The sequence below is a fragment of the Mesoplodon bidens genome (assembly GCF_964165515.1).
Source record: "Mesoplodon bidens genome assembly, chromosome: 15".
In the NCBI taxonomy this organism is placed as follows: Eukaryota; Metazoa; Chordata; class Mammalia; order Artiodactyla; family Ziphiidae; genus Mesoplodon; species Mesoplodon bidens.
Genome location: NC_138171.1, coordinates 86,154,157 through 86,298,335, shown reverse-complemented (window position 1 = coordinate 86,298,335; position 144,179 = coordinate 86,154,157). Strand labels below are relative to the sequence as shown.

At 46.2% G+C, this 144,179-nt stretch overlaps 2 protein-coding genes across 3 annotated transcripts; one reads left to right on the top strand and one right to left on the bottom strand.

Moving 5' to 3' along the window:
• Positions 1-3,956: 3,956 nt before the first annotated feature.
• On the top strand, positions 3,957-21,147 carry AMZ1 (archaelysin family metallopeptidase 1; the record flags this gene model as incomplete). 2 transcript variants are annotated; one of them, XM_081256449.1, is made up of 6 exons in its annotated part: positions 3,957-4,260; positions 5,427-5,594; positions 14,995-15,123; positions 15,441-15,586; positions 16,091-16,198; positions 20,605-21,147. In XM_081256449.1, the coding sequence occupies 6 exons, from the start codon at positions 3,957-3,959 to the stop codon at positions 21,145-21,147; spliced, it is 1,398 nt and encodes a 465-aa protein (XP_081112575.1). The 2 variants fall into 2 exon arrangements, with proteins under 2 accessions (XP_081112575.1, XP_081112574.1); XM_081256448.1 differs by having other exon boundaries at positions 16,022-16,198.
• Positions 21,148-27,943: 6,796 nt separating this feature from the next.
• GNA12 (G protein subunit alpha 12) lies at positions 27,944-141,528 on the bottom strand. Its single transcript, XM_081258009.1, has 4 exons — positions 141,138-141,528; positions 90,108-90,323; positions 36,576-36,626; positions 27,944-35,502 (listed from the first exon to the last, which is right to left on the bottom strand). The coding sequence occupies exons 1-4, from the start codon at positions 141,447-141,449 to the stop codon at positions 34,933-34,935; spliced, it is 1,149 nt and encodes a 382-aa protein (XP_081114135.1). The 5' UTR covers positions 141,450-141,528; the 3' UTR covers positions 27,944-34,932.
• Positions 141,529-144,179: the final 2,651 nt, after the last annotated feature.

Here is a 144,179-nt window from a genome sequence, read left to right as displayed (position 1 = left end):
TCAAGGCCGCTCCCGGGGCTCAGGGCGGACCTTGGACTGCAGCTGGCACCTCCTCTCTGCTGGGTCCAGCCTTGCTCTGGGCAAGGGAGACAGGTGGAACCGGGCTGAGGCCCAGGGGGATTGAAGGTCACAGGGCCAAGTGCAGGTCAGAGCCCCTGCCGGCCTTCAGGGCGCTCCGTCCTCAGGGTTTGCTGCGTGCCGCTCTGTGCCTGGCCCCCGGGTCCCTGTGGCCCACTGACCACGCCTGGAGCTTCCTGGAGGGTCTGCCTTCACACCCAGGCCACTGCGGGGGAGGAGCTCCTAGAGCCCGGCTTGCAGCTTCACGCTGCTCATGTCGGCCCCTCCTCCTCGCCCCGGGGGTGGGGAAGGCCAGAGCTCGGGGAACACCCGGCTTGGAGGCTGCACGACGTGGCCCTGCCTTCCTCCCTCCCTCTCCCCCCTCCCCCCCCCAACCACGCCGGCCTCCCCGCTGCCCCTGCACCCGCCTGTGTGCGCTGTGTGTGTGCAGCGGGGCCTTTGCACGTGCCCCTCCACTCAGGAGCCCCCCTGCCCGGCTCCCTGCCTCCAGTCTACCCGGCTTCTCAGTGCAGCCCGCTCTGGTCACCCTCTGGAAAAAGGCAGTGCAGCCCTGGCCCTCCTGAGCCCCATGCCCTGACCTGCCTTCTCCTCTTCAGGCACCATTAATCACCTAACACACTAGACAATACTTATTTTTCTTGCCTTTTATGGTCCGCCTAAATCTCTAGCATTCAGGCTCCACGAGGCCAGGGGCCCGTTTTATCCACAGGTGTAGGCCGAGCCCCACGGATGGATAGGCACGCGGTGATTGTGGAGTCGGGGAAGGAAGGGAGCCACAGGGGCTCCTGCGCCGGGACCCTGCCCACCCGCCCCCCTTGGAAATGTTGACCGTGTCCCTCTGGTCACACAGTGTGTCCTCACTGGGTCCTCCTGGCACCTGGTCTGGGCTCCTGGAGAACTGGCCACCGTGGCCCTCCTGTGTGCGCCCTGTGACATGGTTCCCAAGTGGCTGCCGTTTTCTCCGACACCCCAGGAGCACGTTGTTCATCCCATTACAGACTGTTAGCTTTGCCCTAGTGTCTGGCGGCAGGGACGGGGGTCTGGGCAGGGGTCCTGAGAAGGTGGAGCCCTACGGCTCCTGGTGGTGGAGACGGGGCTACTTGAAAATCTGTGTGTTCCAATCCCACCTCTGATTCTTTTTTTTTTTTTTTTTTTTTTTGCGGTACGCGGGCCTCTCACTGCTGTGGCCTCTCCCGTTACGGAGCACAGGCTCCGGACGCACAGGCTCAGCGTCCATGGCTCACGGGCCCAGCCGCTCCGCGGCATGTGGGATCTTCCTGGACCGGGGAACGAACTCGTGTCCCCTGCATCAGCAGGCGGACTCTCAACCACTGCGCCACCAGGAAAGCCCCCACCTCTGATTCTTATGTGCTGTGTGGCTTTGATTAAGCTAGTTTTAACCTTACTCTCTGCCTCAGTTTCACCCTCTTGAAAATGAGGATAATAACTGTCCCCGCTTCCCTGGGTGTTAAAGCCCCACCTGGAATGCAGTGGGGTATTCAGTGCTCTTGGTGACTGTTTCTGTTTGCTGCTGACTACTTAGAAATCCAGGGGGCTATGGGGTTGCAACTTGGTGTGACCTTTCTGGAAAGCAAATACAAATCGCTTTTGTACAAAAGCGCAATTTATACAAATCACAATTTGGCTATACAAATCGAGATTCTTTTTTTTTTTTTTAATCTTTTGGCTGTGCTGTGCAGCATGTGGGATCTCAGTTCCCCACCCAGGGATTGAACCTGCGGCCCCTGCATTGGCAGTGCAGAGTCTTAGCCACTGGACACCAAGGAAGTCCCTACAAATCGAGATTCTTTAAACATCCACACACAGTATCTTCTGGGAATCTCTCCTGAGGAAAAGGAAACACAGAGCCATATACGAAGATGTTCACTGTGGCGTTTTTGTCCAGCCATTAAAAATGGCATTTTTTTATAGACTGTTTAAGGATTAGGGAAAGCACTCATAATATACTAAGAGGATGTAAGATTGCACACACAATTGGATGTAAATTGGTAAAATATATATGCAGAAAGAAATGTTTAAAGCTCTCTGCTGGCAGGGATCTCAGTAGGTGTTCAATCCTGGTTCCTTTCCCTTCACCTAAGCCAGCAATTAACTGAAAAAACACATCCATGTGTGTATGTATGTGTGTATGTATGCACATATGTATATAATATCCCTGGAAAAAATCACATGTGTATAATTTTCTGGAGGAAGATTTATAAATTATACATACACCCAATCTCCCCCTCTATATGAATATATGTGTATATGTTTACATGTATGTATATGCACACATACACACATATATGCATATATGCCTTTATTTTCTGGATGAACATTTTATTTTTTATTTATTTATTTTTTTTGCGGTACGCGGGCCTCCCACTGTTGCGGCCTTTCCCACTGCGGAGCACAGGCTCCGGATGCGCAGGCTCAGCGGCCATGACTCACGGGCCCAGCCGCTCCGCGGCATGTGGGATCTTCGCGGACCGGGGCACGAACCCGTGTCCCCTGCATTGGCAGGCGGACTCTCAACCACTGCGCCACCATGGAAGCCCTGGATGAACATTTTAAACTGAGGTTATAGCTAAAGGGAGTACAGCCTCGTTTCTTTATTCTTCCCACAAAAACAAGGCCGTTCCTGTTTCTCCAGTTCGGCCGGTCTGGGCCTCACGACTTTGTGCTCTGCAGAGATGGGTTTGCGCATCTGCCTGGCTTTCTCAATCAGGGACCCGCCGGAGCGCTGTTCTCGCCTTAGTCCTGATCTGTTACTTTGTGCATCTTCTCTCCTCTGGCTTGTTCCTTCCGTCGCCTCCCCCTCCCCCTCCCCCTCCGAGACACAGTCAAGCCCACGGCAGCCAGTCCCTTCCCGGTAGCTTTTCGGGGTGTGCGGTGGGAGGGCGCGTTGTTTCTGATTAACCCGGGATGCACCAGCCAGACTCCGCTCCTGCGTCGGGAGGAAAACCCCACTGTGTGAAGTGACTGTCACAGTTCTCCCCGCTGCGTCTCCCCTCCCCGCCTGGCCTCCCCCAGCAGTTAAAGTGCTCTTTGATGCTTCCCCACGTCTCCCTACTGACACTTCCGTGGTCGGCACGTGTGCCTGCCCCTCGCCTGTGCTAGGAAACTTCTGCAGCCGGCACTGTGGGGCTCGCTTTCCTTCCCCACAGACACTTGTCCAGCCCCTGGCTGGCCTGGCCACGCTGACTTGGGCATCGCGGCTTCATCCACAGGCCCATGGGGCCCTTGCTGGGAAAGCCGGTGGCTGCAGGTGCTGAGGTGGCCCAGGCAGTGGGGTGACCACAGAGGGCTCAGGGGTGGCTGGTTTCCTGGCGGAGGGGCCTCTGGCTTTGCGGGTGCTCAGCACAAGGGTGGGGCATCTCACTGCCAGCGCGCCCTCCCTCCTGAGGGCTGGGAAGGGGCGAGTCTGCGCCGTCCTCACCAGGGTTCCATGGAAACCGCATCCCTGCTTCCGGGGAGGGAGGACGCTTCCCCACACTTGGTGCTGGTTAAAGACCCGGCCCCCGAGAAGAAGAGAAAATGGCGTTCCTGGCCTGGCTGGGTGCAGCTGCCGTGTCCTGGGGGGTGCGTTCCTCCCCACAGAGCCCCTTCCCCGGGCCTGAGAGAACGGCTGGAGGCTCAGCCGGGCGTCTCCCTGCAGGTGCCGACAGGCCAGAGGGTGTCCGAGCCGCTTGCTGCCGCCGAGGAGGCCCGACGCCAGGCGGAGCTGGGCCTCGCAGGCCCTCAGCCTCTGGTCCACGTGCCGGGAGCCCACGTGGCCGCTGCGCTCGGCCCAAGGGAAGGCCGTGGACGAGCTGGTGGCCAGGCCCTGGGTGGTGCATGGGCGGCCGTGGGGCCTCCCCAGCGTGGCCAGGCCCGTCATGCTGCAGTGCCGGCCAGCCCAGGAGTTCAGCTTCGGCCCCCGGGCCCTGAAGGACGCGCTGCTGTCCACCGACCCAGCCCTGCGGCAGCTCTACACGTCCACCTTCTCCCCAGCCGAGCGGCTCTTCCTGGCTGAGGCCTACAACCCTCGGAGGACATTCTTCCGCACGCTGCTCATCCACACGGGCTTCGACTGGCTCCTCAGCCGCCCTGAGGCTCCCGAGGACTTCGAGACCTTCCACGCTGCCCTGGCGCCCCGGAAGCAGAGCCTGGCTCGGAAGCACATTTACCTGCAGCCCATAGGTACCTGCAGCCCGTGCATACCTGCAGCCTATGGGCACCTGCAGCCCATGGGTACCGGCGGGCATGGGCATGGACCCTGTGGGGCAGCAAGTGGCGATGAGCTGGAGGGTGGCATCCTGGGCCATCAGGACACCCCGGTGGTGGGGACGAGGGCCTAGATCTAGCCTGAGGTGGGGATGTCTGTGCCCGGACCCCAGGCAGGACCTGATACGAGGGGGATGTGCTGGTGTGCTTGGGATTCGGGGGTGAGACTCAGCCCTCCCCCTGCCCCCAGCTCCACGCTGTTCAGAAAGCCCAGGGCCCTGGGACCCCTTGGGCAGCATCACTGCCCTGTTCTACCCACAGGTGCCGCCTCATCCACCTGTGGGTAGAAGCACCCCTGGCCCTATCTGTTGAAGCCAGTGCTGTCCTAGGCACTGTACTGGCTGCTTCCTCTGTGGTGTGGGGTGCTGGGGTCAGGGTTACCCCACTTCATCGGTGAGGACACTGAGGCTGGGAGGGGTCACTTGACCTGCCCAAGTCACAGAGCTGTTGGCTGGTAGAGGCAGGATTTGACCCCAGTGCCCTGCTCTTAGCCCCGAAGCTATACTTGGAGACACTGGCAGGGCCTGGCGGGGACTCGGGGACTCCTGCGTGGTCTTCCAGCGCTCAGACTGGGGACGCCAGGTGTGAGGGGCTGTGCGTGGACCAAGGGCCGAGATGCCTCGACCAGGCTCTCTGGGGCTTGCTGGCCAGGTGCTGGGGATGAGGGGCGGGCCACTGGCTCTGCATGCCAAGGCAGGCCTTGCCCCACGCAGGCTCATTACCCACCCTCCTGCCCTGAGGACCAGAGGCCTGCAGGCACCCCTCCTGTTCCATCCTCCCCTGGCCAGTCAGCCACCTCTGTCTGTAGACTCTGCTTCCAAACTCCCAAACCATCCATGTTGTCTCCCCGCTGACAGCTCATCTTGTTAAAATGCGGGCTCTGGTTCCAGAGATCTGGGGTGGGCCTGGGGATCTGCATTTCTAATCACCTCCTGGGCAAGCCGCTGGCCTGGGGACACTGCAGCCACCTTCTCGCAGGTCTCCTGGCTTCCAGCCTTGGTCTGTGTCCAGGGTGCTGGGCGCAGGCAGATGGGGGCTCCGAGGAGCGGGCAGGGGGCCTGACGGCACTGCTCCGCCCCCAGATCTGAGCGACGGGCCGGCAGGCGGCGCGCTTCTGGACCACCTGCGGAGCTGCACAGAGGCCTTCTTCGTGGGCCTGCAGGTCAGGTGTCTGCCATCGGTGGCGGCCACGTCCATCCACTGCTCATCACGCCCCAGTCAGGACTCTGATAGGCTCCAGCTCCACACAGGTGAGTGCATGTGGTGTGGGCACAGGTCAGGCCAGCGTGAGGGCAGGCGTCCACCGCTTGTGTTTCTTTTTGTTATATTCACTAGTTTGTTGTTATTTTTTTAGATTCCACATATAAGTGATATCATATAGTATTTGTCTTTCTCTGACTTATTTCACTTAGCAAAATGCTCTCCCAGTTCATCCATGTTGCTGCAAATGGCAATATTTAATTCTTGTTTATGGCTGAGTAGTATTCCATTGTGTATATATACATATATATATATGTATATATACCACATCTTCTTTATCCCTTCATCTGTCGATGGACATTTAGGTTGCTTCCATATCTTGGAAACTGTAAATAATGCTGCTATAAACACTGGGCTTCATGTTTTGTTTTTTTTGGATATATACCCAGGAGTGGGATTGCTGGATCATATGGTAGCTCTATTTTTAGTTTTTTGAGAAACCTCCATACTGTTTTCCACAGTGGCTGCACCAGTTTACGTTCTCACCAACAGTGTATGAGGGTTCCCTTTTCTCCACGTCCTAGACAACATTTGTTATTTGTGTTCTTTTTGATGATGGCCATTCTGAGAGGTGTGAGGTGATACCTCATTGTGGTTTTGATTTGCATTTCCCTGATGATTAGTGATGTTGAGCATCTTTTCATGTGCCTGTTGGTCATCTCCATTTCCTCTTTGGAAAAATGTCTATTCAGTTCTTCTGCCTATTTTTTAATCAGATTGTTTGTTTTTTTGATGTTGAGTTGTATGACTTGTTTATATATTTTGGATATTAACCCCTATTGGTCATATGATTTGCAAATATTTTCTCCCATTCTGTAGGTTGTCTTTTCATTTTGTCAATGGTTTCCTTTGCTGAGCAAAAGCTTTTAGGTTTAATTAGTCCCCGTTTGTTTATTTTTGCTTTTTTTTTGTTTCAGGAGGCGGATCCAAAAAAATATTGCTACAATTTCTGTCAAAGAGTATTCTGCCTATGTTTTCCTCTAGGAGTTTTACAGCATCCAGTCTTACATTTAGGTCTTTAATCCATTTCGAGTTTATTTTTGTATGTGGTGTTAGAGAATGTTCTAATTTCATTCTTTACATGTAGCCATCCAGCTTTCCCAGCACCACTTATTGAAGAGACTGTCTTTTCTCCATTGTACATTCTTGCCTCCTTTGTCATAGATTAATTGACCATAAATACATGGGTTTATTTCTGGGCTTTCTATCTTGTATCATTGATCTATATTTCTGTTTTTGTGCCAGTACCGTACTGTTCTTTTTTTTCTTAGATTAATTAATTAATCAATTAATTTTTGGCTGTGTTGGGTCTTTGTTGCTGTGCAAGGGCTTTCTTTATTTGCAGCACGTGGGGGCCACCCTTCGCTGTGGTGCGTGTGCTTCTCACCGTGGTGGCTTCTCTTGTTGCTGAGCACAGGCTTTAGGCGTATGGACTTTAGCAGTTGTGGCACACAGGTTCAGTAGTTGTGGCTCGCAGGCTCTAGAGTGCAGTCTCAGTAGTTGTGGCACACGGGCTTGGTTGCTCTGCGGCATGTGGGATCTTCCCAGACCAGGGCTCGAACCTGTGTTCCCCTGCACTGGCAGGCAGATTCTTAACCACTGCACCACCAGGGAAGTCCCCCATACTGTTTTGATTACTGTAGCTTTGTAATATAGCCTGAATTCAGGGAGTGTGATACCTCCAGCTCTGTTTTTCTTTCTCAAGATGGCTTTGGCTGTTTGGGGTCTTTTTTGTTTCCATACAAATTCTAAAATTATTTGTTCCAGTACTGTGAAAAAAATGCCATTGGTAATTTGATAGGGATTGCTTTGAATCTGTAGATTGCTTTGGGTAGTATAGTCATTTTAACAATATTGATTTTTCCAATCCAAGAACATGGTTATATCTTTCCATCTGTTTGTGTCATCTTCAGTTTCTTTCATCAGTGCCTCTTCTGTTCTTCCAAAAGAGAGACAAAGTAGAAACAGTTTGCATTCTTTTCAATACGAATAGCAAGATATTGATAACAAAATTTTACAGACATTATTATTATTATTATTATTATTATTTTTGTGGTACGTGGGCCTCTTACTGTTGTGGCCTCTCCCATTGCGGAGCACAGGCTCCGGATGCGCAGGCCCAGCAGCCATGGCTCACGGGCCTAGCCGCTCTGCAGCATGTGGGATCTTCCTGGACCGGGGCACGAACCCATGTCCCCTGCATCGGCAGGTGGACTCTCAACCACTGCACCACCAGGGAAGCCCTTACAGACATTATTAGTAAGGAAAATTGGAAACCAGTTTCTCATATTATAAGAACTCTAATGTAAAATATTAGCAAATCAAATCTAGAAATATGTAAAATACATTACAACTCACTTATATTTATTCCAGGAACATGAGGGTAGTTTAACATTTATTTATTTATTTTTATTTTTGGCTTCATTATTCTCTCACTTTTTTTTTTTTTTTTTTTTTTTTTTTGCGGTATGCGGGCCTCTCACCGTTGTGGCCTCTCCCGTTGTGGAGCACAGGCTCCGGACGCGCAGGCTCAGCGGCCACGGCTCACGGGCCCAGTCGCTCCGCGGCATGTGGGACCCTCCCGGACCGGGGCACGAACCCGCGTCCCCCGCATTGGCAGGCGGACTCTCAACCACTGCGCCACCAGGGAAGCCCCTCACTTTTTTTTTTTTTAATTGAAGTATAGTTGATTTACAATGTTGTGTTAGTTTCAGGTATATAACAAAGTGATTCATTTATACATACATATGTATCTATTTTTTTCAGATTCTTTTTCCTTATATGTTATTACAAACTATCGAGTAGAGTTCCCTGGGCTATACAGCAGGTCCTGTTTGGTTACTTACTTTGTATACAGTCGTGTGTATATGTTCATCTCAAACTCCTAATTTATCCCTCCTCCCCTTCCCCTTTGGTAACCAGAAGTTTGTTTTCTGTGTTTCTGTTTTGTATATAAGTTCATTTGTATCCGTTTTTTTAAGATTCCACATATAAGCAATATCATATGATATTTGTCTTTCTCTGATTTACTTCACTTACTATGATAATCTGTAGGTCCATCCATGTTGCTGAAATGGTATTATTTCATTCTTTCTTATGGCTGAATAATATTCCATGTATGAATATACCACATCTTCTTCTTTATCCATTCATGTGTCGATGGACATTTAGGTTGCTTCCATGTCTTGGCTATTGTAAATAGTGCTGCAATGAACAGTGGAGTGCATGTATCCTTTCAAATTACAGTTTTCTCTGGATACATGCCCAGGAGTGGGAATGTAGGATCATATGATAGTTCTATTTTTAGTTTTTTAAGGAACCTCCATGTTGTTTTCCATAGGAGCTGCACCAGTTTACATTCCCACCAGCAGTGTAGGAGGGTTCCTTTTTCTTCACACCCTCTCCAGCATTTATTATTTGTAGACTTTTTGATGATGGCCATTCTGACTGGTGAGGTGATACCTCATTGTAGTTTTGATTTGCATTTCTCTAATAATTAGTGATATTGAGCATCTTTTCATGTGCCTTTTGGCCATCTGTATGTTTTCTTTGGAGAAATGTCTATTTAGATCTTCTGCCCATTTTTCGATTGGGCGGTTCTTTTTTTTTTATATTGAGCTCTATGAACTATTTGTGTGAACTATTTGGAGATTAATGTCTTGTCAGTTGCATAATTTGCAAATATTTTGTCCCATTCTGTAGGTTGTCTTTTCGTTCTGTTTATGGTTTTCTTTGCTGTGCAAACTTTTAAGTTTAATTAGGTCCTGTTTGTTTATTTTTGCTTTTCTTTTCTTTGCCTTAGGAGACAGATCCAAAAAAATACTGCTATGATTTATGCTTTCCTCTAGGAATTCTATACTATCTGTTTTTACATTTCTGTTTTTTTGTTAGAACCATGCTGTTTTGATTACTGTAGCTTTGTAGTATAGTCTGAAGGCAGGGAGCCTGATTCCTCCAGCTCTGTTTTTCTTTTGCAAGATTGCTTTGGCTGTTCGGAGTCTTTCGTGTTTCCATTAAAATTAAAAAAATTTTTTCTAGTTCTGTGAAAAATGTCTGTGGTAATTTGATAGGGATTGCATTAAATCTGTAGGCTGCTTTGGGTAGTATGGTCATTTTGACAATATCAATTTTTCTGATCCAAGAACATGGTATGTTTTTCTGTCTGTGTCATCTTTGATTTCTTTCATCAGCATCTTATAGTTTTCAGAGTATAGGTCTTTTGCCTCCTTAGGTAGGTTTATTCCTAGGTATTTTATTCTTTTTGATGCGATGGCAAATGGGATTGTTTCCTTAATTTCTCTTTCTGAACTTTCATTGTTAGTGTATAGGCATGCAACAGATTTTTGCGTATGGTTCTTTGTATTTCTGTGGTGTTGGATGTAACTTCTTTTTCATTTCTAATTTTATTGGTCTGGGCACTCTCCCTTTTTTTCTTTTCTTTTTTTTTTTTGCGGTACGCGGGCCTCTCACTGCTGTGGCCTCTCCTGTTGCGGAGCACAGGCTCCGGACGCGCAGACCCAGCGGCCATGGCTCATGGGCCCAGCCGCTCCGCAGCATGTGGGATCTTCCTGGACCGGGGCACAAACCCGCGTCCCCTGCATCGGCAGGCGGACTCTCAACCACTGCGCCACCAGGGAAGCCCCTCCCTTTTTTTCTTGATGAGTCTGGCTAAAGGTTTATCAAATTTGTGCAGGCTTCTGGTGGATGGAGCTGGGTCCTGGCCCTCTGGTGAGCAGGGCTGTGTCAAGGGGTGTGTCTAGAGGTGGCCGTAGACTCAGAAAGTCTTTGGAAGCCAGTTTGCTGATGGGTGGGTTGTGTTCTCGCCCTGTTGGTTGTTTTACCTGAGGCGTCCCAACTCTGGACCATGTTGATAGGTGGGGCCAGGTCTTGGTGCTAACATGGCGGCCTCCAGGAGGGCTCACACTGATGAATATCCCCCAGTATCTCCACCACCAGTGTCCTTGGACCCACAGTGAACCATAGCTGCCCCCGGCCTCCCCAGGAAACCCTCCAAGACCAGCAGGTTGGCCTGGCCCAGGTTCCTATGAAGTCACTGCTTTTGCCCTGGGTCCTGGTGCACACAAGACCTTGTGTGCATCCAACAAGGGAGGAAGGAGTCTCTGTTTCCCCAGTCCTGTGGAGCTCCTGCACTCAAGCCCCACTGGCCTTCAAAGCCAGATGCTCTGGGGCTCCTCCTCCCAATGCTGGACCCCTAGGCTGGGGAGCCTGGTGTGGGGCTCAGAACTCTCACTCCTGTGGGAGAACTTCTGTGATATAATTGTTCTCCAGTCTGCGGGTCACCCACCTGTGGGGTATGGGATTTGATTATATTGTGAATGTGCTCCTTCTACTGTCTCTTTGGGTTTCTTCTTTATGTCTTTGGATGTGGAGTATCTTTTTTGGTAGATTCGTCTTTTTTACTGGTGGCCGTTCAGCAGTTAGCTGTGATGTGCTCGTGAGAGGGGAGCTCAGGGTCCTTCTACTCTGTCATCTTGTCCCAGGATCTTTCATCAGTGTCTTATAGTTTTCCGAGTACAGGTTTTTTGCCTCCTTAGGTAGGTTTATTCCTAGGTATTTTATTCTTTTTGATGCAGCAGTGTCACTTTGTTTTTTAATTTTTAGAAATTTATTTATTTATTTATTTGGTTGTGCCAGGTCTTAGTTGCAGCAGGTGGGCTCCTTAATCGTGGCTCGAGGGCTCCTTAGTTGCAGCACGCGGTATCCTTAGTTGTGGCATGTGAACTCTTAGTTGTAGCATGCATGTGGGATGTAGTTCCCTAGCCAGGGATGGAACCTGGGCCCCCTGCATTGGGGGCTCAGAGTCTTAACCACTGGACTGCCAGGGATGTCCCAGTGTCACTTTTTTCATCATTCCCAATTCCCGGCTAAAATTACATTTAGCATTTATATCTATGAGCATAATCGCTTTATAATCTGTGTCTGTGAGTCCAGCATTTGGAGCGCCCATGTTGCTCTTTGTGCTATTTCTGCTAATTCTGTCTTGGTTCTTTTGCCTCATTGTGTGTCTTATTTTTGATTGTTAGCTGGACGTCTTATGTGAAAAATTAGTTTAACTTTTAGAAGAATTTGTGGCCTGGGATGATGTAGTTTTTCTGCAGAGAGGATTTTATTTCTCCTTGGCCAGGCACCAAAGGGAGCTGACGGTCTGGGCCACCCTGATGACCCCAGGAGTACAGCCTTCCTCTCCCCGGGTGCGGCCCTTTGGGGTAGCCGGCAGAGCAGGGGCTGTGTCATCAGGGTCACCTTCCCATCCCCCGCCTCAGAAACAGCTCAGCTTCATCTCTTGGGATTCTAATCTTCTCCCTGTTTCTAGTTTCTCATTAGGTCTCTGGTGTTTTAAAAGTCCTGTTTATTGAGGCATAATTTACATATAGAGAAATTATTCCTTCTGGGTGTAACCGTTCTGAGTCCTGACACACACACACACACACATCACATAGCCATCACCATAAGAGTGTGTAGAATAGCTTGCCTCGCCCCCCCAAGCCTTCCTCCGTGCCCCCTGTAGCCACCCGTCCCCCATCTTCAATGCCTTAAGAAGCTGTTCTTTGTGTTTCACTCGGCTTGTTTGGTTATCTTGTAGTGGCAGGTAGTGTGCTGTTACAGCTGCTGTTGAGTTTCTGGGGCTGACAGGGACTACTGGCCGGGTGGGTGCCATCCCAACGGTGGCGCGCCCCTTTCTCTGTCCCAGACTGCAGCCTCGGTCCCTCACTGGGCACAGCCCTCCCCCGCCCCCGAGGGTCTGAGCGGGGCCCGAGGAGCAGTGGCCGGCCTGGGCCCCGCCCCTCCTGCCCCGTGCGGCGCCACCACGCCTGCCGTTGCTTCTGCCCGACTCGGGGGAAACCCAGCATCTGTCCAGCTGCCCCAGGGGCTGTGGTGCCTGGGTCTGGGTGTCCATCTCTGCTGACTGCTGAACAGACTGCTGTTTCCCCCGCCCTAGGCTTCGTGGGCCACTAGGAAGGAATGGGGCCCGGGAGGGCTCAGCAAGCAGGTGGCGTGCAGAGGCCATGAGAGGTGGGATTCCCGTGGTCAGATTACGTGGTTTAGATGGCTGTGTTCGTTTCCTGCGGCCGCTGTAACGAAGCACCACAAACTGGGTGGCTTAAAACAGCAAAAGTGTGTTATCTCACGGTCCGGAGACCAGAATTCTGAGACCAAGGTGTTGGCCGGCCCTGTCCCCTGTGAACGCTCCGGGAGACCCCTCCTCACCTCCTCCACCCCTGGTGGCGGCCGGTGGTCCTTGGTCCAACCTCGGCCTCAATCATCACGTAGCTTGTGTCGCTTCTCCTCTTAGAAGGACCCCAGGCGAATTGGATTAGGCCCACCCTACTGACCTCACCTTAACTTGATTACATCTGCAAACCCTGTCCCCAAGTAAGGTCACATTTCACGTACCGGGCATTACGACTTCCACATTATCTTTCTGTGGAGACACAGCTCAACCTGTAACAATCATCACTGTCAGTGTCACTCACCTTAAGAACTAACATTCGTTGGTCTCCTCCAAGGTCTCAGCCACTCATCCCAAGGTCACACCTGGACCTGGGCTGTCCGGACAGCAGCCACTGGCCACATGTGGCTACTTAACACACACACGCACACCCGCATTGAAGACTCAGCATGAAAAACTACGTAAACAATCTTACTTTTTAATACTTGATGACATGTTAAAATTTTGGATATGTTAGGTTAAAATATGTATATTATTAAAATCAATTTGATGTTTTAATTTACTTTAAAATTAGTAAAACTTAAAACTCAGTCACACATTCAGGTCACACTGTGTTTCTACGGACAGTGCTGGGCTAGGCCTTGTCATGACCCGCAACTGTGCCATCTCTGCAGCGGGGCTTTCAAGCATCTCACTCTCAACGCCACCCCCCACCCCCGACATTTCCCGCCGTCTCTCCAGTTTCCTGCTAACGGTTCCTTGATCATCAGGTACAACCCGCTGGTCCTTCCCCCGTCGCGCTGTCTGGATCTGCTTCCTGCCCTGACTCCTACCCTCCCGGCTCGGCCACCCTCTTCCCCTCCTGTCCACACCTGGGTAAATCTGACTCCTGTCTCCCCGGCAGCTGAACGCGGCTGGAGAAAAACGCACCCTCCGGTGGTCCCCTCAATGCACGACTGTAGGCCCGAGGGGTCCTGGGTGGTGCCCGGCGCCCCGGGCCCTCAGGTCTTCTCCTTCCCCTTCCTTCTGACAACGACCTTGCTTTTTTTTTGCTGAGGAAATACAGACAAAGGGGGACCGCCAAGCTTCCCTGACGGCGGCTCCCCGCCTGCTGCATCCGTGCTCCCCGTCGTGGACTGTTGGCCTAGCCGCTCTTCACGGACCCGCCCGAGCCCTCCGCCCCCCGCCTGCGCCTGCTCCCACCCACCCGGCAGCTCTCCCCGCCGTCCCCCCTCGGACGGACGAGCTGCTGCGACTCCTCCCGTCCTAACACGCTCTCTGGCCCGCTGTGCCCCGCCAGCTGCCACCCTGCTTCTCAGCTCCTCTCTGTAGCCACAGCCCTTGGAGAAGGTCTTTGTCTCCCGGTTGTATCGCCTCCCCTCTCCCCCGCCCCATCACTCTGAGACCCTCCTGGTCGTGGGCCTCGCAGCCCTCTGCCTGTGCGCTCGGGGCTCCTTCACACCCCGCCTCAGCCACGCGTCTACACCCGCGCTCCCGGGAACTGCTGTAACCACTTGCTTAGCAGTGACTTAGCAGCTTAAACAACACTCGTTCTCTTACAGTTCTGAGGATGGAAGTCTCCCAGGACTAAAATCCAGGCACCGGCAGGGCTGGCTCCTTCGGGAGGCTCCGGGGAGACCCCGTTTCCTGGCCTTGCAGCCCCTCCTCCTCCAGAGCCGGCGCTGTGGCCCCTTCAGCTCTCTCTGACCCTCCTGCCTCCTCTCGTGAGGACCCTGGTGATTCCATCGGGTCCAGCTGGGTAATCCAGAATCACCTTCCCACTGGGAGACCTTTAATTTAACCACATCTGTTCCCTTCTGCCAGGTGAGGAACGCACGCACAGGTCCCGGGGATGAGATGCCACGTCTTTGGGGCCATCAATCAGCTGCCCGAGGCTGCAATGGCTCTTCCCACGAACACTGGTCTCGTTGGCCCGGCGGCTTTTTTGGTGTCCCCACTTGGACTACCCTGTCCAAACCTGAGCTCTTTCTTCCCCCCGAGGCCCAGGCCCGTAGCCCCCGCTTCACATGGTGCAGCTTGTCTGCTGAGTTTTCGGCCTCAGTCTGAGTTTTTCACGGAATGTCACTAGCTTGCGTCCGACTGTGGGACGAGCTGGTCCCAGGCAGAGAAAGGGGGATGGGCCCGGAGCGGGGGGCCCAGCCCCCTCCTCACTGCCCTCTCTGGCCCTGTCCCCGCAGACGGCATCCTGTCTTTCCTGAAGAGCAGCAAGCCGGGCGATGCGTTATGCGTGCTGGGCCTCACGCTGTCCGACCTGTACCCCCGCGAGGCCTGGACCTTCACCTTCGGCACGTTCCTCCCAGGGCATGGTGAGCCGGCACCTGGGGGCCTCCTGCCTCAGCCCTGAGGCTTGGGAACAGGGCCTGGAACACGTGGGGACATCATCCCCTCGCTGTTTCTCCCAGAACCCCTCCTGGGGGAGAGAATGGGCATATATGGAAATGCTCTCTTGAACCTGCAGTCCCAGTTCTCGCCCCTCCTGGGCCAGGCCCCGGGGCCTCCTTCACCGGCCGCGCTGGCAGGGCGGGGCCTCTAGGACATGTGCATCCCGAGGAGGGTGGCCTTGCCCGTGGGCTCCCTGAGCTGAGGCCGCTCCTGGAGCCTCCGCTTCTCTGCCTCTCCCCAGAAGTGGGCGTCTGCAGCTTTGCACGCTTCTCGGGGGAATCCCTGCAGCAGGGGCCCAGCACCCCTGACCTGGCCCCCGAGGCACCCCTGCAGGACAGAGGCCGGGCCGTGTGCTTCAGCGCCCTGGGGATGGTCCAGTGCTGCAAGGTGGGTGTTGAGGTGCTGCCCAGGTGGCGGGAGAAGGTGGGGGACAGGAAGAGGAGGGGCTGCTGGGGGTTCCGGCGAGCTCCAGGAAGATGCTAGGGCGTGGAATCAGACAGAAGGGCGTGAGTGGACGGCCATCGAGCCCTGGGTCCAGCCCTCACAGTGCTGAGGACCATCCTTCACTTGAGGGACTCTGGCCACTAAGGCTCAGAAACGCCAAGTGCTTTGTCCAAGGTCACACAGCTCTCAAGTGGCAGGGCTGGGATTTGAGCCCTCGTCTGTCTGACACCCAAACCTCCATGCTCTGAGGCCCCTAGAGCTGACCACACCAGCTTGCCTTTCTCCCTGGAGCCCAGAGTAGCCCCCGCACCCAGGGGTCCCGGGGATCGGCGGGTGGCGGGCCCCAGGGTGCAAGGCGGTGGGGACCTTCTCCCTCAGGTCACGTGCCACGAGCTCTGCCACCTCCTGGGCCTGGGGAACTGCCGCTGGCTCCGCTGCCTCATGCAGGGCGCCCTCAGCCTGGACGAGGCCCTGCGGCGGCCCCCGGACCTCTGCCCCGTCTGCCTTCGGAAGCTGCAGCACATCCTGGGCTTCAAGCTTGTGGACAGGTACAAGGTGAGTCGCGGGCAGGGGGAGGGGTGAACAGGTCTGCGGATCTCGTGGGTCTGGCTGAGTCCTCCGCCAGGCGCCTGGCCCAGTGCTGGTGGCTGTCACCACAGGGGCGCACGGCTTTTATTTCCCAGGCAACCCTAATCAGAGCCGGTCTTTACCGGGCACTGACCGTGTACTAGACCCTGTCCTAGAGCTTCCTGTACTCGGGCCGGTTCTGGCAAGGGGGCCTTCCCCAGCAACACTTTCTCCCTAATTGGCTCACAGCCCCTCCGGAGGAGGAGGCGGAACCAGACTAACCAAGAATCACTGTGGAAAGGCAGGAGCTGCTCTTAATCCGGCCCCGCCCTGCGCGGGGGCTGAGCCAGCGCGGCGATGCTGCCCTCTGCTGTCCGCACGAGGCACTGCCGGGCAGCAGGGCCCAGGAGGGACCCTAGGGAACCGGGTCCATCTGCTTCACTGCAGGGAGAAACCTTATCCTACGGGGAAGTTCGTTTGCAAACTCAGACACTTTACCCTGAGTTCACAGTTCAAAGGCAGGTGGTGGTTATTTTCTCTTTTAAAAAATCTTTTATTATTTTTTAATTGAAGTATAGTTGATTTACAATGTTGTATTGATTTCTGCTGTACAGCAAAGTGACTCAGTTATACATATATATATACATACATTCTTTTGTATATTCTTTTCCATTACGGTTTATCCTAGGATATTGGATATAGTTCTCTGTGCTATACAGTAGGACCTTGTTGTTTATCCATTCTATATGTAATAGTTCCAAACTCCCCATCCATTCCTCTTCCACCCCCCTCCCCCTTGGCAACCACAAGTCTGTTCTCTACATCTGTGAGTCTGTTTCTGTTTTGTAGATATGTTCACTTGTGTCATTTTTTAGATTCCACATATAAGTGATATCATATGGTATTTCTTTCTCTGACTTAATTCACTTAGTATGATAATCTCTAGTTGCATCCATGTTGCTACAATTGGCATTATTTCATTCTTTTTTATGGCTGAGTAGTATTCCATTGTATATATGTACCACATCTTCTTTATCCATTCATCTGTCAATGGACATTTAGGTTGTTTTTGTCTTGGCTTTTGTAAATAGTGCTGCTGTGAACGTAGGGGTGCATTTATCTTTTTGGATTAGAGTTTTGTCTGGATATATGCCCAGCAGTGGAATTGCTGGATCATATGGTAATTCTATTTTTAGTTTTCTGAGGAAGTTCCATACTGTTTTCCCTAGTAGCTGCACCAGTTTACCTTCCCACCAACAGTGTAGGAGGGTTCCCTTTTCTCCACACCCTCTCCAGCATTTGTTATTTGTAGACTTTTTAATGATGGCCACTCTGACTGGTGTATGGTGATACCTCCTTGTAGTTTTGATCTGCATTTCTCTAATAATTAGTGATGTTGAGCATCTTTTTATGTGCCTATTGGCCATCTATATGTCTTCTTAGGAGAAATGTCTATTTAGGTCTTCTGCCCAGTTTTTGACTGGGTGGTTTTTTTTTTTTTGTTATTGAGTTGTATGAGCTGTTTGTATATTTTGGAGATTAAGCCCTTGTCAGTCGCCTCATTTGCAAAAACTTTCTCCCATTTCATAGGTTGTCTTTTCATTTGATTTATGGTTTCCTTTGCTGTACAAAAGCTTGTAAGTTTGATTAGGTCCCATTTATTTATTTTTGTTTTTATTTCTATTGCCTTGGGAGACTGACCTAAGAAAACATTTGTATGATTTATATCAGAGAATGTTTTGGCTATACTCTCTTCTAGTTTTATGGTGTCATGTATTATGTTTAACTCTTTAAGCCCTTTTGAGTTTCTTTTTATGCATGGTGTGAGGGTGTGTTCTAATTTCACTGATTTACATGCAGCTGTCCAACTTTCCTGGCACCACTTGCTGAAGAGGCTATCTTCTTCCCACTTTATATTCTTGTATCGTTTGTCGAAGATTAATTCACCTTAGGTGTGTGGGTTTATGTCTGGGCTCTCTATTCTGTTCCATTGATCCATATGTCTGTTTTTGTGCCAATACCACAGTTTTGATTACTGTAGCTTTGTAGTATTGTCTGAAGTCTGGGAGGGTTATGCCTCCTGCTTTCCACTCCCCCCCTCAGGATTGCTTTGGCAATTCTGGGTCTTTTATGGTTCCATATAAATTATTGGATTATTTGTTCTAGTTCTGTGAAAAATGTCATGGGTAATTTGATAGGGATCGCATTAAACCTGTAGATTGCTTTGGGTAGTATTGCCGTTTTAACAATATTAATTCTTCCAATCCAAAATGCATGGGATATCTTTCCATTTCTTTGAATCATCTTTAGTTTCCTTTATTAATGTTTTATAGATCTCAGCATATAAGACTTTCACCGCCTTGGTATTTTAATTTTGTGGTGCAATTTTAAAAGGTATTTTCTTTTTTACATTCCCTTTTTGATATTTCATTGCTAGTGTAAAGAAATGCAACCAATTCTAGTAGTTTTTGTGTGGAGTCTTTAGGGTTTTCTATTTATAGTATCATGTCATCTACATAGAGTGACAGTTTTACCTCTTCCCTTCCAATTTGGATACCTTTTCTTTCTTTTCCTTGTCTGATTGCTGTGGCTAGGACTTCCAATACTATATTGAATAGAAGTGGTGTGAGTGGGCATCCTTGTCTTGTTCCAGATTTTAGTGGGAAGGCTTTCAGCTTTTCACAGTTGAGTATTATGTTGGCTGTGGGTTTGTCATAAATGGCTTTTATTATGTGGAGATATGTTCCCTCTCTACCCACTTCGGTAAGAGTTTTTATCATAATGTTGAATTTCGTCAAATGTTTTTCTGCATTTATTGAGATGATCATGTGGTTTTTGTCTTCTTTTGTTAAAGTGGTGTATCACATTGATTGATTTGCATATATTGAACCATCCTTGTGAACTTGGGATGGATCCCACTTGGTTGTGGTGTATGAACTTTTTAATGTGTTGTTGGATTTGGTTTGCTAATATTTTGTCAAGAATTTTTGCATCTGTAGTCATCAAAGATATTGGTGTGTAATTTTCTTTTTTGGTGGTATCGTTGTTTCTGGTATCAGGGTGATGGTAGCTTCATAGAATGGCTTTGGGAGTGTTCCCTCCTCTTCAATCTTTTGGAAGAGTGGTAATTTCTTCTTTAAATCCAACTTTGGATGAAAATACCAAGTTAAATGAAGGCATAGGCCCACCAACAAAACAGCTTGGGCTTACTTTGAAGACCCAAAGTTTTAAGCCAGACGCGTCAAGTGAATCTCGTCGTGGCTGAGGTTCTGGGAAGCCCGTCCTCCTCTGGGAGATGGTCAGCCCCTGCAGCCCACTGGCTCTGGGGGCTGGACTCGGGGGAGCGGCTCTTGGACAGGCAGGAGTTGATGATCCGCTGCTTGTGGAGGCGTTGGCTCTACGTTTCTAGCGGGCTCCCAGGCTGCTGCTGGTCGGGGACCCCAGGCTGGGGACCCCTGAACACGGGGCTGGGCACGTCCAGGTCAGAGTTGCCTCTCGGCCTGGGTCTCCTCTGAATGTCTCTGGGGTAAATAGCGCGTCGAGGGGCGCTGAGGAGGCAGCCTGCCTCGCTGGAGAGGGGGCCCAGAGGCAGCCCCCCCGTAGGGAGGTGTCTCTGCTGCCGACTGGCTGACAGCGCTCAGCAGGATGCGACGGGCGTGGGCGTCACCGTCACCAGAGCGCCTGCCCCACCAAGCGCAGGGGTGGGGACTTGGCCGGAAGCTGTTCATTATCCTCATGTGCTTGTAAGGTGGAGGGGGGGCAGCTGCGGCCTACAGAAGGTCTGGGGTTTCTCACCACTTCCTTTCTTGGGGTCTTGCTCGCCTATCGGACCCGAACTTTCAGGCCCTTCGTCCCCCTCCCCTGACGCGTGCCTTCCCGCGACTCCTAACCTCGAGGGGGGTGCCCGGGGCCTGCTCTGGATCTGTTCCCATCAGTCAGCGGTGTGCTGGTAAGCACCCTCTAAGGAAAAAGCCTCGATTGGGAGTATCTGGCAGTTTCCATGGTGTAAAGACTCCACCACGGCCAGCTCTGAGCCATCACGGGAGGAGAGTGGGGAGGAGGTGGGCAGTAGCTGATCGCATCTCTGATGCCCGGATGCATCACGCGCAGAGGCGCTAGTGGGATGTAGGAAAACCATCATTCCCTTTGCTTTGAACAGAGTGTTAACAAGTCAGCTCAATTATCCACGAATAACCGTCAGGCTTGCAAAGCTCCTGCAAGTTCACTGTCTTTAGAGGCCCCATTCCGAGGGCCCCTGTGGCACCAGACTGCCACTCGCCCTGGGTCGTGGGCACAGTGGGGTCCCCTCGGGAGAGGGGCTGGGTCTCCTGGCGGCTCCCTGGCGAGGGAAGGGGGCCGGACAGGCCGACTCAGCCCGCGTCTCTCCCTCGTAGAGACTGTACACCTGGACGCTAGCGGCGGCGGGGACGCGGCCTGGGCCGGCGGCTGGGGAGCCGTCCGTGTCGGACGACACCCTGCCCTGCAGCGCGGACTCGGGCCTGTGCGGCGAGAGCGACTCGGAGCCGGGCAGCGGCCTGTCGGAGCCCCTGTCCCCGGACGCCTGGAGCCACGCCTTCCCCGCGGGCCCGGAGCTGGAGCCCGAGGATGGGCTGGGCTCCCTGGCGGCCGCGGAGAGTCCGGGGGAGGCCCTGGCGGAGCACGGGCGCTGGCTGGCGGCCTGCATCCAGGCCCTGGAGAGGGACGTGACCGAGGAGGAGCTGGCGCGGGTGGACGGCGCCGTGGACGCCCTGGCCCGCTGGGACCTGTTCACGGGGCGGCTCCCGGCCCCCCGGCAGGACCCGCCCTGCGGCCGAGACGGCGCGGGGCTGCGCCGAGTCCTGGGCGACAAGTTCTCCTCCCTCAGGCGGAAGCTGAGCGCTCGCAAACCGTCCAGGGCTGAGGCGTCCCCGCGGCGCTGGAAGGCGGAGGACAATTAGCACGGCTGGTGCGTCTCCTCCAGGGCGCTGCGGGCCCGGCAGCGGGAGGAAGGGACGGTGTCTCGGGAAGCGGAAGGCGATCCGTCTGCACGTGGACCCCGCACCCCGAGTCCCAACCGCAGCCTCGTGACGCGGCCGAGGGCCGTCCTTGGGCCGCACCCGACTGCACAGAGCAGGTGCCTGTCTCTCCTGCGGCGAACTCAGACTGCAAGTCCCCAACGTGGGTCCTCCGCTCAAAGGGGGGCAAAGGGGGTCTTGTTGCAATCTACAAGGTCCCCCGCCTCCCCCGACCCCAAGCCCGTAGAAAGGGCCCCTTTCTGCGGCACTAACCGCACTCTAACCTTGGAACTTGGCGTGGGCGTCTCCCTGAAAGTTCCGGGTGGCCACCGCCTACCAGACCACGTGCCCAGAGATGTGCCACTTCTTCTGACAACTGCTGCGGGAAGGGAGGGTGTCCCGTGTGCAGGTCTGAAGGTGCTGCTGCCTGCTGTGACTTGCAGAGGTGGAAGCAAACCGCGGCTCCATCCTCAGGACAGTTTTCTGACAAAGGTGGCCTGGACCCCAACACCGGTGAGGGCAAGGAGATGAGAGCTTTGTTCCGAACACCTGTGTCTGTGTTTTTTGGTCTAGTTTGACCAGTTGCTGAGAGAACAAGTGGTTTAGATGTTAAAATATCCACCACCCCAGTGCAACTGTCTGTCTTCCTTTAATTCCGTCAAACTTTGCTTCCTGTTCTTTGAAACTTCTTTACGTGCAACTCACACATTTGATTGTTAGGTTTTCCTGACCTACTGACCCCGTTTTCATTATCAAATGCCCCGGGCTGCTGCTCACAAGTCCTGGGGAGAGATGCTTCTCATCCGGACAGCAGAGCTCCCGTGGAGTGATGGGTAGGCGCGGCTCCTTCCCACCTGGAGAGGCAACAGGAGCAGCTCCTACATTTTGTGCATATAGCTTAGACAGTTTGGGGGGCCTGCTAAGAAAAACAGTACAAACTACAAATATAGAATCAGGAGGGTTGCCCCCTGAGCAAGGACACCTGAAGCCTCCTTGTGATGTGTAGGTTCCAGCCCCAGAAAGATGTGAAGGGATGAGACCATCCTGAAGATAAAGCAGCAAGGATGCAGCTCTTCAGACCCGCGTTGTCTTTTTCATGGGGTTGAAGGTGCATCGCGAGGATCCAGAGGTAACTGACGGGGGAGAAGAGGACGTGCCAGGCTCTGCAGAACGTGTGCTGGGCCGACCCCGCAGATAGCACGACGGAGGAAGAGAAGGAGGCCTCAGAGTCTGTCACTGTGAACAAACCGCTCACCCCTTAGTGGCTTCAAACCCCAGCAACCTATGCCGCTCAGAAAGCTGCAGTGTGGACGGAGCTTGGTGGGGCAGGTCTGCCCCTGGGGCTGGGCTGGAGAGCCCCGGCTCTAGGACGGCTCGCTCACGGGGCTGCCATGTGATGGCCGAGGGCCAGGGCCTTGGTTCTGTCCGGGTGGCTTGGGCTTCCGTGTAGTAGGGCGGCTGGCTACCAAAGGAGGGATTTCCTGGAGTCACGTGGAAGACGTGTAGCCTCTCAGGACTCAGCTGTACTCTGTTAAGGCCGCCTGAAAGGCTCACCCAGGCTCACACACAGGGAGGGGATGTAGATCCCACCTCTTCACAGGGGTGTGGTGAGGTTCTGGAAGAGCCTGGGAGGTGAGAAAACATTTATGAAAAACCTGCCTCAGTTAGTGTTTGCTGCTCAGATTGGCCATCATACCTGCGACAAAATCGTACCTGTTTTTCTTCTGCAAAAGATTAACGACTGGAATGATGTAGGCACACACACAGGTGACTAAGAGAGAAGAGCCTGGCACAGACTGAGGGAGGGCGCTCAAGGGGGTCGTCACGAGATTCTTGGTGCCGTCTCTCTGCAACCGTGGCCTTTGGCTCCAAACTGTGACGAGTGTCCCAGAAAAGCATTCTGAAGTGGGGAGGGACAAGCCACTTCCTCCACGGCCTTCATCAGTTGCAGATGGAGGACACTCTTTAAAGACAGCTGCTGGGAGGAAAGTTTTGAAAGCAAAACGTTTAGGAGCAGAGATGATAGTGTCCTCCCTCTGCTCAAATATCAGCCAGGTTCTGCCCCTGCTGGGGGTGGAGAGCAGTTGGGGACAGTCCCCAGGGAGTGGCTTTTGGCAGAGGAGGGGCTCACGAACGCCATCTCCCATAGCAAAGTCACGGCTCACCAATTTCAGGCTCAGACTGGGTACAGCTGGGCACCTTAACGGGGCTGAGCTGAAATAGCTTCAGATAACGGTTTCCGAGAAACAAGGGCCTGGTTTTTACTTACGCAAAAGCACCGAGTCAGTGTCATCTCATCTCATGCTTTCTCATCTCCTCATCTGTCAAAGGCCCCCCTGCAAGTCAGGACGAGAGGTCTCCGAGCTTTCCCACGGACCCGCTCGGAGCCCCTCACTCTCTGGTGGGACTGGGTGGAGGGGCTTGAATGGAGCTAAAAATACTTTGGGGTCATGGCGTTGTGTCACCGTTCCTGTGTGAGATGGGGCTGGGACATCCACGCGTGCCTTCAAAAGTAGCCTCAACATGTGGAAACTGCGTCCTGGTTGGGGGGATGGGAAGCAGGGCCCCGGTCAGGAGGTGGCAGACCCTCTTCCTGCCTCTCAAAGTCCAAACTCATCCTCAGAGGAGGGAGAGGAGGATCGTTCTCAACTCCTTCCTCCCCACCTGCGGGGCAGGAAAGTGGGATTAGCCCGTGAGCCCCTCTGCTGGCCCCCCTGTTTCCAGAGCGTGGGTCAGGGGAGGGATGTGGGCCTGTTAATACTGTCCCATGGGACATCTGATTCAGACCTTTCTGGGAGGAAAGCAATCTCTGAAAGGGCTTAAAAAAATAAACACACAATAGCTTAGCCAAGCAGCTAATATTAAAGCGTAGAGTCCAAATTTAGATCCCACCAAGTTCAAAGGAGCGGCTGTAGCATTCCAGGGACACACACACACACACACACACACACACACACACACACACACACACACACACACACACACACACACACACACACACACACACACACACACACACACACACACACACACACACACACACACACACACACACACACACACACACACACACACACACACACACACACACACACACACACACACACACACACACACACACACACACACACGCTACTCTCTAGACCTGCCAGGCAGGGCCAGGCGGCTAGACCCTCATCCGTCTGGGAAAGACAGGGAGCTCGTCCTTGCAAATAAAGCCCCCCTTTGAACCTGTCCTTCTAAGTACCAGGGAATTTGTTACATCCCTGCAAGGTACATACCTTGATCCCATTTTATGGTTTAGGGAGCTGAGAGGTTTGCTCATCTGCCTGAGGCTGCAAAGCAGGGCCTGAGATTCCGAGCGGGTTTGCTCTGACTTGGCCCTGCATGTTCCGGGTCTTAGGAAAGCACACCGGGGAAGTCTGAGCAGGCAGAGAGTCAGGAGGAAAGCACAAGGCTTGGGAGGCCTGCACCCCGGGCTCCCTACTTGGGCCGCAGCCCTGCTGGCTCTGCCGGCTCTGCCCTGGCTTCTAAGGTGGCCAGGAAGCTGCCTAGTGGCTGCAGCTCTTCTGGGCCAGAGACTCCCCAGAGGGCGGAGGAACGGCCTGGGTGGGTGGGTGGCCGGCTCTTTTGGGCGAAGATGCCAAGGTAAACAAAGCCCGGAGTCGCTGGGGCTTTGATTTGTTTGTATAAAGAGGGCGAGTCCCCAGCAGGAATATTTTTACCCTGGTGAAAACCGGGAGGATCAGGGCTTTGCCGGGCGGCTCCCGACCTGAGCTGGAGCCCACGCGCCCTGGGAGTGGACAGAGGCCTCTTCCAGGCCGCCTTCGCCCGCTGAGGCCAGGCTGAAGAGGGCGGCTGGCGCCGGGGACCCGAGGCCTGGCCGGCCCTCGACCCCTGCCTGCCCCAGCGCTGGAGTCTCTAGTGGAGCCAGATCTGTCCTGGTGGCTGTAGGGACTGTCCACAGAGGAGCCCGGTTCCAAGGAAACCCCAGGAAGCAGCAGATTTACGGCCCCTAGAACGACAGGCTGTGGAAGCTAAGCGCTGAGAATAATCTGGGAAATCCCTACTGCATGGCCGACAAGAACCACGGCCTTCGGAGCTACTGAAACCTGTGCGAAGAGCCTGGCCTCTTCCAGCGCCTCCATCTGGGAGAGCCCAGAATAATCGAGGCTTATTTTTGAACTCTGCTTCTTGGGTAAAGAGAGAAAAACGAGCTATGCCCGGGGTTTATTTTAGAAAACAATTTCCAAGAGGCGTCCTGGGGCCACTATGTGTTCAGTCCAATGCTCCCACCCCAGCGGCGAGCCAGGGCGGCCGAGGACGCGCTGGTCAAAGAGTCGACTCCTGGGCTGCCGGAGGGGACCCGTGGGGCATCCCACCTAGCGCACGACCCCGGCTCTCTGCACACTAGGCGGAAGCGAAACCAGGTCCCCCGCGAGGCCACCGCACATGCCTTGCCCCGGCGCTTCCGTCAGCATCCTCCCTGCTCTGAGCCCTCCCGACCTCCCTGGCCACGGCGCAGCTGAAACGCCCTACGGCCAGGCCCGCGTGGCTTCCCTAGCGTCCCTGGATTGTCTTGAGACATTTACCATGTGGTCCTTATGGTATCCCGCGGTTACCACGGGGATGTCTGTTTGACGGCCTCTCACTGGCCCGTGATCAGCGGGGAACCAGTCAGGAAACCCGCTCCCAGGCCGGCGCGGTGCCTGCAGTCTGCACTCACCTGCCACGGGGACGAGGCAGGATGAGGCGGGAGGCTCCCGGGGCAGCGCTGACCCGCCAAGGCCAAGCGGCTCCTCCTCTTTCCCTCCTTCAGCCTTTGAGCCACAAAAGGTGATTTATTTTCACTGTTTCTCGCAGTGCCTGCCCAAAGCAAGAGGGGATTTCAAAAGGGGGGTGGGGCTGATCGTCTACACTGGATGGTGGTTGCGGCCAAAGCTGGGGGGCGGCGGGGAGCGGGGGCTGTCTGCCTGTCCTCCTGCCCAGCTCGGACTGTCAGTGGGGACGCCCCTGGGGAAGCCTTGCCGCCCTCCTGGTTCAATGGGGGGACGGAGCTGGTGGCAAAGGCGTTCCTGGAAGGAGAGGAGAGAGCCCCATGGGGGCCCAAGGGTACAGACAGCAGCTCTTCCAAGAGCAGCACCTCGTGTCAAAGGCAGGGGCGCAGGGGAGCACGTCCACCTGTGCCAGCAGCAAACAGTGCAGGGAGGGGCTCCCCATCTACCTGAACTGGCACCGAGTCATCGTCCACCCTCGCCCCTGGGGCAAGACCAGGGCCGTTCCTCTGAACGTCTGTTTGGGGAGAGTCCCCTTTGGTGGACAGCGGGGACAGCGGCGTCTGGGCTGCCGCCTCACCTCGGGCGGACGGGACCAAGGCTGCGGGAGCCTCTGGGAGTAGAGGTCGACACTTCTCCTTCTTCCTCCGTCCTCGGAACTCCCCGTCCCTCTCCTGCTTCTCCCTGAAGCAGCCGGTAGAAGTGGGGCTCCCGTTAGCTCGACCCCGGCTTGTCATACGCTCCAAGCAGGAGCAAGACCTGAAAAAGGTGAAGGAAGGTCCACAGGACCGTGGCCCCTCGGCCCCCCCAACTGTTGGCCCCCAAAGCAGGCCTTTCTCAGTGGCAACACCTTCATTGGATTATGTGAGCTTCAATCACAAGTTAATTAAACGACTCAATCGACCTCGTTCTTATGTTTAAAGGTCCAGAAGCCAAGTGGAAACACACATATACGTAGGCATCTTAATACTGGGATTATGGATGACTTCGACGTACAGAATAAATTCTGTGTAATTCAACTTTTTAATGCTTATATATTACATTTTCATTCTCCAAATTAATGCTACAAAACCTGAATCCTGAGGGAAGAGGATGAAATTCTAGAAGTCTAACTGAAAACAAGAGAATTCATCACTTGAATGTAATAAGTAGTTCCTTCTTGCTTGGAATGCACAGTGCCCCTTAGAATCTACTTGCAGTGTCGCCAGCGCTTTCACTGTGTGTGCACCTTCTAGAAATGGAATGGTCTGCTCTCCTCCTTGGAAGGGCCTCCTCTCAGAGACTCGGATCCTTGTTGACGTGGACAGACTGGGCGAGTCTTTATTTATCCACGACACGTCCACCCAACAGACATCCACTAGACACCTCTTCTGTTCTGGTCACTCTGCCCCAAGTTTAAAAAAAACCTTATCCAGTGCACTGGCTCACTTCATAAATGCTTGTTCCCTGTATCCATGTTTCTCAGGGTGAAGGTTGATGTTTTTGATGTGACATAACAAAAAGGCTACTTTTTCTTTTTTTGGGGGGAGTGTCATTATTTCTACTTATACTAATATTACCTACAACATTTTTTCTGTGGTGACCCTGGAGGTTCGACGTTGTCACTCGGCTGTGTTCTTGCATTTCATCCAGACTGCGGTCTGTACCTGTGATGTCGTTGAGACGTGCCTGACCCTATGGTTGAGTAAACACTGGAGGGTACGTGGGATCCCTGCCAGGGAGGGGTCGGGATGAGGGGGCAGGGCCCGAGGCCCAGACCCCAGGCTCTAACCACCCACCCACCCCTCTCCTGCCTGGCGCCCACTGGAGCCCTGGCCACCCGCCCCAGGGGTGGAGCTTCACCCAGGAAGCCGGCAGACACAACAATGAACACACAGTCAGGGACCCAGTAATGTGTTCCCCGTTCACGGGGCCTCACTCATGGCTGCCGCGGGGCGCCAGGGACGCAACACACCAGAAGAATGTAATTTACGGCAAATTTTAATAGATTTATAAAAGTCGTATATACAAAACATGTTAAACTAACCCCCGTAGCTATACAATACACTTTTTACACTGCATCATGTATCTCTGAACCTGGAACACAGCATCCGTAAACCGAGGCCTGTCCCCCACTGCTGGAGCTGCAACGACACCCCAGGGGCGGTGCCCGTGACCCAGCACTCAGCTGTTGCCCTTGAATTTCCTTTCTGAGTGGAGAGACCCCGGAAGAGCTCAGAGCTCCGTTTCTGCAGCCGCTGCCGCAGCTGATGGTCCCCACGGCCCTGCCCCGCCCCGGGGCCCCCCACGCACTCCAGGGGCCGCAGCACAGCGCCGAGGAGGTGCGCTGAGGACGTGGCAGAGAGGAGGGGGCCGAACACACAACCCTGAACTTCCTGGCTGCGCTCGTGTCAACAGAGAATAACATGCCTGCCAACTTTAGCTGCTTCGAACGGAGCGAAGGAAGACACTTGGAATGTTTTGCCATTTGCACAGCAGGTCAAACGGTAATGCGTTCAGATGCTGGAGATGGGCAGGCTCAATAGAGACCTCTTTTACATTTCTCGACAAACAGGCTTGTTAGAGAATCTAACAGCTACGATGATGGGGAGAAAGTTTCACAGGGTGCCCGTGAGCCCTCCTGGAACAGGCCTCGGCCCCGGCTTCCACAGACTCCGCAGTGAGAGCTCTGGCCACCCGTTCGCCGGTGAACCTGGGAAAGGTGCCCGGGCTCGTGCAGAGAGCTTGGGCGGGGAGGGAGCCACGGAGAAGCGGCTCCGCCGGCCCGGCTGTCAGATGAAGGCTGCTTCCACGTTTGTGACCTGAGTTCCAGAGTCTCCTATAGGGGACAGTGCTCTCTGCCCAGCGTGGGCACGGACCTCTTTTGAGGGCAGCCGGACAGACGGTGGTGAGGAGACCTCCTGGGTCCCCCGAGGCTGCGGGGGGCTTCCCCGGGGGCCAGGCACTGAGCGGAGGGTTCAGCTGCAAGGCACATGGTGGCCCCACGAGATGCCCCGTGAGATGCCGTAAAGCGCCCAGCCTGCTGCAGCAGCACACCCGGCCCATTGCTACTCAGGGTGGGGCCTCCCGGAACCCCGTTCTCAGTTGCTTCCCGACTGGAGAAATTCTGAAGTCGGCTGAAGAGCTGAGCCCCTGGACCAGCACCGGGAAGCACCAGAACCCACAGCGGAGGGCCCGTTTCCCCCGACTCACAAGGGTCATGCTCTCAGCTGCCCCTACACTGGACTTCCCTCGGCCGGACTCCGGGTCAGCCTCACCAGGCGGGATGCGCGGTCCACCCCTCCCCAGTGTCCACACCGCCTGGGCCACCAGCGCGGTCTGGCTCTGCAACCTGCCGGGAAATGCGGTCCCACGGGAAACCTCCACCTTGACTGTGAATAGCTGCGGTTATGTTCATTTGGGGGAATTAATCGGCTTTTGAAAGCACAAAATAAAATGCGTTAATAAAAAGGCGCCCGAGTGACAAGCCTGGAACAGACAGATCAGGACGACCGTGAGCCCGCGCGGCTCAGCCCCGTCTACACTCTGCTGGCCGCGCAGTCAGTCAGCCCCGTCTACACTCTGCTGGCTGCGCAGTCAGTCAGCCCCGTCTACACTCCACCAGCCGCGCAATCAGTCAGCCCCGTCTACACTCTGCCGGCCGTGCAATCAGAGTGCCGGCTGCCCGCCCGCCCGCCCGCCCGGGAGGAAACTCGGGCTGGTCCAGGAACCCTTAGTAGCTGCTCTAGTGTTTCACTGTGGTTTGTGTTACACACACACACACACACACACACACACACACACACACACAAGAAAGCCACCGGAATAAAAACACTACCTTCACAACCAGCTCAGAAGCGGAGAACCCAGTTTCCAGGGGGAGCCAGGTGTGCGCTTCTCTGTGAAGCGAGCCACGGGGCCATGCTTACAGCAACAGAGTCTTCGGGTCGCTGTAATAAGAACCTCACAGTGACGGGCCAAGGTCCTCGCCGGATCTGAGGAGGAGGAGGGAGGCGCCACAGGCCGGGTGGGATACAAGAGCAGTTCCCGCCTGTCCTCAGCTACCCCACACCCTAATCACAGGCCGCCGGGGAGGGCCCTGCTGCCCGACGAGTTCTGCGTTTTGGGGCAGGAATCTCATGGTCGATTTCTGAGTCCCACCCCATTTCCTACCTCTTGCTGTACTCAGATGCCAATTCCCGGGAACATCCATCCTGCCAGGATGTCTGAGAACTCACTTGGGCTGGCAACATCCCGCTCCTTCCTGCAGGGACCTGGGGCGGGAGCCTCGCGTAGCAGGCCCCACGCTGAGCAGCGCTCCACTCTCCTAGGGGCTCACGACCACCGTCAGGGTCAGCAGAACCCCTGCAGGTGTGCGGTCCACGCAGAGAAGCCATTCTGGGTGTGAAGCACCCCATGTCATCCAGCGAGAGGCGGGCACTGGGGGTGCTTCACGCAGGTAGCAACCTGCTGTGCTTTGAAGTAGGTTTTCACCTGAAGAGATGCCAACATGGTATGGAAACCAAAACCACCTATTTCAGTACCATCCTGAGCACCAGCGAACACCCAGCCTCTAAGTTCTAGCGGGTTCTGGAGGGCGGGACCTGGCAGGAGAGTGAGGGCCCACAGGAGCAGCCGGGCCTCGCGTGCCCTGAAGTCCTCCTCCAGCAGAAGGTAGGAACCAGGCACCAAGAGTGGGACCGAGGAAGCGGAGTGGCCCTTCCACGCCCCAGGGGCTCCCCTCCACCCACAGCGAGCCTTCCTCTTCCCTGAACTCAGTGCAAACCGCGTGCCGCCTGCTGATAAGGGCCGTCAACACAGCGAGTGCCAGCCTCTGAGCCGCCTTAACCAAGCAGCTCCTTCCTCTGGGGACCCGCCACCACCCTCTTCAGGGCCCAGCAGGTGCCTCACAAACGCAGTCAGTAAAAGCAGCCCTTGCTCAGGAGGGCTGAGCTCTCAGCCGCGCCCCCAGCTGCAGGCCCGGCACCAACCTTGGTACCAGGGCCTGCGCCCGCCCCGAATGCCAAGTCCGTGAAACGCAGGAATCCCACACGCAAGGCCCACCTCTCCCTAGCGCTGCCAGGCAGACTTTAAAAGGGCTTGTCTTTGTCTTCAGAGCTCTCTAAATTTCCGGGCATCACTGAAGAATGAGGTTGCTGAGCATATCTGATGTACCTTACGGAGAAGGTGGCGTCAGAAGGCCTGAAAGGACCACACGACACGCTGTTGAAGGCTTAGTGGGAACTTCTGCTCTTCACTTAAACCACAACAGAAAACCCAGCATCACTTTCTTCCTGAGGCAGGTTGTAGGTCACAGCAAGGGGAGGATTCGGGGGCCAGTACGTTGTGGACCACAATTCCAGCGGCCTGGAGGGAGTCCTCCATGGTCCTCTGCTTCATGGCTCATGACCCCGGCTGCACAGCGACCACCGGGGAAAGCAGGAGTGCGTCCACGTGATGCCTGTACGGCACGGGTTCTGGGTGGCTCAGCCCAGGGCTTTGCAAAGCCCCTCAGGTGATCTGACTGTGGCGCCAGAGCTGAGCATCGTGATCTGATCCAACTTTTACAAATGGGGAAACTGGAACTCGAAGGGCTTAGCCCTCAGCCACGTGGATAATGACGAGTACAGGTTTCTCTGGGGGCGGCGGGAGCAGGTCTGCCTTCCTCACACGTGGACGCACACAACGCCTACCCAGGCGATGGCCACTAGACAATACATACGTGCCTTTTCTACAAGACAATCCTGAGCGCCACGAGCTCTGTCGGCTGGGAATCGTTCGCACTTTGCATCAGTGGTTTCTTCGTTTTGTGATGGGGACGGTCACTCCACGGGGTTGCGGAGAAAGAGGTCCCACCCTTGCCTTCCCTTGGGCTTCCCCCAGCCTCCGGTCTCTGACCACGTCCACGTCCATCACCAGGTCCTCTCCTCGGGCCCCCAGGCCTCAGGGCAGCAGGATCCCTCCTTCACACACACACGTGTCTTTACATGTATTTGCCGCTGTTCCTTGTCCTGAAGTCGTGTTCTAGAGGCATCCACTCAGTGACAGCGCTCCTGTGTCCCCCGTGGAAATAAAAACTGCGATCGACAAGTAATGAACCTTCAAGGAACATTAGGAGAGTTATCCAACTGCTCCGAATTTTGGGGACTGTAAAATTAATGTTGACTTCGCATGCTGAGTTGATATTTTCCATTAAGCAAAGGAAAACTAAGGATATATCTTAATAAACATCCAGAGACTGAAGGTGGTCCGATCATCAAACCAGCCCCTGCTGCCAATGCTAAGATGCTGTGCCAAGCGTAAGCGGTGAGCAACTCACCCGACCGCTCTCCTCCTAACGGTGCCGTTACTCACGACGCCAAGTTAGTGTCTGTGCCCAGGATGCCCAAGTTAGTCAGTCACGACTAATAATCTTGTTTCAAGATTATTTCCTGATCTTGGAGTTGAAATAACCTGACTCATTTTTATCAAAGAAGTAAAAAAATTACAAGAATGAGGAGTCTAGAGAACTCTCTATATAAATTACAAAGCTACAATGCAATATCTTTAAAACAATTTCTCTACAAACTGAAGGGTTAAAAAAATATTTCAGTAAAAAACGTACATGTGTCCTTATGTGTAAACAGTATAACTATGAGGAAAATATCTTAGTTTGAGGAAGTTTATTGTTACATTTTTGCAATAACAGATGAGGCACAACTATCTCAATAAAAAAGACAATAATCAAGGGTAACAGTGAAATTAAAATTAAAAAAATAGAAAAGCCTAAGGTTTTGGAGAGAAAAGTGACTATAATCTATGTGTAGAAAGGCTGTAAATGGTTTCAGTTGACCTTGCAAAGAGCGATCTTCTTCTCGGATGCCGACCAATCATGGAATTGAGGGCCGGGTGCCCTGCAGGACTAAGCCGTCCACTCAGCTTGAAGAGGGGAGCTCGGCCACAGGGGGGAGAGCGGGTCAGTTCTGGGCCAGGCAGGGGCCCCCCTCGGGCTGTCCCCCCTGCTTCCCAGTCCGCTCAGCTTCCCTGTCTACACCAACTCACTTCAGCCTCCGAAAGCAAACCAACAGCCGCGTCAGACAGTTTAAAGAACAAACGGCACTTGCCGACCGTGCTGACCCCACTCGCCAGCAAGCCGTTCGGACGGGCACCTGCACTGGCTACGCCAACCGCCCCCTCCGCCAGACCACAGAGAGTGTTTCCAGGCTGGTGAGGAAGCGCGTGGGTCCCGACACACGTTGTGAGACCTGGAACCCGGCAGGCGAGGAGTGCTCGGGCCCCAGGACAGGGTCCTCTGAGCAGCGACAGCGGGGTCTTGGGCCGCCCTGACGCAGCCCGTTGAGAATGTTCTTTTTCCTTTCAGCCTCGGTCATCGGCCCCGATCCCGGGGCACGTCCTCTCCGTTTATGAAGAGCCACAGGAAGCAGTACAAAAACAGCAACTTTTCTCCAGCCAAAAAAAAGAGCCGAAACCCCAGCAAACATCGACAGGAAGCCTTGAGCGCCCAGAGAGACAGGATTTCATGTCGTCTCCTCATTAAAACCCTGTGATAACAAGGCTGACTCAGAAGCAGTTTCTTTCCTCCCTTTCCTCCTGGGTCAGCATCTGCCACAAGATCCCTGTTTATCTGCTGGGTGAAGGCAAGCAAGCCACTCACCAGGGACGCAGGACCGGGAACAGTGTGGCCTGGGGATGGGGCCCGGGGACGGTTACTCAACCACAGGAACATTCTAGTGCCACTGACAAAGGAAGCTTTTTTCTCTTTTAAATGCTAGGCAGAGTCTTCAACACGCCAGACACTCTTGAGTAGAGTAATACACAGCAGGGACCAGTTTGGAATGCAATGTATTTTTAAACACAGTGAAAGACACCTGGACAGAGTAACTGGACAAGTTAACTGAGTGTAAGATTGACCAACTCGCGTCGACATTCACAGCCTCTGCAGTTTCACTCAGAGGAGACCACGTCTGACAGTTTTCCTGCTACATGTGTACGTTAGTAGAAGCGAGAGACCGGGAATGAGAACCTCGATTCTCTGACACTAGAAGGCAGCGCGGAGCCCGGGGGCATTAACGAGGGCTCCGCTGGCAATGCCGCCAGCTCTCGGAAGCCCCTGAGAGGAAAGGAGCTCTCCACTTCCTCCAAAGAAGGAAAGGCTCCCTGCAGCCGACTGCAGCGTCGGAGACGACTCAGAAGACAGAAGAGTCATCTGCAAGGCCAGCTGGTTGAAGTCTTTACCGAGGGGCGGGGAGGGTGGGCACAGAGGCAGCGGGCACTGCCCTGTGCAGAGGAGAGGGGGCTGTTCACGGCAGCACCTGTGCGCACACTTTCCGCCCCGTGTCCCGTCGTGCTGCGGGCTGATTGGACAGGGCAGGAAGAGAGCGCAGGCTGTGGGGCCTTAAGTCCACACCGCCAGCTCTCACTGCCACCCTCTCATCTGACGGCCGGGCCAGGGCCTCTTGGGACATCGGCACAAGAGACTTAAAAGGCAGCGCGCTCCCTTGGGGAGGTGGTGGCGACAGCCCACGCTTCACCTCCTACAAGCCACCCCCCCCCGCCCCGGCAACACTCCTCACCAAGCACTCTCGAGTTAGAGAGAAAAGCCATCTGCAAAGATGTCGGTTTTCGTGTTTCTGTCATTAAAGACAGAGTGCGCGCGCACACACACGCAGTCCTCGATTACATTGTGTCAGAGAAGGAATAGTTTCTGTAAAAAGAAAGAAAGCTGTGTTATTAGGCATTACACGTTAATACCAAAGTGATCGCTTGGATTTTCAGTAGTTTCACTAGTCCCCAGGATTCAGTAGCTAACATCAAAGTGTCACGTCCTTTGGCCTAGAGCGTGGCGGGCCTCATGGCATCCCTGAGCCAGGTGTTGAGGGCACGGATTCGGGAAACCCGCTCCGGGACACCGGGGAGATCTGGCCTGTGGCCGGCGAGGCTGCTGAAGGACCGCAAGAGCGAGGGGCCTCCTCTTTCACTGCAACATAATATCCTTCAGGTTCTCTTGCAGGATGGTGTCCTTCACAGCGTGAAAGACGAAGCGGATGTTCTCGGTGTCTATGGCGGTGGTGAAGTGGTGGAAGAGGGGCTTACTGCGATTCCGTCTCTTCCGGTCGAAACACTGGACCAGGTAGCGCTGGACGTCCTCCAGCCTGTGGGGGTCACCCTTGAAGTCTGGGAAGTGCTTCTTGATGCTGACAGTCTTTACTTTCTCCACCAGGAGGTCCATCTTGTTGAGGAACAGGATGATGGAGACGTTGAAGAACAGCTTGTTGTTAACGATGGTCTCAAAGATGTTCATGGACTCCACCAGGCGGTTGGTGCGCCTGTCTTCCATGAGGACCTGGTCGTACTCGCTGGACGAGACCATGAACAGGATCGACGTGATCCCATCAAAGCACTGGAACCACTTCTGGCGCTGAGACCGCTGGCCGCCCACATCCACCATCTTGAAGGGGATTTTTTTGATGACAAAGTCATGCTCCACGATGCCCTTGGTGGCCTTCCTCGCCAGCAGGATGTCCTGCTTGCTAGGAAAGTAATTCTGTAAAATGGGAATCGGGAGAAATTTAGGAGAGGAAGAACATGAGAAAATAAGAACAAAAAGGTGGGGTGGAAGGAGAGAGTTACAGTGGCTTCTGAGAGAAGCTGGACCAAACCCCAGAAGCAGCTTTCAGTTACAAACATACAAATTCACCACGAAGCAAAACGTGAAGGAACTAAACGGCTCATTTCAAAATGAACAAAGGCTCATCAGGATGAGGAAGGATGATCAGAAGCTTCACTGTTAAGCCCCAGTCTGAAATCTCATCGACCTTCTTCTCCACAGGAGACTTCCATCTTTTTTTTCCTGCACCACAGCTACCTTTCTATTTTTCTAACTTCTAGGGCACACGCATTCCAAACCCTTACTATGAACTGATTTAACTTAGGTTTTGCAACGCTATTTAAATTCACCCTGCAATATATTTAATATGTTATTCTTGGAGAACTCTTAAAGCCTTTAGCAACACACGGGCAACTGTGGTCACTCACACCGCTTTGATCCTGCACTATTAACAATCCTCCAGTGATTACTGCACACCAGCACTCATGCATCATCCTTGCCAAAAATCCAAACAGGGCTGAAGCCTCTAGAGCCAACTACCAATTCATGAGGTCTAGAGGGGAGACAGAAACATCTTCAACAGCACTGCAGGGACGGAAGAGCGAAACTGAGACGTGAGAAACCCTACAGGAGAAATAATGCAATTACTCCAACAAATAAATTGAAAGGAAGAAAAAGACGGAAGGAGAAACCTATAGAATAAAAGAAGTCTAAGTGCCACGGACCAATTGCAATGGATGGACTGTAATAGGATGTTGATTCAAACTACTAAAATAAAGCAGCATCCGCAAGCAAACATTAATGAGACAACTGGGAAAGTCTCAAAACTGACTTGATATTAAGGAATTATCGCCAGTTTTTTAGGAGCAATAATGGCATTGTGGTCACCTGACACAACAAACATGGCTCACAAGGACGGCGAAAGCCCTCACCGCTTGGGCTGCTTTGGTCTCCACACAAATGTTTTCTAATCCTGGATCACAGACTCCTGGGGTGGGGGTCTTACTCACCAGCTGGCCAATCCGGTCCAAGTTATCCAGGAAGTACTTCACCGATTCACCCTGTCATGGAGAAAATAGAGTCACAATTCAGTCTTGGTTGAGGAACCCTGATTTGGTAAAATGACTGCTATTTTGCCTCTGTGTAAATAGGATGGCAAAGTAAAAAGGCTAATAGCATACATGTATTTTTAAAAATTAAAAACACAATTTAAAAAATTTAAAAATGCAATTCCTGTAGCTCTGATCCCAAGGTTCAAATTCAGACTGTGTTTTCCAAAGCGCCCCTGGCTTGATCCTGGTGACGGGCAGGGTGCCGACTCCCTTCTTTCCCAGACATGGAGACTGGCCTGCTCCAGGCCACGCCACCAGGGAGCTGGCGCATGAGATTAAGTTCCTGTGAAGGGTTTTGCTCCTGACAGCTGGCCCAACGCGCTCTAGCCACCGTCTCTGAAGAAGGTCCGTCATTGAGAAGAGGCACGTGACAAAACATGCGCCAGTTTCTGGAAACAGGCCTGACGTTCCATTATTACGTCACACATTTGTACGACCTGATTTACAGCCTAGAATGAGGGGACTCCTTGGTCTGGATTTCCGTGCTGGGATGACCAGTCTTTCTCTACCCACTGGACGTTCTCCAGACTGAACGTCGATACAAACCAGGGCTGTTCAACAGCCAGAAGTGACCTTGAAAATCACCCACGGTCCTGTTCTCGGAGGAGTGAACCACCAACACAGCGGCACTCACGGGGCACAAGGAGCGTTCAGAGGGCCTTCAGTGTCGATGAAATGCAGGAACCAGAGGAAGTGGAACTGAACGGGCAAAAGCTCCCCTTAAAAAGTGGGATGCTGATTATACCCCGTGTGCCCAGAGGACACGGCTTCCTGCAAGGTTTCACCCTGAGCCTCAGTCTGCAGACAGGGACCAGCGAGGACGCTGGGAGAGTCCCCCAGGGAAGCCACGCCAGCCCCGTGTTCTCATGACAGTGGAGGGTGGCAAGGAGGTGGCACTCTGGGCTTTTAAGGAGGAAGATCATCAGGAAGGTCCTAGACAACAGCTTGAGCTTGAGACGTCGTAAAAAAAGACGAAGAATGACAGGAGCGGCAAGTCCTGGTTCCGCCCTCCCCACGTGGGGTGGGTTTCCTTCAGTGAAGAATCAACCCTCCCATTTTAAAATGAAGGCCTGGGGGTGATTCGGCAGAGAGCATTTTGTTTACGGAACAGAAATACACCTTCCCTGCATCACAGCTCAGATCACGATTTGCGATACCATCTTCCCCCTGGGCATCGGTGCTATCAGGGCACAGGTTGACTCCGCCCCGGGAGGCCGGGGTCTGGGCCGGCATGAACGCCTCGCCTCCAGCCGCGGCCCCCAGCCCGCACACAGCTCCTCCCCGTGGAGGGGAAGCTGGGTTCGGTGCAGCGGGAGGTCGCGCCCCTTCCCGCAGCTGCCGATCGTGCCCTGCCGACTGGCACAGCCTGCCTCCTCCCATGGCCGGGCAGGAAACAGCTGGTGAGCGAAGAGCTGCCGGAGTGGACGCCAACTCACCTGATTTATGGCTACTCCTTCCCCAAAGCTCTCATCTCTCTTACCTCCCACCGCCTCTCATTCGGGGCCCTCGGAGGCGCGATGAGAGCTCAAGAACAATCAAGGCACTGCCCGTGTCCCCCGCGCATCCTTCCAGGGAGGCGGGGCAGCGGGGACGGCCCACAGCCAGCCACTCCTGCCTGACTCGGGCGGGGGCTCCAGGCACAAAGACAGTGGAACCGGCCCCGACTCCCACCACCACCCGGCCAGGGGTCTTGGCCTGATTGGGCACAAAAAGTCACGGTGACGCAGATACCCCAGCCATGTTCTGTCACCACGGCATGACAGTTGTCCCGGTGGCACCGCGACATGGGTGCAAGTGCCGAACCTCGACACAGACGTGACGTGCAAAATGCCCCGAGGACACAAGTAGGCATGAGCTAAACACAGACTATTAAGAAAGGGAGGAAATCCTTTTCCCCCAGTTTGACTTTATTTCCAACGATTGAGTTTGAAATCAGGGTCAGCCCAATGGACCTTAAAACACACCAAATGCTAACATAAACGGAACTTAACAGTTTGTTTCTCCACCAGAACAGTCTGTTTAATCATCTCACCAGCTTGTTTCACGACCTCAAAGGCGGTGACTTATTGGTGACTCTGCCGCTTTGCATGGTTGGTGGCCTCGACTCTTTCCAGGAAGAATCATATATGACATCGGAGAGGGGAGAAATCCTGCCTCACCTGGACAATAAGCTACCGGGTCCGCGTTAGAGCCGCTGTTGAACCGTAAGGCAGAGGACTGCGCCATTCTGCTCTCCAACGTGGGGCTAGCGGGAAGGGGACAGGAGGGCATGAGAAACCAACGTGTTCAGACCAGAAATCGGCCCATAACCTCCGCGTGCGGCGCCATCCTCCTGGGCTGAGTTGGAACCGCGGTCGAGGTCACTATGGTTTATTGTCAGAGACTGGACATGTAGCAACAGGCTTCACGATCCCCACAGCGTCAGCTCGTTTAAAGGTCCAGGTTTACACCTCTGATCTATCCTCAACACCAGGAGAACGCGGTCATTTCTTCAGAGAACAGTGTCTGGCAGAACCTGAGATGCTAGCCTGAGATTAACCACTCAGACTTTGCTACAGACTGAATGTCTGTGCCCCCGGCCCCCCATTCACATGCTGAAGCCTAATCCCCAGTGTGATGGTGTTAGGAGGTGGGGCCTCTGGGGGTGCTGAGGTCGTGAAGAGGGAGTCCTCACGATGGGATCAGTGCCCGTATTAGAGGGACCCCAGAGGGCTCCCTCCTGCCTCTGCCACGTGAAGACACAGCGAGAAGACGCCGTCTATGAACCAGGAAGCGGGCCGCCACTTGACACTGAATCTGCCTGTGTCATGGACGTCCAGCCTCCAGAACTGTGAGAAATAAATGCTTGCTGTTTAGTCTGTGGTATTTTTATTACTGCAGCCTGAATGGACTAAGATAGCACCTTGGTAGAAAGAGGCGACACGATCCCAGAGTCTTCTCCTGACAGCTACTGGGGCAACGTGGTCTAACAAAAAGGAGTAAATGGAAAACGGGCTTTTTACAATCCTGCTTGGTTTGAAAAATCTGTATCACTTAAGATTACTAAAAACATGGATTCATGGATTAGACAAAACACAACAAATTCATTAGCTCAGAGGCCACCAAACACATACTTGACATCAGCCTGCCCTCCCGACTCAATGCTCCCAGCAAAGCACTGACTCTTATTAGCTCCAGATGGATGGCTGAGGTGGGGCCTCATGGGTGGAGAAGAGGGGGCTGTCTGTTTCAAGAAGTAGCAGCAGGTTTATTTGGGGCCCGTGCGGTTGTGCTAGGCACAGACGGCCGAGTGTGACATGAGGATCGTGTGCAAGGTCCAGGCTCATAGCACCAGCGAAGAGAATCATCTTTTTGGCATATCAACTCTGTTCTTCACCAAATCTTCACTGGAAACTCCTATTACCCACAGCTCTAGCAGAGGTCATACACACTCAGGGCTCCATATTCAAGGCTTCTTTCTGTCCGGCATCATCAGACAGACCCTCCTGCACACCCACCCCATCCTCTGTGACAGCCCCCGCAATACTGAAGCTGCTCCTCCGTCGCACGTCGGCCTCAGGCACCCATTCAGCCCATTTAGGCCTGAGGACAGAGCCTCAGCTCTTGCAGTGCTGAGCAAGCCCACTCTGGTCACATCTCTTTCTCTGCCAGTAATCGATCCAGTCTCCCATACTTGGTTGAATTCTGGTCCTTTCTGTCAGTGTCACAGGGGAGCTGTGTGCATGAAAGAGAGCCCGTCCAGGTCAGGAATCACTGGCAGAGGCCCCGCAGGGCACGGAGAAAGGACAGAGGTGGGCGTGGGTTAGTTTGAGATGCAAAAGGTGGAGGCGGGAAGAAAGCAAGGGCCAGCGAGTGGTTACAGAGGAAACAAACACTAACGTCTACTTTGGGACAGGCAGCTTTCCAGTTCCTAGTCCTGTCTGTCTACACATGAGCTGTTCCTATGTTCCTGTACTCAGCGGAATTAATTCTAAAATTCTAACACAGGGCTTGTCAATGTGAGCAAGAGGATTTGAAAATTTAGTTCACTCACTTAGACACAACAAATTAGAAAGACAAACTTCAAAACTTCAAAACAACAAACTATTCTAAATGTCAGATTTTCATTTCCATTACTTAATAAATATTGGATCTATGACTTAATTTCCATTTAATAGAGATGCTAACCCAACAACCTGTTTGAATAGAGAACTTTTAAAAATACTTTAGAGGACAGACCTTCAAGATGGCAGAGGATTAAGATGTGGAGATCACCTTCCTCCCCACAGATACATCAGAAATACATCTGCATGTGGAACAACTCCTACAGAACACCTACTGAACGCTGGCAGAAGACCTCAGACTTCCCAGAAGATATATAATATATATATATATATATATATATATACATTTCTTTTCCTTTTTCTCTTTTTGTGAGTGTGTATGTGTATGCTTCTTTGTGTGATTTTGTCTATATAGCTTTGCCTTTACCATTTGTCCTAGGGTTCTGTCTGTCCATTTTTTTTTTTTGTATAGTTTTTAGCACTTGTTATCATTGGTGGATTTGTTTCTTGGTTTGGTTGCTCTCTTCTTTCTCTTTTTTTTATTACTTTTTAATTTTTTCCTTTTAAATAATTTTTTATTTTAATAACTTAATTTTATTATTATTATTTTCTTTCTTTCTTTCCTCCCTTTTCTTCTGAGCCATGTGGCTGACAGGGTCTTTGTGCTCCAGCTCGGTGTCAGGCCTGTGCCTCTGAGGTGGGAGTCGAGTTCAGGACATTAATCCACCAGAGACCTCCTGATTCCACATAATATCAAACAGTGAAAGCTCTCCCAGAGATATCCATCTCAATGCTAAGACCCAGCTCCACTCATGACCAGCAAGCTACAGTGCTGGACACCCTATGCCAAACAGCTAGCAAGATGGGAACACAACCCCACCCATTAGCAGAGAGGCAGCCTAAAATCATAACAAGGTCACAGACACCCCAAAACACACCACCGGACGCGGTCCTGCCCACCAGAAAGACAAGATCCAGCCTCATCCACCAGAACACAGGCACCAGTTCCCTCCACCAGGAAGCCTACACAACCCACTGAACCAACCTTAGCCACTGGGGGCAGACAACAAAAACAAAAGGGAGAAGACTCAAATCCATAGAATTAGAAATGAAAAAGGAGAAGTAACAACTGACACTGCAGAAATACAAAGGATCATGAGAGACTACTACAAGCAACTCTATGCCAATAAAATGGACAACTTGGAAGAAATGGACAAATTCTTAGAAAAGCACAACCTTCCAAGACCAAACCAGGAAGAAACAGAAAATATAAACAGACCAATCACAAGCACTGAAATTGAAACTGTGATTAAAAATCTTCCAACAAAAGCCCAGGGCCACATGGCTTCACAGGTGAATTCTATCAAACATTTAGAGAAGAGCTAACACCTATCCTTCTCAAACTCTTCCAAAAAGAACAGAGGGAGGAACAGTCCCAAACTCATTCTACGAGGCCACCATCACCCTGATACCAAAACCAGACAAAGATGTCACAAAGAAAGAAGAGTACAGGCCAATATCACTGGTGAACATAGATGCAAAAATCCTCAACAAAATACTAGCAAACTGAATCCAACAGCACATTAAAAGGATCATACACCATGATCAAGTGGGGTTTATCCCAGCAATGCAAGGATTCTTCAATACATGCAAATCAATCAATGTGATAAACCATATTAACAAATTGAAGGAGAAAAACCATGTGCTCATCTCAATAGATGCAGAAAAAGCTTTCGACAAAATTCAACACCCATTTATGATAAAAACCCTCCAGAAAGTAGGCATAGGGGTAACTTACCTCAATATAATAAAGGCCATATATATGACAAACCCACAGCCAACATCGTTCTCAATGGTGAAAAACTGAAACCATTTCCTCTAAGATTAGGAACAAGACAAGTTTGCCCACTCTCACCACTATTAGTCAACATAGTTTTGGAAGTTTTAGCCACAGCAATCAGAGAAGAAAAAGAAATAAAAGGAATCCAAATCAGAAAAAAAGAAGTAAAGCTGTCACTGTTTGCAGATAACATGATACTATACATAGAGAATCCTAAAGATGCTACCAGAAAACTACTAGAGCTAATCAATGAATTTGGTAAAGTAGCAGGATACAAAATTAATGCACAGAAATCTCTTTCATTCCTATACACTGATGAAAAATCTGAAAGAGAAATTAAGGAAACACTCCCACTTACCTCTGCAACAAAAAGAATAAAATACCTAGGAATAAACCTACCTAAGGAGACAAAAGACCTGTATGCAGAAAACTATAAGACACTAATGAAAGAAATTAAAGATGATACAGACAGATGGAGAGATATACCATGTTCTTGGATTGGAAGAATCAACATTGTGAAAATGACTATACTACCCAAAACAATCTACAGATTCAATGCAATCCCTATCAAACTACCCTATACTACCCAAAACAATCTACAGATTCAATGCAATCCCTATCAAACTACCAATGGCATTTTTCACAGAACTAGAACAAAAAAATTTCACAATTTGTATAAAAACACAAACGACCCAGAATAGCCAAAGCAATCTTGAGAAAGAAAAATGGAGCTGGAGGAATCAGGCTCCCAGACTTCAGACTATACTACAAAGCTACAGTAATCAAGACAGTATGGCACTGGCACAAAAACAGAATTACAGATCAATGGAACAGGATAGAAAGCCCAGGGATAAACCCACACACATATGATCACCTTATTTTTGATAAAGGAGGCAAGAATATACAGTGGAGAAAAGACAGCCTCTTCAATAAGTGGTGCTGGGCAAACTGGACAGCTACATGGAAAAGAATGAACTTAGAACACTCCTTAACACCATACACAAAAATAAACTCTAAATGGATTAAAGACCTAAATGTAAGGCCAGACACTATAACACTCTTAGAGGAAAACATAGGCAGAACACTCTATGACATAAATCACAGCAAGATCCTTCTTGACCCACCTCCTAGAGAAATGGAAATAAAAACAAAACTAAACAAACAGGACCTAATGAAACTTAAAAGTTTTTGCACAGCAAAGGAAAACATAAACAAGATGAAAAGACAACCCTCAGAATGGGAGAAAATATTTGCAAATGAAGCAACTGACAAAGGATTAATCTCCAAAATTTACAAGCAGTTCATGCAGCTCAATATATAAAAAAAAAAAACCCAATCCAAAAATGGGCAGAAGACCTAAAGAGACATTTCTCCAAAGAAGATATACAGACTGCCAACAAACACATGAAAGGATGCTCAACATCACTAATCAAGAGAAATGCAAATCTAAACTACAGTGAAGTATCACCTCACACCAGTCAGAATGGCCATAATCAAAAAATCTACGAACAATAAATGCTGGAGAGGATGTGGAGAAAAGGGAAACCTATCGCACTGTTGGTGGGAATGCAAATTGATACAGCCACTATGGAGAGCAGTATGGAGGTTCCTTAAAAAACTAAGACTAGAACTACCATATGACCCAGCAATCCCACTACTGGGTATATACCCTGAGGAAACCATAATTCAAAAAGAGTCATGTACCATAATGTTCACTGCAGCTCTATTTACAACAGCCAGGACATGGAAGGAACCTAAGTGTCCATCGACAGATGAATGGATAAAGAAGATGTGGCACATATACACAATGGAATATTATTCAGCCATAAAGAGAAACAAAACTGAATCATTTGTAGTGAGGTGGATGGACCTAGAGTCTGTCATACAGACTGAAGTAAGTCAGAAAGAGAAAAACAAATACCATATGCTAACACATACATATGGAATCTAAAAAAAAGAAATTGGTTCCGAAGAACCTAGGGGCAGGACAGGAATAAAGATGCAGACGTAGAGAATGGACTTGAGGACAAGGGGAGGGGGATGGGTAAACTGAGATGAAGTGAGAAACTGGCATGGACATATATACACTACCAAATGTAAAACAGATAGCTAGTGGGAAGCAGATGCATAGCACAGGGAGATCAGCTCGGTGCTTTGTGACCACCTAGAGGGGTGGGATAGGGAGGGTGGGAGGGAGACGCAAGAGGGAGGATATACGAGAACGTATACGTATAGCTGATTCACTTTGTTATAAAGCAGAAACTAACACACCATTGTAAAGCAATTATACTCCAATAAAGATGTTAAAAAATACTTTAAAAAATATTATATAATTCCCCAAAAGAAACTTTGAAATCAGGCTTTGCTAAATTAGTACCTACGATATCTCACTGGGATCTTGCGAGATTAAAATTGTTATCATAGCTCTGAAAGTAATTGGAAAAAGATTAAGCATCATATTAATATATATTAGAAAAATTAAGTTTCTCACATTTTACTTTGGGTGCCTATAAATTGTCTGTTGCTAATTATAATCCTAATGTATTAGGCAAAAGATTCACTGGCAAAGTAGAAGATGCACAAAGCTGTTGGCTGCAGCACTTTTACAACATCAGAAGACTGGGGACAAGCCAAATGCCCGTACCATCAGCTGTGGACCAGAATGAGGGGCCTCTAGGGACAGTTACAGAGTGACTTACAGACGGATAAAAAACCAAGGTGCAAAATGGAACACATAGTGTGATTCCTGTTGTAGAAGGAATGGTGGGGAAATGAAAACATCTATACGATTTGCTTATATTTTAAAAAAGAAACATTGAAGGATAAACCAGCAAGAAGTAAAAACGATGATGTACAGGGAGGGGAGAACAGGGAAGGTGGGACAGGGTGGAAGCAGACCTCTCTGAATGCATTCTGACTTTAGAACCATGCTAACATCTTACATAATTAAAAGCAAAATTAAATTTAAAAATAATCACCCCCTCAAAATTTAGGCAAACTGAAACAAAGGACCCTAACAGTGTATCAAGCTGGAGGCCCCGACCTTCTGCCCTGGAGCACAGGCTCTCTAGCCTCGCCATGCAGGCCTGTGCCCGGGCTTGTGCGTAAGTCCCCGTACCCAAGCTCCAAGCCCCCCACCTGAGATCCTGACAACGGCTGCCCCTTCGCAACCAAGGTGAGACCCCAGGAAAAGGCCCAAATAGGCCCTGGAAGCTGGCCTGGCTTGGGTGGGTCTCCTTGGCCTGTGCAATGGCATTGAAGTCACAGACCAGAGCGCCAGGCCCCTCGTGTCTGGGATTCTTCTGTTTCTTAAATTGAGGTAAAATCCATATGACAGGACTAACCATTTTAAAGTGTACAACACAGAGGCATTGAGCACATTGGCAAGGCGGTGCCACCACCTCCTGTACCCAGTTCCAAGGCATTTCATCACCCCAAACAGGACCCTGTGCCCATAATCAGTTATTCCTCAGCAACCACTCACTGGTCTGTCTCTATGGATTTGCCTGCCTTGAATCTTTCCTACAAAGGGAACCACATACTATGTGCCCTTTTGTGTCGTCAGGCTTATCTCACCCAGCATGTTTCCCAGGTTCATCCATGTTGTAGCAGCCGTCAGGACTTCCTTCTTTTTTTTACAGCTGAGTAATATTCCACTGAATGGATGGTCGCTATTATGTTTATCCATGTGTCAGCGGATGTACATTTAGATTATCTCCAGCTTTTGACTACTGTGAATAGTGCTATGAACACTCATGTAAAAGTTTTTGTTTGAACATCTGTTTTCAATTCTTTTGGGTATATAGTCCACTTAGGAGTGAAATTACTGGGTCACATGGTAATTCTATGTTTAATTTTTTTGAGGAACCACCAAACTATTTTCCACAGTGGCTGCACTGTTTCACATTCACGTCAGCAAGGTACAAAGGTTCCACATCTTCACCGACACTTGTTATTTTCTGATTTTTAAACTGTAGCCATCCTGGTGGGTGTGAAGTGGCATCTCTTCATGGTCTTGTCTGGGTGTTATGGTGGTTCTGTCTGTAGCACTACGAACTGGTGCATTTTTATATATCAGAAGCAAAGATGGCAAAGTGTAAACATATGTTACTAATAGGAGTATCTGTTAGACTCATTATGTTAGATGTTTCATAAAGTTTAACAGTCCAAATTACAGATTCAGCTCTTAAAACTATGGATTTAGATTCTACATTTGTATCTCAGGGACCAGACCATCATAGAAAAATGAGCTAGAAAGAAGTTCCAGAGCATGTTTTTAGATATTCTCTTTCTCCAGATAAGAAAGCACCATGGGGTGTAGGGAAGATGAGGGCTTAGCCAATTTTTATAGCTTCCACCACAGGATCCCTAGAAACTTAGTACATGATATACTGGGCGTGTCATAACCATGGCTGCCTATCGTCTTTCTACATTTTGGGGAAATTCACATCAGGATTACAGCCTCTGCAATGTAGCAGCCAGAACCCAAATTCCAAGTCTCACTGGGGCTAGGATAGAAGCGCATGTGAAAAAGTTGCAAGGAGGATACAAAGAACACCCATACACCCTTTGCGTCGGTTCACCCATCGTGACATTGTGCCTCGTTCATTTGCTTAACCTTTGTTCCCTTCCTTTCAATTTACAGTTGACCCTTGAACAACATGGGTTTGACTGGCATGGGTTCACTCATATGCACATTTTTTTCAATAAATAGGTACTACATGATCTGAGGTTGCTTGAATCTGCGGATGTGGAACCACAGATGGAGAGGGCCAAGCATAAAGTTAGACTCGGATTTTTGACTGCAGGGGGGTCAGCGCCCTCCACCCCGATGTTCTTCAAGGGTCAACTGTGTATATATTTCTTTTTTTAAAACCATTTGAGAGGAAGTCGTCCATTTACCCCTGAAAACTTCAGTGGACCCGTCCTAAGAACAAGGACCTTTGCTTCTACGACCCTGTAACCCCGGGAGACTTGATGTTGATGTAATCCGTTTATCCTGGCTGCATTTCCTCCTCCAGCACAGAATTCAGTCCAGAACCAAGTACTGCGTTTAGCTGTCATGTCTCTTTTGCCTCCTTTAATCTCAAACACTGATCTTTTTGAAGAATACAGCTGCCCCCCGCCCCAGGTGGGGGTTTTTGTCATGTTTCCAATCTTTACCGTGACAGTTGCAAAATGGTTTTCCAATCAGTGCTACAACCACTGGTCTGTGGTTGACATTCTCTTGTAAACAAGAGTCCTCCCTTCTCTCCTGTTTCTCTCTTCATTATCTACATGGACTTATAGATGCCTGTATTTCTCAAGGTTTGCAGTTTGCTCCTGTCCTTAATTATTTTGGTGCTTGGACTGAAGACGGTGTTGGCCCTTTCTGGCTCCTTTGCGTTTCCCTCTTAGTTCTGAAACCAGCTGTCAACCTCTACCCTCCCTCCCCACAAAAAACCTGAACAGCCTTTAATTCCTCCTGGTAATGCTTTATAAGTTTTTCTGCACAGAGGTTCTACACGTCTTGTCTTAGATGTCTTCTTAAGTATTTAACCTTTTATGGTGCTTCTTAAACAGCATCTTTAAACATTTTTCGTTTTCTAATTCTGTTGCTAGTGTATAGAAATACAATTGATTCTTGTACATTGACTTGTGTCTAGTAGCCTTGCTAAGCTTCACATTCATGCCAACAGTGTATCTGTACTTTTTTCTTGTTAATTTTCCAGGTATACAAGCACATCGTCTGTAAAGGAAGACATTTTGGTTTCTTCCTCTCTCTTGCCTTAGAGCACTGGCTGAGGGCTCTAAGACAGTGCTCAGTGGAGCTGGTTAGACACTGCAGCTTGCCTGCTTCTATCTCAGAGGGAAAACTTTCAATGTTTAATCATTAAAAACGATTCCTGTGGTTCCACTTCCGGCATGAAGGATTAAACTCTTAGCAAAGAGAGTCTCCTGCAGATAACCACCATAAACTCTGGACAAAATACAAAAAAACAAAGATCTGAGGGTTCTGGAGAGTGAGTAAAAGCAGGCCCATTTTTGGAGGGGAATAGAAACTTGGAGGAAGTGAACAGCACAGGGCGAATTCCCGTGGCTTTGCCCGAGGTCAGCCACAGTCCGGTGGGATGTGGCAAAAACATTCTGATGGAAAGGCTCCCATCTCTTTGGCCAGAGGAACCAGGGGAAGGAGGCTGGGCAACCAGGACTGGCAGGGGGTGAGGAGGGAAACCTCAGATTCTGTGTATAAACGCTGCCCCAGACTCTGGTTGTCCCTCAACCACTTGTGCACAGGGCCCTGGAAGGGGTCTGAACTGATATCTGAGCCACCACCAACACAGGCATGACAGAGTTGGGACTTTGGGTCTCACCAAGTTAATTGCCTGCTAAAGCAAAAAAATCAACATTGACTGGTGAACATAACAGGATCTAGAGTCCCTAAAACAACATTCATAATGTCCTGGATATAATCCCAAATTACTCAATGTATGGAAAGCCAGGAAAATGGCACTCATCTTCAAGGGAAAAATAATCAATAGATACCAACTCAACCCAGATATTGGAATTATTAGACAAAGACTTTACGTTCAATTAGGTTAAGAAATGCTTATAATGAATAAAGACACACAAAAAATCTTAGCAGATACACAAACTACAAAGACAGCCAAACAGACATTTTAGAACTAAAATGTGTAATATATGAAATAAAGAATTTAACTGATGGACTTAACAGACTGGAGATGACACAGGAAAGAATGTGAACTTTGAAATTACAGCAATAGAAATCATCCAATCCCGAAAAGAGAGAGAGAAAAAAAAAAAGATGAATAAAAGAAGATAATGACTCCAGCATCTTTGGCGGTGATTTCAAAAGGCTGAACATACCTTAACTGGAATCCAACAAGAAAGAACAGGGAGAATCAGGCAGAAAAAAAAAAAAAAAAGCAGAAAACTTTCCAAATTTGGTCAAAGACATAAATTTACAGATTCCAAGAAGCTCCACAAATTCCAAACACAATAAATATGAAGAAAACCATACCAAGGATATTAGACAACACACTTCTAAAATAATCCATGGGTCAAAGAAGTCATCACACACTTTTTTTTGTCTGACATGCAAAGAGCTTGGCAGTAGTCACTCTAGTCCTCACAACAAAGAAAAAGCTGAACAAACTGAAAATCAACAACTCTTCTTAGATCCATCAGAGAATTGATGTTTCAGGGCCAATTGTTGTTCTCCCAACTGGAGAGACAGGCAAATACAGAGAATTATGGCTTACCAGGAACAGAAGGCACGGCTGGAGCCAGCAACGGATACATCTGGTCTGGTTTTCATTAAATTACAAGGCATACTAAAAGGCAAAAATCACGGTCTGAAGAGACAAAGTGAGCATAAGAACCAGATTCAGATCTGGCAAAAACTCTGGAATGAACAGATCAGGAAATTAAAATAATTATGATTAATATACTAAGGTCACTAATGGAAAAAGGAGACACCTGCAAGAATAGATTGGGTAATATAAGCCGAGAGATGGAAACCCCAAGATTCAAATGGAAATGCTAGAAACCAAGAAGAAATCACAAAGTAAATTACAAAGTATTTTCAATGGAAAGATAACGAAAATAAAACACCAAAATCTGTAAGATGTAGTTAGGGGAGAAATCTGTAGGTTGTTTTTTTTTTTTTTAATTAGAAAAGAAAAATGATCCAAAAACATTGACCAAAGTTTCCATTTCAAAGAGCTTCTAAAAAATGAGCAAAAAGTAAAAAACCCAAGGTGAGTAGAAAAAAGGAAATAATAAAGGCAAGACCAGGTACCACTGAAACAGAAAATGAACAAATAATGGAAAAAATTAACAAGGCCAAAAGTTGGTTCTCCAAAATTGATAATCTCCTAGCTAGAGTAATCAAGTAAGAAAACTAGAAATCAAATCACTAGTACCAGGAATGAAAGAGAAGTTAAGTTACACTACCAGTACTATAGACATTAAAAGGCTAATAGGAGAATATTTTTTAAAATTATTTTTTAGTTTATTTTTTATTGAAGTATAGTTGACTTACAATGTTTCAGGCAAACAGCAACGTGATTCAGATTATACAGGTAACAATCTGAACTTGTGATTGGCATGTGAAGTATGTGACTGGGGGACAGTCTTGTGGGACTGAGCCTTCAACCTTGGGATCTGATGCTACCTCCAGGTAGATACTGTCAGAATTGAGTTAAATTGTAGGACACCCAACTGGTGTCTGGAGGATCTGAGAACTGCTGGGTGTGGGGAAAATCCCCACACATCTAGGCACAGCAGTGTTCTTGTGAACAGTAAAGGAGACACACAGGAATGTGTTTTTCCATACAAGTCAAAACCAACACTGTATAAAAAGGACAATACATCAATAAAACAGAAAATTAAAACCATTTCAACAAAACGAAGAGGAGAAAAGATGAACATTTCAATAGATGCAGAAAAAGCATCTGATAAAATTCAACATCATTCATAGTTGAAAACTCTCATCAAACTGTATATACGGAAAGGAACTTTCTCACTCTGATAAAGGGCATCTATGAAAAACCTACAGCTAACATCATAGTTAATGATGAAAGACTGACTACGCTCACCCTAAGATTGGTTACAAGGCAAGGATGCCCACTCTTACCACTTCTGGTCACCACTGTTCTGGAGAGCCTATAGCCCGTGCAAAACAGCAAGCAAACAAATAAAAGGCATAAGGACCGGAAAGCAAGGAATAAGACTGAATTTGCAGATCACGTAACTGTTCGCATACAAAATCCTAAGGAAGCTATAAAAAAGCTAACGCTTGAGCCAAGAAGTGAGTTTAGCAAATTCACAAGATACAAGGTTCATATAGAAAAAAAAACAAACAAGTGTATTTTTACATGCTAGCAGCAAACAACTGGAATTTAAAATTTGAAAAAAACAGTTCCACGTAGTACTAAGAAACATAAAATATTTAGGAATAAAATTTTTTTTGTTTTGCTATATGTTTTGTATTTTGAAATAACTACAGATGCACGGGAAGTTGCAGAGATAGCAGAAAGAGGTCTAGTGTACCTGTCACCCCATTTCTCTCAATGGTTACACCTTATGTAATTATATCAAAATCAGGGAACTGACACTGGTACAACATATGTGTATAGTTCTACGCACTTTTATCCATCTGTAGACTCATGTAATGCGCCAGCCCCCCAGGATCTGCTCCCCCGATCAAGAGAGGGAACTGATCCATCACCACAGGATCTCCGTCCAGCCCCCCTTTATAGCCACACCCACCCTCTCTCCTCTACCAGTCCTCATCTCTGGCAAACACTAATCTGATTGCCATCTCTACAGTTTAGAGTCATGGACCTGTTTTCTGTCTGTATAGTTTTGCCTTTTCTAGAATGTACTTTAAATGGACTCATACAGCAAGTGACCTTTTAAAAATGGCTTTTTTTTTTCTTCACTTGGCAAAATGCCTTGAGGTTCAACAAGCTGTCGTGTGTGTCAATAGTCTGTCCTCTTTACTGCTGAGTAGTAACGTCTGGTATGGACGTGCCACGGCTTATTTAACCACTCACCAATCTGGAGACATTTTGGTTGTTTCCACATTTTGGGAATTCCAAATAAAGCTGCTATCAACATTCACGTACAGCTTTTGTAGGGACAAAGTTTTCATTTCCCCGGGGTAAATGCCCAGGATGTGATGGCTGGATTTTACGCTAAGTATACGTTTAGTTTTTTTTAAAGAAACTCCCCAACTGTTTTCCAGGATGTGGCTGTATCACTGTACATTCCCACCAGCGATGTATGAGGGATCTAGTTTCTCCACATCCTCACCAGCCTTTGGTATTGTTCGCTAATTTTCACGTTCTAAGAAGTGTCTCAACATGGTTTTTATTTGCATTTCCCTTAATCTGCAGTGACCCAATAGCTAGTGAAGTTTGCCATCTGTATGTCCTCTTAGGTGCAATCTCTTATCTTTTGTCCATTTTCTACTTGGATTGTTTTATTACTGTTGAATTTTAAGTGTTCTTTATATACTCTAGATATGAGTCCTTTGTTAGATATGTGGTTGGCAGATATTTTCTCTCAGTCTGTAGCCTGTCTTTTCATGCTCTTAAGAGGGTCTTTTGCAGAGCAAAAGTTTTGGATTTTGATGAAACTAAAACTGATTTTTTTCCCAAAAAAACCCGATTTTATTCTTTTATGGGTCGTGCTTTTGGTGTCATATCTAAGAACTCTTCACCAAGCCTTAGGTCCCAAAGAATTTCTACTATGTTATTCTCTCCAAGTTTTATAGTTTTACACTTTTACATTTAAGTATGTAATCCATTTTGAGTTAACTTTTGTATCAGGTATGAGATTTAGGTCAAGGTCCTTTGTTTTTTCCTTTTTTTGCCTACGGATATCCAATTGCTCCACACCATTTAATAATAATCATCGAAAGGCGATTCTTCCTTCATTGAACTGCTTTTGCACCTTTGTCAAAAATCAGTTGGGCAGGGCTTCCCTGGTGGTGCAGTGGTTGAGAATCTGCCTGCCAATGCAGGGGACATGGGTTCGAGCCCTGGTCTGGGAAGATCCCACATGCTGCGGAGCAGCTAGCCCCGTGAGCCACAATTACTGAGCCTGCGCGTCTGGAGCCTGTGCTCCGCAACAAGAGAGGCCGCGATAATGAGAGGCCCGCGCACCGCCATGAGGAGTGGCCCCCACTTGCTGCAACTAGAGAAAGCCCTCGTACAGAAACGAAGACCCAACACAGCCATAAAAAAAAAAAAAAAAAAAATCATACTTGTATGGAGCTATCTTTGGGTTTGTTCCATTGACCTATGTGTCTATATCTTTGCCAACACCACACAGTTTGATTACTGTAGCTACACAAAAAGTCCTGAAGTAAGGTAGAGGTGATTCCTCCCACTTTAGTCTTCAATTTCAAAATTGTTTTGGCTATTCTAGTGCTTCTCCATTTAAATTTTAGAATAATCATATTTATATTTACAAAAGATTTTGTTGAGATTTGGGTAGGAGCTGTATTAAATTTGTATATAAATTTAGGGAGAACTGACATCTCTACTATGTTGAGTCTCCTAATCCATGAACACGGTATGCCTCTCCATCAGTTCAGATCTGCTCTGATTTCTTTAATGAATGTTTTATAGTTTTTTTATGTCCTATATATGTTTTGCTAAATCTACACCAAAGTTTTTCTCTTTTGGGGGGAGAAATTGTTAATGGTACTGCATTTTAAATTCTGTTTCAATATGTTCATTGTTAGTATATAGCAATAAAATTGATTTTTTTTTTCTATGTTGATTTTATATCCTGTAACCTGGATGGACTGACTTACCAGTTCTGTGGCTTTTGGGGTAGATTCCTTGGGATTTTTCTGTGTCATCTGATAATAGCAACTTTTCTGATTTGTATGCTTTATATTTCCTTTCTTATATTTCTTGCCTTATTGCACTAGCCAAAACGATTAAAAAAAAAAAGTAAAAAACCTCTTCGTTGGAAAATGTAGAACATTGGTATGGGACGGCTCCTTGAGCTCATTCAAAGGGCGACGATCCTGGGTGGGCCTGATCTAATCAGTTGAGCTTTTCAAAGAGGCCTCTCCTGCTGGCCTAGAGGAAAGCAAGCAGCTAAGTTGTGAGAGGAGGGGGCCGCAGGGCAGGGAACTGAGGGCAGCCCCTGGGAGCTGGGAGTGGTCCCCGGCCAACAACTAGCAAAACAATGGAGATCTCAGTCAAGCAACTGCAAGGAGATGAATTCTGCCAAAGACAGGTCATCTGGAAAAGGCCTTAGAGCTTAGATGAGACTGCAGCCGCACTGACACCCTGACCTCAGCCTGGCGAGACCCAGAGCAGGGGACCCTGTCAACCCGGGGCAGCACTCCTGATTGGCACATACCGTGAGGCAGCACATTTGTGCTGTTGTGTGAAGTGTCTACACTGTAATAACTTGTAAACAGCAATTAAACTAATACACTTCTTAGGGCAGAACCCCACGAACCATCAGAGAAAAAGGTCACTTCACCTGTATATCTGCTTGCATTAGTAGCTACTGGAGGAAGACGCGTATTTTTTCAAAGCTGAATCTTAATGTGAACTTAAACATTATTTCCTTTAATAACAGTGAATTCCTGACCTGTTTGCTGTCTAGGACCTATTTAGAAAAGCTTGCTCTCCCCCCACCCCCCATCAGAAGAGCAATACTAAGAAATGATTCCTCCTCCATCCTGATTAACATAAAATAGAAGCATTAAAAAAAACCCAATAAATGTCTGAAAAATCTCTTGCTTAGGCATTAGTCATTACCTAACTCAAAACAAATAGGATGAGTCAGGTTTCTTCAGGCTTTTTATGGAAAGCCCCTGTATTTTTACTAACATTCAAATAACACAAAGAAAAAAAGCCTCCAAAACGCAATAGCTCCCAAACTACCAATATCTATCGTATTAGAAATTAAACCTGAGAGAATTAAAAAATACAAAAACATACAAGCGTATCCCTAGTTAGCCACCAGTGATGACACTGTCACATGTCATGTGGCCTCTGGAAAACCCTGCTCTGGGAGAATGGAAGTGAAAAAGGCATAATGTCTTAGTATTATTATGAAAGCAGTTTGACCTTGCGGGGCCCTTGAAAGGGTCTCAGGGATTTCCAGCCCACACTTTGAGAACCACTGCCCTAGAGAGCTTTGGTGCAGCATAATCACCAAAGCCAAAGCTGGAAACGACCCCAGGTCCATGCGGAGTTCATGCATACATAAACTGCAGCATCCTCTTAGAACAGAAAACTACAGGAGAATGAATATGAGAGGACCACCACCATGTGCATCTCAAAACAAAATGGGGAGCTGGAAAGACAAGTCATAGTCAGAGATTTACACTATTCTTTACTCACATGAAGTTTAAAAACAGGCAGAGCTAAACATAATACAACAGTCACAGCCGCTAAAACACACAGAGCAGCACTTCCTACGTGCCAGACACCGTTCTGGGTGCTCTTCACGTACTGACTCAATGAATCCTCACAACACTACTGGAGGGAGGTATACTGTTCTCCCCATTTTACAGATGAGAAAACTGAAACAGTGCTTAAGTAACCTGGCCGACGGGAAGTCATATGGTTCCTTGGTCCTGTTTAGGGATACACAGGCGGTAAAAATACCATCAGAACGGTGATCACAGTGGGGTCCACGGGGTTTATAAGTCACTGCTGATACTCTTAATCTGAGGGGAAGGTACAGACGTGATCGGCTTATTTTTTAAACTGTTTAAACTGTTTTAAACTAAATATGTTTTCAAACCCTCTTCTGTACAGGATATGAAAAACATTTACATATTTTACAATTTTTAAAAAGAGCAAGAGAGAAGGAAACACGGTGAAGGGCATTACAAAACACCCCTTGAGGTCTGGCCACTCCCTCCAAGTGGTTTTTCTGAAAAGTGTGCAGATCTCATTAAATATAATCATTCCACCACTTGTTTTCAAGTCCCACGATTGGGGCTACTTTCTTTCTACCACCTGATCTCCTGCCACCAGACTGCCACCAGTGGCCTTGTCATATGACTATAAACACATAAAACAACACAGATACTCAAGATTTAAAGCATTAAAATAGAAAAACACCTGGTATTTCAAGGCTGAGGAACTAAAAGTCAAAAAGAAAGTCCTCTGTTAGCAATACCTAAGTGGGGTACATGGCTGAGAAAAGAAAAAAGCACCATGTGATGAGGTCTGTGTGTTTTTGGAGAGTCGGTCTCCGCTCTGCTCTTTCCTATTGTCCGTGTTTTTGCCTTGGGGAAGAAGTAGAAAACTTGAGAGATGACTAAAACGATAATAAATTATGAATTATTCAGGATTTCCAAGTAGGAGAGAGGTCACTTCTCCCAAACAAATGATTTAGGCTTACTTCTGGGTAGTGCTGCCTTTTGTAAAGTCCACACATCTCATTCCCTACACATCCCTGAGTCAACAAGCGCTTCATAAGAACCCCAGTGGGGCTGCTCGTTGACAAACCTAAGTAATCAATCCTACTGGTCTTTCCCACACCCAACACGAAGCACTTAGCTCTAAAAATGCCTTTCCACCCAGAAGTCCACACTATGGTTTTCCTTACTTCTGGGCACCGTTTATTCTTTGCTCCAAAGACACACCTCTGACACGATGGCAGGTCGGTGACCACACTCACAGACGCCACATGGGAGCCTGGGAGGATCCATCCAAGCACACACATCCCACAAGTGTCCCAGAACCATCTTTTAAAACCTGTCGCTGTCCCTTTAAATCTTCCCAACCCCCTCCCCCCAAATCCATCTTCACTTCCTTCTCCTGGCAGCTTATCCAGGGAGCTAAGTTTAGCTACCAAATGCTCCAAACGCTAATCTTTCCTCCAGGGAAGTCGACTTAGCTGGAGGAGCCGCCCTGGCAACACAGAGCACTTGCTTCCCCAGAAGAATCAAAGCAGAGCAGCTGTCAATCCCTGGTAGGAAGGGGTCTCTCCTCACAACATTATTTTTTTTTGGGGGGGGAGGCGGGGTGTGGTAGGGAGGGAGCATCTTCTGGGCGAACCGTTCCTCACTCCAGCTCATTCTATCCTTTCCACAGTCTCGACAAGGTCAGCCTGGTCAACCCTCACGGTCCCTGTCTCATCTTGGGACGGCTTGTTATTTTCAACCCAAAGCAATAAAATTTAAACGGAGTCAAAATGCAGCACAGACCTCACAAAACCCATTCTGGTTTCCTACATCACCTGGATCTCAGCCGTGGGAATCCTTTTCGAGTTATACTTATGGAAGGAAAAAGACGACGACCTGCACAAAAGTTCGTGCGAAGTTCAAGCCCCTGCTCGGGGGGCTTCACCGCGGTGGCTGGCTCTCTGGCGGTGTGGGCTCTCCAAAGGGAGAGTGGTTCCTTGGCTGAGACCAGACCTCCTGTCACATAGGGCTGTAAGATGGCTGACCTGGTGACAGACTCTGAGATACCACAGAAGTAAAAGGAAAGGAGAAAACCCAGTGAGGTTTTTTTTTTACCTGATGGTGTTCAGGCTACACAGAAAGAGAAAGCTTAAAGACCTACATCCTCTTCTGTAGCTAATGGAAGTGACTGTGGGATTCTCCAGAATCATGACTAGCTCACCTCTTTTAATTCCTAAGGATAGAGACAATTCCCACTTTATAGCGCACATGCTTCCAAAACAAGCCTCTCAACCCTAAACCCAAATAAAATTTCACTTGATTTACAATCTGGAAACTAATGGTTCTTCTTTCCCATTTACTTGCATTTGCTTTTAAAAAAAATCATGAATAGTTGCCAGAATGGGCTCCTGGAAAACAAAAAATCACCAGCACAGTTGTGATAAAAATGTGAATAGGCAGCAACTAGAAGGACTGCATTCATACTCTCGGGAGTGGTTGGTGCCAAGCAGCTCTTTAGACGACACTTAAAATTCAACTTCCAACCAGTCCACGTCACGCCATCTGTCACACCAACAAAATGCCAGAACTTGAGAACAACACAGGCTGTCCAGCTGCCCACCAGCCGAGCCATTACAGGAGCCTGGCGTCACCTGACCACCTCACAGGCCTGCAGAAATGCTAGGCTCTACCCTCATTCCTACCACAACTACCAGCTCTGCCCCCAGCCCCTAAAGAAAAATTTAAAGCAGTGGAGAAATCCGTGGAATGAAGACATGCCAAAAATATTGATTCAGACACCACAAAGCTCTGACTCTGAGGCTGAGGAGGTGAACACAGGTTTCACTTCTAGGAGGAGTTATAAGGGCCTAGCACAGTGCCCAGCTAACAAGTGCTCATAGGTACTTGATTTATGGACAATCACAGACGCGCAAGGGGCTGGATCAGCGGAAACCACTCACCCTGCTGGGCAACAACGCCAATTATAGGCTCTCGGTGCCCGGTATTGTGCTACGCTGGCGACATATGTTATCTTCTTTGATCCAAACATAGTATGATTATTCCTGCTCCCCAGGGGAAGAAAGCAAAGTTTAGAAGCTAACTTGCTCAAGGTCAAAGAGGCTGCTCAACCCCAAGGCCAGGCTCTCACCCCTCCACTTGCAGGGCTGGGCTGTAACCCACGACCAGAGACCACCCGCCAGCCTCCAGAGATAAGCGCGAGGGCACTTCCCAGGAATTAAGTTAAGAGATCGGAACAAGCATGGGAATCCCATTCCTGCCACGAAGGCAGGAGACGGCTCCCAGGCAGCGGGACGAGGGGGGACGTCGACCGGACGGCCCCGCCCCCACGGTGGAAGGGCGCCAGGGCCGGGCCAGGGCGCCTGCAGCGGGCCGCTCCATCCTCCCCTACCTCGGCCGAACAAAAGGGGAAGAGAAGGGCTCAAAGCAGCCCTCTGTCTGCCAAAGCCTGACTCACCCGAGGGCTCGCCGCTTGGCGCTCGGAAGCAGGAAAAGCAAGCTCTGCTCAGGGAACCGGAGGCCAGGGGCGGGGCCGCGCCAGACACTCCCGTGGGCGGGGCCGGCGGTTCGCCCCCGTGGCGGGCAGGTCCGGGCCCCAGGACTCCGGGCTCGGCACCCCCGCCAGCAGACCCTCTGCACCTGGGGCCCCTCCACGAGCCCACTGCCTCTCCGCCCTCAGCCATGCCTCCAGTTTGCCGCTGACGGGAAGTTAAGCAGGATTTCATAAGAGACACCCCCCACCAAAAAGGAAAACCCCACCAGAACACACGGCGTAGTGTAAATGCCAAAGGTATTACAATTCACAGGAGAGACTCAGTCCCCGCGACATGTGACAGGAACCAGGGAGGTTTAGAACAGGACGGCTTCATGGCCGCGGGCGGGCCAGTGTGCACTCCGCACCTACGTTTATTTGCTTCACCTGGCAGAGAACACGCGGAGTCCAGCACAGGTGACCCACCAAGGGCTTCTTCATTTGGCCTTGCCAACTGTCTGAGCACATGCTCGTCTGGAAAAGCTACCCGGGCTCCCTCGACCTCGGCCACCACGCAGCTCTGCTGGGTGGGATGAAGCTCTGCAGACGTGTACTAACTCATTTTTCAGTGACTACACAAAAAAGAGTTATTTCAAGATCTGCAATGCCTGGAGAGAGCTGCCACAAAAACATGTATGTTTCCCAATGAGAAGCATCGTAAAGAAGATTCTGGAAGCAGGCACTGACTGGTACCTGTGTTGTATTTATTACTGGGTCATGCTATGGTACTTCAAAATTCAGCACTTCCAGTAACTACTCTTAAAACTAACCTAAAAAAAAAATCGCATCAGTAAACCTCTGCCTTAAAAAAGGTTACGTTACAAAACAAATCAGGCTGAATAAAGTGATTTTTATTTAGATTCTAGTTTGTCACCAAAGGAGACCATTCAATACAAAGATCAGCCTGTCAAAATCACCTATAAAGGTGATGTGCAATTCAAGACACAAGATGAGTCTTAACACATTACTTTTGTGAAACTGATTTGCCAGGCAATTTGGAGAACCAACCTCTGTCAGTAACTAGGCTTCCTGATCAATCCCTGTCTCTTTTCTCTGCAGCAGAAAATGGGATGTGAAATAAATATCCAGCTGGCTTTCTTCCCTCAAGAACCAGAGCCGGCCAGAGAGAACTTCGACCTTGGCCCTTGTGAGCGAAGTGCCGCGTCCCAGAGGGCGTGCTCCCGTGCAGCAGCCACGAATGTGCGGAAGCCCCAATCCGGGCTACTTTTGGGGTTCCTCCTTAGAACAACATCAGGGATTTGCTCAGAAGCAGAGCCAAATGAGACGTAAGCCACCCACAGCCTGAGCAGCGGGGCCTCCTGACAAAGGGCACATTTGAAAGGTGTCAATAAACTGCTTCTCAAAACAACATGTTTTCCACCTTCTCAAATGGGGAGTTTTGCTTGATATTTCCAAAAAAACACTTTTTTAAGCTCAGTAAATAAAGGTGAATTGTAGGGTTATTTCACAAAATCTTGCTTCTTAAAGCTCAGGGAAGACACAACATTCTATCACATTCGGCACTAAGTCTAGTAGACCACGTTCCTTTTTAAAAGAGAATATTCACTGAGAAGCCAAAGGAGAGATTATACGACCCACTTCCAACCTCATAAACTAAAAGCTGTTCCTGGTGATCAGCTTCAGCCAAGGCCGAAATGAGCAATAATGAGAGAAAGGGGGGAACTTCCCTCGCGGGGCCACCACTGCTGATTTATGGTGCTCCATGGAGTTTCTCTGGAGAGACAGGCTCGCCCTTTCCTTTCACCAGAACCGACCACCAACTCACCATCGTTAAGGGACCCTAAATTCTCATGCAATGTTGGGTAAGAAGGAAAGACAGGGAAAAAATAAAATATCACCTATCGTGAAAATCACCCCAAAAGAGCAAATATTCCTCCCTCTTGTAAGCACCATTAATATATTTATATTTCCTTTAAGAATGATGCATAAGAATGTTCACAGCAGCATTCTTCTGCTGGCCAAAGAGTGGAAAACAACCCAAATGCCCATCACACAACTGGTGAATAGACAAAGGAAATGTTTACCCACATAACAATACTACTTAGGGATAAAAATGAATGAAATAATGACACATGCTACAATATGAAGGAACCTTGAACACATTAAGCTAAGGGAAAGAAGCCTGGCACAAAAGGCCATACATTGTATGACTCCATTTATAGGGAATATCCAGAAAACCTACGGAGACAGAAAGTGGATGTGGGGCTGCCGGGGACTGGGAACTGGGGTTCAGTGTAAATGGGCATGAGGGACCTTACTGGGACAATGGAAATGTTCTAAAACTGGTTTATGGTGATGGCTGCACAACGTGGCAAGTTTACTAAAAGTCACTGAATTGTACACTTTAAAAAAGCTGCATAAAAAAAAGTTTCCATAAAATCAAGTTATTTATTCAAAAATGCTGTTTTGCTCATACTGAGAATTAATCATCTCCATTTAAAGACTCCTAAGTAGGTGAACATTGGTTCAGGTCTAAGAACTATTTCAGGGGCTCAAAATCTTCAGGGCAGGTAAAACTCCAACTATAAAGTCTGTTATAGGGCTGTTCTCATCTTTATTAAACCACAGCTACTTAACAAAATAGCAGCAGGAAGTTAAACAGGCCCTGAACGTCACTTAAACGGAAACCAAGTTGTCACTAAATGGAACGACGGGCTCCTGCATGAGCCCCCATCCCCGGCCCCCCAGGCCTAGGCTGGTGCTGCCACAGTGAGTGGAGGAGGATGGCACTGGGACTTCTGGAGGGTCTGAGCTTGACCTTCCTTCCTGTGCAGATGCGAGTCTGGGCCTCTCAGAACCCCCTAAGGAAGGAAGGCGAAAGCGAATTTTGGTGTTGGCCTATCTACCTTCTAGTCCAGGGATTCCCAAAGTGCATCCCCTCTGCCGAGACGTCCTTGGAGCGAGGTCTGGGCCGAAGCAAACGGCCCCTCTTCCCTGGGAGCCGTAGCATCGCAAGAGGCCCGGACACATTCTGCCAGGAGAGGCCTGCTTAGCTGCGTTTTACCCATTTTCCTCACATTTATTCACTGCCAAAATCTTCCTTCACATTAGACTAAAAGTGTACCCTCTTTTAGAAATTAGAAACAAAACCCTCTTTACAATGTGTCCTTATGAAAAAGGGGGAAAATCACTATCCTTGTTTTTTTTTTTTTTGTTTTGTTTTTTTTTTTTTTTTGCGGTACGCGGGCCTCTCACTGCTGTGGCCTCCCCCGCTGCAGAGCACAGGCTCCGGACGCGCAGGCCCAGCGGCCATGGCTCACGGGCCCAGCAGCTCCGCGGCATGTGGGATCCTCCCAGACCGGGGCACGAACCCGTATCCCCTGCATCGGCAGGCGGACTCTCAACCACTGCGCCACCAGGGAGGCCCTACTATCCTTGTTAATTTATTAAAACACTTTGGCATCTGACTGGAAGTATATCAGGCCGTCGTGTCTTACAATTTTGACGTAAGGCAAGGATAAAAAAAAAAAAAAAGCATTCAGAGAAAAAATTATATGCGATAGAGAATGCAAAAGGAAGCGGGGAGAGAATGAGAGAAAGCCGATGACTGGAGTCCTCAGCACTCCTCTTGAAACTTTTCTGTAAGTTCGAAATGATGTCAAAACAAAAAGTTAAAGAAATTAAAAATGATAATCGGAGACATTCTGTGCTTGTAAACATGGGCACAAATGCTATCTGAGGAAGGCTGTTAACAATACTTCAGAAAGTAGGCCAGTGAAATACCTACTCAGAGTCTGTTTCCAGAAATCCTCTTGCACAAGTAAGAATAATCAGATGGTGCCGCTCTGTAGAAGGGCTGCTTTAGGGACTCACAGATAGGACCAACTGTGTCTGCCTGGTCATGCATGAACTGCCCTATAAAGATGTTACAGGAGAATGGGTCCACAGCTCTCCCCTAAAAGGCATACATTTTCTACCAGTCTCCCGAAGGCTGCTGTACTGGTAGCCTCTCTGGCTTATTGCTGTTTATTATTCACTGGTTTATCATTCGTGTTCCTGGGAATTTGCTGACTAGATTCCAGTTGAGATTAGGCATGAAGTTTATCTGTTCAGCTATTTGAATCCTCCAAATCATTCCTAACAAACAGCTTATTTGTGAATATCATGGGGGAGCTCACTTTTATTTCATAATCCAGACTCCTCTCCGTTGACATCTGGATAGCAGGTTTTGTTTCTAACATATAAATGAATGACTTTCTCTACCATAGCTTAGGGATCCACATTCATAATTTTATTTCACCTAATGCTAAAGAATTTCTTCTTACTCAAATATTTTGTGAAAGTGATAACTTTGAAAAGAATTCAAAACAATTTCTAAGGCTTCAATTCTAATATTCTTACTTGAGGGAAAGAAACCAAAACCACCTCTAACCTAGTGCCTATCAGCTAGCTTCATCAAAGCCACGGCCTGTCCTCTGAGCTGGGGCTGCATGTGAGTGCAGTGGAGTCGTCTTTGTTTCTCTGGGACTGGAGGGGAGCTGAATAAATGGCCCTGGAGGTTTCAGCCACAGCTGGGTTCTAGGGAGGCACCTGAAGTTTCCTCTCTCCTGTCTCACAGCAGGTGCCAACGAATCCTGAAGGGAATGCAGAGATTAATTACAGCTGGACTTACTTTGGCCCGATCCTCTTAAAGAATGAAATCCTTGGAGACTTAAGGAAGAATTAATTATTTAAAATGCTTCTGTTCAGGCTGAATGCACAAAGGGTTGAGGTAGGTCTGTTAGATTTTGTGCGGTGAAAAAGTAATAATCTGCATCATGAGGAAAATGAAGACCTTTCCTTGAAGGGAAGGGAGGCATAATCCTAGAAACTCAGATCCCAAGGAACCCCAACTAATTTTCCAAAATTTTAACCCTTGACATTTATCACTTTCATTAAAATTTAAAGGAAAGGTAACACCAATTTTGCCAGGCTGATGGATGACAGAGGCCAATACGAGATTCTGTTAAGTGAATGAGGAGGAATAGTGGGTACTCTCTAAAGCTGAGAACTCCTGAATTCTGTGGCTCAAACATTCAATTAAAGGTAAAGACACAGACGTAGAGAATGGACTTGAGGACACGGGGAGGGGGAAGGGTAAGCTGGGATGAAGTGAGAGAGTGGCATGGACATATATACACTACCAAATGTAAAACAGATAGCTAGTGGGAAGCAGCTGCCTAGCACAGGGAGATCAGCTCCATGCTTTGTGACCTCCTAGAGGGGTGGGATAGGGCGGGTGGGAGGGAGACGGGGACACATGTATGCATATGGCTGACTGACTGTTGTACAACAGAAACTAACACAACATTGTAAAGCATTTATACTCCAATAAAGATCTATTAAAATTTTTTTAAAAAAGGTAAAGAAAATCAGTAACAAGTTGGAAGTTCTGTATCCTGTTTTTATCCACAACAATGTATCTTGTATGCTCTGTTGCATGTTAACACACACATCTTTTTTTTTTTTTAAGAATTGTAAAAAACACGTAACATAAAACTTACCATCTTAACTATTTTTAAGTGTGTGGTTCATAGTGTTAAGTACCTTCACACTGTTGTGAATGGATCTCCAGAATATTTTCAACTTGAAAACCGGAAACTCTGAACCCATTCAACAACAACTTCCCGTTCCTCTCCCTCAGCCCCTGGTATTCTACTTTGTTTCTATGAATCTACTGTAAATACCTCATGTAAGTGAAATCATACAGTATTTGTCTTTTTGTGACTGGCTTATTTCACTTAACATAATGTCTTCAAGGTTCATCTATGCTGTAGCATGTGACAAGACTTCCTTCCTTTTTAAGGCTGAATCATATTCCATTGTATGGATGGACCACATTTTGTTCATCTGTTTATTTGTCGAAAGACACCTGTGTTGCTTCCACTGCTTGGCTATTGTGAGTAATGCTGATATGAACATGGGTATGCAACTATCCCTTTGAGAATCTACTTTGGATTTTTTTGTATACATGTGCAAAGGTGGTGTTGCTGGATCATGCTGTGGTTCTACTTTTAATTTTTGGAGAAACCTTCATACTGTTTTCCACAGCACCTGCACCATTTTACAATCCCTGCAACAGTGCAGAAGGGTTCCACTTTCTCATTATTCTCACTAAGACTTGTTACTTTCTGTTTTTTCTTTTTTGCTTTTATCACAGCCATCCTAACAGGTGTGAGAGATAATATCTCACTGTGGTTTTGATTTATATTTCACTGATGATTACTGAGGTTGAGCATCTTTTCATATGTTGTTGACCATTTCTGTTTATCATCTTTGCAAAAATATCTATTCAAATCCTTTGTTCATTTAAAAATAGGGGTTGTTTTTTGCTGTTGAGTTGTAGAGGTTTTTAATATATATATATATATTTTAGATATTAACCTTTTATCAGCTATATGACTTGCGAATATTTTCTCCCACTCCACAGGTTGCCTTTTCATTCTGTTGACTGTGTCAACTTTTGATGCACAAAAGTTTTAAAGTTTGATGTAGTTCCATTTGTCTATTTTTGCTTTTGTTGCCAGTGCTTTCAGGGTTCTATTCAAGAAATCACTGCCAAGTCCAATGTCATGAAGCTTCTCCACCAGTTTTCTTTTAAGTGTTTTCTAGTTCTAGGTCTTAGGTTTAGTTCTTTGATACATTTTGAGTTAACTTATGTATTATAAGTGTCCAAATTAAAAAGAAATTGCTATACAGCATTCCACTGAATACATGTACAAAAACTTAGTTGGGCCTATCAACAGCCATTTAGGGTATTTCCAGTGTTTTGCTATTGTGAACAATGATGACATGAATACTCTTTATGTAAGTTTCTCACACACATGAGAACAAGTATCTCCCAGTCTTTTTAGGAGTTAAAGTTATCTCTTGACTGGCTTATTTTAAATTTTAATTTTTTACTTCTTCACTTCATTTGTATTACAATCCCTTTCCTTGAAACCCTTAGGACTAGATAAATGTATTTTGGAATTCAGAAATTTCAGATTTTGTCTGTAATTTAAAAAAAAAAACTCCCTACAAACAAAGAAGTCCTATGATGTCCTGTGGCTTCACAGGCAAATTCTACCAAACATACAAAGAAGAACTTATATTGATCCTTCTCAAACTCTTTCAAAAGACTGAAGAGGAGGGAACACTCCCAAAGACATTCTCTGAAGCCACCATCACCCTGATACCAAAACCAGACAAAGACACTACCAAGAAAGAAAATTACAGGCCAATATCTTTGATGAATATAGATACAAAAATTCTCAACAAAGCATTAGCAAACTGAATCCAACAACATAAAAAAGATCATACACCACAACCAAGTTGGATTCATCCCAGGGTCACAAGGATGATTCAATCAATGTGACACACCACATCAACAAAAGGAAAGACAAAAACCACATGATCATCAATAGATGTAGGAAAGCATTTGATAAAAGTCAACATCCATTATTGATAAAAACTCTTACCAAAGTGTGTATAGAGAGACCATATCTCAACATAATAAAAGCTATTTATGACAAACACACAGCCAATATAATATTCAATGGTGAAAAGATGAAACTCTTCCTGCTAAAATCTGGAACATGATAAGGATGCTCACTATCACCACTTCTATTCAACACAGTCCTGGAAGTCCTAGCCATAGCAATCAGACAAGAAAAAGAAATAAAAGGTATCCAAATTGGAAGGGAAGAGGTAAAATTGTCATTATATGCAGGTGACATGATACTGTATATAATAAACCCTAAAGACTCCACACAAAAGCTACTAGAACTGATAAGTGAATTCAGCAAGGTAGCAGAATACAAGATTAACATACAGAAATCGGTTGCATTTCTTTACACTAACAATGAAGTATCAGAATGGGAATGCAAGGAAACAATCCCTTTTACAATCACATCAAAAAATAAAATACTTAAGAATAAACCTGGGCTTCCCTGGTGGCGCAGTGGTTAAGAACCCGCCTGCCAATGCAGTGGACACAGGTTCGAGCCCTGGTCCGGGAAGATCCCACATGCCGTGGAGCAACTAAGCCCGTGCACCACAACTACTGAGCCTGCGCTCTAGAGCCCGCGAGCCACAACTACTGAAGCCCGTGTGCCACAACTACTGAAGCCCACGCGTCTAGAGCCCGTGCTCCGCAACAGAGAAGCCACCGCAATGAGAAGCCCATGTACCACAACGAAGAGTAGCCCCCACTCAGCAATGAAGACCCAACACAGCCAAAAATAAATAAATAAAATAAATAAATTTAAAAAAAAAAAAAAAAAAAAGAATAAACCTGACCAAGGAGGTGACTTATATGCCGAGAACTAGGAAACATTAATAAAGGAAACTGAAGATGATTCAAAGAAATGGAAAGATATCCCACACTCTTGGACTGGAAGAATTAACATTGTTAAAATGGCCACGCTACCCAAAGCAATCTACAGATTTAATTCAATCCCTATGAAATTACACATGACATTTTCACAAAAGTCGAACAAATAATCCAAAAATTTATATGGAACCATAAAAGACCGAGAATTGCCAAAGCAATCCTGAAGTAAAAGAACAAAGCAGGAGGCATAACCCTCTCAGACTTCAGAGAATACTACAAAGCTACAGTAATCAAAACAGTGTGGTACTGGCACAAAAACAGACATATAGATCAATGGAACAGAATAGAGCTCCCAGAAGTAAACCCACACACCTACAGTCAATTAATCTTCAACAAAAGAAGCAAGAATATACAATGGAGGAAAGACAGTCTCTTCAGCAAGTGGTGTTGGGAAAGTTGTACAGCTGCATGGAAATCAATAAAGTTAGAACACACCCTCACACCATACACAAAAATAAACTAAGAATGGCTTAAAGACTTAAATATAAGACATGACACCATAAAACTCTTAGAAGAGAACATAGGCAAAACATTCTCTGACATAAATCGTACAAATGTTTTCTTAGGTCAGTCTCCCAAGGCAATAGAAATAAAAGCAAAAATAAACGGGATCTAATCAAACTTACAAGCTTTTGTACAGCAAAGGAAACCATAAACAAAACAAAAAGAAAACCTACGAGAAAATATTTGCAAATGAAGAGACCAACAAGGGCTTAATTTCCAAAATATACAAACAGCTCATATAACTCAATAACAACAACAAAAAAACCCAATCAAAAAATGGGCAGAAGACTTAGACATTTCTCCAAAGAAGACATACAGATGACCAACAGACACATGAAAAGATGCTCAATGTCGCTAATTATTAGGGAAATGCAAATCGAAACTACAACGAGGTACTACCTCACACTGGTCAGAATGCCCATCATTAAAAAGACTACAAATAACAAATGCTGGAGAGGGTGTGCAGAAAAGGGAACCCTTCTACACTGTTGGTGGGAATGTAAATTGGTGCAGCCACTATGGAAAACAATATAGAGGTTCCTCAGAAAACTAAAAATAGAGCTGCCATATGATCCAGCAATCCCACTCCTAGGCATATATCCAGACAAAACTATAATTCGAAAAGATACATGCACCTCTATGTTCATAAAGCACTACTCACAATAGCCAAGAAATGGAAAAAACCTAAATGTCCATCAACAGATAAATGGATAAGGAAGATGCGGTACATATATACAATGGAATACTACTAAGCCATATAAAGAATGAAATGATGCCATTTGCAGCAACATGGATGGACCTAGAGATTATCATACTAAAGTGAAGTCAGAAAGAGAAAGACAAATACCATATATCATTTATATGTGGAATATGAAATATGACACAAATGAACTTATCTACAAAAAAGAAAACAGACATAGAGAACAGACTTGTGGTTGTCAAGGGGGAGGGCTGTGGGGGAGGGGTGGATTGGGAGTTTGGGATTAGCAGATGCAAACTATTATACATAGAATGGATAAACAACAAGGTCCAACTGTATGGCACAGGGAACTATATTCAATATCCCATGATAAACCACAATGGATGATAACATGAAAAGAATGTATATATATGTATAACTGAATCACTTTGCTGTACAGCAGAAATTAACACATTGTAAATCAACTATACTTCAATAAAATAAATTTAAAAAAAGAAATTTCAGATTTTGGAAAGTATTATGGCACACAGGCTACACATTACAAAGTATTATCAGTTGGGATTTAGGGTAGCACCCAGATTGCTTTGTTCTGGGAACTCTTTAAGGAAGGCAGTCTTTTCCTTCCCCTCCCCATCATCAAGTCACATCCCAGGTATTGGAGAACTGAGTACATGTTTAAAAATAATAATAATAATAAGACAGTGACATTCAAAGAAGCTGCCTTTCAATGAGTTACTTTCATATGGCACCAGGAAAAGCATCCATTTAAAACCTGATCCAGTGAATTAAGAAAATTATTTTTTTTAAAAGAGCATTACTGAGGTATAATTGACATACAAGGAACTACACATATTCAAAGTGTACAGTTTAATAACTTTTGACATATGCATACACCTGGGGGATCATCACTACATTCAAGGTAATGAACATGAATCCATCACCCTCAAAAGTTCCCACATGTCCCTTCCTCTCTCCTGCAGTCCTTTCCTGTCTCCAGGCAACCACTGTCCTGCTTCTGTCACTATATGTATTCGTCTCCTGGTATCTGCGGGAATCGGTTCCAGGACATACCTTAAAGTTAGGTAGCATCACTCTTCCATATTTCTTCTTCTCCTTCAATATTGTATTGGCTATTCTGAGTCCCTGCCTCTCCATATAAACATGAGAATCAGTTTGTCGATATCTATGAAATAATGTACTGGGATTTTGATTGGGATTACACTGAATCTACAGATGTTGGGAAGAAGTGACATCTTGACAATATCAAGTCTTCTTATCCATGAACCATGGAATATCTCTCCATTTAGTTCTTTGATTTTGTTCATCTGAGTTTTGTAGTTTTCATCATGTAGACCTTGTACATATTTTGTTATTAGGTTTATGCCCAAGTACTTCATTTGGTTGGGGGGCATTAATGTACATGATATTGTATTTTAAATTTAAAATTCCACTTGTTCATTATTGGTATATAGGAGAACAACTGAATTTTGGAAATTAACCTTGCATCCTGCAACCATGCTATCATTGTTTATTAGTTCTGCGAGTTCTCTGTCAATTCTTTTGGATTTTCTATATAGATGATCACGTTTTCTGCAAACAGTTTTATGTCCTCCTTCTCAATCTGTATACCTTTTATTTCCTTTTCTTGCCTTACTGTGTTAGCATGGATTTCCAATATGATGTAGAAAAGAAGTGGTGAGAGGGGCCATTGTTACCTTGTACATGATTTTAATGGGAAAGCTTTTTGAGTTTCTCACCACTAAGCATGACGTTATTAGCTGTAGGCTTTTTGTAGATCATCTTTACTGAGTTGAGAAAGTTCCCCACTATTCCTAGTTTGAGAGTTTTTATCCTGAATGGGTGTTGAATTTTGTCACATGAGTTTTCTGTATCTATTGACATAATCATGTGATTTTTCTTTTTTACTCTGTTGATGTGATGAATCACACTGACTTTTGAATGTGGAACCAGCCTTACGTACCTGGTATAAAGCCCACTTGGTCATAGTGTATAATTCTTTTTATACCATTTCTGAATTTGATTTGCTAACATTGTTGAGAATTTTGCATCATGTTCATGAGAGAGACTGTTCTCCAGTTCTCTTTTCTGGGAATGTCTTTGTCTGATTTTGGTATTAGGGTAGTACTAGCTTCACAGAATGAGTTAGGAACTATTCCCTCTGCTTCTATCCTCTGAAAGAGACTGCAGAGAATTGGTATAACTTCTTCTTTAAATATTTGGTAGAATTCACCAGTGGATCCACCTGGGCCTGGGTGCTTTTGGTTTAGGAAGGTAATTAATTATTGATTCAATTTCTTTTATAGATAAAGGCCTATTCAGAGCATCTACTTCTTCTTGTGTGAGTTTTGGCTGATTGTGACTTCCAAGGAATTGGTTCACTTCATTAGGTTATCAAATTTATGGGCACAGAGTTGTTCATAATATTCCTTTAATATAGTTTCCATTACCATGGGATCTGTAATGATGTCCTCTCTGATTTCTGGTATCAGTAACTTACATGTTTTCTTTTTTCCTTAGATGGCTTGATTAGAGGATGATCGATTTTATTGATCTTTCCAAAAAACAGCTTTTGGTTTTGTTGATTTTCTCTGCTGATTTCCTGTTTGCGATTTCATCAATTTAATTCTTTGCTTTAAATCTTTCTTCTGTTCACTTTGGACTTAATTTGCTCTTCTTTTTCTAATTTTCTAAGGTGAAAACTTAGATAATTGATTTTAGATACTTTTCTACTGTAAGCATTCAATGCTACAAATTTCCCTCGAAGCACTGCTTTTGCTGCACCCCACAAATTTTAATAAGTCTTGTTTTCATTTTTACTTAGTTCAAAATATTTAAAAATTTCTCCTGAGATTTCTTCTTTTATCCACGTGTTATTTAGAAGTGTGTTGTTTATTTATTTAAAATTTATTTATTTATTTTTGGCTGTGTTGGGTCTTCATTGCTGTGCGTGGGCTTTCTCTAGTTGCAGTGAGCGGGGGCTACTCTTTTTTGCGGTGCGTGGGTTTCTCATTGCAGTGGCTTCTCTTGTCGTGGAGCATGGGCTCTAGGTGCATGGGCTTCAGTAGTTATGGCATGCGGGCTCAGTAGTTGTGGCTCGTGGGCTCTAGAGCGCAGGCTCAGTACTTGTGGTGCACAGGCTTAGTTGCTCCATGGCATCTGGGATCTTCCCAGACCAGGGACTGAATCTGTGTCCCCTGCATTGGCAGGCAGATTCTTAACCACTGTGCCGTCAGAGAAGTTCCAGAAGTGTGTTGTTTAATCTCCAGTATTTTGGGATTATTGATATAGCTGGATTAACACCTGTCACATTTGTTACTGTTTTCTACTTATTACCTTCGTTGTTCCTGTTTTCTCCCCTCTTTTTGTCTTTTGTATACAACTGCTTAATAGTTCAGTGGTGTTAAACATAGTCATAATGTTGTACAAGCATTGCCACTATTCTCCACAGCTCTTTTAATCTTGTAAAGCAGAAACTCTGTAACCATTAAAAAATAACTTCTCATTCTCCCCTGCTCCTAGCCCCTGGCAATCACCATTTTACTTTCTGTGCCTATGATTTTGAATATTCTAAGTATTTCATATGACTGGAATCATATAGTATTTCTCTTTTAGTAGACTGGCTTATTTTACTTAGCATAAGATCCTCACGATTCATGCACTGCAGTACGTGACAGGACTTCCTTTTCGAGGCTGAATAATATTCCATTGTATGTATATACAACACACTTTGCTTATCTATTTATCCACTGATGGATACCAGGGTTGCTTTCATGTTTTAGCTATTGTGAATAATGCAGCTATGAACATGGGTGTACAAATATCTCAAGACCCTGCTTTCAATTCTTTTGAGTATACCCAGAAGTAGAATTGCTGGATCATACAGTAATCTTATTTTTAATTTTTTGATGAGTTGCCATTCTGTTTCCCACAGTGGCCACACCTTTTTATAATCCCACAACAGTGCACAAGGGTTCCAATTTCTCTACATTTTCACCAACAATTATTTTTTAAAAAACTGTAGCCATCCTAATGGGTATGAGGTGGAAGATTTGTATTTCTCTAATAATCAGTGATGTTGAGCATCTTTTCATATCCTCACTGGCCATTTGCATATCTTCTTTGGCAGTGTCTGTTCAAGTCCTTTGTCCATTTTTGAGTCAGATAGGTTTTTTTTTTGTCGAGTTTGGAGCATTCTCTATATGGTCTGGATATTAATCTCTTATCACATACATGATTTGCAAATGTTTCCTCCCATTCTGTGGGCTGCCTTTTTACTCTGCTGATAGTGTCCTTTAATGCACACAATCTTATAATTTTCTTGTAGAATCCAATTTGTCTATTTTTCATTTTGTTGCCTGTGCCTTTGGCGTCATATTCACGAAATGATCGCCAAATCCTGTGTCATGAAGTTTTGCCCCATGTTTTCTTCTGTGAGTTTTATAGTGTTCAGTCTTATATTTAGGTCTATAATCCACTTTGAGTTCATTTTTGTGTATGGTATTAGGCGAGGGTCCAGCTTCATTCATGTGAAGTTCCAGTTTTTTCCAGCACCAGCACCTTTTGTTGAAAAGACTGTACTTTCCCCATTGAATGGTCTTGGCACCCTTGTCTAAAAATCACTTGAACATATATGCAAGGGGTTATTTCTGGGTTCTCTATAGTATTCCATTGGTCAAAATGTCTGTCTCTATGCAAATACCATACTATTTTGATTACTATAGCTTTGTAGTAAGGTTTGAAACCAGGAAATTTTTGAATAGGTAATACAACACAGCACAAAATTAAAAGTTAAAAAAAAAAAAGGGAGGGTGGGAAGTGGGATACTGGAGAAGTAAGTCTGTCTCCCAGCTACCCAGCTCTCCTCTCTACAGGCAACCACTGCAACTAGTTCCTTGGGTTTTAAGGTTTTATTTTAATAGGCTTGATCGAGTTGTCCATTTTCTGGAGTTAGTACACTGCTTTTTCTGTATTTTAAAACCTTGTTTGGGGCTAGATATCACCATATACATTGACTGGAATGATATAGAGCCATCCCGAACAGTCTTGGGAGATTGAGATTTAAGTAAGAAGTTCTGGAAGATAAAGAACAGGTAAAGAATAACAGAGGAAGAAACAATTATCTGAAACTAGAGCCTTGATTCGCAATCCCTCTGTCTGAGTCACCAGAGCTCAGGAGGACCACTCTGCCCAGTGTCTCAAACAGAACTGTGGCTCAAGTTCTTTGCCAGAGCCGTCAATGCATGAGGGCCGCTGAAGGATACTGAAGGTGTCATCTGGACAGCAGCCTTGTACATTCCCCTACCCGGTGCCTCTGCTTTCAGAGCACTTCCGCAGACACCGTCTTGGCAGGCAGCACACCCGTGAGACAGTGAGAAGGAAATGAGGGCTCTGAGGAGTGTGGGTGATTAAAGTTAGTGTCAGAGAAGGCGAGGCCAGGACGCTGTGGCTCCTGCTCATCTGCTGCCCTCTTCCCTCTCTCAGCCACCCCCAATCCTTCCCCAGGACAACACCTGGGGCCGCGCTGGCGGGCCGCCAGTCTTCTTCTGACTAGAGCAGACTTCTGCAATTCTGCAGTTGCCACGACACCAGCAAAGAGGAGGAACGCATCCCCGTGGACAAAAGCCGGGTGGAGAAAGGTATCCTGGAAGAGAAGCTGAAGGATAAAATATTTGAAATGTGACAATTGTGAAAGAGAGAGTGAAAAGAAGAGAGAGGCAAGAACAGGCAGCCGATGATCAGCAAGTTGACAGCAGAGCCCGGATTAAGCAGAAGAGGGGACCTGGGGGCCGCGCTGGTCACTGCAGAAGTCACTGCCCCGTCGGCTCAGCAGAGCAAGGAGTGATGCCCGGACTCCAGGGACAGTCACATTTGGTCTGAAACATGAACTGTGTTGGTGAGACAGCCAGGCTTGTCCCATTATACTGCTTGAGAAATACAAACTCAGAAAAAAGCTCTGGAAGATTTGCTAAAATGCCCCAGAATGATGCTGAATGCCCAGTGCAACAGACCACAGCCAACGGCATTCCTTTTACATCAAACATCGCTTAAGGGGGGGGAGATCAAAGCCTTATTAAAACAAGTTCCAACCAGAACCGCTTATTCCAATGTCGTGTGTCCACGTCACCAAAGCATCTCATTCCCACCATTAGTTTGGTCTTTAAGAACTTTACAATGAAACACTGTCATGGAAGGAGCAGGTACCAGATTGTGAATAAAAATTAACTTGTGTTTCAAGGAATAAAACCCATTTACTGCCCAGAGATTCCTGTAACGAGTTTTGTTAACATTATACCAGACTTGAAATGGCAGAGGAAGAAGCAGAGCTTCCTTGTCCTGTGGCTCATCAGGGCTGAATGTATCTCAGAGCTACCTTACTATTTCTACATCAGCATTCTAAACCGGGCAAACTCAAACCCTGGTCCCTACTTTTCTCTCACTGCATTCTTTCTAAACAGAGACAGGACTCTCCTATATATATAACTGATTTTTAATCTGCTTTTCCCACTTGATTTTTCAGGGACTTCTTTCTATGCCAACACACAGTTCTCTTCTAGGTTTTCTAACAGCTGTATAGCATTCTGTCACATGGTCAGTATTCTAATTTAGTCAGCCAACCCCTACTGGATGGTATTTAGATTATTTCCTTTGTGTTTTTGCTTTTATAAGCAATACAGTCAACACTGTTCACAAATAATTTCTGCATATTCATCTAATTATATTTTCCCTTTCAAATTCTTACCATTATTATTATTATAAATTATGGCATCATATAAGAAAAGTGCATAAAAGAAAAATGCACAACTGAACTGATAAAACAGCAACCCACCAGGGTCAGGAGTGGACCATGACCAGCACCCCAGAAGTGCCCTCATGATATGCTCTCTGACTTCTATGCTGATGCTGGTGATACTATTTCTTGACCTATCATTTCTCCCTTGTAGTTTTATCCCATAAGCATGTGTTCCTCAGCACTGTGGCTGCATTTTTAAGGTAATCATGCTGTGCGTATGTACGTTTCATGGAATGAAAGTGCACGTGCGCAACGGGTATTCTTCTGTGTCTGCCTCTTTAGTTCAACGTCACACTTCTGTTGAGGGGAGCTGTCCTCTGCCCAGGTTCTCTGCAGTATTCAGGAATAAACAACAGTGTATTTACCATCTTACTCTTGAGGGACATTTGGATTCTTTCCAATTATGAATAATGCTGCTATGAACATTTGCATACCTGCCTTTATGTGTTCCTAGGAGTGGGACTATTCAGCCACAAGGAATACATATCTTACGCTTTAGTGAACAATACCAATCTGTTTTCTAAATTGGGGGCCCCAATCTACACCCCCCACCCCAGCACCAGGATGTATTCAATATGAAAGTTCCTGTCCACATCCTTGCCAATTCTTGGAACTGTCAAATGTCTTAGTTTCTGAAATCTGGTGAGCGTATAATATCATTTCCTCTTCTCAGAAATGCCTTTCAAGCCTTGAATCCATTTTTCTATTGAATTGCCTATTTCTCGCAGGTTTATGGAGGTTCTTTAAACATTCTGGACACGTTTCCTTTGCAGGTTATAGATGGTGAACGTGTTCTCTGGATGAACAGAAGTTCTTAATTTGATGGTAGTCAAAGTATTAATCTTTTCCTTCTGCATTTGCAGTTTTAATCACTCCGACTCTTCCCCACCCCCAAGATCATGAAGATTCTTCTACATCACCTCCTAAAAGATACATCGTTTTGCTTTTCATATTTAGGTCTCTAAGCCATTTGAAATTGGGTGTATGTATAGGGATCCATTTTCATTGTTCTCTATGTGGTTCCACCAATTTGCTTGCCTTATTCTGTTCCAATACCTCCACTATATTGGTTATTAAATTGTTTTAAAAAATAAATCTCAGTATCTATTACAGAAGGGGATAGCAAACTTTTTCTGTAAAGAACCAGATGGTAAATGTTTTAGGTTATGGGGACCACATGCAGTCATCTTTACTGCATATTCTTCTTCTTCAAATGTAAAAAAAAAAAAAAAAATTTTTTTTAAACTAGGGGTTCAAACAAAAATAAGCCAAAAGAAAGTTCACCTTCAGGCAGTAGTTTGCTGACCTCCATGAAGAACAAGTCCCTCCCACTTTATTCTTCTTCCAAAGTGGTGTGACATCATTCATCCTCAGGGGAATGCAAACCAAAACCACAGTGAGAAAAATAAAACAAAGCTGAAGGACTCACACTTCCAGATTTCAAAACTTACTACAAAACTACAGTAATCAAAATAGTGTGTTACTGGCATAAGGACAGATACATAGACCAATGGAATAGAACTGAGAATCCAGAAATGAACCCAGACATGTATGACCAATTGATTTTCATCAGGGGTGCCAAGATCACTTGATGGGGAAAGAACAGATGTTCGACAAATGGTGCTGGAACAGCGGATGTCCACGTGCAAGAGAAGGAGACTGGACCCCTACCTCATTCCATACACAAAACATTCACCCAGAATGGATAGACAACCACTATGTAGTCGAACAACCTAAATATAAGAAGGAAACACAGGTGTAAACCTTCCTGATCTTGGATCTGACACCAAAAGCATGACCAACAAAAGAAAAAATACCAGGCAAATTAGTCTCCATTCTTTCTTATGTTTCAAACCCTCTACCTGGAATCCCTTTCCTCTTGCTTCCTGTGTAGCCCCTATGATTCTTTTAGGGAGGATTTGCTGATGTTCAACTTTGTTTGAAGATGTCCCTTTTGTGCCCTCAATTTTAGAGAATTCTAGATTAGGAGTTACATTCTCTCACAGGCATGACCTCAAAGTATCATTTATCTTTCTGGCTTCTGTTGCAGCTTTGGGGAAGAAAGCTGTCATACTGTCACTCACTGAGAGTTCATCTCTACCTTTTTCTGTAGGTACTTTTAAGATTTTCCTCTGTCTTTGGTTTTCCGCAGTTTCGTTATGATTTATCTAGGTATAGCCTTTTTAAATTACTAATCTTGCTTGGGATTCACTGGGATTCTTGACCCTGTGATTTGACACACTCTGTCAGCCATTACCTGTTCCAGTACCGCCCCTGGCCTGGTCTTCTTCCTGTAAGTCCTACTTAAATCACTTCATCCTTGATACCTCTCAACCTATCTTTCATCTTTTCTCTGTTTTTGTCTCTCTGTTCTACATTCTTGATACTTTCTTCCAATATTTCTTCTACTTTATTAATATTCTCTTTTACGGGGTACAAACTACCGAGTTTTTACTTTTGGTTTTTGTATTTTTCAATTCTAGAAGTTCTGGTTTGTTCTTTCAAAATATGTTACAGCACTTTTAGTAAGTTTCCAGTTTTTCCTGAAGACATTTTCTAACTTTTATTTCTTTATACACATATAAAGTTATATATGTAGAAAGAACAGTTGTTTATACACATACTTTATATGTACAACTTTACATAGGTATAAAGTATAGTTGTTTTAAAATCTGTGTCTGATAAGTCTAATACCTGAAGACTGTGGGTCCATTTCTGCTGTCTGTTCTTTCCTCTGATTCTAGGCATTGTGCCCTGTCTCCTTGTGACTTTGGCTATCTCTGTGATGCCCTCTGTCCTCAAAAACATCATTTGTGGGCTTCCCTGGTGGCGCAGTGGTTGAGAGTCTGCCTGCCGATGCAGGGGACACGGGTTCGTGCCCCGGTCTGGGAGGATCCCACATGCCGCGGAGCAGCTGGGCCCGTGAGCCATGGCCGCTGAGCCTGCGCATCCGGAGCCTGTGCTCCGCAACGGGAGAGGCCACAACAGTGAGAGTCCCGTGTACCACACACAAAAAAAACAACCAAAAAAACCCATCATTTGTGGGGAATCTCCAAGGTTTAGGACTCGAGTGTCTTTTCCAGAGAGGGTTTCCATTTGCTACTTGGGCACACTACCTGTTTGGTGTCACTTTAACCTAAATTCAGAGCACTGGGGTTCTTGGACTGCTCTTGTAACTCTGGGTGGCAAGTCCCTTGAGGAGCCAGTCTACAGGTGGGTTTTCTTTTGCCTCTTCCTTCCTCCCTGCCCTGGCTCAGCAGCCAAACAAAGCTCTCTTCTCTCCCCCTTTTGTGGCTTTACTTTTGGCTCATCCTCACCCTCTGAGGTGCCAGCTTATTATGGAAGAGTCTCCTACCAATTCCTCAACTTTGATGATCTTAAGTTTCTACCTCTTTTTGAGCCCCTGAAAAGTCTGTCAAACATCATAGCTCAGGTTCATGGTTTAGATAACCAGCTCTCTCAGGAAAAAACCGCTGCTCGGGGTCTGCTTATCTCTCGAGGTTCAACTCTCTCTTAGGATTTGGCCTGGTCATACTTTATAATCTTGTCAGCGCTTAGCTGCTTTCATAAAGTTATTTTTAACATTTTATCTAGCATTTTAAATTATTTTCAGCAGAAGTCTCTAGATAACTAGTCCACTGTAATTAGAAGCCGGAAATCTTATAATTATGGCTTTAGGATAAATTCCTTGGAAGTTGAACTACCTCCAGAGGATATAGCACTTTATGTTTTGACACAAACTGAGAAACTGAATCACTTTATACTCCCACCACCTATGTGTATGCAGGACCTATTTCCTATGACCCCAATCAGCCCAGGACATTATTAATCACCACCAATCTAACCGACAAAGATTATCTCATTACTGCTTTAATTTGCATTTCCATAGTTAGTAGCAAGGCTGGTAATCCTACTTCTTCTTTCACTCAGTCTTCTTTTATACACTTACAAGAGCTCTCTCACGCAGGCTGCAGCTGTTTTATACCCTCTCTTAACATACAGAAAACACCTTTATGTTGTGGATTTTTTTTCTAATTTGTCATCTGTCTTTTAACTTTCTTTATGCTGACTTTTCCCATACAACAGTTAAAAATGTTTACTTAGTCAAATCCATTATTCTCTTTCTTTGGGGTTTCTGGCCTTGTTATCATGCAACATATTCCATTATTGATTCTACTATATATCACATTTCCCCCCTGGGTCATTATGTCACTGGCTTACAAACCCTCCAGAGGTAACGGTTTACAGCAACATTTTTCACAAAGATCTACGTTAAAATGCATAACACTTCATTTTTATTTTTTTAAGGAATAGCTTTTTTGAGGTCTGTAAGTATATAATACTCTTTGTGATTAATGAAATGGAGGGGAAAGGCCAGCATCACAAGCAGGAACACATAAGTTTCTCACCAGCACAGGATCCAAGAATAGCAAATACCTCCACTTCCTGCTTCTGTGTCCTCAGGCAAGAGCCACCCCAGAGGCAAACTAAGAGTGCCGCCCTCTGCAGAGCTGGGTCCAAGGCCTGAACATGCCTCCAGCAAGAGCTAGTCAAGGTTCCTGCGCCCTAATCTTGGCTGGGCCACTCATCAGCTTTGCCACTTCAGGCACATTTCTTCAACTCCCAGGCCGCAAATTATCTCAGTATCAAATAGGATTTGGTTAGAGGGTTTCTCAAGTCCCTCTGACCTTAACAGTAAGTTTTAGGAAGACTGAGATTTTCCCCTATGGACCACACTAGCAAAGTTAATTTAGTTTGAAAGGTTAAAAACTCGCACACACACACACACCGTATCAAACCCAAACTAAGAAAGTAATTGCCGATAATTCCATTTTCTTTAGAAATTATTCACTAACTTCTGACATTTCTGACGTAAGAAAAAAATGATGCATTCTTCAAATATATGTATGTGTATATCTAGCTGTATGTGTACATATATGTGTATATGTCTGTGTATCTGACTATAATTAGATAAAAAAACTGTGGCACCTCCACACCATGGAATATGGCTCAGAAAAGATATTCTATCGATACTGCAACAACCTGGGTGTATCTATCTCAACGGCATTATGAGTGACAAGCATCAGCCTCCAAAGGTCACATTCTATCTGATTCCATTTGCACAATATTCCCCAAATGACAGAATGCTAGAGATGGAGAACAAATAAGTGGTTGCCGGGGTGAGGGATGGGGGAGGGAGGAGGGCAGGGTGACTACAGAGGGTCAGCAGGAGGGCCATCTCTGTGGGGACAGGGCAGGTCTTATCTTGATCAAAGTGGTGGTTACGCCAACCCCATGTGATAACACGATGGAGAACCACACACGCACAGGGTACCGATGGCTGGTTCATGGTTTTCATATCAGACTGTAGTCACATAAGATGTAACTTGACCATTAGGGGAAACTGGGTGAAGGATGTGAGGGACCTCTTTGTCGTATCTTTTAGACTTCCCGTGAATCTAGAATTATTTCAATATAAAAAGTTAAAAACAAAATGTGTTAGAAAAAAGGAGCACCTAATGGTGCTTATTCCCAACAGAAAAAAAGAAGCAAAGGGTATCAATAGCAACGCACAAAAGAATAAATATAAATGGCTAATCAACACATGAAAAGAACTAAAAATCATGGGAATTTTCACTTATCAGGCTGGTAAAAATTTAAGAAGAAGAATAAAACTAGTATGACTGAGGGATTGGAGGAAAATCCTCTCATACACCATTCAAGAAGGTACAGCTGGTAGGAGTGTAAACTGGTACAATTTGCTGGCTTCAGTTTTCACTAATTAAACCCTATAACCAAATACTACCTGGAGACTTCAGAACACAACTCATGGCTACCCAGCACACACTGGGACTGACAGCACCTGGGGGAGGTATGGGGTCTCTGAGCTGCTTTAACTTCGCCTTCCTCAGCTCAAGATCTTTCCTCTTGGCATTCTTAATGGTAAGACCTGAGGAAATGAAGGGCAATTGATCTTCACAGAAAGGCTGGGTCATACAGTACGAAATGTGTGTCCTGGCGGAGAGCACGGACCTCGAGAATAAGGTGCCGGACACGTTTGGATGGGCACGGGTGTGGCTGCACATGCTTTGTGCTCTGGGTGCTGGTCCAGACACGTGGAGCAGCCTGGGAGCCATCACAACGAAGAGAAATGGACTCTCCACCAGTGTCCGAAATTTGAAAGATAAAATACCAGGCTCAATATCGACCATCAGGCCTGATGCCGAGAGAATCCCTAAGCTGGACGGGCAGTGACACTACATAACCTACACACTCCTCTCCGGGTCTCAGATACTCAGACCCAACCACTCCTCATCGCCCCTGGCACCACCACACTCAGTTCAGCCACTGTCACCTGCCACCTAGATTATGGCAAAAGCCTCCAAAGGGCCTCCCTGTTTCTTTTATCCATTCAGCTGCCGAAGTGATCCGAGTAAAATGTAAATCAAACCGTATGACTCCTCTGCCCAAAGCCGAAGTCCTTCCAGTGGCCCCTCACAAGGCCTCCATAAGCCCCTCTGCTCTGCAGACCCCTCCCCCCATCTGGGACACAACACTTGCCCCCACCCCAGGGCCTTTGCACTTGTTACTCTTCTGGGCTAGAACACGCTTCCCTCTTCCCCCAGGGCTTGCCTTCCTGTCTCCTTCAGAGAGTTCTCAAACGCCACTCAGGGGAGCTCCATCAGTTAGGGCAATGAGCGAAAACATGGAGGCTTCAACAAACGTGGGCTGGGGTGCCTCGGCCACATGGTGTGTGTTGCTTCCTCTTAGGTTTGCGCTGCCTGCCCACTGCCCACGTTCTCGACACTGGACGGCTTGCAGGAAGGAGGAGAGAGGCCGGGACGGACTGTCCGGTCATTTTGAGGGCCAGTCTCAGATCTTGGTTCCACGGCTGCACCCAACCAGGGAGAGTAGAACATGCAGCCTGGCCCTGTGGCCACATTCCCAGCTCGGCCACCACGATGGAAGGGAAAACAAAAGGTGGGGAGGCCCAAGAATCGCTACGGAAAGTCCCCGTGACCACCCTGTTTCTCCATCGAGGCTCCTCTCCACACTCTCTACCCAGTTCCCCGCTTCACTTTTCTCTAATCACACAACATGTATGCTCGTGCATGCGTGCACATACTGGTACACATAATGCACGTGCGCGTGCATACACACGTCTATTACTAATTTATTTACTGTCTCTCTCCTCCTGTCAGAAAGTCAGCTCCACATGGGCCGGGATTTGTTTGTTTGTTCGCTACTATTTGCCAGGATTTATAAGAGTGCCTGACACGGGGTGGCTGCTCCACAAATATTTGCTGAATGAATGAATTCCATGAAGCTAAAAAAGACACACAAGACCGAAAGCACAGTTGCAAGATTTCGCAGTTGCGAGATTTCACAGCCTGAATATAACGCTGCGAGAATAGCACGCCCGACCCTGCCTTCCCTGGGGTCCACACAAAGTACCAGCAGCCCCCCATCACCGCCCCCCTCCCCCATCATCTCAGAGGCAAAAGGTCCAAAAAGGGCTCTGGCAGAGGCTGCAGGACCCAGTACCAGCCGGCAGGGGCGAGGGCGGGGGCGAGGCGGGGGCGCTGGGCCGCACCTGCGTGAAGCCGCCCTAAAAGGCAGGGCGTGGACTCTCCTTCCGCCCCCTCACCCCCTCCTGTCTGGCTGGGACGCAGGCTGGTGGCCACGTCTGAGGACAGGCGCCACGGAGGAGGACACGGGGAAGGGTCTGGACAGAGACCCACCCGGCTACCCCTTCTTTCATGTGACAGGGAAAAGGAAGAGTCACTGCTGTTTGGGGTTTCCCACCACATGAAACTCAGCTTCACGGTAAAAGTACAGACACCCAGGAATCTTGCCTCCTGCCACAAACAGCAGGGGACCACTGGCGTTTCGAAGTAGAAAGACCCTTTGAAATGTTCCAGACTGTACCACAGGAAAATCTGGGCTGAAGGCACCGTCCCTATCACACTTTCTGGGGGTTCCCTTGTCTCCCTCTGATCTAAACTGTGGATTACGGTATTTAAAAAAATCAAGAGATAGGATATCTTAATAGCAGAGAAAAGAGGAAGAAGCAAAAGGATTACAACAAACAAGGGGTGGACCTGGGAAACACTCAAGGCTGGCAGAGAGACCTCTAGACTCTCACAGCACTGCTACCCCCAAATAGCCCACGGGTGTCACCTGTCACTCGCCAAACATGCTGCTACTTCAGGACTTATTCCTAGTCAACCAGCCACCGTGACACTCAAAGTAACCACCAAGCCATTATAGAGTAGATTCCTTTCCTAGAAGGACAGGGGACTGGGCACGGAAAATGCCCCAAATTGCCTGTTCACTACATGTCACTTTGTTTCATGTGGACTCAAAGAAAGTTACAAAAAGTTACTGTGGCTGCAAATCACCCCATCTTCCACTTAGCCCCGCCCTCTAGCACCTCAAAAACTTCCTTACTAAGAAAGCTCAGGGAAAGAATTTTGAAACCCAATTAAAATAATATCAAAAGCACAGGCAAGTTTCCAAAGGAACATTAACCTGGGGTGTCAGGCCTTTCTGGAAAGTGATTGGTTCATTCTTTTTTTTTTTTCTAAAAAGATGTAACCACCACACAGCACAAGCTGATGTTTGTTTCAGGAATGCAAAGGAGAATTCTGGGCACTACTTTATCCCAGAGCTTCACCAAAGAAGCATTCCAAGCCTGAGAACCTGTAAACCATGGTTCTCCAGCCCTTAAAAAGCACATCCATCGGGTGAGGGGTGGGCAAAGACCACAGGCCGTGCTGACAATGTGGACCATACCTCCGTGAGCTGATGCAATAAACCCGGAGTAATTCCAAAGCCCCAGACATTACAAAAATTGAGCCCAACACGTGGATTTTATGTCAGGAACTAGGCGGGTGATTCCAGTGATTCTTCTTGTAGTTATAGCACGTCACTCACTTTGCCGCAGGGTGATTTTCCTCTTAAAACCTCACACCCAACTGGTTCTAACGCAGCAGCATACACACACACAACAGTGATGGATCTCTCCTCTACATGTAAAATTCAGCCTTAGAGTGAGCCTTTTCTAGCAAGTTAGCCATCTCTGGTAGTGTTACAAAGACTCAATTCTTCTAAACACTACAGAAAAAAGTAACCTCTGTAATTAGCACAATCACTTGACTTCCAGAAATCAAGAAACACTGTGCCATCAACATAAACCCCCTCCTCTGAACTGAGTCTCCAGCTCCATCTTCCAAAGCCAAGAGGATGAAGACATTTTCAAGAAAGCACAAGGCCCTGCCACTTTGAAATAGGAACCGGAAGGAAGTAAAAAACGATTCACAATACAGTGAACTTTTTTTTAATATCCAAGTGTGAAGCAAAAAGCATCCGAGGAGAGAACAAACTGTACTCTCCATGTGTGCTGAACATTCATCTGTGGAAAGTCCCCCAAACTTCTGAACAAGCAAATGCCAGGCTCATAATCGGACAAGAGGAAGTTAGGTGAGGACTTGAGCAGAGGTACCAAACTCCCCTGTGACTGTCCAATCCTGTAAGAAAAGACACACTGAACCCATAGGAACAGTAAGTTGTTAAATGCAGCTGCTGGGCTGCAATTTCAAGAGTACAGTTGTGAAAAGCAAAAACTGGTTCCGTTTATCCTGGCAGCTCTGTACCTACTGATCTTCCCTGCTCACATGGCATGTTTGGAGGGCACGACGATGATGAAGAGGATGATTAACTAGATAACAAGCAAAGAGTTGTGCAAAGAACCAGGAGTGGTAAATCCTAAGACTAAGGCCTAAGGCTAAGGGAACCCCTCCTGCCCAGGTCCAAGTTCACAGTCCCTTAACCGGACTCCTACAGGAGCCCCCCACGGCCTTCGCCTCCAGTCTGCCCCCCTTCAGCCCATCGTACATGCTACCGACAGAGGTTTCTGGAAGCACTGGCAATCGGGTCCGCTCCTCTCTCTCTACACCCCTCACTGGCCCCTCTGCTTACAGGTGACTCCCAGCTGCTCGGTGTGGCCCACGTGGTCAACCCCCCCACCCCCGCTGTGCCGCCTGCAGACCACGTGCCCGCAGGCAGGAGGGTGAGGGGTGGAGACACCCAGGCCTCGGCAGCCCTGGACAGCACCTCTCTGCACAGGACGCCTCTGCGCCAGGAGGTGGCGGGCACTGCCGAGGCCTTGCTCAGGGGCAGCCAGGCCAGAACTGACCTGGCACGGAGGAGGGGCAGAGGCACGAAAAGCGCGGAGAAGCAGCGCAAACCACACGTAAAGCCCCCGCCTCGCCCCCAGCCCCGCACTTAGCCAACCGAGTCCCTTGTCGTTAAGGCAGTTTGAGTGGGAGAGCTGTTCCCTGCACACCAAAGCCTGCCGACCGGCCGGGGCGGCCTCTCCTGGGGCAGCACCGCTGCTCGGGCTGCGCAGAGCTCCGCAGCTCCCTGGCGAGGCTCCCCCTGCCACCTCGCTCCCAACCGTGCCCCCGGTTCGCTCCTACCTAATCTTGAGAAGGTCTCCTCCAAACACATCTCCCCACTCCTCCCGCCAGGTGGGACTGCCTACCTTTTCCCTTTATGCCTAATGTAGCTGGATATTCCTGTTATCCTTCTTAGCACACTTTATTCCAATTGTTTGCTGGATATCTGTCTCACCAGCTTTTTGAGGAAACTGCACTTGACCTCGGCAGAGTGCCCAGCACCCAGAAAAGGCTCACTGAAAGAGCACCCACCACAGTGCCCGGCAGGGAGGACCATGATGTACAAGTTCCCAGGCACTGTCAGTGCAGGAGTTACATACACACAAAAGACCGCCGGTCCATCTGCTGCACCATTCCAGAACTAGACCCCAGATTCAAAGGTGTATGTAACAGAAAGCGGATCATGGAAGTACTATCCATGCGCTGTATCATAAGCCCATTAGTTAATGATAATTTGCCAGATGTGTTTACCAAGCTCGAAATTCTCTCACTGGAGAAAGGGCATGTAAGTAGACGATAGGTGTGCGACGTATACTTGGGACAAACACTTGTCTTGTAGTGCTCGGCTGTGTCTCCCTCAGCCGTGTTCTGAAAGGCCAGGCCTAACGTAGCAGGCTGTGCCCCGTTCTCCTCTTTTCTGGAGCCAGAGAACTGCTAGCGAACCCTGCGTCTAAATGGCAGCTCTGGCATCAGTGAATATGCAGGGACAGGTGACTTGTGAGAAGGGCAAGGTTCCTCCTTTGCGGGACAGGGCAAGACCCCTCTGAGGAGGGAAGGCCCGCACAAGGCACTCACCAGACACTGCCTTTCTTCTTCCCCTCTTTGTTTCTGCCCCTGCCTGGAATGGCAAGGAAAACCGAGGGAGCAGAGGAAGCGGGCAGCGTCTAACACCTGGCTGACAGCAGGTCCCACGGCAGCTGGGTCTCCACTGAGAGACTGTCAAAGGCTCTAAGAGTTCCGTCACCCGGGGAGGGAAGAAAGGTAACAAGACTAGTTGCTGAGACATCACCCTGGAAAGGTTTCTGACACTCAGCAAAGGATCTGAAGAGAAAACTGACCACACCGTGTTAAGACGCTTAGGTTGCAACTGTCTATCTGGACATAAAGACTATGAAGGGCCTATTGTCCATCGAGTTAACAAGATGCTCTATAATTTTTTAAATAAAAATATAGAAAAGTATGAAACAGCAGAAAAACAGACACTCAAATACCTACCCTCCAATAAACAAAATCAGCAGTTCCATATTTGCTTTCGGTCGTCGCAGTTCCAAAGCACACAACATGTGAACACTTGTCAGGTAACCACACCCTCGTAAAGTCGGGCTGTTTGAAGCATAAGATCAAAACGATGGGATGATGGACCCACCTGGAGCCAACCTCCCCCTAATCACTCGCCAGGTTCAGGTCCACAGCAAAGGCTCTCTGGAGACAGGCTCATTTTTGGTCTTATTCCCTGCCATGTCCCCAGCATACTGCACAGTGCCTCACACACAGTAGGTGCCCCATAAATTCTTAACTAATAAGTGACTATAGAAAGAAATAAGCAGACTGGCCTTTTAGGCCCGAGTTCCTCATAGTGACTGCTAAGAAGACAGGGCCCTGGAGACTTCTCTGGTGGTCCAGTGGTTAAGACTCTGCGATTCCACTGTAGGGGGCACGGGTGCAATGCCTCCTCAGGGAACAAAGATTCCTGTATGTCACGGTTTAAAAAAAAAAAAAGAAGATAGGGCTTTGGGAAGCTATGAACTTTGGGCTTATTTCCCCGTGTGTAGCGAGCCAAGGGCTCCGTGTACCAGCCAGCAGGGCCCTCCCTGCTCCAAAACACTGCGCCCCACCAAGGACGGTGAACGCACAAGTCTCACAAAACCATCCCACCACGCTGTTAAACACTACTTGCAAATATTAAGCTCAGGACGTTTATATTTCCTTCTTTGGTAAATTCTCAATTGATAACAGCAATTTCCATCCAAGCTCTAAAGAGAGTAGAATCTTCTTCCCCAGACCATGTGAGTTTATTGGGGCGGAGGGGGAAGGGAAGACTTAAAACCCCAATTTCACACTTAGATATTGTGTATTCCCTCGCTGTTTCTGATGTTCCTGCCCTTTAGAAGATTAAAATTTCCTTTCTATGGCAACTCTGTCTTCTAGTTCATCTGACTCTTTCACTTTAATTTTTAAACTTAACTTGAGAATGAATGTGAAAATGAAAGAGTTCTAAAAATGTCATCCTTCAGATACACCGATGGACAGTAAAATTAGTGGGCAGAAGCTTGAAGAGAAACAGGATATTTGCATAGTTGCAAAGTACCTCCCCCAAATATTTATGTTACAGAGAACAGTAGTAACTTTATAGTGGAGCAACCTGGCAAACACCCTGTTAACCGAGTAATCAAGGCTCATATCGCCAGGAACTGGACATATCGAGAGCATGTACCCCTGACAGGATGCTCTGAGCAGACACATCACTTCAGTGGTTTTCTTGCCAAAAAACGCATCATCTCATTCTAATGATGAGAAAACACCAGACAAACCCAAATAGGGACATTCTACAAAATGACTGACTGGTGCTCTTTCAATGTGTCAAGGTCATGAAAACCCAGGAGAGACCGAGGGGCTGTCACTGACAGCAGACTCAGGAGAAACAAGGACTAAATGCAGGGTGGGGTCCCGAGCCCGATCCTGCCTTGTAAGAAGGGCTTTCAGAGGAAAAGCGGTTAAACCTGAATGAGGTCTATGGGTTAATTAACAGTACCATACCAACATCCATTTCCCGCTTTTGACGAGTGTGCTACGATTGTGTAAGACGTGAGCATCAGGGGAGATCAGGTGAAGAGTACAAGGAAGCTGAACTGAGAGGATTATCAGGCAGACTGTGCAGAAGCCCGCAAATAAATGAGAAAAGTACACATAACTCATTAGAAAAAACTGGCAAAAGACATGAATAGGCATTTCCCAGAAGAGGAAACACATACAGCCAATAAGTCTGGGAAACGTCAATTAAACCCTAAGGAGATACTAAAAAAATATAGCATACCTTGGCTCCTTCGGCTAAAAGGAGATTCTTAAAAATTGCTGGCAGAATCACAACTGGTATAATCACTTTGGAAAATAACGTGACCTATCTTGTCTATTTGGAGGCATATATGCCCTACAACTGGCCAATTCCCCTCCTTGGTAGATGTCCTGGAGACCCCTGAACACGTGCATCTGGGGCGCACGGGAGAGAGCGCAGCAGATTTGTTTGTAATAGCAAAACATGGAAAACGATTCCAAAGTATATGCACGAGAGAACGGATGCATCCGAGTACGTCCACACAATAGGATAGCAGACAGCAGCGAACATGAAAGGACCACAGCCACATGCACTGCATGAATAAATTTCAAAATACTGGGTGAAAAGTGCAAGTCACGGAAGAATACATACAGGATGAAACCATTTACGTAAAGTTTGAAAACAGGGAAAACTCAAGACTCTTTTTAAAAAATAAATACATAGTATGGCAACACCATAAAGAAAGGCCAGGGACTGGTGACTTAAAACTTGGGAACCTGTTTCTCAGGGGCAAAGTGATGTGAAGGTCAGTGCAATTTCTGGACACCCCCCAGGGGGTGCATTTATATCAGCCGGGCACATCTATTCTAGTTACAGGAGAAATATGGTGCTCATCTTCATATGCAGTTAATGTTGAAGGATACTTAGGAAAAAAACAGAATGCAAATAGGCTAAACACCCCAAATTTTCTGTTTAAAGACTCATATCCTAAATGAAGCTAAGTGACAGAGATGACGAGGCTTTGTGAAACTTTCAGACCTTAAAATAAAAGGAAAGAATCCTAAGGGAACAACGTGGAAGGGTTCAGATTAGCTTCCCAGGCATAGATCTAAAAACATTCATGATTTTCCAGGCAGGACCCATACTTCACAGCTGGAAAGTTCTCTTAAGGACACATTAATTTCCTACTATGAACAAGATCTAGAAAATGTGAGTTCCTTGAGTTACACCAATCTTGACTATTTTGTGAATCCTTCATGTTCCTTGGACAGAAACATTTATCTAGCCTGAGTTAATTAATTTTGTTCCTCTCAAACCATTTAGATAGCTCAATTAGCCTCTGTTACGTGTTTCTGTTCTTAAATATCAGGGTTTAGAGCAATTTATAGCTTGCCTGTACTTTTACAGTTTTTAAAGGAAATTCTACCAAAGGTCAAGAACACAGTCGTGTAGCCCAGACAGAGGGCTCACTCACCAGCTGAAACTCGCTCCTCCGGCTGAAAGCTTCCCTGATGCCCGAATCCCTCCAGAGCGCGCTCAGAGCAGGTACGTACAGCTGAAAGGTGGCAGGCTCCACGGGCAGCCCTGCTTTGTTCTCGAAAGCCATGAGGAACATCCCGTGCTTCTCATTTTCAGAATACTGCCAAGGAATACCAAGCTTGTCTCGTGCATCAACCAGAACCCTTGAGCCCTAGGAAAGAAAAGAAATCAAAGGATTTCATTGTGCTGCAAAGGCTAAATCACAGCAGAGAACCTCGACGTGGGCATTAATCGTCATACAGCAGGAAACTCACAAGCTGCAACCAGGACTTGTCTCTTGGTTTGTCCTGGCATGAATGTCTTGCTCCCAGGAATGTAACTGTATTAAGACAGATGGACACACAGATCACATCACAGGCCTGCCCTTTGCTGTCACTCATTTGAAAAGGTCCCGGAAGGCAGAAAATTGAATGGGGAGGAAGCGGGAACAAACTCAGCAAAGCGACATTTGAAAATGAAGCGTGAACCACGTCAGTGAAAGAGACAGTGTTTTAAGACAACTACAACTGTAGTACTACAGCTGTCATCATCACTGACATCTGGCAGCTCCTCAACACCAGAGGATGCAATGCTCATCCCAACTTAAAAGGAGTGGGGAACGTAAACACACAGGCAGTCACGAGACGGGAACAGACCGAAATGGACACAAGTCAAGCGGCCCGCCCATTGAAAACAGGAGCTGGGGGATCACGTTCTAGATTTGCGATGATGAGAAACTATTTTTCATTGATTTGCTTATTTCCTCACTGTTAAAAATAAAGTTAGAAGCAATTATACTCCAATAAAGATGTAAAAAATAAAATAAAATAAATAAAGTTAGGATTTTCTGCCTTTTCCTTACCTCACTGACAGGGTCAAGGGGACAGAGAAACAGCCTAAACTAAAATAGTATTAGGGAAAGTGGCCAAATTGTGGAAAATACTGTCGTGGTGAAAACTGCCTCTCTGGGCAGGAAGGAAGTAGGTCTATTCCATCTTTCTCAGGTTAGTATTTCAAAGTTAGCAACACAGCATCTAAGGAAGTTTCTAAGTTCTTCTGACTGGACCCCCTGAATACTCCCTGGCAGCATCAGTACTGGATGAGCCAGAGCAGAAGGGTCCCTCCCTACCTGGAAAGGCCTTGGCTGGCTCCGAGTGGCTGGGGGACCTGGAACGATGGACAGCAGTATCCTGTCCCTTAGCACAGAGAATGGCAGGACATCACTGCCCAGCTGGCACTTACTTTTTTTTAAAACAAAGAACAGCCTTGTTGGAGTATAAGTCACATAACATACAATCCCCCATTGACAGTGTGCAGCTTGATGGTTTACCCCAAACCAGGGCAAAGGAGATGAGTCCGTGCTGCCTGCCTCTGCTGTAGCAGCTGCCTTGAACCACCAAGGTGAGTGGTAATGGTGACCAGAAACTAGCTACAGTCTCCCCTCCAGACCCAGGGACCTGGACTGCCTGGTTAGAGATGTTCCTGTGAGCTCCTTCCTCAGGGTCCAGGCCCATCTGCCACTGGTGACCATGGCCAGTCCTTCTGATCCACAAACTTGTTTAATGTTTCCCTGAGGCAAAGCCCTGAGATAGGCACTGTGGGAAAACAAAATGCTTATGAAGCAATGTCCGAGCTCTGGACACTCAGAATCTGGCTAGGGAGACAGATATGTGGATTTAAAAAATTAACACCCACTAATAATAAAAACTCTCAGAAAACTAGGAATAGAGAACTTCTTTAACTTCATAAAGAACATTGGCAAAAACTCTACAGCTAACATCAAAATCAATGGTGAAAGACTGAATGCTTCCCTCTAAGAATGAGAACAAGACAAGGATGCCCACTTTTATCACTGCTATTCAGCATGGTTCTAGCCAGTGTGGTAAGGTGAAGGAAAGAAATATAAGGTACATGGATTAGAGAGAAAAAAAATAAAACTAAGCCTATTTACAGATGAAATGATGGTCTATGTAGAAAATCCAAAGGAATATACCAAAGAAACTCCTAGAATTCAAGTTAATTCAGCAAGGATATAGGATGTAGGATATAAAAATCAACCTACAAAAGTCACCTGTCTTTCTATATACTAGCAATTAACATAATGGAAATTGAAATTTAAAATGGAATACTATTAATAATCACACAAAAATGAAACACTTAGGTATAAATCTAACAAAACATGTACAGGACTTGTATGCTGAAAACTATAAAATGTGTTGATGAAAGAAATGTGTTGATGAAAGAAATCAAAGATCTAATAAATGGAGGGACATACCATGTTCATGGATTGGAAGCGTCAACATAATAATGATATCAATTCACCCAAATTGATATACAGGCCTAACAATTTCTATAAAATCCCAGCAAAATCTTTTATGGGTATAGATACAACTATTCTAAAATTTATATGGAAAGGCACTAGATTAACTAAAACAACTGTGAACAAGAAAAATTAAGGGGGAGGAATCCAATTTCAGATTTATTACATAGCTACAGTAAGCAAGACTACGCAGTGTTGGTGAAGGGCTAGACACATAGATCAATGGAACATAACAGAAAACCCAGAGATGGTCCCACATAAGTACGGTCAATTGATTTTTTTGAAGATCCCAAAGCAATTAAATAAAGAGTAGCCTTTTCAATAAATGATGTTGGGGGAATTGGATGTCCATAAGCCAAGGGAAAAAAAAAAACAAAAACCTTAGCCTAAACCTCACACCTTATACAAAATTGACTCAAAACGTAAAACTATAGCATAGGAGAAAAACTTCAGGACCTACAACTTGGCGAACAGTCCTTAGACATGACACAAAATGCATGGTTCATAAAAGAAAAATATCGATAAACTGGACTTCATCAAAATTAAAGCTTTTGCTCTACAAAAGACTCTTAAGAAAATGAAAAGACAAGCTAGCGACTGGTAGAAAATATCTGCCAACCACATATCTGACAAAGGATTCATATTTAGAATATACAAAGAACGCTCAAAACTCAATAGTTAAAAAAACAAACAATCCAGTTGGAAAGCGGACAAAGACATGAAGAGTTGTTTCACCAGAGAGCACACACACAGCAAGTAAGCAGATGAAAAACAGGATGTCCAAGTTCACTGGCCATCTGGGCAAAGCAGACTAAGACTTTTTTTTTTTTTTTGCTGTACGCGGGCCTCTCACTGTTGTGGCCTCTCCTGTTGCGGAGCACAGGCTCCGGACGCGCAGGTTCAGTGGCCATGGCTCACGGGCCCAGCCGCTCCGCAGCATGTGGGATCTTCCCAGACCGGGGCACGAACCCGTGTCCCCTGCATCGGCAGGCGGACTCTCAACCACTGCGCCACCAGGGAAGCCCCAGACTAAGACTTTGATGAGACATCACTACACGTCTATTAAAACAGCTAGAACAAAAAGCAGTGACAACACCAAATGCAGAGATATGTGATCTCTAACACACTGCTGGTGCAGATGTAAAATGGGACAACCACTCTAGAAAATCGTTTTTCAGTTTCTTAAAAAAATTCAGCATACGCTTAACATACAACCCAGCAACCTCACTCCTGGGCATTTATCCCAGAGAAATGAAAATTTATGTCCACACAAAAACCTGTGCAGGAATGTTCACAGCAGCTTTATTCACAATGGCCACAAACTAGAAACAACCCAGATGTACTTCAATAAACAAACGGTTCAACTGTGGTACCTCTGTACCATGGAATACTATTCAGCAACGAAAAGGAATGAACTACTAAAGCACACAACTTAGATGGATCTCGAAGGTCACATACTATGTGATTCCATTTATATAATATTCTTGAAGTGAAAAAATCATAGGCGTGGAAAACAAAATTAGTGGCTGCTAGGGATTAGGGCTGGTAGAGGAAAGAGGGTGAGTGTGACTAAAGAGGGGAGGGGGATCTCTGTGGTGATGGGGCAGTTCTGTATCTTGATAAGCAGCGCTGGTTACACAAAACTACACAGGTGACAGTAAGTCTCAGAATCCCACACATACATTGTACCAATGTCAGTCTCCTAGTTTTGATATTGCACTATAGATACATAAAATGTAACCACTAGGGAAAATTTCCTGTGAACCTGTAATTATTTCAAAATAAAAGTAAAAAAAAAGTTAACTAGCAATTACAGCGATATATGTTCCAATTACATGGTGTGGAAAGGGAAGGTTACTAGAGGCCAAAGGAAGAGAGACTGGTAGGAAGAGGTGAGGCTCAGAAAACCCTAAGCGCCGAATAATTTCAACAAGTGGCAACAGTGGGTCAAAACCTACCCAGAGGGGAAACAGGACTCAAATCAATCCTCAGCTCTCCTTCCTCCCTGCCCCCTCCTCCACCCATTCCTGCACTCTCTCTGGCGACATCACCCCGACTCCCCCCGCCCCAGAGGACAATAGTGAAAATGTTCCAGAACCATGGAGACAAAGATGTTTCACATTCTCCACATCACACGCAACAGCAAGCATCTGAGCACAGAGAAGGGAGAAGCGATTTCTCTGGTGAGCTTCTAGGCAAAGGGTCACAGCACCTTTGTGTGAATCAGAGGAAGGTTCCCGCCGGCTCGGCAAGAAGCTGGGTCAGGACTTCAGCCCCACCTGCCCCCGAGTCAGGCAGCCAACACACCTACCATTCATGATGGCCCTGCCCGCACGACTCAAATGCAGCACCTCCAACCTGACACAAGAGCTATCCTTCCAGTGCTCTGTTTACGAGTCAAAAAGTTTACTTCCCAAGGAGCACACACAGCCTCACTCATGGGTTAAAGCGAGTCTCTACTCCCTCGGGAATCGATGTTGGAGGCAAAGGCAGGGAACCAAACAGGGCTTTAGAAGCCTGAGCCGTCGTTTACCAAGACTGCTTTCAATGCTGCACAGACCAGGCCTGCCCTAATTACTGGGGTGAACATAGGTTTGGCTTAAAAAAGCCCGGTGTATCCAAAAGCAGCCTGTGTTCCCACTGCACACTGCCACCCAGGCAAGCTGGAACTGGTCCAAATTAACTTCACCCAAACACGAAGAAAAGGCTCCTTATTTCTCCTTTTAGAAATTCAGGGAAATTGGCAAAACTGCTGACCAACTTTGAATTCTACCAGTGAGCTATAGTCCATTTTCTATATCTTCCTCACTTCATTTGGAGGGAAAGGGCATCGAGAAAAAAAGACATCTCCTCTTTTGCCCTTATTTTACATTATTCTAGTCAAGAACTATTCTGTTAACTTTGTTCTGAATCACAAAGCTGAGCTCTATGGAACTTTTCTACTCTGGGACATCTGCTTAAAATCTGAGTCCACTTTTTCCTCCTTTTTAGTGGGAGCTTAAGGTCTTTGGAAATGTTACATTCGCTGTATTTTGCAGAAATGATAGTTATATATATCCCCGTCATGATATAGAGTTGCTAAGTCTTAAAAAATACAAATACAGCAGGCATAACAGAATAATAAAACATCTTGCCCCATCCTTTTCCAATAAAAAACCAATTTCCTAAAACACAAAGGCCAGGACAATTCTAAAATCCATATATACTCACAAAAGAAAAAACAACTAAGGCAGAAAACAATTTACTGAAGTCTCAGTAATGGCTATTTAAAAAGCCCTTCTTTCGGTAACAGTGTTACTGAAGTATTAATTTTTTCAATAACCATACACTTTTATTCAGTTGCCCAAATATAAACAGTTAAAGTATTAAGCAGATTGATGACTTCATCTCAATACTATGTAACACTTTCAACTGTTCAAAGAACACATTTTTTTGAATTTTATTTTTTTATACAGTAGGTTCTTATTAGTTATCTATTTTATACATATTAGTGTATATATGTCAATCCTAATCTCCCAATTCATCCCACCACCTCCACCCCACTGCCACTTTCCCCCCTTGGTGTCCAGACGTATGTTCTCTACATCTGTGTCTCTATTTCTGCCCTGCAAACTGGTTCATCTATACTATTTTTCTAGGTTCCACATATATGCATTAATATACGATATTTGTTTTTCTCCTTCTGACTTCACTCTGTATGACAGTCTCCAGATCCATCCACGTCTCTACAAAAGACCCAATTTTAATGCTTTTTATGGCTGAGTAATATTCCATTGTATATATGTACCACATCTTCTTAATCCATTCATCTATTGATGGGCATTTAGGTTGCTGCCATGACCTGGCTATTGTAAATAGTGCTGCAATGAACATTGGGGTGCATGTGTCTTTTTGAATTATGGTTTTCTCTGGGTGCATGCCCAGTGGGATTGCTGGGTCATATGGTAATTCTATTTTTAGTTTTTTAAGGAACCTCCATACTGTTCTCCATAGTGGCTGTATCAATTTACATTCCCACCAACAGTGCATGAGGGTTCCCTTTTCTCCACACCCTCTCCAGCATTTGTTGTTTGTGGATTTTCTGATGATGCTCATTCTAACTGGTTTGAGGTGATACCTCATTGTAGTTTTGATTTGCATTTCTCTAATAATTAGTGATGTTGAGCAGCTTTTCATGTGCTTCTTGGCCACCTGTATGCCTTCTTTGGAGAAACGTCTATTTAGGTTTGCAAATATTTCCTCCCATTCTGAGGGTTGTCTTTTCGTCTTGTTTGTAGTTTCCTTTGCTTTGCAAAAACTTTTAAGTTTCTTTAGGTCCCATTTGTTTACTTTTGTTTTTATTTCCATTATTCTAGGAGGTGGATCAAAAAAGATCTTGCTGTGGTTTATGTCAAAGAGTGTTCTTCCTATGTTTTCCTCTAAGATTTTATAGTGTCTGGTCTTACATTTAGGTCTCTAATCCTTTTTGAGTTTATTTTTGCGCATGGTGTTAGGGAGTGTCTAATTTCCTTCTTTTACGTGTAGCTGTTCAGTTTTCCCAGCACCACTTACTGAAGAGAGTGTGTTTTCTCCACTGTATATCCTTGCCTCCTCTGTCATAGATTAGTTGACCATAGGTGCGTGGGGTTATCTCTGGGCTTTCTATCCTGTTCCATCGATCTATATTTCTGTTTTTGTGCCAGTACCATACTGTCTTGATTACTGTAGTTTTGTAGTATAGTCTGAAGTCAGGGAGTCTGATTCCTCCAGCTCCATTTTTTCCCCCTCAAGACTGCTTTGGCTATTCGGGATCTTTTGTGTCTCCGTACAAATTTTAAGATTTTTTTGTTCTAGTTCTGTAAAAAATGCCACTGGTAATTTGATAGGGATTGCACTGAATCTGTAGATTGCTTTGGGTAGTATAGACATTTTCACAATATTGATTCTTCCAATCCAAGAACATGGTATATCTCTCCACCTGTTTGTGTCATCTTTGATTTCTTTCATGAGTTGTGAGTACAAGTCTTTTACCTCCTTAGGTAGGTTTATTCCTAGGTATTTTATTCTTTTTGTTGCAGTGGTGAATGGAACTGTTTCCTTAACTTCTCTTTCTGATCTTTCATTGTTAGTATATAGGATGCAAGAGATTTCTGTGCATTAATTTTGTATCCTGCAATGTTAACAAATTCATTGATTAGATCTAGTAGTTTTCTGGTGGCATCTTTAGGATTCTCTATGTATAGTATCATGTCACCTGCAAACAGTGACACTTCTACTTCTTCTTTTCTAATTTGTATTCCTTTTATTTCTTTTTCTTCTCTGATTGCTGTGGCTAGGACTTCCAAAACTATGTTGAATAATAGTGGTGAGAGTGGACATCCTTGTCTTATTCCTGATCTTAGAGGAAATGCTTTCAGTTTTTCACCATTGAGAATGATGTTTGCTGTGGGTTTGTCTTATATGGCCTTTATTATGTTGAGGTAGGTTCCCTCTATGCCCACTTTCTGGAGAGTTTTTATCATAAATCAGTGTTGAATTTTGTCAAAAGCTGTTTCTGCATCTATTGAGATGATCATATGGGTTTTATTCTTCAATTTGTTAATATGGTGTATCACATTGATTCGTGTATATAGAAGAATCCTTGCATCCCTGGGATAAATCCCACTTCATCATGGTGTATGATCCTTTTAATGTGTTGTTGGATTCTGTTTGCTAGTATTTTGTTGAGGATTTTTGCACCTATATTCATCAGTGATATTGGTCTGTATTTTTCTTTTTTTGTAGTATCTTTGTCTGGTTTTGGTATCACGGCAATAGTGTTCTCATAGAATGAATTTGGGAGTGTTCCTTCCTCTGCAATTTTTTGGAAGAGTTTGAGAAGGATGGGTGTTAGCTCTTCTCTAAATGTTTGATAGAATTCACCTGTGAAGCCATCTGGTCCTGGACTTCTGTTTGTTGGAAGACTTTTTTTTTTTTTTTTTGCGGTATGCGGGCCTCTCACTGTTGTGGCCTCTCCCGTTGCGAAGCACAGGCTCCAGACACACAGGCTCAGCAGCCATGCCTCACCGGCCCAGCTGCTCCGTGGCACGTGGGATCTTCCTGGACCGGGGCACGAACCTGCGTCCCCTGCATCGGCAGGCGGACTCTCAACCACTGCACCACCAGGGAAGCCCTGTTGGAAGATTTTTAATCACTGTTTCAATTTCATTATTTGTGATTGGTCTGTTCATATCTTCTATTTCTTCATGGTTCAGTCTTGGAAGGTTGCACCTTTCTAAGAATTTGTCCATTTCTACCAGGTTGTCCATTTTATTGGCATATAGTTGCTTGTAGTAATCTCTCATGCTGCTTTTTATTCTGCGGTATCCATTGTAACTTCTCCTTTTTCATTTCTAATTTTATTGATTTGAGTCCTCTCCCTCTTTTTTTTTTTTTTTTTTTTTTTGCAGTAAGCAGGCCTCTCACTGTTGTGGCCTCTCCCATCGCGGAGCGGACGCGCAGGTCCAGCGGCCATGCCTCACGGGCCCAGCCACTCCGCAGCATGTGGGATCTTCCTGGACTGGGGCACGAACCTGCGTCCCCTGCATCGGCAGGCGGACTCTCAACCACTGCGCCACCAGGGAAGCCCTTCCCTCTTTTTCTTGATGAGTTTGGCTACATGTTTATCAATTTTGTTTATCTTCTCAAAGAACCAGCTTTTAGTTTTATTGATTTTTCCTATTGTTTTGTTTCTCTTTCACCTATTTCTGCTCTGATCTTTATTATTTCTTTTCTTCTACTAACTTTATAGGTTTTTTTTTGTTGTTGTTCTTCTTTCTCTAGTTTCTTTAGGTGTAAGATTAGATTATTTGAGATTTTTCTTCTTTTTTTTTTTTTCGGTACGCAGGCCTCTAACTGTTGTGGACTCTCCCGTTGCGGAGCACAGGCTCTGGACGCGCAGGCTCTGGATGCGCAGGCTCAGCGGCCGTGGCTCACAGGCCTAGCCGCTCCGCGGCATGTGGGATCTTCCCAGACCGGGGCACGAACCCGTGTCCCCTGAATCAGCAGGTGGACTCTCAACTACTGCGCCACCAGGGAAGCCCCTTTTCTTGTTTCTTGAGGTAGGCTTGTATTGCTATAAACTTCCCTCTTAGAACTGCTTTTGCTGCATCCCATAGGTTTTGGATCATTGTGTTTCCATTGTAATTTGTCTCAAGTACTTTTTGATTTCCTCTTTGATTTATTTAGTGATCTCTTGGTTATTTAGTAACACATTGTTTAGTCTCCGTGTGTTTGTGTTTTTTACGCTTTCCTGTAATTGATTTCTAATCTCATAGCATTGTGGTCGGAAAAGATGCTTGATATGATTTCAATTTTCTTAAATTTACTGAGGCTTGATTTGTGACCAAAGATGTGATCTATCCTGGAGAATGTTCCATGTGCACTTGAGATGAAAGTGTAATCTGCTGTTTTGGGATGGAATGTCCTATAAGTATCAATTAAATCTATCTGGTCTATTGTGTCATTTAAAGCTTGTGTTTCCTTATTAATTTTCTGTCTGGAAGATCTGTCCATTGGTGTAAGTGAGGTGCTAAAGTCCCCCACTATTATTGTGTTACTGTCGATTTTCTCTTTCATAGCTGCTAGCAGTTGCCTTATGTGTTGATGTGCTCCTATGTTGAGTGCATATATGTTTATAATTGTTATATCTTCTTCTTGGATCGATCCCTTGATCATTATGTAGTATCCTTCCTTGTCTCTTGTAACATTCTTTATTTTAAAGTCTATTTTATCTGATATGAATATTGCTACTCCAGCTTTCTTTTGATTTCCGTTTGCATGGAGTATTTTTTTCCATCCCCTCACTTTCAGTCTGTATTGTGTCCCTAGGTCTGAAGTGGGTCTCTTGTAGACAGCATATATATGGGTCTTGTTTTTGTATCCATTCAGCAAGCCTGTGTCTTCTGGTTGGAACATTTAATCCATTCACGTTTAAGGTAATTATTGATATGTATGTTCCTATTACCATTTTCTTAATTGTTATGTGTTTGTTTTTGTAGGTCCTTTTCTCCTCTTGTGTTTCCCACTGAGAAAAGTTCCTTTAGCATTTATTGTAGAGCTGGTTTGGTGATGCTGAATTCTCTTAGCTTTTGCTTGTCTGTAAAGCTTTTGATTTCTCCGTCAAATCTGAATGAGATCCTTGCTGGGTAGAGTAATCTTGGTTGTATGTTCTTCCCTTGCATCACTTTAAATATATTGTGCCAGTCCCTTCTGGCCTGTAGTTTCTGCTGAGAAATCTACTGTCAACCTTATGGGAATTTCCTTGTATGTTATTTGTCGTTTTTCCCTTGTGCTTTCAATAATTTTTCTTTTTCTTTCATTTTTGTCAATTTGATTACTATGTGTCTTGGCGTGTTTATCCTTGGGTTTCTCCTGCCTGGGACTCTCTGCACTTCCTGGACTTGGGTGGCTATCTCGTTTCCCATGTTAGGGAAGTTTTCGACTATAATCTCTTTAAATATTTTCTCAGGTCCTTTTTCTCTTCTCCTTCTGGGACCCCTATAATGAGAATGGTGTTGCGTTTAATGCTGTCCCAAAGGTCTCTTAGGCTGTCTTCATTTTTTTTCATTCTTTTTTCTTTATTCTGTCTGTGGCAGTGAATTCCACCATTCAGTCTTCCAGGTCACTGATCCGTTCTTCTGCCTCAGTTATTCTGTTATTGATTCCTTCTAGTGTGTTTTTCATTTCAGTTATTGTATTGTTCATCTGTTTGTTTGTTCTTTAGTTCTTCTAGGTTTTTGTTAATCATTTCTTGCATCTTCTCGATCTTTGTCTCCATTCTTTTTCCGAGGTGCTGGATCATCTTCACTATCGTTACTGTGAATTCTTTTTCTGGAAGGTTGCCTATCTCCACTTCATTTAGTTGTTTTTCTGGGGTTTTATCTTGTTCCTTCATCTGGTACAAAGTCCTCTGCCTTTTCATTTTGTCTATCTTTCTGTGAATGTGGTTTTCCTTCCACAGGTGGCAGAATTGTAGTTCTTCTTGCTTCTGCTCAAAGAACACATTTTTAAGACAACTTATAAATCCAGCAATTTAAACTTTTAGTCAAAGAATAGCTTCCCTGTCTGCTGGGGATGTAGATTTGCGTGTGTGTGTGTGTGTTCGGTTTTACTGGACGAAGACCAAAAACTGCAAATCCTGTTAACTCGTTTCAAAATAGATTTTGTTAGTTTAGCCCCTAATCAAACCAAATCTTTTTAGATTAATCATTCCTTACTAAAATCTTCCCACAATAAATACTAAAGCTAAGAAAGATGTAAAACGCTAGTAGATCAAATGAGCTTTCTCTACAGAATGAAAGTTACAAGAAGAAAATGTTAAGGTTTTGCATGTTCACCCAATTAGATAACAGCATATGTACTTGGAAAGCTCTGTTTTTTTTTTTTTTTTTAAACCCACTAGGCTGAGTTGTTTGCCTTTGGCCAGCATCCAACTAAAAGAAATGCTGCCAGAAATGTAAACAGGATACATTTCTTTAAGTTAATGAGTCCAGCAAGCAAAGGCAGACAGCTCCTCTCAGTTCCTCTCTGAGGCTGGAGTGGAGGCTACCTTCTAATTTAGAGGTCGGAGAAAAAGCGAGGAAGGGGATGTGGCAAGCAGCAAACCAGTCACCAGAGCGCCATCATTTTTACGACACAGAGCTGGACGGCCTCCCGGGCCAGGGTCCTGTCCCCACTACACCTCCTCGTCCTGTGAGCTTTGGGAACAAATGCATTGCTCTCATAGAACAGACGGTCCCTCACCACACCCCCTCTCCAGGAAAGCCACCTACAGAGCTCTCCCTGCAGCTAGACTGAAGGCTGCCTGGCAGAGAAAAGTGCCAGGGAACGGGGGAAAGGCCAAAGAGGTGCTCGATGTGGCGCCTGCTCCGAGAGCTTCCAATACTATCACAGGAGCGGGGCAGAGCATCGGAAGCACAGGCCAGAGGTGAACACCACCATCAGGGGTAGATGAAAGGTCTTGGGACAGTCGGCAACAACACATCAGTGAGAGGAGCAGGTTAAAGCCAGACTGTGGCAAGCTAAGAAGTCTGGAATTTACTCTGTAAGAAGCAGGGAGCAATCAAGGCTCTGGGAAGGAGCAGGACAAGGTCAGGGAAGGAGCAACTGCAGGTGGGGAGGGCGCTCAGAAGGGACGCCGAGGCTCTCACGTACAGAGGTGACGCACAGGGAGATCTAAAAGCGGAGAGCGCGGGATGGCTTGGGAGGGGTGAGACTTGGGTGAGTTTATGACAAATTAAATTTAACAGGACAATGGGAAATCCAAGGCAAAATTTTCCGGAAATAGATGGAAGTGCAAGAAAAATTCTAGGTGTAGGAAGTGCACGGAGAAGCACCATTAGCTCTTTTTTGCTGCCTAGAAAAGGTTGGTTCTCCTAGAAGTTTAAAAAAAAAAAGAAAGGAATTCCGCATCAGTTCAGAATTCCTCAGATCTCCTAAACTGGAATGTGAAAATCCACGCTCAATTTCAGAACTCAAGAGCCAGCTGACTGGAGGCTTGTGAAGTCATATCCTGGCGCCACAAACCAACCAACCTGTCTCTCATCCACTCTTCCAGGTGTGTGAGCACTGGAAGCTGCTTGACTAAATGATTCACTAAACGTTATAAAGACAAACTATGGTACGAGGGGAAGTGAAGCCTTCCTGTTATGTACAGAAAATATTAAAGAAACTTGAGAATAAATAAATACTAAGTATCATTCCAAGGGGAAAAAATTCCTGCAAACACTACAAACAGGTAACACAGCTTAATGTGCTAGTTCAGGGTTTTCAAAATTCAAGTTGGGACTCACATTGTGAAATAATTTAGCAAGAATTAAAAAAATAAAATACAGTGGTAAATATCTGAATAAACTGTAAATAGTAAAGGTAAGTGCTTCATTGAATTCCAATTTCAGTTTAGACAGATATGCTGATATACAGAGAGATATATATGGATGGGGGTGTGTGTGCGTGTATTAGCTCAATTCATCTTTGTGACCATGCGAGGTATGTAGTATTGTGCCCATTTTACAGAGTAGAAAATGGAAGCTCAATCACCCAGCCACTGAGGGTGATTCAGTGACTCTCAGGCTAGTGTTTTTTCATCTATATTCTCTTCCTCTACAGGTGTGGCTGGGGAGATAAGGGAGCAAAGAAAGAGGCAGGAGGTGGAAGTTGCCCTATTCGTTGTTTTTCACACAGTTGACAGCAGGCACTGAGGCTAGAACCATCTGAATTGACCTTCCATGGACGCAGTGTTTCTGGTATTCTCCAGAATTTTTTTTTTAAAGCAGTATTAAATCTAGAAGTATGGGATATGTTGCACGCCCGGCTAAATTAGAGGAAATTTAGTAAGTTCAGATTCTACTTCAATCTTCAAACAGTAAAAAACCTCATATACATTATCTTGGCACAGAATTAGAAGAGCCTGTGGCCGCTCTGTCCAACAGAGAGGCCCCCAGCCACCTGTGTCTGGTGAGCAGTGGAAGGTGGCCAGTCTGAATTCAGATGTGTTAATAAATACATACTGGATTTCAGAGACTGACTATGAAAAGATAAATGTATTTTATCTTTTAATATTGATTACATGTTGAAATTATAACATTTTGGGTAGTTTAAGGTATTAAAATATATTATTAAAATTATTTTTGTGTTTCTTTTACCTTCCTTAATGTGGCTAAAGTATAGATGTGGCTCATGTTACATTTCTGTTGGACAGCATTGCTTATGGGCACATTTCTTAAAATGGAACTTGTTTCTTTCTGATTACGAAAATATTTTTAGTGTAGAAATAGAGGAAACACAGAAATGAATAAAAAAGATAATTAAATCCTCAAAAATATCACTAACTAGAAATAACTTCTGTTAACATCTTAGAATGTTATCTGTATCATTCTGTATATAAATTCTCTTTGTGTGTATAAACATTTTATAAATCTTTAAAAACATTTCAAGCAATATATCAAACATTTCCCCATGTCATTAAATATTTCAAAACATAGAGGTTTGTAATTGCTGCATAGCAATCCAACACTGGGATGTACTAGAATTAAACTGATGCCCCGTTGCTGAACACCTGAATTGTTTCCAATGCATGGGAAGTGTGAACACATGTCAGGGACTCCCCAGTACAGGCGTATCTGCACATACCTGACTCTTCTCCTGTGACAGATTCCTAGAAGTGGAACTGCTGGGTCAGAGTATGAACATATTTTGAGGAGTTTGATAAATATTACTAAACTGCTCTCCAGAAAGGCTGTACTAATTTACACACTTATATTTGGTAACTCTTCATTTTCCTTTAATTTTCCCCAAGTTCTTTTTTTTTTTTTTTTTGGCCTGTTTGCTTTGCTAAAATTGTCCTCCAGTAATATTTAACCTGTCACATTCTCAAACCATAGCTCCATGAGAAATCACAATAATTAGCAACTGAAAATGAAGCGTACATGCATGCGTGCGTGTGTGTATACTGACAACAGTTAGGGGAAAAAAATAGAAAATTAATAGACATGTGCCTTCTATATTTCAAATAAGCTTTTATATAAGTATTCATTTTCCCCTCTAAGTCCTACTAATAACATTAATAAGTAATAAGCTAAATAAGTTAATAAAATAATGAATGATAAATTAATTAAAATAATGGAGAAGATAATAATAAAGTAACCATTACTAATAAAAATGCTTGACTTTCCCAAGCATGTGTGACGTCTAAAGTCTCTCACTTCCAATCAGAGAATGTAGATCAGTCAACACTTCCAAACAAACATTTGACATCAAGGCATAAAGAAGAATTCAAAACATTTAGCCCAAGTTCTTAGGAGAAGTTTCCAAATCAGCAGAGCCTTGAATTTGATGAGAGAGTTAACATCAACTTGTGTCTACATAAACAGAAATCCTTTGAAATAATGAGGCCTTAAGAGAAGGCGTAAGAGGGGAAAAATAGCCTGGACAACATGTCAGCTTGTTCACTGTCCCCACCTCTCCCATCTGAAGCTGGCTCAAAGACTGACTACAGAAAAGTTAAAAGAAGATAAAATGACTACTGCAGAATTCAATTACTATGCCACACAATAAAACTCAACGGTAACATAAACGGCACCGACAACACACTTGGACGTGTCAGCGTTAGGTAGACTTGCACTGAACTGCTTCGACACTGCAGCATTTCAAGCAAATCAAGTCTTAGGAACTGAGCAGAATCGGTCATCGCAGAGAGGAGAGGGCAGCTACTCAGCTCACTAAAAAGAGCTCTTAGAACACGACAAACCCGCTCTCGTGCCCCACGGAGGAGTACGGTAAAACAAGGTCAAGGTGCCTAAAAACTCTATTATTTGGGCTCTTTCCTTGATTCTGCTCCTTAGAACCTCTCTATGGAATGGACCAGTAGTAGTTTAGGAAGCAAAAAATGAAAATCTTAATTTATGCCTTAATTAGCACTTATAGAGAGCAAAGAGTTGGTCTCCACAACTTTCAATACATATTTCACGTTCACGCATTTCCTCTCACTCATACCAACGTGGACAAGACGTGCTGTGGCCTCTAACACCGGCACGTAGAGCACACACGGCAGCACAGTTCAGCAGCAGGCCTGGCAGGACACAGGCTCTGCCACCTCTGTGCCTTTGGAAAGTGACTTCAGGACCCTCTGCGGGGCGCCAAGGCAGGGGCCAAGAGACCTACTTGCCCTTGGAGCCTGCGCCTCCCCCTGCAGCCTGGCACCCACAGCGGCCACCCCGGGAGGCCAACATTCACACGGGGTCGAGAGGGCCTGTGCCGGACAAAGCCGGACCACACGCCCACAGGAGGAGCCTGCAGCACGGAATAATAACCAGCACCCCTGCTCCCATCGCCCGGCTGTCAGCAAGTGCCCCGGTGCCACCTTCAAAATAGGTCTAGAGCTTGACCATTTACTTCCACTCCCTTGGCTATCGCTTTGGCCTGACCATCTACTGCCACTCCCTTGGCCATCGCTTTGGCCTAGCCACCGTCATCTCTCACCTCGATCACTGCGAATCTTCTAATTGGTCTCCTCATGTCTACACTTGTCCCCATCAGTCTGTTCTCAAAATAAGTCAGTTCACAGCACTCTTTGCCCAAACCCTCTCTCATCAGAGGAAAAGCCCAGAAGGCCTGATCTGGCGTTGTTACTTCTCTGACCCCATTCCTCCTGCCTGCTCCACGCCAGTCACATAGCCACCATGCTTCTGCCTCGGGGCCTTTGCACTTCTGGTTCTTGATGCCTGAAACCCTTCTGCCCTAGATATCCACACAACTCACTTCTGTCTCCTGTGAGTCTTTACTCAGATGTCAGCTTAGCAAGGCCTTCCCTGGCCATCTTCTCCTCCACCTGCTCCCACCCCATACCTACCCCTCCCATCCCTTCTGTGCTTATCTCTCGAGCACTTGCTGCTAGCCAGTTAGTGTACCTGACAGTTTACTTGTTTATCTGGTTTATTATATTTCTCCCCCACTGGAGCGTGAGGCCCCTGAGGAAGGCTCCTTTGTCTGCTTTGCTCACTCCCGGTATTTCCAGTCCCCGCCCACAGATCTACAGATGTGGACAGGATAAACACACAGATCTCAGGTTCTTCATCTGCTAAACAAGGGGAACAATCCTTTCTATCTCCTGGTCTGCAGCGAGGAATATCTGAAGCAAGAGATATTGTATATTAACAATTAGATTTGCCTTGCACCAAAATTGGTCAGATAGTACGTGAACCAAACATCATTAGTCATTTCAATCTATTTCTCCCTGGACATCTCAGCACATGAGGAATCATTATTGAGGTTAATACACTAATACTGGCCCATATTTTATTTGAAAGCAATTCAGTTATATAACAGGTCTGGAAAATTCCTTTTAAAACTATCTCCTTTTCATATGTCAAAGATAAAAGAAAAGCCCATTTAAAGGAAAAGTTCAACCAAAGAGCTTAATTTACTGTAACAAGTAAATTAAATCTGCAAAGTGACAGTTTAAAATAGAAGCAATTTTCACATATATGTATATTACTTTTTTTAAAGGAAAACAACACTTTAACACAACCTTTTCAAGATGATTTGAAATGTGCCAGCATCATTGGAAAAAAACTGTCAATATTTACCCACAACATGAATTGATCCTGATTGGATTTTTGGTCTAATTTTTAAAGGTAAATAATGAAATTTATAGGAGAAAACTATGGAAAACATCCTTACATTTTTGTTTAAGTGTCCTTTTTCTTACTTCTTTTAAAAGCATACTGATGCTTTTCTGGTTAATAAGATACAAGTAATTCTTTAAAAGCATACTGAATTTGAAGCAGCCTTCCAGTACGATGCCTTCTCCTAGTCAACAGATACAATAAATACAATCACTTTCTTGTAGGGAGAAGTTCTGACATTAGAAAGGGATCAACCCCAGGAGTAGAAGGGATCTCTTGTGAAATCTCTAGCTTAAATGTTCAGGGTTTGCTGCAATGGGTAAAATAATAGAAGTAATAATAATAACCACAGCATTTCCTTTAGGAGGAACTTAGGATCCTAATAAGAAGAAGAAGAAGAAGTTGGACCCCAAACAACAGATCCTAGCAGTCGCTGGAAAGATAAGAAGAAAAAACTGGGGAAGTGGGGCCCCAGGGAAGATCTCATTCCCAGGGACACCGAGGCAGCAGGTCAGCCTTTGTCGACAGTAGGTGCAGAACCGGAAGAAAGAGACTTCGTGTGTAGTCAAGTGACGGGACGCCATCCTCTACAACCAAGAGATTAGAAGTTGAGAGAGAGCACAGACTTACTGAAAGCCCAAGCGTGAAGGCCCCGGGGCTTGGCAGATGGGGGTGTGTGTCCCAAGGGCCGGGCAGCACTGGCACCAAGAGACCCAGAAAGGAAGGCCCAGCTCCCACCCGGGCAGGGCTGGCTCTGCCTCGGGCCGTGCTTTCCCACGTCCCAGCTCCAGACCCGCATGTTTGGAGGTGAATCAAGCCATCTTACATGGCAGACAAACTGGACCTCCATTCAGCACATGTCAGCTGCTTCATAGTCCTCAGATAAACTTTATATAATGACCATTAGAGTAACTGTTACCAAACTTTTGTTTACTATATAGACTTCTTAAACAACTCATTTGAGAAGAGACCTCCAACTACAATCAATGTACCTGAAAGTGCACTGCCCGTACTCCACAGGCTCTAGAGTAGGAAAGAAGACTGTAAAATGAGAATTCTTTCTATTGACAGGCTCCCAAGGAGCTACACTCGATTCGATTCTGTTCTGCCAGCCCTCACTGAGGAGCTGCTGTGCCAGCAGGACGGGGAGCAATGCTGGTTTCTAACGGTCGACAGCGTACTCCAGCTGCACACATGTGAAACAAGTGCTCCATCGAATGGATTCTGATCACTGGTTCAAAGACAGTCCAGCAGGTCACACACACCACCGATGTCCACTTCCTAAAAAGCACCTTCCATTGGGAACCAGGTGAAGTCACATTTTGCTTCCATATAAAACCAAAGGAAATCTGGTATTTAGCACCTAAAGCATTCGTTATTTAGAGTGTGGACGGAACCTCCTGGAAAGTTTCCCTAGCAATGCGATGCCACAAGACAAAAAGGCTTCCAAGTGCTCAACAGAACAAGCATTTCAGAGCATTCTTCATTAGAAGCTCGCAAACTGAGTTAATCCTTTTGTTACTAATTCTGTGAAAAAACTACTTTCAGTTTTCAAGTAAGGAAGACTACTTCCTTAAAGACCCACATCTGCTTTTCCTCAAAATTATGATAAATCATTCAGACAGTGTTTTTCTTAGCTTACTTTCTTTTTCTTTTAAAGCTGCTAAGACATTAACAGACAGTCTTTAGACGTTCGTCATTTGCTAAAACCAGGTAACTTCATGCTCCTGAGCAGCCATTCCCAGTTTCTACGACTTCTACCAAAGCCACATGAATGTACGGACATTTATCATGAACCTCAAGGTCCATGTAGCTAATGTGGGGTGAGTACAGAAAAGACAAACAAAAACCCCACAAAACCTCTACCCCTAACTAATGATAGAGCTGGCAAATGAAATAGTTACTCAACATTTTTAGATGGGTTTAAGGATGAATACATATATAAAAATCAAAAGAACTTGGTACCTTTAAAGTGTAATTGCTTTGTCCCAAGTAAGAAGAGGTTACAGCTCTAAGATGAAACCAAGTTTTAAAATTACAAATATTTACCAGCTTTGATGAAACAGAATGCTCTAGTTCAATAGGATGATGCCTTGTATTTTTCTAATTATTTAAAAAGTATATGAAGCCATGCTCACAGCACAAACTTCATCAGGTACAAAAGGGTATCTGGTGACAAGTCTCCCGCCTGCCGGGTCCTGCTGCCTGGCATCCCCTCCGCACAGGACACGGCAGCCCTGGTCAGCAAAGCATGCTGACAGGTCACAGACACCAAGGAGACTCCCTGTCCGATGAATGTGAAGCACGCGGGTAACAGGGACCGGCTGACCTGCTGCACCTGGAGAGGACGAGGCTGTATGAAGTCACGGCGAAGAGCAGAGGCGGTGGGGGGACCGGGCAGGAAGGGAACGCGGGGTGGAAACGGAGCCCGAGGACCAGCGTGCAGGTAGGGTCTGACTGCACTGGACTGATCCCAGACAGGAATGGAAAACTGGGACACACCGGCATGAGTTAGAAGACTCTGGGATGTGAGGCCCAGACTGTCCCTGCCCGTCTGCGGACTCCTCGGGGCCTGAGGAAGACCCGCCGGCACCCAGGCTGGCAGCGAGCCTGTGTTCAGAGCAGGCGGCCGGGCAGCTCCCACCCTCTGTCCCGACTCCCGTGAGCCCACGCTCGTCTTTAGGAATCCCAAGTACCTGAGTTAAAGACAATTAGTGGAGCAGAATAAAGACCCCTCTCGACTTTGTCCAAATTCACAAATAAGGTCAGTGTCACAGCCTGAAACTGTCAGGGGCTTTATTCTGCAAACGTAAAGTCTTGAATATTCAGGAGTCGCCTTCTCATTGAGGCCTTACCTGGCCACCCTATTTAAAACCACAGCCCCACAAAATTCCTCATTTCCTTTTCCTGCTTTTTTCATGGCCCAGAATTTCACAGAAGGTCAGAGCTGGAACGAACTCTAAAAGGGGCTGCATCAGGTCCCCCTGCAGGTGTGAATCCCTTATCATTAACAGCCTTCCAGCTATAAACAGTTGTCAGACTCACTTTCCGGAAAGGACTTCCTGACTTACCCACAAACCCCCTAAGCACCCTTCCCGTGTCCCCGAGGTGCCCGCCCTCACCTGTACCTCTCAGCAGCTGAAATGACCTCCGTGCGGCCCCGTGAGGCCACCTGCTCTCTGAGCGCAGTGCCTGCGACACAATGACCTTTTACTTCTGGAGCCTAACGGACAGCGGGCACTCTGATAGAAGGAAACCACTTCTATCCTGCAGCCTCGGTCCCATGCAGTTCATCCAAAGACACCAGGTGCCAGCACTGTGGCAGCCACCGAGGCTGCGGCAGAGAGGGAGACAGAGGGGCTCCTGCCCGCATGAAGCTTCCTTGCGAGTGGAGGAGCATTTCAAAGTGCAACTCAACAGAAAGTGAAACAAACTGCAGCCCAGCCCTTGCGATCTGGGATCTAAAGGAAATAAAATACTCAGCAGAGAGAAGCGTAAAGGAGGCTGCTGTCAGCATGGTGGTCAGGGAAGGCCACTTAGGTGCCGTGGAAGCTGACCCTGACGACAGGAAGGGGCTTTCCTAGCGGAAAGGAAGCAAAGGCCCTGCGCTTAGCATTTCTGAAAAACTAAACCTCAGAGAGGCTTGGAGCTTGGTGAGCGAGGGAAGAGGGCGGAGGGTGAGGGAGAGGGCGTTCAGTCAGTCGTGAGATGTATGTGCAGGGCCACAAAGGCAGCGAAGGCTCCCTGGGGGGCATCTGGATTTTTCCTTGACCACAGTTCAATTATAAAATATAATTCAGAACCAGGAGAAATTTAATGTCAAAGTGTCGTTTTATCAAACAATCTTTGAAAGTTAGCCAAAGTAAACTCAGAAATGGCACTGGGATTTGGGATGGTGGGTTTCTGGGTTATTAGTTTACCCAAGTTAGAAGGCAAGGCTCTCTCACCAACGGTCAAGAGGAAAACAAAAGGAGGATCCTGAGTACACATGCCTCATTGCACAGCAGGGGAACCAGGCAGAGACTTCAGGAAGTTGTTCGTATTTGCTGGCAAATTGAAACCTCTAGCATTCACCTTTATTCTGAGGTCACCTGAGGCCCCATATTCTTCTGAGATGAACTTTGGTAAGCGGGCTGCACATCACAACAGCGAAGGGTAAATGAAAGTTTCTCCCCATGCCCCCCTGGTCTGAGAACCACCGCAGGGGAGGGACCACTGCTCTGCCCGCAGTGTGGACTCCTGGCCCTGGGTCAGAACTAGGCAGGCCCTCAGCCTGCTGTGTCCAGGGAGGGGCAGGTCGGCAGACTACGACAGCCTGCGGGCCGAATCCATCCTGTGTCCTGTGTCTGGCTTGTGAGCAAAGGATGGTTCTCAGAGATGAATCTCTGCATTTGATTCGATGGTAAGAACACTGACTCTGAGCCCCAGTTAAGTGAAATGTTCTCCCCACAAAGGAATTCCATTCTTTTCAACAGTATACCTGTATTATAAAAAAAATTACACTCAGTTGTCACTACTATAGCATTTTGAAGTTATCAATAAAATCTCTGGACATTTGTTTTCTTTCTCGTTAGGGGTACCTAGGTAATATCCCTGATATTGACCCCTGGCCTCCAGAGCCTAAAACACTCTCTGGCCGACTTCTGCGGCTTTGGCTTCTCCCCTCCAAGGCAGTTTATCTGACGTTAAGACCCTTCCACCCCGCCGCCACCACCCCGAGTGGGTGATCACAATCCTCTCTCTCAGATCAGTGCTTCTCAGGCTTGGCTGCCCGTCCATCACCAGGGAGCTTTAAACATCCTGACACCCAGGCTGCATCCCAGGCCCATGAACTCAGGGTCTCTGGGGGTGGAGCCCACGGTGGGCACTTCTGAAAGCTCCTCAGATGACTGTACTGCCCTGACTGCTGCCGACCTGAACTCGGAGGGGCAACCCACTCGCAGGGGAAAAAATGAGCGACTTCCTGTGTCTCGGCACTCCCAGTCTATGGCACAGTGATCATCTTCGGATGATTTCTCCTTGTGTTAATCACGTCTTCCACTTTCTGTATTTATGATGCTTTGACATCTTAGGAGACTTGCTAATCCTGGAGAGACTGCCCCTTCCGGGTGAGCTAATTCCGTTTCACAGGGAAACCAACCAGTCCAGAGCCCATCCTCCCGAACCACCTTCTCTCTCTGGCTTTACACTCCAGGAGGCAGGGCTCCTCTGGCCTCATCGCCCAGCGCCAGGTACTGGACAAGCAGGGACCACCCCCATTGCCAGGGGCCCACCGCATCATTCAACCCGAAGCTGCTCCCCCTGCCTTGCCCACTCCTTCCCACAAGATACCATAAAGGCTCCTGCCAGGCTCTTCCTACCCCCGCTGCCTCCAGACTGACCCTGGTGCTCCCCCGCATGGCCCTGCATGGTGTGCTGGGCCTCCTGTTGCTAGGCATCTGTCAGTGTAGACTTCCTCCTTCAAGGCCATCATTTCCACGTCTGGGAGCCTTTCGATTCCTGATTAAAACAAACCCTGGGAGTGTCCCCTCTCACTCCCCTGCTCCCCTCCGCAGTGCAGGGACTCAGCTAGGCTCCCTAATCTGTCTACTCAAGCACATACATAGTGATTTTTCATGATCTGAAATAAGGACTGAGGTTTCCCGGTTCATTTAACAGCTTTGTTCACTAAGACTCTCCATAGAAGCAATATTTGACATATTTGAGAAGCAATAGTCCAGTAAAGCTGGAATAAACAATATCCAGTAAAGTTGCATAGAACTGACCCAGCAAGTCCACACCCAAGCATACACTCCAGAGAAACTCTGGCCACAGTGCATTGCAGACATGGACAAGGACATCCAGTAAGGCACTTGCTGGTCGCAAAGAAAACAGAAAACAACTAACTGCGCTACTAGGAAATGGATTACAAACCGTGGTAATTACTTTGATGGTTAAAATGAACAAACTAGATCAGTATGTGCCAACATGGACAGGATGCAAACAAACCGCTGAACAAGCCAATGTTTTAAATGATGCATTCAAAATGATACCACTTACATAAATTCTTAAAGAGACATAAATATATATGTGGATTATGGATATACATGTAGGTAGTAGAAGTATAAAGACACAGACTGAATACACACAAAACTCACGACAGCAGTTGCCTCCGGGGAGAAAGCAGGGGTCATAACAAAAACAAAGCGAGTGTTAACTGAACCCTCACCACGTCCAGGCACAAACCTAGCAAGCATCAACTCATTCGGTTCTTAGAACTACTGTGAGACAGGCACAATTATCCCCGCTTCACAGATGAAAAACCGAGGCTGGTGAGAGGACAGAAAACCACTTCCTCTGCTCCCACCTCAGCAGACATCCAACAGAACGCGCCGGACGCCTGCGGTCCTCCCAGGGATTCCCACCTCCACTCCGGCCCACGCTCCCACCGCCCCAGCCCCGGCTACGTTCCCCACTTAGCAGTACACAAGAGCAACCCTTCTAAAATCCCAAGTCGGGTGGTTTCGCTTCTCTACTCTGAGCATCCCAGTGGCCTCCCGCTGAACTCCGTTTTAAATGCGACATCCCTGGCACGGCCTACAGGACTCTGTAACTTCCCCATCCCAGCCACCGCCATCTCTGACTGCTCACCCGTCTACACCCGCGCTGGCCTTTCTTCTCTCCGACCCCACCCCCACCCCCGGGGGCACATCCCAGCCTCCAGGCTTCCCAGACCTGGTTCCCTCTGCCTGGAGCACTCTTTCCGCAGACCGCAGGGTGGCTCACTTCCTTGCGGGCCTCTGCCAGCGGCTTCATTTCCAGACCTGCTCTCACAGTTATGATCTCCTGGTTAGGGGACCACCCCGGCCTCTTCCTTACAACTTTATAAAGAGGAAACTGTAGCCCCATTTTAATCAACACAGACAAAAATCCCACGGGAAACACATTCTACAAAAATGTCAGGTAAGTGAAAGATGCTTCCTGATTTTCTGAGTAACATTCCGCTTATTATAGGCTTGAGAATTTTGTGAGGATTCTTAGATTGCGGATGTTCTACAAGGACAGGCTGAGAAATAAAATCACTCTGATCGCTCCAACTTTATTTCAACAGCGGGAAGCGCACTTCTTCCGGTGGCCCAAGTCTCGGTACCGCCCCTCGCGAAAGATCACGTGAATGAACCAGCCAACCAGCACCGCCTTCAGCCGTAGGGCCCACAGCGTGCGAAAATGGATGGCAGTCTCCAGCTGACAGCGAGCGAAGTCAGAGCCACGTGTTTTCAGTTACATAGAATAATGAATAGCGAGCTGCTACCCTTGAAACTCCCAAACTGTATGAATGACTCTATCTAAGGGAACAACTGTTGCAACTCCTAACTCACTGGGTGGCCCCGAGCAAATCAATTCACCACGGAACAACCCCCCCCCCCCGCCCCCGGTGGATAGCGGCAATTCCTCCAGTTATTCTATTTTCCGGGCCCTCTCCTCCGCTTTCCCCTCCATCTTCGCACGAGAGCTGGCTACACAAAACCAGGTAAGCTCTTTTTCTTCCCTTGGCAAGTCTACAGGCTCAGGGTTAGTTGCCAGGAAACACAGCGTTAGATTATCTTCCTGCTCAGTAGAATCCTGACCTTCATGTACTTAAAACATGAAAAATATTTTGTTTTACAAGATCATCAAGATTAAAATTTGGTTTTCAAGTTCTTTCAGACTTTCTTCCTCTTAAAGTGTGTATTCATACATCCAACAAATACCTGAATGCCTACTGTGTGCTGGTGCTACACCAGGCCTGAGAGATACAAGGGCATGAGACCAGGTGCCTGCAAGCCCGCCCAGGTCTGATATTCCAGGTTGCACCCAACTAGAACTATGTAAAAATGGAACACACACATGAAGATTCAGAATGACACCAAAATTTCTTAATCCAGTTAAAAAAGATTAGATTGTATTTACTCAGTTTTCCTATTCTCTGTTTTGAGAATTTTTTACTTAAATTACAAATTCTGAAGCTACTACCGGAAGCTACTTTTCCTTTGAGATGTTCTCCTTTGTGGGTTTTTTTGTTTCCCTTCCCAGATTTCACTGGGACAATATTCTCAGAATTCAAAGACTATCTACCTGCCTGAACTAACATCTGCAGAGTGTCCAGTAACCAAGAGTAGTAATTCTGAATTACGGGGCCTTAGACCTGGTGCACTCTTATCTCCCAAGTCTAAGATACATCTTAGGAAGCCCCTAGTAAAGATCAAAGACCGTGACTTGCAAAGGAGTGAAACAAAATTAACATTCTCAACCCTCCCCATCTCCAAGATGGTCTGCTAAAGCCACTCCTAAAAGTTCTGACTTAAAAGATGCTACAGGGGCTTCCCTGGTGGCGCAGTGGTTGAGAGTCCGCCTGCCGATGCAGGGGACGCGGGTTCGTGCCCCGGTCTGGGAGGATCCCACATGCCGTGGAGCGGCTGGGCCCGTGAGCCATGGCCGCTGAGCCTGTGCGTCCGGAGCCTGCGCTCCGCAAGGGGAGAGGCCACAACAGTGAGAGGCCCGCATAACGCAAAAAAAAAAAAAAAAAAAAAAAAAGATGCTACAGGAATTTATCATCAGGCTTCCTAACGTCCATCTCCTGACCTCGTATTTACCCGAATTCAATGCAGTTTAAGAGATTACAAACAACACGTCTTTCAGGAACACTGCCATTACCAGTAACTGCTATAGCTTTGAGAAAAGTAACTTTCTTTTTTTTAAAAATAATTTTTATTGAAATATAGTTGATTTACAGTGTTGTGGGGTTTTTTTTGTTGTTTTTTGGCTGCATTGGGTGTTTGTGGTGTGTGGGCTTCTCATTGCGGTGGCTTCTCTTGTTGCGGAGCACGGGCTTCAGTAGTTGTGGCGTGAGGGCTCAGTGGTTGTGGCGTACGGGCTTAGTTGCTCCACGGCATGTGGGATCTTCCCGGACCAGGGCTCGAACCCTGTTGCCTGCATTGGCAGGTGGATTCCTAACCACTGCACCACCAGGGAAGTCCGTAACTTTAATTCTTATGGATTATTCATACATCATTTGTAACAAGAACAACAAGAAGTCAGGTCTGAGGTATTATGACAGGCTTTGTGGGAGGGGCCTCTCCCACACATCCTGGTCCACATGGTCCTGAGCCAGCCCCATGCATTGATGGGTCCTCCTCCCTACTACGTACAATACACAATTAAACCCAAGGGACCTGCCTTCCTATAACTACACAGAGACAAGAGGGAACTATTTACATACAAGGCTACTTATCTACTGAAATACTGACAGCACTATGGGCAAAAGCGAATCCTGAGATTACAGCTTCTATGAGCTCAGATTAGGAACTTTTTGATGGTCTGGGGGAGAGTATCCAGGGAAGTAATTGGAACAGAGACCATGATGAAGACAACAAAAGAACCTGAAGGACTTAGACATTCTTGCTCTTTCAATCGTGCGAACAATAAACCTCTGCAGACTGAGGAGAAAAAAAAAAACTGTTTTGGAAGAGGCCCAGTCACTGCTCAAAAGAATCAGAACTCATTCAATAAGACTCAGAATCTGTTACAAGATAGAGCAGAGAGAACATCAAAATGAAATCCTGAACTTCAGAGGAACTTGCATTCTCGTTGGCTAGACACATACAATTAACTAAAAAGGCAAACTGAAGGACTTCCCTGGGGGCACAGTGGTTAAGAATCTGCCTGCCAATGCAGGGGACACAGGTTTGATCCCTGATCCGGGAAGATCCCACATGCCGCGGAGCAGCTAAGCCCATGAGCCACAACTACTGAACCCGTGTGCCACAACTACTGAAGCCTGTGCGCCTAGAGGCTGTGCTCCGCAACACGAGAAGCCACGGCAATGAGAAGCCCGCACACTGCAACAAAGAGTAGCCCACGCTCGCCACAACTAGAGAAAGGCTGCACGCTGCAATGAAGACCTAACACGGCCAAAAATAAATAAATAAATAAATTAATTAATTAAAGGCAAACTGAAGACGCATTTTGTAGACAAAGTACAAACTATGTTTTTTATAAAATGCAATGCAAATGAATGATCTTGATGGAATAAAGGACATGCAGTAGAACTACACAGAGAAACAGGGAAAAGTTGTTTTTATTTTCTATAAAAGTAATATATGTTCTTACATAAGTAGGAAAAATAAAAGTAAATCCCCTTTAATTAGAAATAAATACATATTACACTTTGGTGAAAATCATTACTATGTCCCCCCATTAATTTTTTTACACTCAAAATTTGGACCTAAAAACATAAAAAACCTGACTCCTTTTTCAACTAAACACATCACAACCATGCTTCCATGTCTCAAAAACACTACTTCCAGCATCAGTACCCTCAAAGCCTTTCCAGACCCTGACCACTCCTAACACCCTGGTCTCCCTCCAGTGGCAGCCAGCAACCCTCGAGTGTCCAACCAGGCAGTGTCACTCCAACCTCAAGTGGAGCCCGAGGAGTCCCTCCGACGGCCTGCAAGGCCCCTGGGACCTGCACCGGCTCCGGCCGGTTCCTGGTCTCTAACCTCCCGCCGGAAGCCCCACCTCCCGGGGCCCCTCCACAGGAAGCGCTGTCCCCACGCGACCCCCTCCTCCGCTCACATGCCACCTCTGACAGCCCCTCTCCCCGGCCCCTCCCCTCCACCCCTCCCTCTGCTCCGTTTCTTTTCCCACCAGCACTTCTCACCCTCTGACATTTTAGAGAAGTTACCCCGTCCGTTTCCCACACGGAATGTCGGCTCTGGCAGCACAGGGGTTTGTTTGGTTTTGTTCTGACTGCGGCCTCCTAAGCACCACAAATTTCCGCTGATTCAGGGGCGATTACTACTGGCTGTGCGGTGCCCATCCCACGCTGTAACTAACCGCGCACCCCCGCCACCCCGGGGGCAGTTCGGGTGTTGTGAACACCGCGACTTCAATGCCTGTGCTCGCTATTCAGAGGGTGGTCTGGGCGACACAAACCTCCCCGGGAGCTGATCAGGAGTGCAGAACCCCAGGCCTTATCCCAGGCCTACGGAGCTGGCACCTGCACCCGCACAAGGTTGCCAGGGGCTCCCGCGCACACGGACGGGCCTGGACCAGGGTGCGGCGAGCAAGCCCAGCACAGACCGAGGAGGCTCCTCTCTCTCAGGTCACCGGAGCCGTGCTTGCCCCCTACCACCCACTCGCCCTGGCCCCCGCTGCACAAGCTCCAGTGGCCATATTCAGTCATCAAACTGCCCTCAAAAGAGAGAGAATACCAATTCACACCCCAAGTCAATCCGGGTTCCAGAAAGGAAACATACACGGCACACCTGAATTAGGGATTACGGACAAAGGTGTGGGTGCACAGGGAGGATGCTTTGGGGGGATAAACACCCTGATCTCATGCTCTTCTCGCCCTCCCGCCCTCCCTCCTCTGGCCAAGCAGAGACGGGAGCACAAAACCTGCACTGTCAGCCCACAGGACAGAGGGCAGAGTGGGAACGGCGGAGCGAGGATCTGGGGGCAAACGGGACTCCCTGGAGTGGCGCGCCACCGCAGCACCCGAGGAAGCCTTTCCCTCTGCCCCAGTTGGCTGTTTTCATTTTATGTGATGATATTTAGCAGCCAAGTGGTAAGGAAAGTAAAATAGAACTTAAGGCAGCAGAGAGAAGGCAGCTATCTCAGCAGGGGCAGGAGGGTGTCTGTGCCAGCACACAGCTGCTGGGGTCCTTCCTGGCTTGGAAATTATTTGATCTGAAGGGAGATTAAGGACCACTATAATTTTGGAAGCAGGATGATGGCCTTATTGAAGAACGTCTGAGAAAGCTTATGCTGGAGGATGAAAGGCAGACAAACCAGCACAAGGGCTGCTGTGGAAACACAGGCACGAAGCAATGACGACGGCTGAAAAGAACAAGACTTTGAAGTGTTTTCATTCCAATTTCACATTCCCAACATTCTCTTAAAAACAATAATAAAACTCTTTAAAATCACTGGATATTTCCAATTCTCTGGCATCTGAGTGGCAGAAATGGTCATTAGCCGCCAAATATATATGATCATTATAAAAATATGATGAATCCTCACACAGGTTTGATAAATAGAAAGAAGAGCTTAATCAGAAACAGAACAACAACTACAAATAAACATATGAAAAGATCTTCAATGCCATCGGGACATGCACACCCAAACCACAGTGGCTATTTAAAAACAACAACAACAACAAAAAGACAATAGCAAGTATAGGTGAGGATGTGGAGAAACTGGAACCCTCATACACTGTTGGTGGGAACATAAAATGGTGCAGCCACTTTGCAAAACAGTTTGGCTGTTCCTCAAAATGTAAACACAGTTACCATATATTCCAGCAATTTCACTCCTAGGTACACACCCAAGAGAAATGAAAACATGTTCACATAAAACGTCCATACAAAAACATTCACAGCATTAATTAATAAGAGCCAAAAAGTAGAAACGACCCAAATGTCCACCAGCTGATGAATGGATAAGCAGAATGTGGTACACCCGTACAACGGAATATTATTCAGCCATACAAAGGGATGAAGTACTGATACATGCTACAACGTAGATGAATCTTGTAAACATCAACGTAGATGAATCTTGTAAAAATATCTTGTAGGTGAATCTCTTAAACATTATGCTTAAGAGAATGAAAAGACAAGCCATAGACTGGGAGGAAACTGCAAAATACATATATGATAAAGGACTTGTATCCAAAATACACAAAGAACTCTTAAAATTCAACAAGAAAACAAACAACCCAAATAAATAACGGGCAAAAGATCTGAACCTCACCAAAGATACACAGATGGCAAATAAACATATGAAAAAAGCTCATCATCATATGTCATCAGTGAAATGCAAATTAAAACAAGATACCGGGCTTCCCTGGTGGCGCAGTGGTTGAGAGTCCGCCTGCTGATGCAGGGGACACGGGTTCGTGCCCTGGTCTGGGAAGATCCCTCATGCCGCGGAGCGGCTGGACCCGTGAGCCATGGCCGCTGAGCCTGCGCGTCCGGAGCCTGTGCTCCGCAACGGGAGAGGCCACAACAGTGAGAAGCCCGCGTACCGCAAAAAAAAAAACACAAAAAACAAGATACCACTGGAACTAGAGTGGCTAAAATCCAAAACACTGACAACATCAAATGCTGGCGAGGATGTGAAGCAACAGGAACTCTGATTTACTGCTGGTGAGAATGCCAAATGGTACAGCCACTTTGGAAGACAGTGTAGTGGTTTCTTACAAAACTATACATACTCTTACCATATGATCCGGTAATTGCACTGCAAGGTATTTATCCATAGGAACTGAAAACTTACGTCTACACAAAAATTTGCACACAACTATTTATAGCAGCTTCATTCATAACTGCTAACAATTGGAAGCAACTGAGATGTCCTTCAACGGGTAAATGGAAAAACAAACTGTGGTACATCTAGACAAGGGTATATGATTCAGCAATAGAAAGAAATGAGCTACCAGACCATAAAAAGACATGGAGGAACCTTAAATGGATATTGCTAACTGACAGAAGCCAATCTGAAAAGGCTACATACTGTATGATTCCACCTATATGACATTCTGGAAAAAGGCAAAACTATGGAGACAGTAAAAGATCAGTGGTTGCCAGGGGTGGGGGGAAGGATGGAGGGATGGATAGGTGGAACACAGAGCTCTGATTTTTAGGGTAGTGAAACTATTCTGTTCGATACTGTGATGGTGGATCCATTTGTCAAAACCCAGAGAGCTATATATAACACAAAGACTGAACCCTAATGTAAATTATGGACTTTAGTTAATAATAATGTATCAATACCGGTTCATCAATAATAACAAGGTACCTAACTAAGGCAAGATGCGAGTAATAGGGAAACTCTTAGGAGGGGTATGTGGGAACTCTATCTTCTGCTCAGTTTTTCTGTAAACCTAAAATTGTTCTAAAAAAAATAAAGCTATTGATAAAAAAATGTTAAGTGAGAGAAGCCAGACACAAAAGATTACACATGATATGATTCAATTTACATGAAATATCCAGAATAGGTAATTCATAGACAGAAAAGAGATTAGTGGTTGCTGGGGGGAGGGCTAACAGGGAGTCACAGCTTAGCAAGTCAAGGTTTCCTTCTGGGGTGATGGAAATGTTTTGGAACTAGATAGAGGTGATGGTTACACAACATAGTGAATATACTAAATGCCACTGAATTCTTCACTTTGAAGTGGTTAATTTTATGTTATGTGAATTTTACCTTGATTATGAAAAAAGCAGAGTAAAAATAAAAAGGTCATATTAAAGAAACTCTATCTGGTTAGGTGACCTTTTTGATGTCCCATAGAAATTCAAACACTGTCGTCCTGATTTAAAACACCTCAACTGAAAGAATAACCACAAAGTGACTCCACCTGGGGCCACTCGGGGGGCTGCTGCACAACTGGCCAGAGGCCAGCGGGCCTTCGACTAGGCTGTGCACAGAGCAGGAGAGAAGAGGACTCCGGATACGCGTGTCATCAGGACACACCAATGGGCTGGATGCTGGGCAAAGTGGTTTTAAAGATGATTCGGTTTTCAGACTGGACAACCAGGCAGTGGGGCCACTAGCTGAAATGTCAGAGGGGAGTGGGACGAGGGCTCAGGAGTTTGGTTTTCTTTGTCGGGTTCAAGATGCCCACCGGACAGAGGTGGAGACATCAAGGAGAATGTGGTATACAGGAGTCCAAAGAGCAAGGGTACAGACAGGGCTACATATATAAATTTGGAAGTTACTGGTAGGTGGACGAATATTAGAGGATTAAGGACACAAATTTTTTTTTACCACATGTTGTAAATACTATTTCCCACTAGACTTCATGCTCTTTTTGGCCAAACAGAATTTTAAAATTTATGGAGTCAAAAACCTACACCCCCTGACCTGATCATTTCTGTCTTTGGTGTCGTAACTTGAAAGGCTTTCCTTATCCTGAGATGCTAAAAGTGTTCATCTACATTCTATTCTGTCTTTTCATGATCCCCTTTTTAATATTTTTATTTTTAAACCATATGGAATTTATTATTGCATTAGAAACAGATCTTTTTTCCTAAATGGTTAGCCATTTTCACAGCACAATTTACTCAATCATCCATCTTTTTCTACTGTTTTGAAAACCCTCTTTCATGATATTCTTAAGTCCCAAGCACATGTGGGTCTGTCTGGGATTCTATTCTATTTCACTGACCCTCTGTGCATGCCTGAGCCAGTACTGCCCTACTTTAATTACGGTAGCTCCATAATACTTTAATATTTCTCATGATAACTACCCCAAACAATGCATTCTCAGAATTTTATTAGTTATTATCATTTACTCATCACACAAACTTTAGAATGGTTCTGTCAAGTTCCAAGAAAAATAAATAGGGATTTGACTGGTGGTGTGCTCAATTCATAAACTGGCATTTTTACAATATCAAGAATTCCTACTCACAAAAAATAATCAATTTTTCCATGATTTTTATGTTCTTCAGTAAAGTTTTATGGCTTTCATCAAATAGATTTTATTCACTTCTTGCTTATTCCTAGGTATTTTATCTTTTTTGTTGGTTATGAGTGGGAGATTTTTCTATTACAGAGAAGCAAACACGTTCAGGCACAAACATTTACTTTGTATCCAGCCACTCCTGTAACTATTTTTAATTCCAATAACTTTTAGATGACATTTTGGGTTTACTATTTATAATGTTAATTTTGTTCCTTCCTTTCTAGTAGATACACCTACTTTTTTTTCTTTTATTTAACTGAGTAGAATCTCCAGAACATCACTGAATTATTAGATTAGTAGTTGGCATTCTTGACTTGTTCCAGTCTGAAATAAAAATGTCTCTGTGCAGGGATAACTTTTCCTCAGTCCCCGAAACACCTTCAGGCACTCTAACTGCTAAGTATTTGTGACTGTTATCTATAATTTGAGCACTAAATGATTTCCTCTCTGATCATGTCATTTATATAAGATAGGTCAGATGACAGGATCAATGTCAAAACTATTTGGGGGGAAAAAGTCACATTCAAGGAAACAGTCACCTGAGTATTAATTATAAAAACAACATAAAAGAAAATAACTATTTAGGTATATTTATTACATCGCTAATTAACTATATAAATATTGGACAAAATTGTTTTAGAAGGTTCAATTCAAGATTTAAGTCTTTAAAGATGTGGTATATATACACAATGGAATATTCCTCAGCCATAAAAAAGAATGAAATAATGCCATTTACAGCTACATGGATGGACCTAGAGATTATCATACCAAGCAAAGTAAGTCAGAAGGAGAAAGACAAAAACCTTATGATATCACTTATACGTAGAATCTAAAATATGACACAAGTGATCTTATCTACAAAACAGAAACAGACTCACAGACAGAGAGAAAAGACTTGTGGCTGCCAAGGTGAGGGGTGGGATGGGGGAGGGATGGATTTCGAGTTTGGGATTAGCAGATGCAAACTCTTATATATAGGATGGAAAAACAACAAGCTCCTAATGTATAGCACAGGGATCTATATTCAATATCCTGTGATAGACCATAATAGAAAAGAATATGAAAAAGAATATATATATCTGAATCACTTTGCTGTGCACCAGAAACTAACACAACATTGTACATAAACTATCCTTCTATAAAATGAGATTTAAGTCTTTTAATCTACTTCAAAAACACCTACATTTAAAACATTCTCCTTATTCCCAATACTTTTATTTTTAAGAATGTTATTAGTAAAAAACATTGTGAAAGACTAGAAAAGGGCATTTTACTTTGTCAGAAGAGTTTTAATCTGTACTAGACAGAGGAAGGAGCACTCAGGCAACCTGGCGGCTCTTTTCCTGAAGTTACCAAGAATTAAGAAGCAAGTTCCCACTTAAAATGCTGAAGATGCTGTGGTCTCCTCAGCAAATATTTACACATTCTGAAAATATTCAAGATTACAAAAATTCTAAAGCCAGATTCAAACCACAAAGCTTTTTTTTTTTTTTTTTTTTTTTAAGAACACCTACGATTCAAAATGAGAATGTCCTGGTAACTGCAGTAAAGTACATAAGGAAATAAAAGCATTAAATCATCACTCCTGGACTGTTCAATTATATTCCTAAGGACTCATACTATAAAGTTACTATTACCAAGGCAGTCTTTAAAATAATGTTTACTGTAGAAAGTGTATTTAAAAAAAAACAAATTCATAAGTGTTTCATAGAAATAAAAATACATCAGAAGCATAACAAAATAAGTGTTTAAGGTATGGTTACATGTATTTTTATGACAGTATCATAACACATGAACTATTTTATAGTGAGTGGGAGTGTGTGTGTGAGTGTGTGTGTGTTTCCCTGAGTTTTGCACTGTATCCTACATGAGATTCAGTTGTGGTTCGGCTCACCTGTAACAATCATCAGTTTATGCTAGCAAAGTTCCCAAATCTACCGCTGACGTCATAATACAGGAAAAACTAAACTTGCTGGGAACATTATCACCATGTGAGCAATACTCCCATTTCTTAAAAAGGTGAGGCTATGTAAGTCCCCATGGTCCCCCGTCACCCACTCCCCAGCAGGTGGAGTCACATGTCACAAAGCGGGGACCACCTCCGTTTTCTCATCAGCAGCATAGACCCCGCCTTGCCTTTCTCCCGTTACTGTAAAGCTGCCACAGTTAACAAACCAGATAATTATGTGAAAGAGGTTTTGAAAACTGTGAAGCCACACACACACACACACACACACACACACACACACACACACACACACACACACACGAAAGCAGTCACTTCGGTTACGTGGTGCCGAGGAGGAGACGGAAAAGGACAGAGTTCTTACCAAACTCTGCAGGTGCCGCCCCAAGTTCTCTTCTCCCATGACGTGTCGGCACAAGGTTAAACACCAGGAAAGAGAAACCAGGGAAAATATTCCTGCTGCTGAGGACCTCAGGTTAGCAGGTGGCTAAATAAATGAAGTTCTCTCTACTCAAAAAGGTCCTTCTTTAGGGGACAGACCCACATCTAAAAGGCCCGTTTGCCACAGGGAAGTACAAAGGGCTCACAGGGGTCACACGGCGATGGGCTGAAAGCACAGAAGTCCACTTGCAGTCCCTGCCCTGGACAGTTTAGACATGAGATGAGAGGAGAGCAAAGTGACCGTAAAGTCGGCAGAAACACCTTTATTTATCTCCCTCTGCGGGCACAGCAGGACTTCTTTGGACATGGAAGTTTAGGGATAAGTTTACATGCACGTGTCTCTCTAAGTCCTAAGTCTACAAACACGGGGGGATCAACAGTGAGTCAGACTGGACACCCCGCCAACCATGTCGTGATTAATTTTCCATTCAGGTCCTTCCTGTTTCTGACCTATTTATGAGATCTGTAATGGTGTTGCCCGAGTTTTCAGTGTATCTCACTAACTCTGCAATTTCCCTTTTTCTCTCATTCTATTGTTTTATCATACCCTTGAGCTCTGGTTTTATATCATCTAGATGTTTCTTGTTCTTATACAATATAAAGCACTCTTGGGCAGTCTACTTCTGTGTCTGTTTACCTTTTTTTCCAGACTTGGTTTTTCATCTGTCTTTTGCACGCTAGAGGCGCCATGCCATTTCCTTCCAACTTTCTCTTGCTTAACTCTCCACCACCAACCTTTATTCTTTGACTTCAATTTCCCTGATACCACTTCTACCTTAGTTGACATCCCAGATCAGAATTAGAGTTTGACAATGTATGTTGCTTTCAATTTATGTCTGAGGGCATGGAGGTGAAGAAAGCTGAAAACTATGGATTCTCTTCCGAAACCCCACCCAAAGCCCTCCACCTCCACCTCCCCTCCCGGTCTCATGAGCTTTGGCTCGGCGCCGTGCTCTGGCGGCAGCGCACGGTTGGCCCTCGCAGCCGGCCCTCTGCTGGAGCAGACCTCTCCAGGCCCCGGGTCTGCTTCTCTCCAAACTGGAAGCTGTCAGTACAAATGTTCAGGATTCTGCTGACTCACCTTCCTTCCTCGATGTTACTTTCAGAAGGAGGAGCTGAGGTTAAGAGACACACGACGCAGCCCCAGAATCCTCTCTTTTTGTCCCTGGATGCAGTGTTTTTCAGATGTTAGGTTGGACCATATAATACTGACATTTTTATAGGTCAAAAAGGGTCAAATATCAGAATTTTATACAGTTCATGTGTGTAAACTACATGTGTAATCATGTTCTTTTTCCTTCCTTGATTACTTCTGCTGAATTTTCCTATATTCATATGTAAGATTATTTTTTAAATGCACACATGGCTGTTTATGTATGCAGCTATACCACTAGGGAATGGGAGAAGATTCTCTGATCCTGCCTCACTCTAACACATTCCCCCAGACGGAGCTTTGAAAAAGGAGATCAAGGCAATCCTCTGCTTGAAGCGCTGCAATCCACCTCCTGCTGCCGCTAGGATCACCTCGGCCTGGAAGGCCCTGCCAGGTCTCACCCAGGTTCCCTCTCCCACCTCCCCACCCATCGGGTTTCCACAGAGCTTTTTTCATTCCTTCCGGTTTCTTTCTGGCCTTCCTGCCTCAGGGCATTTGCTCCTGCTTCCTCTGTGTGAATTCTTTCCTTCCAGCTCGCCACAGGGCTGTGCCTTTTCTTCCTTCAGGAGTTACAGAACACCCCACTGAGAGATGCATGGGCTGTAAGGATATGGCACGGGGCTGATGGCAGCTCTACCCACAGGAGCGAGGAATTCTCTGTCTTGTTCTTTGCTATATCACAGTACCTGGGGAATCTGTTGAATAAGTTAACTCACTCAAGGGGGGTGAACTAATTCATGTAGAAGGAGGCTCTGTATTTTGTGCTGCTCCATAGAACACTGTGTCAAATGGGTCCAAGTGTGTCAGAGTCTCCAAAACATATCCATGTCAAGGAAGCTCCTTCAGTGAGGTGAGTTCCCCGACATGGGAGAAGTGGGAGGTTAGAAACCCGCAACTCCTAGGCTTGCATCTCACAGAAGCCAGTAAGCACAGCGAACTTCTTCTACTTTCCATGAGGAAACAGAAAGTGATGGTGTCCTTCGGGTACAACTACACTCATTCCTAAAATAATGATCACTTTGCTATTTCCTCTCGTGGCAGAAAAAGAGCCAAACGGATACGTCAACAAGGGAGTTCCAGCCCAGTGGGTGCCCCAGGCAAGCTCGTACTCACGAGTCTCGATCTTCCTCTTCCGCTCCCAAGTCTAGAGTCAACGTGGAGATCAAAACAGGAGTCAGAGATAGATAGATGGAGATCAAAATACTGGCTTTCCTACTAATAAAAGCCAGATGGGAGAGTTTGGTTTGCAATTTGCAGCCAAGTAGGTCTGCTCCCTGGCACAGCTGGACCAACACAGGCAGGGCCACGCCTACAGCTCAGGGCTGAGAGCCGGCCCCTGTGGGCAGGCAGCCGAGCCCACTCCTCCCCACCCCCTGCGGAGGGGGCAGAGGGATGGCGAGAGAGGCAAAAATACAACTGCATCTGGGAAAGGACCATCCCTCCCGTCAGAGTCAGAAACCCCAACGAGCCGCCTGAGCGGGTCCAACGAGGTAACAGAGAAGGTGCTTTAAACACAAACCCAGAAGCTCCCCACACCAAGGAAAGGTATTGCTCCTTCTGGGCAGAGACGGTGCCCAGCCCATAAACACACGCTTAAGGAGTTGTTGACGTGGCCTCCTGAGATGATTACTTTTAATGAGACATCTGCCTTAACCAGTCTGTTCTGGTAGTTCTGGCTTGTTTGTTTAAAAACACAGCCCCATTACTTTATAGCTGTATCAGATATGTACTGATAGGAAGGGAAACAGCCAGCCTTCTAGTCCTCTGTTCTGATCGGCTCATCTTGGGAGTCCCCGCCCCCTGCCCCCCCCCCCGCCCCCCGGCTTGTGTTCCACGTCACTGCACGCTTCTAACAGAGCTTTCAACCTCCATCTCCCTGATCGAGTCATCAGACTCCTGGGGAAAACATCTCCTTTCCCCAGCCTAAAACTAAAATTATAGAACTTCATTTCCTTGAAAAAAACCCACAAAAAACAAAAAATCCCAACACTTTAAGTGGCCACAAAAAGTATAAATAATCTGGGGGGTCATCTCCTGTGTGCCAACAATTGTAGATGGAGAACTGAGTGTCAGTGGAAAACACAGATTAAAAATCCTGCTGACAGGTGTTATAAAAATTCCAAAAACAAACCTCTGAAGCAGCTGTTCCCTTTTACCTGTAAGGGAAACCAGCAGTAAGGTGAGACTTTAATTACTTCCTTTCCTTTCTCGGTAAATGTCAGGTCTTTTGCTTGTAACACTGAGTATCTTGTCCTACAGAGATGCACAAAGATTTACCTTGAAAACGAATGCAATCTGCATCACAGGGCGTGCTGTCAGTGACCATGGAGCTTGCTACAAGCTTCTCCGTGGTCTAAGTCAGTGATGTGGCCCCAGGATATTTACTGTCACACTAGTGGAGATGAATCTCATCATACAACCTGTATTCGGTTGTACAACGTGGTAGCCTCCTTCAGCTAGGCTAGGGCTCCCCGGTCCTGCCAGTGACTTAACCAGGGATGTCCCCTTTCCTGCCCTGCCCTCCCTTGTGTTTCCCATCCCCACTGAAGCCAACCAGGCAGAGAAGCACCGTGAAAGGAGGACTCGCCATCATGCACACAGCACAACACAAAGGGCTTGGCCCGGAATGATGGGTGCAGGTTTCCCATGGCCCTAACCTCTACCCTGGCCTTCCCTGGATATGGCAGGGAACCTCCATGTGACCGCCCCAGAAGGCACTCAAGGCCTCGGTGGAATCCACACCACGCACAATCACCAGAACACTCCACCAAGGTAATGACAGTATTAGCACAGCACAGGACACAAGTTCTCTGAGTCTAAGCATTCCCTTGGTTTAGAGTTTTTGCTCAAGTTTACACAGTCACTTGACTACCTAAGGCCTGGGTGCGCTGGCTAACACCAGTGAATGTTCATTAAGGCCGGTCTGCTGCTGAGTCTAACAGGGCTATTTGACAAAGCTGGGGCCGTGGACTGTAGACCACACAGTAAAATGGAGGCCCAGGTTCAGAGAGAAGTGCCAGCTATTCAATACTTGGCCTGTGCTTCCTTAACAAAGCAGGATCAGGAACATTCTCCTCCCCTTGGCATCCAGAACAAGGGCAGTGCTGCTCTCCCACCACCTCTATCCTCTTGCAAATACTCTCAAGAGTAACAACTGTTCCTTTTCTGTCCTCTGGATGCTGCACCTCCAAAGCACAAGTTCCAAATGATTCAGTTCACCATACCAAGGCAGAAGCGACGGCTTCTCTAACCGACATGCTAACGCAGGATGCAAACTTTGTCTTCCATTCCATAAACCACATACCTGGACCTACTTGAACATTTAACCTAATGTGAGATAAATATCTTAATGCACAAAAGAATCATACAAAAAGATGACTATCACATGGTCAGCAACTATTCTTCGTATCTTGTTCACTCTCAGAGGGCAACGCATTGCAACTGAGCAGCTGCTCTGTCCAGCCCACTCGACAGAAGATGCAAAGAGGACTCTATTGTTTTTGTTTAACTACAAACTATAGTAGTTACAACATGAAGTAAACCAGCCCGTCTTTAAGGGACGGCATTGCCCTTCAGGTAATGCAAGTTAAGCATTAGGTCCATTACACAACATTAGCTTCTTTGGTTTGAAGATCACCCTATAATTAGATCTGTAGGTAAGACTTCAGTTTAAATCTTCAGTTCTATTTAAAACCGGTAAGATCCACGTCCCCACTCTCAACTATGTAACAACAAAAACTAATTATGAGCTGCCGACAGAACACTATCCGGCATCAAGCACAGCTATATCCCCAATCCCATGTGACAGATGACTAAAGGTCAAATACTGCTCCCTGAAAAATAGATTTGGTTAAAATAATCAACATGTCAACCTGAAAGCTGGAGGGGAAAACCAACTGTCCATGTGCTCTGAATCCCCAACAATGGCCAGAGGGCAGTCTCTGGATTTTTTTAACCAATGGAAAAAGATGTTGTTGGTTTTGTTTTTTGGCATTACTAAAGGACCAACCATCTGTGTCCACATGTAAAAGTAAACTTGCTTACTTAAATGCAATTTGCCAAAAAAGCAATAAAAACCCAACTGCTCTTCCAGACCCCGGAAGCACATTTGTGCTTCTGCTCTGACGCAAACCCACTGTAGCATCAAGCCCAGAGTGCTGCTTCGGAACCCAAGAAACAAAGATTCTGCAGGTCAGGAGTTTCAAAGTGCTTAAAAACTCCAGACAGCAGTGGAGGCTTCTTCTAAGTCTTCCTCACCTTAGCAAAAAGGTAAACATAATATAGCAAACAATTCTAAAATAATAATAATAATAATAAATGTTTTAAAACCTAACATAATCTTGGTATTCTACAACAAAAGTTCTTCAACTGCAGTCCACAGAGCACATGCAGGCCCACTCTTGGGATTTAGCATGTCCAGGGAGCTCCTTGAAACTGTGTGCACACACAAATTTCATAGGAAGAAGGTCCAGTTTTCAGCCACAGAGCATCGTGACCACAGGTCCCTAGCAAGCCGTCTCATTACAGGTCCTTGGCACTAGAAAGTTCTGTCTCACTCCTACATTCACTCTTTAATACCTCTACTTACTAGAACTCTGTCTTAACTGATAGACAAACGTAGGGCACTGAGATGGTCTCAGCTGTGAGCTCTTCTCCACCTGCTGGACTCCTGCAGGGCCCTCGCAGGCCAGCTCACATCACGCCTCCTTGGCAGGCTTTCCTGGGTACCTCAGCCAGAGTTACCCTTCCCTGCTCGCCACCGGGCCGCCTCCCTGCCCCTGCACTGGCGTTGAGTCTGGTTACACTCCGACTCAACACTAGTTACAAGAGCAACTGTCTCCCCAGCTAGTCAGAGTGCCTGCAGGGTAGGGACTGGGCAGGACTTGTCATTAAATATCCCTCTCTGGGCTTCCCTGGTGGCGCAGTGGTTGAGAGCCCGCCTGCCGATGCAGGGGACGCGGGTTCGTGCCCCGGTCCGGGAGGATCCCACGTGCCGTGGAGTGGCTGGGCCCGTGGGCTGTGGCCGCTGGGCCTGCACGTCCGGGGCCTGTGCTCCGCAGCGGGAGAGGCCACGGCAGTGAGAGGCCCGCGTACCTCAATCAATCAATCAATCAATCAATTAAAAAAATATATATATATTCCTCTCCCCACCAGCACAGAGCACAAATCCTTGGATACATGGTCCAAAAATTTTGTTGAATTGAATTCTTTTGTTTCAGTGCCAACAAAAGACCACTAATTCTAATAATTTAGTTACTCACAAGGTTTTAAAATCATCAATACGTATATATACAAGGAAGGTCTGCCTTTGTGTGGTTAAATGATGCACCCATGCGATTCTGCATTCGATTTCCAGTCCACGTAACAAAGGGCTTTCACACAGGTAACATTTTACTCACCTCTAACTGGATGTAAAAATCGGTTAATTAAAAATGGTTCTTGAAATTGCAGATGAGGGAGCGGAGAGCACGGTGAGATGAAGCCAGGCTGGTGTAAAGTCCCCCATCCCCCACACACGTAGTGGGGCCCCCGCTAGCACCAGAGGCCTTGTCAAGTAATTTCTGAAGCACCAAACACATGAACATGTGGGACAGCCCACCTGGGAAGTGACAGACTAGCACCTTTAAGACGATAAAAATATGGAAGCCACCGAAGTGTCCCTCGACAGGTGAACGGATCAAGAAGGTGTGGCCCATGTATACAATGGAATATGACTCCGCCATAAAAAGGAACGAAACTGAGCTGTCTGTACTGAGGTGGGTGGACCTAGAGTCTGTCCCACAGAGTGAAGTCAGTCGGAAAGAGAAAAGCAAATACCACGTGCTGACACATATATATGGAATTTAACGGAAAAAATGTCATGAAGAACCTAGGGGTAAGACAGGAATAAAGACACAGACCTACTAGAGAATGGACTTGAGGACACAGATAGGGGGAAGGGTAAGCTGGGACAAAGTGAGAGAGTGGCATGGACATATATACACTACCAAATGTAAAACAGATGGCTAGTGGACAGCAGCTGCCTAGCACAGGGAGATCAGCTCCGTGCTTTGTGACCACCTAGACGGGTGGGATAGGGAGGGTGGGAGGGAGATGCAAGAGGGAGGGGATATGGGGAAATAGGTATACACATAGCTGATTCACTTTGTTATACAGCAGCAACTAACACACCATTGTAAAGCAACTATACTCCAATAAAGATGTTAAGAAAAAAATAATTATAAAAATAAAAAGAGGGCTTCCCTGGTGGTGCAGTGGTTGAGAGTCCGCCTGCCAATGCAGGGGACACGGGTTCATGCCCCAGTCTGGGAAGATCCCACGTGCCGCAGAGCGGCTGGGCCCGTGAGCCATGGCCACTGAGCCTGCGCGTCCAGAGCCTGTGCTCCGCAACGGGAGAGGCCGCAACAGTGAGAGGCCCGCGTGCCGCAAAAAAAAAATAATAATAAATAAAATAAAATAAAATGAAAAGAAAGATTAGGAAGTCTTATGGATAATATTTACAGGAAGTCAAAGCAACCAGTAGATTCAAATACTCCATCACAGGGCTAGAGTGAGGCAATGAGGTTAAAGAAACAATGTGTTCAAACTCAGGCCCAACTGTGATCACGAAGGAAGAGCCCTGAACCTGGAATCGAGCACCAGGAAGATGAAGACGTCTGGTCCGGTTCTGCCAAGACAGAGTAGCTCCATTCCTCCCAGGCCCTCCCCATTACGAGTGAAAAGGCTCTAGAAACAACACAACAAAACAAGCATAGGAAAAGGGGTGGGAAGAAGGCAGCAGGCTGGCTGGGACCCGGGACTTGAGGAAAGACGTGGCAGTGAGTCCCCCAGGTGTCCTGACTGTCCCTACCTGCCCAGGACAGGGTGCTGCCAGTGCCTCCAAGCTGGAAAAGCCAAAAGGCAGATGGAAAGAGCTCCAAGAGCAGATTGTCTCCCCAGCCCAAGGGCCAGGAAAAAGGGTGGTCGTACAACAGAAAACGTTTTTGACAACACCCACCTTATTCCAGCCAAAAACCAACAGAAAAACTGCAGAATCGTCCTCTGAGGTTTCAGTGGGGTTGAAAGGGAAGCAGACCTTCCACATCCCCTTCCTGTGCCTCAGAACCAGGCATGTTCCAAGTGGCCCACCACATCGTGCTGGCAGTGGGGCCACACAGGGATCTCACCTCCCATCCCTGCCTAGACACACAGGAAGTGCTCCCAATCCCCAACCAGGGCAGTGTTGGGGGAGGGGGAGCTGAGCCTCCACCCCACCCAGTCCCAGAGGGTAGAAGGTCGGGGGGACTGGGCCGATTGCCACGTCTGCCCCCTCGCCTTCCCTGGTGTCAGCCAGGCCTAGGGAGAGCCGGAGCTGGAACCCCACTCCACAAGAAACAGAGTCTCAGGGACCCAGAGGTCAGGAACAAGAGCTAGATGCCTATCGACAGAGTCCCAGAAGGAAGGGAGAAAAGGAGCAGGACTGAAAAAGTATGTGAAGAAATAATGGCAGAAAATATCCCAATTTTGGCAAAAGACAAATATACAGATTTAAGAAGCTGAGCAAACCCCAAATATAATAAGCTGAAAGAAACCTATGTCCAGACAAATCATAATTAAACTTCAGGAAACCAATGACAAAGGAAAAAATCTTAAAATCAGCCAGAGAGACATGACAAGCTTACAGAGGAACAGCAATTTGAATGATTTGATTTCTCATCTGAAACCAGAGGTCAGAAGAAGGTGGCACATTTTTCAAGGACTAAAAGAAAATAAGTGTCAGCTGTGAGTCCAATCGCTAGCTAAGACATCCTTCAAGATTAAAGGTGAAATAAAGACATTCTTGGACAAGGAAAGCTGTGAGAATTTGTTGCAGGCAAATCCATGCTTAAAGACTGGCTAAAGGAAATTCTCCAAAGAGAAAGGAGAGAGTAACAGGAGAAGGCTAGAACTTCAGCAAGGAAAGGACACAGTCAGAATAGGTAAAAACAGGCATAAATATAACAAATTCTCCTATTTCTCGTGCATTTCTTAAACCATATTTGATGACTGAAGTAAAACCATCTGATGTGGTGCTCAAAGTATAAGAAATACTTAAGACACTGATATTTTAAAGGTGGGGAGGGTAACGATTTCCCTGGTGGTGCAGTGGTTAAGAATCCACCTGCCAATGCAGGGGACATGGGTTCCAGCCCTGGTCCGGGAAGATCCCACATGCTGTGGAGCAACTAAGCCCGTGAGCCACAACTACTGAAGCCCTCGTGCCTAGAGTCCGTGCTCTGCAACAAGAGAAGCCACCACAATGAGAAGCCCGTGCACAACAAAGAGTAGGCCCTGCTTGCCACAACTAGAGAAAGCCCACGTGCAGCAATGAAGACCCAATGCAGCCAAAAATAAATAAATAAACTTTTTATAAAAAGGCGGGGAGGGTAAAGGGATCTAAATGGAAATAAAGTTCCCACACTTCACTTAAAGTTGTAAAACACAGTTTCCAGTAGACTGGGATAAATTGCATATGTATATGGTAAGCTTAGAGCAACTACCAAGAAAATGATACAAAGCTTTGATTGATACGCTACTCAAAAAATCAATCAATCAAGATGTTTAAATAACCTGCAGGAAGGATAGAAACAGAAGAAACAAAAACAAAAATATAAAATAATAAAATAGGAGACTTGTGCCGTAACATGTTAATATTACCTTACCTTAAATGTAAATCATCTGAATATACAAATTAACAGATTGGCAGAGTAGATAAAAAAAATATGATATAATAATATGCTGTCTATAAGAAACTCATTTCAAAACAACAATGTGGGTAGGTTAAAAGGATGTAAACATATACCATGAAAGCATTCATTAAAAAAAAAAAAAGTGGCTATGTTAAAATAGCTGATAAAGTAGACTTCAGAGCAAAGAAAATTACTAGAGACCAAAAGGGACATTACATAATGACAAAAAGACCAACCCATCAGGAGGACATAATAATCCTAAATGTTTACGTACCACACAACGAAGTCTCAAAATACACGAAGCAAAACCCAACAGAACTAAGGGAGAAATGGACAATTATAGTTGGAGACTTCAACACCTCACTCAGCAACTGACAGAACTACTAAAAAGAAAATCAGCAAGGATACAGAACTCAACACCACCATCAAGCAACCGATCAAATCAACATATGCAGAAAATGCCACCAAACAACAGAATCCACATTTTTTTCAAGTACCCATGGAACATTCACCAACATAGGCCCACAGAACATATAACAAGATAGACCATATTCTGAGTCATAAAACAAACCTCAAAAAATTTAAAAGAACTGAGTCATACAAAGTATGTCCTCTGCCCACAATGGAGTCATAGAAATCAAGAACAGAAAGATAATAGGAAAATCTCTCAACTCTTGGAAACTGTAACACACTTCTAAACAATCTATGGGCCAAAGAAGCTATCTCAAAAGAAAGAAAAATACATATGAAACTGAATAAAAATTAAAATGCCACATATCAAAATATGTGACTACAGCTAAAGCAGTGCTGAGGGGGAAATTTATAGCACTTAAAATGTTTACATTAAAAAAGAGGAGAGGTCTCAAGTAAATAATCTAAGTCTCTACCTCAAGAAATTTAAAAAAAAAGCAAAATAAGATCAGAGCAAGTAGAAGGAAAAACATAATAAAAAGCAGAAATAAATGAAACTGAAAACAGAAGAAAAATCAATGACATAAAAAGCTACTTTTCAGGGGGAAAAAAAATCAGTAAAAGTGATAAGCCTCTAAAAGACTGAGAAAAATAAAAAGAGAAGACACAAATCACCAACATCAGGAAAGAAACATAAGATATGACTATTCTCACCTCTCTTAATACTGGAAGTTCTAGCCACTGCAGTAAGGCAAGAAAAAGAAATAAAAGCATACCTAACTTTAGGGAAAGAAGAAATAAGTGTCCCTATTTGCAGATAACATGATGATCTACATAGAAAATCCCGAAGAATCTATAGGAAAGCTCTTAGAACCATTAAGTGTATTTGGCAAGGTCACAGGACACATGACTGACACAAAAATCAATCCTATTGCTACATAGTAACAATGAGTATGTGGAAACTTAAAGTAAAAGCACAGTATCACTTACAACTGCTCTAAAGAAAATGTAACACTTAAGTATAAATGTAACAAAACATGTACAGGATCTGTATGTTGATAAGTGCAAAATGCTGATGAAAGAAATCAAAGACAACCTAAATAAATGAGGACATACTATGTTCATGAATTGGAAGACTCAACATAGGAGAGATGTCAATTCTCCCCAAACTGATCTATGGTTTAATGCAAATGCTATCAAAATCACAGCAAGTTTTTTTTTTAATACAGACATAAGAAACCTTATTCTAAAATTTACAATGGAAAGGCACAGACCCTAGAATAGCTAAAACAATCTTGAAAAATAAATATGAAGTGGGAGAAATCACTTTGATATTAAGCCTACTATATAGCAATAGCAATCAACATCGTGTGATATTGACAGAAGAGGAGATAGATCGGTGGAATAGAATGGAAAACCCAGAAATAGATCCACACAAATATGCCCACTTGATTTTTGACAAAGATGCAAAAGCAATTCAAAGGAGGAGGGATAGTCTTTTCAACAGATAATCCTGGAACAACTGGACAACCACAGAGGAAAAAACAAGAAAATCTCCACCTAAACCTCACACCTTATACAAAAATTAACCCAAAATGGATCAGGGGCTTAAAAGTAAAATGTACACCTATAAAATTTTTTTTAAAATAGGAGAACATCTTTGGGATCTAGGGTTAGGTAAAGAGTTTTTAGACTTGACACCAAAAGCATGATCCATAAAGGGAAAAACTGATAAATTGGACCTCATCAAAATTAAAAACTTTTGCTCTGTGAAAGACCCTATTAAAAAGGATGAAAAGACAAGCTACAGGTTGGGAGAAAATATTTGCAAAACACGTATTTCACAAAGGAGTGGTACCTAGAATATATAAAGAACATTCAAAACTCATCAATAAAGAAACAAGGGGGCCTCCCTGGTGGCGCAGTGGTTGGGAGTCCGCCTGCCGATGCAGGGGATACGGGTTCGTGCCCCGGTCTGGGAGGATCCCATATGCCGCGGAGCGGCTGGGCCCGTGAGCCATGGCCGCTGGGCCTGCGCATCCGGAGCCTGTGCTCCGCAACGGGAGAGGCCACAACAGTGAGAGGCCCACATACCGCAAAAAGAAAAAAAAAAGAAAAAAAAAAAAAAAAAAAAAAAGAAACAAGGAACCTAATTACAAAATGGCGAAAAAGTGTGAAGAGACATTTCATCAAAGAGAATATACAGACGGCAAATGAGCACAGGAAAGTATCATTAGCCATAGGGAAATGCAAATTAAAATGGCAGTAACATAGCACTTACGCACCTATCCGAAATGGCTGAAATAAAAAACAGTGACAACACCAAATGCTAGCAAACAAGGATGCAGAGAAACTGGATCGCTCACTCATACACTGCTGGTGGGAATGTAAAATAGCACAGCCACTTCAGAAACAGTTTGGCAGTTTCTTATGAAACCAAACATGCAACTGCTACACAGCTGAGCAACTGCACTCTTGGGCATTTATCCCAGATACATGAAAATTTATGTACTTACAAAAAACATGTACACAAATGTTCACAGAAGATTTATTCATAATAGGCAGAAACTGGAAACAACCCAGATGTCCTTCAACAGGCGAATGGTTAAATGGTGTATGGTGGTAAATCCTTACCATGGATACTACTGAGCAATTAAAAGGCAGGAACTATTGATTGTGAACACACACAGTAACTGGGGTGTATCTCTAGGGAATCACGCTGAATGATAAAAGCCAATTCCAAAAGGTCACATCTTGCAAGACTCCATTTATATCATATTCATGAAATGACGAAATTATAGAATTGGAAAATAGATCAGTCACTGCCAGGTCGGGGGAGGGCGAAGGGTGGCAGTGGCTATAAAAGGCAACGTGAGGAATACTTGCTGTGATGGGAACGTTCTGTGTCTTCACTTTCTCAACGTTGGTATCTTGGTTGTGATATTGTACTAGTTTTACAAGATCTCACCATTGTGGGGAACTGGTTAAAGGGTACATAGGAGCTCTCTATTATTTATTAAAACTGCATGGGACTCTACAATTCTCTCAGCATTAAAAGTTTAATTCAAAAAAAAGATCAGGTTTGGTTCCCAGCTGTGTCACCTACGAATTAGGTAACTGACCTTACGCTGCGACAATACCATTTGAAGCGTTAGGAAAATTAAAGGCCATATATGAAAAGGCCTGGCACATAGCTAGTGCTTTAAAAATAGCCTGTTAACACGAACTCTATTTGTAGACACAAATATTATTCTGAAGAGTTATTATTCAAGTACCTGCTACTAGAGCCACTACAACGCACTTTATTTAAAAAGTCTCTTCCCAAAGTGATCTGTCCAAATGAGGGGAGAGGTAATTATAGGTTTTACATTGAAAGATGAATTGCTAACTACTCATTGAAACGGTCAAAACAGACAAAGTGAGCTTAATATGGAATTACAATTATTAAAAAAGAAAAAAAGTTGACAAGGAAAATAGGATACCGATTAACAAATCTTGTTTCTTGCTGGTAAGGAAGTTAGTAAAACTTAGTGTCTATATGTATTGGCAAAAGCTAAGACTGAGTTTTCTAAAAATGCACTTAATACACTGATTTAGATTTAACATTCTGTTTCTAAGTATTTTCTCTGCCTCCCGAGTTGAAAGAAACTGCGAGTCAATCAGCCAAATCTTATAACCTGCTTGGTTAAGAGGTCCAGAAAAGCCGCAAAAATAAAATCCAGCTCTGTGACAGAGAAAGACAATCAAACGAACTTTACCCCAGAAGATGAGGGGAATTTTAAACACACAGTTAATCCCTTGGATCATACTGGGCACCTAGCCTTTAAAGTTTATGAAGTATTGGGCCAGAGCTCTGACTCACAGAGAGGCTTTTGAAAGAGGTGAAAAGGAAACGGGTGTTTTATCATTCAAATTATTCTCTTCCCGGCAGGATCCTAAAAGAGCTATTTCTATCAAAACGAAATGTTTTACTAACGAATACATCAAGTGAGAATACTGGTGTGAGATTCCTGATGCAGGCCTGAAGTCTGGAGCCCGGGGTTCCAGGTCCCAGCGGGGAGCCCCCTTCATCACCAAGGCCCAGAGCTTCCTCATGGGTGAAGTGAAAGACATGTGCCCATGGGTTGGTTCTACAGCCCTTTGCTAAATTTAGAGTTCCTCAGGCACCACAAAATCTCGTCTCCAGAGAGGATTCTGGTATGACAAGCTTCCCTCTACCTCTGTTTTGAGACAACTTTCCTCATACCTGTAATTTGGTTTCCCCAAAATGGGCCATGGAAAGGGCAGGTGAAGGGGAAAGGAAAGGGTACAGGTAAGAAACTATAAGAAAGAAAGAAAAAAAAAAAGGAAATGACCCTATTCTAGGTACAGGAGAGGCTCGATTTTCCCCTCATCAGGTTGCTCCAGAATTCCTTTCCTTGGGGCCCTCTACTACAGGTTCACACAGTACACAGAAACTAGAAACCAAACTTGGTCAGCTCTACGCTTTTTTTTTTTTTTTCCTACAAACAAGTAGCAAATGATAAAAACGGAGCAAGGAACAGAAGGAGCACCTGGGGATTAACCACCACCTGAGAGATACGTTAAAAATTGCAATGCAAAGATTTAATTTATATCCTAGCGCAAACAAAACAGTTATGGGACAATGGAGGAAATCTGAACCGGGCTGGGTACTTTACCATGATAAGGAGTTATTAAATTTTCAGGGTTCATAAGGCATCATTTAAAAAACATAACCACCGCACGCTTATCTGTGAGCTCTGTAAACAAACACTTTCTAGTGAATCTATACAGTGTCTGGGGTTTGCTTCAAAATCACAGGGGCAGAGGTACAGGTGAAACAAGACGGGCGCTGAATCCATCACTGCTGAAGTTGTGGAGAGGGGCCTGGGTACTTACTGTTCCTTCTATTTTCTCTACTCTGTATATGTTGGAATTTTTCCTAATAACCAGTTTAAGAGGAGAGACGTGCGGCCGGTTTCCTCTCCAGTCTACACCGCTCTTCTGAACCTACTTGGGAGGGCAGGGCAAGGACGGCACCCTGAATCCAGGAGGGGCCCTCCCCACTGCTAAAACCCTCGCGCCTCCAAAGCCCCAGAAGGCGTCCGGCTTCCCCGCTTCCTCAGTCCCCAAATCCCCGAGAAGAGCAGGGGCGAAGGCCACCAGGCCGACGGGGAGACAGGGTGCGCATCCTTGGCCGGCTCCCCCAAAGCTGGGGGCACGGGGCCGCTGCGGCCAGACCAGGGGCAGACAAAGGCGTGGGCCGCGGTGCCGGCCGGGCGCAGGAGTCCGCAGAGCCGCACCTGTGCGCACCTGGGCGCAGGTGTGCGGGCGGGGACGCGGGGAGAGCGCACCTTAAGGATGTTGTCGAAGATGGTGTCGCGGAACTCGAGCAGCGCCTTCTGGTCGAACTCGCGGCCGTGGATGATGCGCATCTGCTTGAGGAAGGTGGACTTGCCGCTCTCGCCCGCGCCCAGCAGCAGAATCTTGACGAGGCGCCGCACGGCGCGCCGCTCGCGGGCCAGCCCCGCGTCGATGTCCCGGCTGCGCCGCCGCGCCTCGCGCTCCGCGTCGCGGGCCCCGCCGCCGCCCGCTCTGCGCTCGCGGGCCCCGCCGGCCTCGGCCGGCAGCAGGCAGCGGCTGAGGGTCCGCACCACGCCGGACATGGCCGCTCAGGCCATGGACCCCGCGGCGGGCGAGGCGGCAGCCGGCCGCTCCCTCAGGCCGCGTCCGCCGCCGCCGCCGCCCCGAGGCCCGCTCTTGCCCGCCGCTCGGCCCGGCGGAGGGGCGGGGCGACGAAGCCCGAGGCCCGGGGATTGGGCCGGCTGCCGTCCGTCCGGACGGTCGCGCCCTCCGATTGGGCCATGCTACGCCGAAAGGCGGGCATCTCTCCGGCCCTGGGGGCGGGGTCGGCGCCGAAAGAGGAGGGACCTTTGGGGTGGGGGCGCTTCTCATTGGGCGCCCGGGACGAGGTTCTTTCTTTCAGAATGAAAGGGAGGCGGAGTCTTCGAGGAGGCGGAGCGGCAGTCCGTCATAACCAATTATAACTGTTCTGGGGTCACGTCAATCGCGAAGAACGGGCTTAGGATTGGGGGTGTCGAGAAACGGGGCGGGACCAGAAGTGCCAGGTGTACAGAAAGTCTCTCTGGGTTCCCAGATTGGGGTAACCTGTGAGACCCAGGGGCTCGCGGAGTGGACTCGGCGTTGCCCGAAAGCTGGGAAGTGTCGATAAGAGGTCCAGCTGCTCGTCTTAGGTTTAGAGAGAAAGCTGTTCTTTCCAGAAACACTGGAGGGGGATGGGCCAAACATTGCAAACAGATGCATCCTTTAAGGGTGGCGTGGGCCTCTGGGCGGCTTTTCTCACAGCTGGCTGATCATCAAAATCACCAGGAGCCCCTCCCCACCCCCAAACCCACCCCGCCAAAGGCTCCTGTAGCACGGATCTGAGATGGAGTCTCCTGTCGACCCGTTACTTAGTTACATAACCTTCTAGGCAGCTACCCCCACCTCCCCCCATTTTTAGCTTAAATTTCTTCCTCTATAAAATAGGGGCCATAATAGCAACTACCTCAGATGGTTGTGAAGATGTAAACTGAGAACATGAACTTGTAAAACACTTAGCACCATGCCTAGACCCAAGCAAGTTCTTGATAAGTGTTAGCAGAGCTTATTACTAATTCTTACCTATCCCAGGTCTACTGGGAGTCAGAACCTCCAGGAAGGAGCTCAGGTATCTCTTAATCTCCAGGAGATTGGTGGGCTTTGGGAGCCATGGTCTGTTAAAAGATAAACTAAGACATATTTTAAAAGTTTAAGAGTTTATTTGAGCAAAAATCAATTCTAATAGGGTGGTGTCAACGCAGTGGGGAGCACTTTGCAGCAGGGAGCCAGGGGAAACTGATAGAGAGAGAAAGTGCAAAGCAAAGATAGGAAATTATTTGATTGGCTACAGCTTAAAGGCTAGTTAGCTGTTTGTGATTGGTTGTCTTTAGCTTATGGTATCCAATTTGGGGATTTGACAAGGTCTCTGAACACATCTTTCACATTTGTTAAGAGGATGAGGTGCTTGAAATCAACAAGCTTATCTGCATTGTCTTTTGGTTTGTCTTTTGGTTTGGTTTCGTAACCTTGAAGCATTCACAGGCTTAAATTTTGGTCTGCTCCTGTAGGCTGCCAGGGCATTAGGGACACCTCCTTGTTTAATTAAGTAGGTCCTAAAGATCATCCTGTCCAAACCCTCCCTCTCACCAGGTGGATAAAATAAAGACTAGTCTACAAATGACTGACATGCCGTCCCACACAAAGGCGGACAAGGACCCCCTCTGCCTCTAACTAGAGACGGTACGCACAGTGGAAAAAAGAATTCATGGAGGTGATGCCATTCAGTTCTACAAATAAGTTTTGCATAATCATGAAAACACCAGGCACTGGGGACTTCTGGAGAAGAAGCTGAAGATGAAGAAGATGCAGCCTTTGCATCAAGAAATGTTCAGATTTTGGTAAGGGAGCCAGGCTGCTCTAGTTACCAGGCAAAGCACAGACTAAAGGAGTGCCTAGTTTCTGCCATAGAACCGCGGTATTCAAGGATTTGACTCAGAAATATAAACTCTCTCAGGACCTTGAATGCCCATGGTGTGTGGCATTTGTCAATTACTGAGGTGTGAATTTGTACCACTTATGAATCAACACATTATCTAGTACTTTCTCATCTTTCAAAATGATGAAAAATAAAGTCTTGTTTCTTTGTGAAAATGGCCTTCCGCAGAAAGCCAAACACTAGTGTATGACAGAAGTGCAGAGGAAGTGGAGAGGCCTAAGAAAGCAATGTTTCTTACACACACACAAAAAGGAATTTTGAACAAATAAAGAGAGGAATGTGGAATTCAGCAGTGGACTAGAGTTAGTCTGTCATTCAGTTAAAAGAAATTAAGAAAAGGTGATTCAGAAAACACTTGGAGCAACTGCTCCAGACATTTACAAATAACTTTGTATCTTTAAAAACAGCTATGCCTTGTTTCTGCAATCATTATATAGTATCCAATTTGGAGATTTGACTAGATCTCTGGACATCTCTTTCACATTTGTCAAAGGGCTACAGTGCTTGAAATCAAGAAGCTTAAATGTGTACTCAGAAATAATCTCAATTATTTGTATGGCACGTTATAGTTTTTAAAGTGCTTCCACGTACACAATCTCTTTGACCTCTTCCACACTGCTGGGAGGGAGGCAAGGCAGAGATTATTGTAATAGAAGAATCTAGGTCTCAAGAAGCTAATGTCACTTGTCAGGGGAAGTATGGTTATTAAATTGCAGAAGCTGGGGCTTCCCTGGTGGCGCAGTGGTTGAGAATCTGCCTGCCGATGCAGGGGACTCAGGTTCGTGCCCCGGTCCGGGAA

Bases quoted from the DNA above. Each gene is read 5' to 3' on its own strand.
- GNA12 (XM_081258009.1), bottom strand. From the start codon at position 141,449: ATGTCCGGCGTGGTGCGGACCCTCAGCCGCTGCCTGCTGCCGGCCGAG. The intron at 36,627-90,107 runs GTGAGTGAGCCC...TCTCCATGACAG, and splicing joins GGAGGAGCGAGTTTCAGCTG to GGTGAATCGGTGAAGTACTT. The intron at 35,503-36,575 runs GTGAGTAAGACC...CCCATTTTACAG, and splicing joins TGGACCGGATTGGCCAGCTG to AATTACTTTCCTAGCAAGCA.